At 40.3% G+C, this 144,179-nt stretch overlaps 4 protein-coding genes across 8 annotated transcripts; 3 read left to right on the top strand and 1 right to left on the bottom strand.

Moving 5' to 3' along the window:
- Nucleotides 1–3,732: 3,732 nt before the first annotated feature.
- On the top strand, nucleotides 3,733–21,029 carry LOC134537402 (baculoviral IAP repeat-containing protein 7-B-like). 2 transcript variants are annotated; one of them, XM_063377780.1, is made up of 6 exons: nucleotides 3,733–3,932; nucleotides 11,910–12,532; nucleotides 15,400–15,579; nucleotides 16,120–16,301; nucleotides 16,768–16,859; nucleotides 18,891–21,029. In XM_063377780.1, the coding sequence occupies exons 2-6, from the start codon at nucleotides 11,923–11,925 to the stop codon at nucleotides 19,099–19,101; spliced, it is 1,275 nt and encodes a 424-aa protein (XP_063233850.1). In that variant the 5' UTR covers nucleotides 3,733–3,932; nucleotides 11,910–11,922; the 3' UTR covers nucleotides 19,102–21,029. The 2 variants fall into 2 exon arrangements, with proteins under 2 accessions (XP_063233850.1, XP_063233849.1); XM_063377779.1 differs by lacking the exon at nucleotides 3,733–3,932 and adding an exon at nucleotides 9,881–10,267.
- A 6,435-nt stretch (nucleotides 21,030–27,464) lies between these two features.
- On the top strand, nucleotides 27,465–60,922 carry LOC134537401 (RNA polymerase II-associated protein 1). 4 transcript variants are annotated; one of them, XM_063377775.1, is made up of 25 exons: nucleotides 27,465–27,563; nucleotides 30,143–30,298; nucleotides 31,745–31,846; nucleotides 31,968–32,089; nucleotides 33,351–33,471; nucleotides 34,655–35,086; nucleotides 35,646–35,821; nucleotides 36,568–36,735; nucleotides 37,925–38,109; nucleotides 38,811–38,980; nucleotides 44,036–44,204; nucleotides 45,635–45,736; nucleotides 46,902–47,202; nucleotides 49,079–49,150; nucleotides 51,055–51,164; nucleotides 51,830–52,028; nucleotides 52,750–53,024; nucleotides 54,130–54,225; nucleotides 54,359–54,532; nucleotides 55,180–55,322; nucleotides 56,221–56,347; nucleotides 57,247–57,412; nucleotides 58,239–58,323; nucleotides 59,507–59,640; nucleotides 60,815–60,922. In XM_063377775.1, exons 1-25 carry the CDS (start codon nucleotides 27,518–27,520, stop codon nucleotides 60,872–60,874), a joined length of 3,891 nt encoding a protein of 1,296 aa, XP_063233845.1. In that variant the 5' UTR covers nucleotides 27,465–27,517; the 3' UTR covers nucleotides 60,875–60,922. The 4 variants fall into 4 exon arrangements, with proteins under 4 accessions (XP_063233845.1, XP_063233846.1, XP_063233847.1 ...); XM_063377776.1 differs by lacking the exon at nucleotides 27,465–27,563 and adding an exon at nucleotides 27,739–27,823; XM_063377777.1 differs by lacking the exon at nucleotides 27,465–27,563 and adding an exon at nucleotides 27,835–27,960.
- Nucleotides 60,923–67,906: 6,984 nt separating this feature from the next.
- LOC134537400 (EH domain-containing protein 1) lies at nucleotides 67,907–89,721 on the bottom strand. The gene is made up of 6 exons (XM_063377774.1): nucleotides 88,728–89,721; nucleotides 83,568–83,676; nucleotides 74,805–74,969; nucleotides 72,722–72,875; nucleotides 71,343–71,513; nucleotides 67,907–69,100 (listed from the first exon to the last, which is right to left on the bottom strand). The coding sequence occupies exons 1-6, from the start codon at nucleotides 89,528–89,530 to the stop codon at nucleotides 68,895–68,897; spliced, it is 1,608 nt and encodes a 535-aa protein (XP_063233844.1). The 5' UTR covers nucleotides 89,531–89,721; the 3' UTR covers nucleotides 67,907–68,894.
- A 16,602-nt stretch (nucleotides 89,722–106,323) lies between these two features.
- LOC134537399 (zinc metalloproteinase nas-4-like) lies at nucleotides 106,324–128,828 on the top strand. Its single transcript, XM_063377772.1, has 13 exons — nucleotides 106,324–106,965; nucleotides 109,462–109,633; nucleotides 111,244–111,304; nucleotides 112,775–112,878; nucleotides 113,601–113,676; nucleotides 114,160–114,277; nucleotides 118,255–118,430; nucleotides 119,602–119,670; nucleotides 120,239–120,348; nucleotides 122,435–122,513; nucleotides 125,022–125,132; nucleotides 126,144–126,260; nucleotides 128,240–128,828. The coding sequence occupies exons 2-13, from the start codon at nucleotides 109,487–109,489 to the stop codon at nucleotides 128,359–128,361; spliced, it is 1,290 nt and encodes a 429-aa protein (XP_063233842.1). The 5' UTR covers nucleotides 106,324–106,965; nucleotides 109,462–109,486; the 3' UTR covers nucleotides 128,362–128,828.
- The last annotated feature ends 15,351 nt before the right edge of the window (nucleotides 128,829–144,179 follow it).

Here is a 144,179-nt window from a genome sequence, read left to right as displayed (position 1 = left end):
ATCAGCAGACGAAAATTTTAAACGATATAACGAAACGGCTTCGATAAAAGTGAAAGAGACTTGAAAAAAAAAAACTAATTAAACCTCGGCTTTGGACCTGATTTTCGACAAGAAATTTTATTAAAACACTGCCCATCTTATTAAAATTCATTAAACAGTCAATATTATAACGTTTAAATTCTGGCTTTGTAAATTTGGTTTGCGCCAGCCACCACAGATGGCAGCACAGTGGTTACACACCTCCGTTCCATGCGATTTCCGTCCCATTCACGAAATTATCCCCACCAAATGACGTGTAGAGAGCTAAGATGTTATAATTAAAAAAAAAAACTTCCTTTGGCGAATGTGTGAAAAATGGGTGGAGATAGCGAAATTCTTGTGAGTAGATATTCAGCACGTATCGAAGAGTGGATCTAGAAGATTGTATGACAGTTGACTCGTCCGATACGTCAGTAGAAAATGTACGTTCTGATAGAAGATCAAGCCTTCTGTAAAACGATACGAACATTCTTGTCGAGTCACCCAGAACATGTCTCGGGGCCTGCTGACTTCCGGTGTCGTGTTGGTTCACGCTAAAGCTCGACCGCACCAAGGTCCAACAGGGCTATAGTCAGTCCCACGCAGGCGCCTAACAGAGTAAATGGCGCACACTGTTGCCAGATGGGAAGCCTAAGATGTACATCAAGTTCTATCCCTGCCCGAACACGCCCGAATATTCACCTTCGGCCAACCTCGTGTTTATTTATATATATTTATATTTCTCTGTTTATTTTAATGTAGCTATACTAACCTAACTAACAGTCCATAGTGTTTTAAAGTGTTTTAATGTAGCTAACCTAACCGACCACTTTTAATAATTGAATTCACTTTTCCTTCGCAAAAATAAAACAAATCCCGAAATTGGCCGAAGGTGAATATTCGGGAGTATTCGGGCAGGGACAGAACTTGATGTACATCTTAGGCTTCTCTTGCCAGATTGACACTACCCTTTTGTTTTTGTTTACCTTCTTTTACTCTAAAAAAGTTAAAAAATTTTAAAATTATATTGTTTGTGGAATTTTTAAAAATCATAAATTATTAATAGCACAGATGTAGTCATTCTGACAAAAAAAAATTCAAATTGTTATTTCACAGGAGAAACTATCTGTAACATTCAGCCACTATTAATAACAGGGCATTCCATAAAATTACGCGCAATGCTCAAAATAGCTTAAATAATTAATATAAAATGTTATAAAAATGTTGGCGAATGCATTTAAAACCAAGAAGCGTCTTTCAATTAATAATTCTTAGAAATAAAAAAAAGAGACTATTATCAGATGATGCTCTTGATAAAATACAAAAAAAGAGCATGAAGTTCCAAAATTCTCATTCCAAATTTTACTTTACAAAATAACCTGTTTCAAATTACATTCTAACAAATTGTTATTACATTACAAGTTGTGTCTAAATGTTTTTTTTTTTTTTTTTTTGCTCTTTGGTGTACATCTGGCAACAGAGCACACTGAAACAAGGACAGCGCTAATCACCGGAATCGTGAATCGGAATCTAAGGAAGAGATGCGCTATATACGCGCCCGAGAACTTGTAGCAGTTCATTTGGGATGTGAGTGATTATCCCCTCCTCAGTCCAGATCTGGCATCGAGTGATATCGTCTCTTCAGGCTCTTGAACGGTTACACAGCGCCTTCATTCCCAGGCGGCAGGGTTTTTTAAGAAGGTAGTTCAAAATCTTTTACACATTATCACAAGCTCCTCAATGTTAATGGCAATTATTTAAAAAGTAAAATAGAGTTGTACTTTTATATTGTACATTATAAAATTTCTGTGACTACGAATGTTTGTCAAGGATAATCAAACGGAGTCCCCTTCCCCTTTTCTACACACAAACATTACTCTCGTACATTGTGATCAACAGTCACTGTAAGAATATTTATGATACTGACGATGACTTGATATTTTATTTTTCAAAACGTAATTTTGGTAAAGTAAAAAAAAAAAATAGTACTACCGTATGTCAAAATAACTAATGCGCTGTTATCATGATTTCTTTCGGAAACGCTCCATATCTTTGCTAGCGCTGCGGTTGTAAGTAGTCTGCTTGTAAAATGTCTTGTCAGCTGATAGCTGTCACTCGCACTGTCACACTACACAGCCTGCGCCATAGCGTGCACGAGGTAAAGAGTGTATCCGCGCCAATGGTAGTGTCACGTGTTTTCTTCTTTAAGATGTGAGAATTCCCCCCCCCCCCAACTGAATTCTTAACATATAATTTTTGTCCCTAAGCCCCCTACACACGTTCAGTCAGAACTGTCATTTCGGACTAACAGTTGCAAAGTAATCAGAGTATACAATATTACGGCACACGAGCTAGCAACAACTAAAACTAGCTCTTCAAAAGTATGTTACAACATTAAAAAAAAATTCAATACAAAAATTGTACAAAGTTATGAATTTATGCTAAAGTAAACTTTAAATATTTTTTGAATGTTTTTGTGTTTTGATTTGTCTTTTGTTTGAGAGATGTTAACATGTATTAGTTTAAATTCCAGCTTGTAGGCATAAGTAGCCTCTCTCGTCCCAGCGAACATGCTATATCTCCTTTAGCTTTTATCTTCCGCCCACATTTGTAGATACTAGATACCTATCGAATCTATCTCCAACTCCCACCCCACCCCACACTCTTACCTGGTATCACGACACTTATGTAACCTAGCTTTATCTTGCACGTGGGTTGCCACGAGACAAGTTGTCGTTCAAGTTATTCAAACCTTGCAGTTGGCTCGAACCGAAGGGAAAGAGTTAAGATAATCGTCGATACGAGCCTTGATAACACGCCGTGTTAAACAGTGCCACGAAAAACAATTTGAACGTCTCATTAGGGTTGGTTGGGTAGCTTAATGAAATTTAATGTTGTTTTATTTAATTAAAAATATTCTTGGTTAAATACTTCAGTCCAATAAAAATGGCCTTCATTGGCAACTGATTGTGCGAGTGCATGTGGAGTTAATTCATTCTTAGTTTCAATCGCACCGAGGAAGCAATAAAAAGTTCCATACTAAGACACGGAACAAGGTTGGTAATTTGATTTTAAATAGAATGTCTGCTTATGATAGTCATTGAAAATTTTTTTCCATTGACTCTTTTATCGCACAGAGCTATGTTATAAAAAATAAGCAATAGTAAAACATTAGTTTGTTGAATATGTACTATCAAAGTAATTGTTTACACGTTTTACTACAACAATATTTTTTTGTGAAATTGTATATTTTGTGTTTTGTTTTTGTGAAACTTCATATATATATATTTTTTCCTATATGACCTTGACATGTATCATACCCCAGAAATGGGGTCAAAGGATATGAAATAAATAAATAAATAAAATAAGTGAAATTAACGTTTAAAAATTACTGACTTTTACTGAATATTTTTCAAATTCCATGATTTTGGGAAAACTTTATTATTTACGTAAGCAGAATTTTTTTTTTTTTTTTTTTAACTGGTGGCTTGTAAACTAGGTTTAGCACCAGAGGAGGAAAATAACATGCATTTTAACAGCAACCAGCAGGAAAACCTTCAAAGGCCTTAGCTTCGAGCCAAATAATAAAAAAAAAGGCGTCTGAGTCAGCGAGTGAGGCCGGGCGATAATAGCGGTGGCGACGACGCCGTGACGTAGGCAGGCGCCGCGGCCAATGGCGGGGCGGGCACGCCCCCCCCCCCCCTCCCCCGTGGTGCAAGTCACGTGCCCGCCCCAGCTGCTGGCGGCCCGAGGTCGCAGTGCGAGCCGCTCCGTGGAAAGTTACCCGCCCTTCCCCCGCAGCCCTCCGCCGGGATGTTAGTTTCAGTTGTGAAGTGCCTCTGCTAGTCTCCTCTGCGGGAGAAACGGAACAAACACACCAAGTCTCGCCAGCAGAACTTCCAGAAACAACCGCAGTGAGTAGAGCGCTTACGTGCTTTTTTGAACACCACTGGTCGTACACCCTCAAGACGAATGTATGAATGGTCCGTTGAGAAAATGGACATAGGGGTGGAGTCAGTGGCTGATCCAAGGGGGGGGGGGCACCAGGGGCAAGTGCCCCCCCCCCCCCCGAAAATCCAGTTGTCTGCTACATTTATATTGCCGACAAAAATGATTGTTTCTGAAACCAATAAAATATTTAAATATAATTAATGAATTTCTTGTAGAATCATAAAATCTAGTGGTTGGATGTTATGTGTAGTGCGAGTAGATTTAGTAATTTTAAGACATTTTTTCTCGGGCTATTCCTAAATCCTAGAGTGCCCCCCTCCGAGGTGAACCTCTGGATCCGCCACTGGGTGGAGTGCGCTCAGAAGCTGCGCGCTAACGAATTTCCTCACACGTCATAAATATATCTCGGACATGTAACATTGCAGAAACATTACAACAATGTTCCGGCTATGGTTTTTTGTATGTATCAACTGGTGTATGCTGTATCGGTCCACCCCTAAATTCGAATTGCCAACTGTCATATGTCGTGGGACATGCAACTCGCACGGTTTCGAGGTGCTGATATCACAGCACTTAGGAACCTCCTGTCCGTCACGTGACATGCAGCCTATCAGATGGCCCTAAATATTATTTTGACGGAGGGATGAATGGATGATATCTATGGTTTTGGCTGCAGTAGTAATTTGTTACCAGACGTGCTAAAACCAGAGATTAGAGAAAGTTTCGCTAATCTCTGGCTAAAACACGACACATACAGCAAACAATATCGATATAAATCTTTGAGAGAAAAACATGGATTGTTGGCAGTACTTATTTGAGAAAATATTCTGATGGAATGATGAGTCGTAAATCGCTTGACCAGATGCCTGGCGTTGAAGAATGAAATATTTGTATTCCGTCTGTAGCTCTGTACGCTAAAGTACATTATATTTAATCGTATTAACGAAAGTGCGTAAAGTCAAATCTCAAGGTTAAGTCTCCCACTGTAACGACCTTCAGACATTGGAACAATAAACTATTTTATATCTAAGTATATTTTTATTTAATTTATTGCGTAATAAACTTAAAGAACGATATTAGAAAGCTACAATGTATTTCCTTAAAACAAACAGTTAGTTAGGATTTCTTCGAGTGCCTGCCATTAAAACCAACGTCTGCAGGAAATACCTAAAGCCTCGAGATGTGAAGGAATGCGCTATCGTGATTTTGGATGTTGGTGGAAGCCATTGTAGTTCCGTTAATAAACGTTTTCTAAAAAGTACGATGTCATAAATTTTGGGCTAAAAAAATTGGGTTCTTTTGGTTCTTTTACTCTGAAAAAGTACATGCTAAAAAGACCATGGCAATGTTAATTTTAAATGTGTAGGAAAGTTGTTAAATAATACCTGAAAATGTTAGTTTAAACTTGAATCAACTAACATTTTGCCAGAGTAATTCATTTAATGGGATTGCTAAATTTTACCCATGACGAAAGAATACGAATTGAGCCGAAAGCAGATTTTGAGCTGGCCTTTCAAAACGTATCATCTTTCTTCACACGAATGATTCTTTGTGCGACAGCATACTGGAGGACGCGTTCCAAATGGAAGACTCATTCACACTTGCTCTTGGAAGCGACGTTGAAAGCGTTGGGAGTGGTCACAGAGTGCGCAAGCTTGCAGAAGCGAAACTACGCATGAGGGCGCTCTGCAGACGCGCGGGCCAGCGAGTACAAAGTGGCTGAACTGGCAAGAGAGGAAACATTAACTGTCAACCAAATAATGTAGGCTTTAATCTACTAGTGAAAAACCAGTATGAGCGAGAGGTCCGGAGACAAAAATAATCGTGAAAGTTATATCCGTGGTAACATTGGACTACACTATCACTAATTTAACACTATAAGTGCGAAAACAATGTAACCCCCCCAGTTCCCTTTTCCGATTCGTGACAATAAAATTCAATGTGGTTCATATTATTATCACTGTTCCTCTTTGAAGGATCCATATTACTGGACGATACCAAGTATTAATCGGCAATAACAGAAGCGTATGGAGAATTTCATCAGTGAAAAAAAGGGGAAAGTTAAGAACCATGTTGTCTGCTGTATGCTTTCAAAATCTCTCCTTTTGTTGGTGGGAAACGATATATATTTTTTAAGGTATTTTTTTTTGTGGGTGGGGAGGAGGAGGTTATATCCCTTATCTCCTCTAATTCTTAGGAACAACGACATTTGGACAAACGCTTTAGGACAAACGCCGCACCCCCGTATGTATCCCCCTGGGCGAGAACAGTCATGGCCGTTTAAGAGTTGAAATATGTTTTTTCCTATCCCTTCCTCGTCCTCATGAAGCTAGTGAATGCTTAGATGGCTACGTTCGCAACAGCACGCGCACTGCAGAGACGCACGATAGTGAATGTACACAGATAGCAGTCGCCACACAGGCGCAAAGTCAGTTGTCGAACTTCAAACTTTTCTCTGTGCAGCTGTGCACCGATTGTATTCGTTATTTCTTGACTAACGACACTATTGTTGCTTGGCTCCAACCAAGGAGGTTGTAAAGTTGAAAACAGCAGACCGAACTCTGCTACTAGCTTAGCTTTTTCCTCGTCTTTTCTGTGTTGCCTGCCTGCGAGCAGCCGCGAGAGGTCGCCGGGTGGCCTCGATGCGAGCGGAATTCGCGACGTTGCCGACGCTTGTTTGCGATAGCGCTGTTGCCAGCGCGGTTCGCCCACACCCACACGCCAACATAGCAATCAGCACGGCATCCAGTATTTTTTTTTTGTTAAATAAATCTTATGCAACGGTGATTGAAATTACATATCATTTCAATTAATATGTTTTTAAATATCAAACTTAAATTTAGTACGACCTGCACGCATCTGATGGGCGCCATGTTGGTGTTTGTGTGTTCTACAGCAGTGGAGAGAGCATCTGGATGTTCACATGGAATGAACTTGCTCACTGCCCGTACAAACACATACACAAACAGCGTGACTCGTGTACAATTAATAAACAAGTTATGAGTAATAATTCAGTCATGCCCTGTGCTGTCTGTTTCTGACAAGCAGTCGGTGCGCGTTCTCCCTTAGTAATACTGTGTGTACTCCTGCGAGAATGAAATATTGCTTATGTCCCAGACGTTGTATGATCGATTGAGCGAATCCATGTAGTCTTATATATTTGTATTCAATCAAGTCTTTCTACGTAGTTTCAAATCAGCAGATTTCCAACTGCAAGTTAGTGAGTGACTTCAATACAGAGGTTTAGTTTGATATGCATCCTGACCTTTTTCCACAGTCAGGTGCTCATGTTTTTATCAAAACTTTAGTTTTTGTTAATTATAACCTTATCGGTAATTACATTTGTTTTCTCTAATCAAACTACTTTAAGAAGTTTGAGATAGCCTATCTCCTCCTCCCCCCCTTTTTTTTTCAAAATCATCTTCGATTTCAAGAAACTTATTGTCGGAATTCTAACGCTATAAAAGGGCTTTGTCGAGACAACGAGCGCCGCCTATTTCTGTGAAGTCTAGCCGCTTTTAATCCACAGTTTATGTACTTTATTTATTTGTGCCATGCTCACAAGCTAGGTCAGAAATCCTGCAAAATTTAAGTACAGGTTGGTTCTTTGAGAAGGGGGGAGGGGGGGTGGGAGTGAATACATTTTTCACGAGCTCGTATTTAGAGGTACATCGCTTACGCACGTAAGTTTAAATCCTGTTGCCGCAAGTGTTAAATTCTAACATGGGTTCACATTAAAAAAAATAGTAACATTAGGTCGTGTGTACTGGATTTGACCGCCTAGTTTTCAAACTTGCTGATTTGCCACATCGCATAGGTCGTTTGTGCGCACATGAGGGGAATACGAATATATTTTATTTCTGTTACGGGCGCCATATTTATTCAGTATCACAATGTGGGATACATCACGAAATTTTATTGGAAAATTTAACAGTAAGAGATCAACTGCGAACCGATTTCTCATAGGACGTGTGCATGACATGCTACTTATTATTTTTTCTACATTGTTAACCCATCTTAAGTGGCAGAGTTCAAACGAAGTGATATAGTCCACGTGTCTATTTACGTATATTTATTCGTAGAAGCCGTAACTCACTGGTACTCGAGACTCATACGCTATTCCTAGTAAAAAAAATCAAGTGGTCATCAAATGGGTTTGGCCATAATAAGCAGATAAGGCAGTTGGATAAACTTCCGACCCCTCTTGATCCTCTCCGCTGTACATTTCTTTTCATACGAGATTCTGATGTGTTTGTTGAAGTATACTGTATACTGCAGGTTTGAAAGTTATATTATGATCTTATTTATTTCAGTAGATAGTTTAATGTCCGAGCCTTATGCTGAAGTGAAGAACGTGGCAGAATTCTTGAAATTTATGTCTTAAGACGAAATAACTTCATGAATTAGCTTCAATAAGCAGACGGTGGTATAAGTGGACCTTTCTTGGCGTCAATTGTTTTCTTGGAATGATAATCACTTAGTACATCCCATCTCTCAACTGCGAGGCAGGAATGATCGACTACATTTTATACAGAGCAGTCAGAAAAAGGACTTGCAGGACATACGAATAAGTAGTTGAAAATAGCAGTGGCCTTTTTATTTATTTATTTTGTCCGTGTATTCCACATGGTTTTTTCATGAGGACTAATTTTCAATAATACCGCATCTAAAATCTTAGCATCGAAAGGCACAACTTTTGTATGCAATAAGAGAGTGCCGCTGCCAATTTTTTTTATGAAGGGAAAGGGGTATAATGACAATTTTGTTATAACAGGTTGAGTGACTTAAAAATACACCGATGACATTGAATATAATGCCAATGATAACCAGTCACTGTTGTGTGCGATTAAATCACTGGACTGTCGCTGTTTCTCTCAAAAAACATATTTCTGAAACGTGTTCTGAATCCATGTGCTAAAACAATGTATAAAAAACCACATACATACCAGCAGGCATTTTTTTTGTAATAAAAAATTGGACAACTGTCGCGTATGGAATAAAGGAGTGCGTAATAGTTTGGTCGTGGGTATTATCATATTTTTTCCTCATACTCATAGGCGTAATTTCGGGGTGGCAGTGGCCACCCCAGAATGTCCTACCCAGTATTTAACCACCTCATTTTGAAGTAAAAATATCAATAATTTACAAAGCATTGTTAAATAAAATTTTACAAGCACGGCATTTTCTTGATTCATTATTAAGCAAGCATTATTTAGCGCAGAAAAATAACGTTTATTGGAACTTTTATTGATTAAAGTAATTAACAACCAATTTTGTAGGGTAAATACAGAATGCTAGCAATTATTTTGTGATTTTCTGTGAAAATAGTCTGGAAAAAAAAACATTTTATTGGCAGTTTTTTTCCCCCATTTCCTGTGGAAAGACCCCCGGACCCCCCTTACATATGGTGGCATTCCATACCCCCATACACCCCGGTATGCTTTGCCAACCCAATGAAAAATATGAATTTTCACCTCTGCTCATACTTGAAGAATGATTATAGAATTAAATTTTATTCACGACATTCTTTCAACCTATTTTAATATTTTCTTAAAATTGCGAATTGAAATGCCACAATGAAAGGAAAACTTTCTGTTGCGATATGCTATTACTTTTTTTTTTGTCGAGAAATATAATTTCGGAGCTCACGCAAATCTGGTTATTTGGTTCACTTCTGTGTTAGATACCCAGCTGGGGTCACTTGGTTTGAGTAGTCACATAAAATGCGATCAATATTATGCGAATGTTTTACTCTGGACGCCAATGATGAAGTCTGTCGGCCATTAAATGGGAACTATTTGAAAAGACTTGTGAAACAATTAACTTTAAATTTCGTACCATTGATAAACTTGATGGGTAGTTAATATTAAATGTAACATACTATAAAATAAAGTAATTTCATTTATACATCGTTAGTCCCATCTACGCTTCCATTGCTTACGGTACGCCCTGCGATTGGTTGGGAAAGGTTTTGCGCATGCGCAGAGAACTCAAATGCAGCGGTCGGTTTCTGTCGAGTGCTGGTGTCTAGCGAGAGGTACGGGAAACAGTGAGCAGTAACCTTCGTTATACTATAGATTGTTGGCGTAAAACATTGAAAATATGTTACTGTAGCATTGTTTGTGACAAAAGTGTGTTAGTAACAGCAGCTGTACATAATTTTCTGGTTTGCCACGTAGCCTTTTGTGCTAAATAAAATTTTAGTGGCTTGTCGGTGAGTACGTATCTGCGTCGCGATCGCGTAAGTTAGTCCGAGAAAAGAAACGACCTCTATTTTCCAAGGCATAGTGAAACTTTGGTAAGTTAGCACCAACAGTGAATTTTTTTTTTAAATTGTGCTGCAAAGTTGATCTAAAATACTTAAATGAAGCACTATAGTTTACTATTTGCAGTGGGGCGTGGTCTAAAATAATTGTTTCTTGAACACAATAAAAAGAGTAATGTTTTATATATTAATTTATTTATTTTAGTTACTAAATTACGTGTTCCTTACATTTAAATGAACTATTTGTCTTTTGTTTTTGCCTTTGACGAAGCGTTTGGAACGTTTCTTAACATCGTTGATTGTGAATGGAATATTTCTGCAAAGTAGTAGTGTTTGTACGACAGTTTTTCCGCATCATTCATTGATTCTAATGATTTTAGTTATGTTTGTCCTTTGTTGTCTGCCTCCCAGTGCGCATGACAACAGCTGTAGAGATGCTACGAACCAGTGCTATGTTGCCATATCGAGGTTGGAAAAACCGTTAGCAAATATTTAGCTTATTTATAGGCTTAGAAATACAGTGTCTTGCTTAAATTAAGTAAATTGTGTAGTTGAGTAAGAATGTTTTAATCAGAAACATACGATTGAGATATGAAATTAGAATTAGGTTATGCGTGCCTCATAGATTTGGCAACGTTCGGTTGGCGTTTCGAACTGGGACTGGACTTTCTAGAATCGTAATCATGTTTCTTCCGTAAAGCCAGTTTCACAATGACGCGGAAACGTATAAACAATAAACGTAGGCTGATCACAACCCGTCTGCCTGTTTCACAGGAATGAAACTTTAACAAATGGCAACCAAGGATATTACATTTCACGGTTACGAAGAATTATATTAAAAAAAAATCGAGATACGAGAACACAACGCTATTGGGATTAGGTTCGTTCTGAATTGGACTTCAAAATTCTGTTGCAGGTTCATTACAACAAAATAAGTAGATTACATTATATACAACTTAAGCCGGCTTGCACAGTTGTTACTGGGCAAAGTATTTCTCTATTTGATTAATCTGCAAGGTTTTTACTTAGATTTTATTTACCGGACTGCTTCCAAAGTATGGTATAGTTGGACTGAACAAAATTTTCATTTTATATAACGGAAAAAACTTAAGATGGGTTAATTGTTCCAGATCACTTATCTAAGATTATCCCTTGATCCCAATGGCATGATCCCGTATGATTGATCCTGTGGTACAGATGTTTGCTGTCAAACAATGTTATTTTCAGGTTTTTTTTTATTTGATCTGATAATACAATTTTAAATCATTTTTACATCAAAATTTTTGTTGTATTCAGGATCTTTTGATTTTCTAAGTTAAAACAGCAAGCATCATGTACCACAAGATCAATGTGTTCAGGTCATGCCATTAGGATCAAGAGATAGACTTGGATATGTGATAATTAAACTTATACAGCAAAATTATTCCATTGAAACAATTGGGGCTAGTAACATGCCACAAAAATAGGTGGAAAATAAAGGTGTTACTATGATGGAGTGGAAATATGCGATATTGTATTTTTTAGTATTTATATCATTTATCATAATTGTTTCATAATAATTGTAAATACTTACAGTAATGGATGCTGTTCATTGCTTATCAATGTTTATGGAACCCATTTTGTTTTTATAATTCTGCTGTGCTTTAGTAGATTGATTATTTGGTGCATGTTTCAGAATCGTGAACTCCATGTCCATTCCCATCATGCCCCCTAATGGAAACAGTGGTAACATCCTGGGGAACTCGAACGGCTCGCTGGGCGACGACAGGACTCCCTACAAACCGAACCAGGTCACCAGCTCCCTGCACACGGACAGGGCGAGCAGCGAGAGGCAGGAGGCAGAGAATGCCCCCGTGGTGGTGAACGGCCAGGACGGCAGTCAGCTGCCGTCGGCCCTGCCCAACGGCCACGCGCAGACGTCCGCGAGCAACGGCGGCCCGGCGTACCCCAGGCGGAGCCTCGCCATCATGAAGCGCGAGGAGGAGCGCTTGAAGACGTTCAGGCGCTGGCACGTTCCCTTCATGGACCCCAAGAAGCTGGCGGAGGCGGGGTTCTACTACACGAACAGGGAGGACATGGTGAGGTGCGCGTTCTGCGGGATCGAGCTGGGGTGCTGGGAGGAGGGGGACGACGTGCAGGCGGACCACCAGCGCTGGTCCCCGCTGTGCCCCTTCCTGCGCCAGCTGCCGGTGGGCAACATGCCGCTGGCCGGTCCGCCCCAGGAGGAGGACCCGTCGGGCTACGACACCTGCGGCCTGTACGGCATCCAGGTCCGGCCCTTCTCCGTCCCTGAGCGAGGTATGCCCGCCTGTTTACACCAACACTAACTGATAGTTTTTTTATTCAAGATCTGTTTAAGTACGAGGGTCATTCAATAAGTAACGAGAAAAATCTATGTATGTAGCTCCAAAACGGCTTGTTTAATAAATGTAAAATTTTCGAAAGCAATGACTTTGTAAACATAACATATAAAACGGTCAGTTCAAGATGTCGAGTCTGATCGAGAATTGCACCCCGGAAGAACAACTTGCTGTGATTTTATTATTAGTCACGGAAGGTGTTGAAGGTAGTGATATCCATGCAAGGATGTTAAAAGTGTGTGGGAACGATTGTCTAAACCATTCTGACATTTACAAGTGGGTAGGACAATTTAAAAGTGGCCGCAAAAGTATCTGTAATGAGCAGTGATAAGGCTGACCAGTCGAGGATGCCATTTCCTCCTTTGAATCTCACATTGATGTGATAATCTGAGACAACAGAAGAATCACTGTTGAAATTATAGCTGCAAAAGTGTCTGAACAGTTCATAACATTAAAAATAAACTGCAATACAAGAAAATCTAATCGAGATGGGTACTGGGACAGCCACAAAAACGAGGCTTCAAATCAGTAAACAGTTGAAAGCTTGATGTTCCACTGAGAAAGAAGTTTTTATTTGAAAGGATTGTAACGGGCGATGAGACATGGATTCACTATTACGAGCCTGAGTCAGACAAAGCCTTGAGTGGAAGCACACAAGTTCACCAATGCGGAAAAAAATCAAAGACCTAGTAAAGTGATGCTTGCTTATAACTGGGACTCACGAGGCCCTATTTTATGCGATTCTCTTGAAGATCAAAAAAAAAATCAAGAGTCAATATTATGCTGATATGATGGAAAACAAAGGCCTGAAAATCTCCGTAAACATCAGGAAATTTTGAAAAAAAAATGGTGTGATTTTGCTTCACGACAAAGGCACGGCCGCATACAGCAGAGATAATGCAAGATTTCATTCACAAACTGGGCTGGGAGATTTTTTCACACCCTCCTTACATTCCAGATTTTGCCCCCTCAGACTTTCTTGTGTTTCGTCCCCGTAAGAAAGCTCTATGCGGCCAAAAATTTGGCTCAAAATGGTCTAAGATTCAGGTACAAATGTGGTTTCGAAAGCAGCCAAAAGAATTTTATTCCAGGGGCAAATGCAACTTAGGGGAATGATGGGACAATGGTGTGTTTGGGGGGGGGGGGGGGGAGTTTGTTGAAAAATAGGTAAATTTTTATGGTAAATATTTACTTGGGCGGTATTTCCGAAGAAAAAAAAATGTTAAAAATCCGAAAATACCTTTATTTAATGCTCTTCAACTTCCTCTTTTCATTAAAAGTGGCGGAGATTAGAAATTCCAAATACTTTAGGGAGATATAGAATTTTTAAATTTCTTCATATGTAGTTGAGCGGTATTTGCAAAAAAAAAATGTTAAAAATCCGAAAATTCCTTTATTACATGCTCTTCAACTTCTTTTCATTAAAAGCGGCGGAGATTAGAAATTCTAAATACTTTAGGAGATATCGAATTTTTAAATTTCAGCACAAAACCAGCGCATTCCTGTAGCGTGCGTGCACCATTGTTTCTGGTTTACGTACGAGTATCTATTTTTTTATTGGATAATGATGTCACGTGATTGTTCGTGATAGGCCAGAATTCAAATGAACTAATACGTGATTATTTAGTTCAATTATTGTTTAAAACGGTGTTTAATTACTGCCTCCAACTTGGTGAGTTTTTAACGTTTCTAATTTTAAAGTCTTATTTGTTATTTTGATATTGTTGCGCAAGTAATAAGTAACAAAAAAATTTACGTGAGTTGTTACTGTACATCCTTTGTTACGGGTTTGTTAGGTAAGGTCAGTTACATTATAAATAATTTAAAACTAAAGAATAATTAAAATTAATTCACATTATTTTTAATATCACCTTAGTTTGAAAGTATTAATAATGTAACTGACCTGACCTAATCAACCATTTTATTAATTACGCATTCACAATTCACGTATTCACGAACACACGGCAAAATAACAAAAATGGCGCCGCTCGAATGGTTCCACAGGTCTTGTATTGCAAAATTAAAAAATTCGATATCTCCTAAAGTATTTGGAATTTCTTATCTCCGCCGCTTTTAATGAAAAGAGGAAGTTGAAGAGCATATAATAAAGGTATTTTCGGATTTTTAACATTTTTTTTCGGAAATACCGCCCAAGTAAATATTTACCATTTTTATTTTGATTAAATAAACAGTTTTTGAGCGACATTGATTTTTCTCGTTACTTATTGAACGACTCTCATAATTGAAGTCTTTCACTAATATGTATTTTTTTTATTATACCTAATTGATATCTGCTTTAGTATATTTGAAGTATTTCAATATTTACGACGGTCTCTTATTTTTTTTTTGCAAGTGGGATAGACATTAGTTGAAAGTTTTAATCTTGAATACAGTGTCAGCCGCATGATATCTCTTAGAATTTTAAATTCTCTAAATCTGCAAAAAAACAATAGCTATGGTCAGAAATAAAATAATTTTGATTATGAAAGGAATAGGTGTTAATTATAAAAGAATAAGCACATATTTAAAGAGCTGAAATTTAGTTATGTGTGTTAATTTGGTTGAAATAGCAACTATTTAATTTAAAAATAACAGGAAAATTTTGTATTTTGTAAGGGAAATCTGTGAATGTCTTGGACATTTGCAATGACAGCAGTGTCATCTTTTTCCTTGTCAGTAGTTTCAAATGACGTGGCTGTTGACAAGATATTCAACCCTTTTAGTTATTAAGTTGATTTGGTTATCCCCAGTTCGTATTGTTGGTTTCATCCGGAGGAGTGAATGGCGCGGTGTGGGTTGTTCCAGCGAAAGTGAACAGCATCCTGGCGGAGCTGTCCTTGGAGAAGCTGGGTGTCACCAGGAGCCACGGGCCGGCGTTCCCGAGCTACTGCACGTACGAGGCGCGGCTCGCGTCCTTCGAGAACTGGCCCGTCTCGTTGAAGCAGCGGCCGGACAAGCTCAGCGAAGCCGGCTTCTACTACACAGGTTCGTGCGCTGTGTCCTCGTGTATGTAGGCTATGTTGCCAGTTTTGTCACTTCAGTTTGGTTGAAGAACAGTATTGTAGTATTCAGATGATTGCATTATTAAATTCACAGAAATATGTAATTGTATCCCCACAAAATATTTGTTTCATAGATCTGTAAAATGAGTACTGTATATGAATGAATTATTGATTTAGTTCACTATGTATGTCGTCGGCTTACTTCTAAAACCTCGTAAGTCCAGATTTTCCCAGTTGTATATCCCGGATGTGTTTGGTGTATTTTTTAATTTTTTCATAGTGCATATGCTGATAAAACCTCATAAGTCAAATATACTTAGTCTCTTTTCTATTCACAAATAATAAAACCTCGTATCTTTGTCAGTCGAAACCATGCTCCAAAAGCTCATAAGATCTCCTGTAAAATTGACTGAAATGGAGTTACGAGGTTTTAGAAGCAAGCCGACGATGTGCAACAAAAATGGCAAACAGTGATGCGTGTGCTGGAGGGAGAGTGACGGAAGGCGGGATGTGGGATGTGCAGGCAAGGGGGACCAGACGGTGTGCTTCCACTGCGGCGGCGGCCTCAAGGACTGGGAGGAGAACGACGACCCGTGGCGGGAGCACGCCCTGTGGTTCTCCAAGTGCTACTTCGTGCTGCAGGTGAAGGGGCGGGAGTTTGTGGCCGAGGTGTGCAGCAAGAAGGAGCCCCTTCTCACCACGCAGGTGAGACGCTTCGTCACTGTCGGCAGTTGCGACGGTGCAAACTTTCCTGTGAATTTTTCACTGACCCGTACACTTAAAACAACCGATTTCTTTGAGGCCGTCTGTAACCAAAAATTCCATGTTGGTTAACAGACGGCTGGTGTTAGAGGTGGGTTGTTACAGCAAATTTCGGTATCTGTATCAGGGTTGTTAGACGTACCATTTTCATGGTACTTGTACCATAATTGGACCTAGTGTACCATATACCACAGCAAGATCGTCATGGTACGCAAATGAAAAAAACTGAGATTTTAGAAACGAACTAGCATGATGTAGGCCGAGCACTCACAGAATGAAGCACGAAACAGTGTGACATGTTTGTCAAGTGCAGTAGGACCCCCTTGAACACAAGCAGACCTCTAGATGGAGATGGCGTGTGTGCAGCTGTGTTGACGGCGGGCGTGAAGTGTGGTTGGTTGCGTTGCAGGAGTTCCGGGAGCTGAGGAAGGCACAGACGCAGCAGCAGTCTGCGTCCACGGCGAGCGAGGTCGCCTCCCCCGCCCCCTCGCCCTCCACCAGGTACAGTACGCAGCTGCCGTGTCTTATCAGGGGCGGTTGAATATTTTCCAATCAAATAGTAACATTTTTGAATCAAAAGTGAACATTTCCAAGTCGAATAAATATCATATTTTGCTTTGGTGTATTACCATACATATAAAAGTAGTAAAGAAGTGTTTTAGCGTCCACAGATGAAGTTTCCGGGTAGTAAGGCTAGATTTGTACGTGGTTCAGTTAGCATTTTATCACCTAGTAACGAAGACGTACAAATTTTTGTCACAAAGATGTCATGAAAAATGGAAGACTTTATTTATTTTTGTTCATTTGGTCACCAAATAGGAAAGAAGGAAAAAAATTGTGTGAAAACTGAAAATTAACTTCATTGTAACCTCAAACAGTGGTGACTGATGAAACTCTGTGATTAACTATGAAAGTCAAAAAAATTCAGAAAAGGTAATAATTGAATTAAATGGATTTTATGTGTTAATATTTATTTATTTATGAAACATCTATTGTAATACCATCATTAAACCTAGAGGAGAAACTACCGTAACATCACAAGCTCAGCTCAGTTTTTGAGAAATTGAAACTATTACGTCTGGACTTAGAGGAATTACAGTAGAACCCTGTTATAACGAATCTGAAGGGAGTAGTTTATATGTTCACTATAGAGGGGAAACTTTATATCTGGGAAAACTTTCATATTGGCAATACATACTCAAAAGCAAAATCTTAATTACACATAGGCCTAAGCCAAGAAAAGAACGAATGAAAATACTCAAAGCAACAGTTTTATGAGCAAATGCAGATATTATTTTTAATGAACTACACTTTCTATTACCTAATGGTTCTTGGAAATCGGCGTATTATCCTTTTTTCGGACATTTAATTCTCTGTGACGTTATCGCAGCTTGAGAAAGAAGATTGTTCAGCTTGTTTAATATTGTACTTAATGTGGATGTTGCAATTCCCAGTTCCTTTGCTATTAACACGTGCGGGACAGTGGGGTTGGAGTTTCCCTTTTCAATAATGTCCAGTTTATCTCGCACAGATAATGCCTTACGTTTTTTACCGCGTTTTTCACCTTTTTTTATGTACGTATTTCTTATTGAAGCACATTTGCAGCTTAATAACACGTAATTCTTTTTACCGTCAAAAGTAAATAAACGAAAAATAACGAGTCTGATGCATCAAAGATTACTACGTATCATTTAGTATCGCAGTTGCTAAAGCTGGAACGAAATTTTCTCACTTTCTATGGAAAAATTTTGTCCACAGAGTTCTATCTAGTGGTAGTCTTACGAACCTTACCCGATCAAAATGTCCGAAACGTGAACGATAAAAATGAGACGTAAAAATATTGAATTTGCTGCTATAATGTAAATATGTATTTGTGTGGCGGTAATTTATTTATAATGTTGATAACATAATAAATGTACATGCGTTCGCCCATTCTTTAACTATGCAGGGAAAACTATTTTTTATTTTCACCAAACTGATCACCATTTTTGGCTACACGTAGCCTACCGAGGCCACTCGAATACGGCTTGTTTATAATATGAACAGTGGACAATCGAGTAGCGTATTGCGGAGAAAAATTTTAATGTGATCCAGAATAGACGTTTTGTGAAAAAACTTTTAATTATATGAAAATATTTGAGATAAATGTGCATTATGTCGGCAAAATTTGTTCGTGGTACACGGGAAAACGTATCAACATTGACAAAAGTTGTGCGCTATATCCAATAAATTAATACATAACCTCAAATCATTTTGCCGGGACTGAGACGGAAATTCACAATAAACGGGAATTCATTATAGGCGGGTTCACTATAAACGGGTTCTACTGTAATTCTAAATTTGGCTCGGCTCAAAAATTTGCAGACTTGTCTGTGTGCTTAATGTAGTGTGTAGGTTGGTGTGCCTGTAACGCAAGGCGTGTGATGTCTGCGTCGCTCACCGAGGAGACCTCCGGAGTGTGGTGTGTAGGTTGGTGTGCCTGTAATGTTTGTTGCGTGTTGTCGGTGTCGCTCACGAAGGGGTTGCTTGCAGCGAGGGGACCCCCCAGGAGGCCACGCCCCAGGAGGCCAGGAAAGCGGCGTCGGACGCGCTGCTGTGCAAGATCTGCTTCACGGAGGAGATGGGCGTGGTGTTCCTCCCCTGCGGCCACGTGGTGGCGTGCCTGAAGTGCGCGGCGGCGCTGTCCACCTGCGTGCTGTGCCGCAAGCCCGTCAGCGCCACGGTGCGAGCCTTCCTGTCCTGAGTGTGCGTGCGCCGCGCCCCCCACGGCCCCGAGGCCTCCGGCGACCATGTACGACTGTGAATTACCAGCGCGCTCTCGGCTCGACCGACATGACTTGGTTCAGCCCTCCTTCCCACTCCTGCACTTCTGCCCGATGGCAGATGTGTCTTCAAAATAATCGTCGCCTGAGAATGGGAGTGTTCTATGTCCATTGAAGTCGGAACTGAGATATAAGTATTTGAAAGTTCAAACAACTATGAATATCATGACATAGAACAAAATAATATTGGTCTTAAATTAAGAACAAAAATTTTTATGTGCGTAGACGTGTGTGGATATAGTACAAATGAATACTAATATTAATTTCGTGTCCATAGCATAAAAAACCTAAAAAGTGGACATAGAACACTCCAATACTCAGGCGATGATATATTAAAATTGATCTGAATTATGTTAGTGGTTGGCAGGTTTATGCTGCTCGCCCTGTAAAAGACTTCATCCATTTGATTTCAAAATAGATGGTATTATCTGTTCAGTTTACGACCAAATGTGTTTTATTTACAAAATCTTCGTTTTTGGCTTTGGTGGTTTTGATGATGACAGTTTGTCATCCATCTGGTAATTTCTCGTACATGGTTGTTGAAAGTCTCCACCTGCAAGTGGATTGCAGTGGTTATGAGTATGTTTTTGTCATCTTTTGGTTGGCAGACATACGATCATACAAGATGATGAATTTTTAAAAAGTGAAATTGCCATTTGTTTGGCAGGATGATCAAATGTGATCACACCTTGAATATTCTTCATACATGTATAATTTGCCTAATATGTAATATATATATTTTATGTTTTCACATTAGGCTCAGCAGTTATTTGGTTCTTCATCATATTGTGTAAATTTTTAAAACGAGATGCAAATGTTTCTTTAGTTTTCGAAGTAGGACTAACTTTTTTTAGGGTAGCTAACGGTTGTACATAGCACTAACAACGTGATACCACCGAGGGGCGTGTTTGCCGGCGATGCTTGTTCTGTAGTGACCGTGTTTGTAGGCATAGCTGTCTCATCAGTTCATGTTCGTGTGAATGGTTGGAACATGAAGATTCAAATTGCTGGAAACTCTTTATTTCAACTGATTATTCATGTGTGATACTCACAACAAAACTGGTTTAACCTACTATGTAGATATAGAGTATACTGTGGTCTTTAAATGAAATATTTAAGATTGAGCCTTATTGGTCATTCATGTTTTCTTTTTGTGGTTTTTTTAATTTAATTTCATTCCAGTCCGGCTCTATGTATATTTGTATTTTGTTCTGTGTCAATCTGAAGTTTTTAGATAATCATTTGTTTGGGATGCACACCGTTTCATTTACCATTCACCATTTTGCGAGTTGTTTGATTTGTGAGAGAGTAGATGTTTTTGTCAGTTCTCTAGTCAAATAATATTTTTTTCTAGAGATTAAGTTAAGTTAATGTAACGTGTACCCACATAGATAAAAGGTGTTTTGGTCTTAAAAAAAAAAAGGTTTCCTCAGATGTTCCTTATTTGTGTTTGGTTGAAACATTTGAAATGGTCTGAATGAGTGGTTTTTAAAAAAAATAATCCTTGTTGTTCTGATATGAATCATTAACGCTGACCAGTAACGCACCATTTTATTTGTGAAATCCTGCCCAGTGATCTGGACGTTGTGATCTTGGGCACTGAAGAGTCTTGTGAGTTTAGGAGAGAGCTTGCAGCTGCAAGGAACACACTTGGTCCTGTGCTTTCCACATGTCTGACTGGTGTTTGTGAAGGAAACCAGTGCAAGTGGTTCAGTACGGTCAGCTGCTGTCAGTCATGCAGGTCTTGTGAAATGCCGCGCAGCACGATACTGATGTATAGCACCCAAACATTACGGCTTCCCGAGCATATCTGTGCACGTGTAACTAAATAAATGCATTTATCACAGAAGATATTTGGCATTATTTTGTAGCTTGTACTGTGTTTTATTGAATACACGGGTTACGGTCGTAAGTCCAGTCCGATTTCCTTACAATCAACAAGTTTGTAGTGTACTCATGTTTGTGTAATTAGTTTTAATCATAAATACTCTCACCATAATGCAAATGTGTTATGAACATAGCATATGTGGTAAAATTAATTTTGGTGACAATATCACCTTGATTTTGGTTTGCTGAAATTTTATTATTAAAAAATTCTCTGAATTTATTTTAAAATATTGACATTGAATTGATTATTGGCAATTATCAAAGAGGTGGAAAATCGCCAAATTAATGCTATTGGCAAGTTTATTGGTGATGCAATACTGTATAATATAATCCTGTTATAGTGTTCAGCCTATAAGGTTTTCCCACTTATAACATTGAGTCCTGACATGTTCCCCATTAAAACAATATACATATTTATTTATATCCTATATATAATGTTTCACACTGCATTTCCTGCTTAAAATGTTTGCTTTATAAAATGTAATAAATGCAAACAAAAAATGTTGTTAAAAACCGAACACTTATCCCTTGTGTGAAGTTTAACAAGTTATACTGTTTACTCACACTACTTACGTTTTTGTTTACAATCACTGTTCCATAGAAGTAGATTATTCAGATGTAATTGCATGCGAAAAGAAAATGGAAGTGTGCTAGTACGCTAGCGCTACTTGTTAGCGCTGTCTATTGCTGTGTGTTGATGCATCGAAGGAATGGGTCTGATTGCGGCCTTGTCTTGGAAAAAAAATAAACATCCTACCATTCCTTGCCAATCTAGAGTTTTGAGAGGTATTTACAGTATAACTCGCTTGAGATGTTCTCGCATAACACGTTTTCCCGTTTATATAAAGTTCAAAAAATTATACCCTTGATCACTTCCATATATCCCTATGTTAAATTCTCTTTCATAAAGTTTGTGTTTATATATGCTTCCCGCATATAACTTTCAGCGTTTGTGGGGAAAAAAAATAATGTTTTATCTTTAAGCTTTTGAACAATTTTGAAGGTTAATTTTAAAAATTTACATACTATTTCCAAACGTTTAATACCGTATTGGTCCGAATATGTGGCCACCATTTTTACATAAATGAGAGATGTGAAAATTGGAAGTCACCTTATTTTCCAAGAGGTCAGCACCAGAAACATTAAAGTTGAAAATTAAAATATTTGTTCTTGATTAAAAATGTAAAGGTTGAAGCATCTCAAAATGGCAACCTTTTATTACACAATACATATTTGTACTTTGTGTACAATCGCGTGTTAACATTTACGGGAATTTAATTTCAGATTTTTAACGGAAATATTTGTACTAACATATCACAGCTATTTCAAGATTAATTGTTTACGTTTACAAACTGAAAATGTTAAGAACATTTCGGATGTAATGTTTGGAAATTCACGGCTGCCAAGTTACAACTGTCTTTCCACAATATTTCTTTGTTGTAAAACGAACACGCACGAAGATGCCATATTTATAGGAATTTGGTACGTTGCTTCAAAAGCTATTTTAATATTTTCACAGTAATCCACTATTTATGTAAAAACCTTTCAAACATAATTATCATAGATTATTCTTTAAAATTCATAGGACAGAGACTCTGTCAGAGAGTAATATGGACAAATATTTGCGGTCACGTCACCGAAGTTATTCATGGCCGTATGCTTCACCATGGCAGCTAGCCACTTGTTTTGTTCCGGCAAGCTGCATTCTTTGTTTACTTTGTTACGTTTAACACACTACTTAATAGTGTAGCTTAATACGTAGCTTAAGTGAAACTGAAAGTTAAATACGGTATACATAAATGCAAAAAGGGTTTATGAACACAAAATTATGTCCAATGAATTTTCACTTTAATTTCTACCAAAATTATTTTTACATTTGTTTGGCATCCTGAAACTGCAGGTCGCCTTATATTCGAGCCAATACGGTAGTTAATTTGAACAGAACAAGACTGTCGAAAAAACTGCGCCGCACGCCACACGCTGTTACTTGTGTGTATTTCGACGAATCTCATGCCTGCGTTTGTTTGGAGTGAGGCTGTTCCACCTGCAGACCATTTTCCCCATTCGTGGCTTAACTGACGAATGAGAAACGCCAACAATCTTTGAAACCTGTGCCGCACGACCAATCACCTGCTTGTAAACTCAGGGACTAGAGGCTGTTCCATCAGTACACCAATTTTCCAATTCAAGTCAAGTCGAAAACAAAGTAAACCATATACCGCCAGCTATTACTTTCTTTGAATTATTTGCGTATATTTTGTAAAACAAATGTTAGTTATTGGCTCTTTTTTTTGCTACTGTTTTGATAATACTAATTTTAATGTGCTTATTAAATTAAATACAGTTTTAATAATTCAATTTACTGATAAAAAATATGTAATTAGTTATTCAGTTATTCCAGCATGCCAATGATAGTGTATTTTTGTGTGAATACAGTACATGTAATTTGAGTAAAATCAATTTTTACGTTGGAAATTACTTTGCCCTGTTAAAAGAAGTTTTAAGCATCCAGTCCCTTGAAAAACTTCTTAACAGGGCTTTACTGTATGTAGTTCTACAACATTTTAGTTGGCCAATCCAGTGATGGCACAAAAAATTAAAGTTTGTTTGATTACTAAATGATTTGAATACCAAAAACACATTTTATGTGGTAAAGGAGTTCAGCATCATTAATTCCATTATCACGAATCTCGAGACAATTTTACAAATGTGGGAGAGTGTCCGTTAAGACGAAGTCTGAAGCACAATGCAGTGAAAGTATAAATGTACCCATAAGTGGTTTTAACATTAAATTTGGTTTCATAGCTTCATGAGTCCATTGTTAAAAGGTTCAAACAAATGATTATTCCTTGTGGTTTTTTCCTCTTGTAAAACAAGGTTGTACTGTAATATTAACCAAGAAATGTGTGAAAGTAATTTTTTCACTTTTTTTTTTTAAATTTGAAGTCTATGATTCACACCAGTATACTTTGAAGGTGCCATTTTTTCTTCTTCTTTGTCTTAAATCAAAATGTGAGGGATACATTTTTTTTCCCACTAGTTATAAATGTTCTGTGTGTACCTTGTGTCACACGACACACATCTAATCGATAGTCCAATTCTGCCCATACCCGACCCAGAATATCGGGAGTGATGGTAAGAGCAGCTGCTACGATGCGGTGTCTCAATTCGTCAAGGTTCTGTGGTAGAGGTGGAACATAAACACTATCCTTGATGTATCCCCCACAAGAAAAAATCGCAAGGTGTCAAGTCCGGTGATCGTGGTGGCCACGGGAGTAGCACTTGGTCAGCGGCCACCCCATGGCCCCTCCAGTGATGTGGCAACATCTCATTCAGATAATCTCGTACCACATTGTGGTAATGAGGTGGAACACCATCTTGTTGGAAGATGAAGTCCCTGCTATCAGCTTCAAGTTGTGGCATAAGCCACAATTGCAGCATGTCGAGGTAGGTGATACCAGTGACAGTTCTCTCAGCGAAGAAGAAGGGGCCATAAACTGTCTTGTTTGACATGGCACAGAACACGTTAACTTTTAGCGAATCTCGGACATGTTCGAGAGTTGCATGTGGATTCTGTCCTCCATATGCGTGTGTTGTCGGTTGACTCTTCCTGAGAGATGAAAAGTGGCTTCGTCACTGAAGATTGATTTGCTTGCAAAGTCATCATCTTCAGGACGGTTCTGCATGGCAATGCAGAACTGCAGTCGAAGCAATTTGTCATCGTGGCTGATGGCTTGCACAAGCTGCAATTTGTACGGCTTCACTCTTAATCGCTTACGAAGAATTTTCCACACTGTTGGCTGAGGGATGTTTAATTCTGCACTAGCCCGATAAGTTGACTTCTTGGTACTCCGCACCATCACGTACCGTACACAATCCACTGTCTGTTGTGACACGCCTGGCCGACCCGACCGTTTTGCATCGCAAGAACAGCCGTCTTCCTCGAATTTCTTGTACCACTTCATTATGCTATTGTAAACTGGTGGTGTTTTGTTAAACTTGCCACGGAATGCTCTTTGGACACTCACTACCGATTCGCTACGGGTGTATTCAAGCACAAAAATGAAAATGGTCAAGAATGCAGTCATGTCATGTTATGTTTTACTGTCTGCATTTTGAAGTGCATTTCGTTGATGAAAAGGGAGAAGGAGTGTGCCAGGCTAGTATGCACACTATTCACAATTGCTGCTTGGCATTAGGCTGTCGAATGCTACTAGCCTTGGCGAGGCTTAGTGTGCCTGGGTAACATGGCTCGCATCGACAAATTACAGAACACTTAAGACAAAAAAAAGCACTCTATGTTACATTGTACACCATCATAATCGCTTTCACATCAGGGAAAATTGTTGCTTGGAGGCAGGCAACACCCGACTGTTTCTTAACTCGTGATTCAACCTGGCTTCGCGAGCTGTGAATCTACATTAGTTCAAGTACGCCGGCAGGTGTATGTGCGAATGAGTTACATAAAACATTTTGCTGGAGTCCGCCAGTTCCGTAAGTGAGTTGCGGTTGTATTTTACCACCCGCAACGATTGTTAGATTACCCGACTTTGAGGAATACTCTCCCTGAATATTGTCCAAACTCTAGACATGCCCACTCCCTCATCGACCCAAATGGAAAGAGAAGTAACACGGATTTTTAGGTTATTTAAGATAGTGGGGGCAGCAAGCCAGCCGACTATAAAGAGGCATGGACTGGACAAAGACAAGCAGAGAGAGGGAAATTCTTCAATATCGTCACCCTGGTTTTGCCTTGCCAGCCACTGCTTCGTCAGTCTGCCCGACCAGCCACCGAATTACGAAACAGAATTTGCCTCACAAACTGGTAATGTAGACTAACTATTTCTGACTCAGCACGATCTACGCTGTGGGACTGTTACTGTCGTAGAGGTGACAATTCAGTAAAGAAGTTAGTATACACAGTCAAGGAACTCGTGCAGCGAGTTGGGACTCTCCGAGCAAGTAGTTACTAGAAACTCGCTCTGAAGAATTAGAACCTTTAGTTTGTTGGAAATAAGACCTGAGGTCATAAAGCACTCGTCGACGATAGTCATTATTTTACTTTTCGATCCATCAATTTAATGTAAAATGTACAGGCTAAACATCATTCAGATCTCTTGAATAAAATCTGATGTGCGAACATGCTTTGCTGAGGGCATAAATGTAGCTTCTCTCAAAATAAATAATAAGTTTGACTCAATTTGGAAACTGTCAGTTACTGGTTGCCACTACTTCGTTTATTGTTAAGGGATTCTGTTACATTTAATTCGGCCTGCCCAGGCTACAGTACTAATTATTTAAGGCCTAGGGTAGTAATGAGGTTTAAGGGCGCTCACAACACATGGTAGCCGCACTGGGCTTTTACTCACATCCTACGATAGGCACTTCTTTTATGGGTCTAACTGGACTGAACCTTAATTAACCTTAGTAAACATTCAATTATTAATACCTACGCTCTTTGATCCATACCTAAATGATTAGCACTTTTCATATTTGATTAGTTAGTTGGCAAAGTCACGCTCTTGACTCATGCAGAATGGCCGAGAAGTGCTTTCTGCCAGTGGGAACTGGTACTGGCTAGGTGGTGAGCAGGTTTTTAATACTATAGGAGTCACCCACGTTTTCGTGGCCGAAACCCGTGATGAGCACATCAAGTGACAATACTATCGCCCCGGATTACAGCCTGATTTAGACTGCCAGAGGAATGGCGCCAATGGAGGGGGAAACAGTGCCTCATCGTGCCAAACCCACAAAATAAACTGAATATTTATGTGTTTACCTTACAAACTAAACAAATAGCAATTCTTTTGATTAAATTATTTGACTAAAAAAGAAACAGCGGAAGGGTTAAAAAAAATCTGTAATTTTAATAAATAATTAGTTAAAAAAAATATAAATCAAAATGGAGACTGTCCATTTCTACTCTATTTATTTTTATGGACTAATATGCCATTACGAAACACACTTGGCAATAATATTAATTTTAAATTTGGAAATTGGAGAATGAACGACAAACAACACATGGCACCAATTGTTAATTTTATGTTTGACACTTCTTGTTTTGGAATAATTCTTGTCTATTAGAGGGTGCTCTCCGTCAGTGGAAATAGTATTGGCCGGGTGAGCCCTGGATTCAATGTCACAGGAGGTATTTAATTTCAAAGCAATATATTTTTTATAAATGCAATAATTTGTTTCGATTATGAATACACTGTTTTAATGCAGATGCATGTAGAGTAAATTAATTTCTCTACGGCAACCTTTTTCAAACTACGAGAGCCTATCTGTACTGATTTCGCGCATTATAATAAAAGAATTTGAATTTCGCTGCGGGCTGAGCCAGTATGTACACTGCAGTTGGGTTCTCCAACGTATGGCATGTGAAAAGGCCTCCTGATTCGTATAGTATCCTTCTACAACATTTGGAAAAAAACTCCGTAGCGTAGTCGGATGCACACTGGCTTATGGTGTGAGGGGTTCTGTGTTCGAGTCCCAGGTAAGGCATGGGTGTTAATGTACATACGGCAATTTTATTATTGATATGTTAATAAAAAGCTTCGAACTAAACAGAAAATGACCCTATGGCTGTAGGCCACCAAAATTATTAATAATAAAAAAAATATTTGGTCGATTATACTCACATGAATTGTCTAGCTCATAGAGTAAATAAAGTACTAGGCCGCTGGGTGTAGAACGGTTGTGGGGACGATTTGAATGTTGGAAGACTTCTATTTCATCAAACAGAACTGTGACACTGTAAAGATTAAAAATATATAATTTACTGAAAAGAAAGAGTGTTTATTTATGTTTCATTGTGTTTTATTTTTATTTAACAATTTTAAAGTTCTTTTTAAATAAATTAAAATTAAAGCTGTTGATGCGCTAATTTTAAGGTTATATTTTGTGTTGAAATTTTTAACAATGTTAAAACTTAACTTTCGATTTATTACTGGGTATCTGCCCGGTGGCAAGAAAGTTTCACCTCTTGCAAACTTGTATTAATCTTCTTATAAACTCATTCTCTACGTACGCCCGTAACCACCTTTTATTCTTGTTTCAGGCTACTATTACAGTCAAGATACAATCCTTCCCTCTAGGATATTTTCTAAAAAAAATAGGTCTATTTTGGCCAGAGTAACTGTTCATTAGCACCGAATAAGCTCAATCGTTGGTGTCTTAGATTTTTTTTTTTTTTACCTTTATATGTATGTGCTACTCTGCTTCTGTGGAGGTTTACCTTTCTAACTGCTGAGTTTGGGTAATAATCTGGGGGCGGAGCGTTTTTGAAAAAAAAAATGTAGTAAAAACCTGGACTTTTTTTACTTAACTATTTTCTAATAATTCTGTTAAATGACTGTGATATTTCAAGTAGTTCATTGGATTTATGATTGGTTATATTGTTCGGTTAGGTATGCTAACCTACGTCAGAAACCTTTTGTAACTTTAACTAATGAACTTTTTATATTGACTATGGCATGGAGACCGCTTTAAGCTTTCTCTGTAGGTCCTTCACACTTCTTAACACCTTCTCCTCGAGCCCATTCCACTCCTGCTTCCTGCCGTGTTCTCACCAGGAACAAGCTCCTCTTTCTTTCTGTTCCCCTCTGTTCCCTCTATCCACGCATGGTCTCTCTCTCCTGTACCCTCGTCTGCACAACCTATTTGCCATTTTTTCCCTTCACCCCCCACCTTTGATCACTTCGTGAAACCGTACAAGCCTTTCCACCTTCCTCCTTCGTGACGTGTCCCAGCCCAGTTCCTTGATCACCTCCGACGGCTGTGCATCTCCCCCTCTTGCCCTTTCCTTCTCCTCCACACACCCTTGGCCCATCTCGCTGCACCTCCGTCGCCAGGCATGGGCACATCCCCGCTGCCGCATGCTCCAACATCGGCGTGATTAGTGTGGATTACCTTCCCCTTCCTGTACCCCACATATCCTGTCGAGCAGACTCAGTGGCTTCTTGCTCTTCTCGAACACTTTCTGGAACTGATTCCCCCCATCCCAGGTTCTGTATGATTACTGTAAACAAGTGTTAACCGTTTGTTAGGTTAGGTTAGGTCAAATACAGTAATTATTTATTACATATTTAACATGTTTAATTAATGTAGCTAACATAGAATTAATTTGAATTCACGCCTGGAGCTTTTGGCACAAGATTTAGCAGTAAGCAGCAGTAATGCTCCTCCTGAATTGTACCACATTCCTTAACACATTCTGGTCATCTAATCTATCCATTTCTTTATCATTATTTTATGATCAGCAAGTTGTTCCAACTTTTCCATTCCTCTTCTTTCTCTAAAAGCCTACAAACCTTTTTTATTTGCACTAGGTGATCAGCAAAACCCTTCAGAATCACATATCAATGATATCAATCACCAATATTTCAAAATAAGATAAAAAACTCACAGTGCAACAAGTTATATCTGCTTGCAACATCCACATTTCAAATGGCATGCGAACATCTGGTTCCAAGTGGCATTAAATGACGAAAATCATATCCTTCCATAAACATGCTACAGGAAAGTACTTAATTCTGCCTTAGGTAATGAAATACTACAATATTTACAGAATGATTAGAAAAAATGTCTGGAAGTAAAAGAAATTAAAGTATTTTCAGATTTTTGTTCTCTTTTTTTCGAGTGTGCCCTTGTATAAGATAATTACACAAGTTGGTTGTTTAATTAATTATATAAATAAAAAATAAAATGCTGCAGGTAGACTGATGTATACTCTTCTTTTGCTCCGGGAAGCAGATTTGCACAGGAAAATTATCTCAAAACATATTTTAAAATATTGTATATTTGTTATTTAAATATGTGCTCTAACTTTCACACAAATTGTTTATTGAGTTTAGGACAGATTAAACATTTCGTAAGCTCTTACTGGTTATTATCAATACATTCTGTCCGTCACACCTCAGTTGGTATGAGAGAAACCTGTTTGAGTATCCATATGCCAGCTGATAGTTTGTGTATTCAGTGACTTGATGACTGCTTGCCTATACGATTCTGAACGTGCATTTGCATGCCTGTCGGTGTCTTTGAGTATTTTTGTCCTGATCCTTGTGCTTACAGTCAGTGACAAAATGTTTCAACGTCCGAAACCAGGCGAGGATGAAAATGATATTTTGAAACAGCAGGAAGAATTTTTACAAGCAAAGGGTGTTAATCCGTCGGCTTCCGTCATCAACAAACGGAAATCAGAGCCAGACAAAGCAACAGTTGGTGGAGGTGTGTGTTAGGCGAATAATTATTACTTTATGCTTTGTACAGCTTATGAGATTTTTATTTCAGTGTATACAGAGCTGGGTACTTTAAATGGTTCAAAATTAGTGAGAAGTATTTTAGAATCCCGGTAAAACATATTTTCATGAAGAAAAAAAAAACTTTCGGTATTAATTTTATAACTCTCCTATAGTAAATAATTTATATTTTGAGGAATGGAAATTAAAGTTTGTTTAAAAAAAACGAATGTTCAAATTAGAAGTTAACAAATTCTAAAATTGATGAAAATTAACATCCAAGAAAATATTTGATCAGAGCCTCACAGCAAATTTTTTTTTCACAGTAAAATTCAAAAAGTATTTAAATATTTTATTGTTACATAAAACCGTCCAGTCGGCACCAAGTCTATCGTACTTCTGAATATCATTCCGCAGCTCCGCTCACAGAGTTACACTTTCTTGTGTACACACTCGCTGATTAGCGGTGGTTTTGCACGGCAGATAATTTTTTCTGAGGGTGTGTGTCGTTCTCAGAAAAACAAGCTTACCAAGGTAAGATGTAAAAAAAAAATAAAAAAATTAACAGATTGAATTATAAATAGGGGGCAAGATTATATGGTAAATTGCAATGAAACATACACCATACAACTCCAAAATGCATGTTATATCATGGAATTAAGTAGCATTTAACCAAAACTTAATTCACACCATAAAAAAAGGCATATTTTAATTTTTGAAATTCAAGGAATGTTTTTATTTCCGGACAAAAAAATTATACTAAAGTGCATGGATCAGAAAAATTAATTTAATTTTGTTTTATTGTTTATGGTCTAGTTTTGTTGAAATCAGTCTCATCATTCAGTATCTTTCTTCTTAACTTTATAACACATGAGACATACAAAATTTCATTCTACAGCAGGGTGGGTGACCAACTTGTTTACAATGTATGACATGTTGCTCAAAGAGATTAAACAGCTTAGAACAAAACACGTTACATGTTTTAATGACATGATTTTGTGACTCACTAATAATTTTTAACTTACTCTCATAACTGTTCGATTCCCGGTTTGTTACCTCCTCTTTCCACAGACAATTTACTTTGATTTGAAGTCGTTACAATAGTCGTTTAGGTAGTCCCAAGTGCACGTTTAACTAACGTGATTTTAGTAGCGATACGTTGTATGTGCAGGAATTATGAATTGCCTTTAGTTTCATAACATTTCAGTAATCCAACCATGTTAACAGCAAGCACGTATTGGTATCAGATGAGCCATTATCAAACGCAGTAGGCGGCTTTGCAGCGTATCTTGATACAAGCCTTGGGTGGGCGGGGCAGCACATTGTTTTTATGTTTGTTGAGTTTATTTTCATTTTAAATAATAATAATAATAATTATTATTATTATTACTATTATGTGGGTAGATGTGAGGATAAATGATTTTTAATATCGCAGGAGAAAATGCTGGCCCCAAGCCGTCAAGCAAAAAGCTCAAATCAAAATTTTCTTCCTCGAGGAGTCAGCTGACACCGAACGAGGGTGCCACAAAAGTTCCAGGTAAAGTGACAGCAAGCATATGGTTTTTGAACTCGGTACTCACTGTGTGTGTTTTGTGTGTCGAGTGTTAAAGGCCTTGTCATTGGCAGGTTGTATTTTTTTTCTTCTTTTTCCATTGCAGGAGTAAGTCCAGTCATCCTGGGTGAAATCAAAGAAAGGACTGTATCAGCCAAACAGTTTGTTGCACCTGTGAGCAGACCCGACTGCGATGGCTTCCCGAGGGCTTTTCGAAGAGACAAGATGGTAACATCTGATTGCGCATGTTCTCGCTAGTTCTTAATACGTCTCGTGTGTTGTCAAAGTGTACAAAGGAAACTGTTGATTTGCTGTTGGCGTTATAACGTCTCAAAGCCCAATGCAAAAGTGTTTTTGATAGTTTTTGACTAGTACATGATAGGTTGTGTCTATTACATGCTAGTTTGTGAGCCGTTCCTGAGATTCTGGGGAGTACAAGTGCATGATAATTTGGGACCAGTATATGATAGTTTGGGACTTATATGTCATCACTTAGCTAGCAGTATCACCCAACTAACATTTCAGTAAATGTTAGTTGGGAAGTTTTGTTTGCTAAACGATGATATGCTAGTTTGGAACAAGTACATGATAGTTTTTTTACCAGTAACGATAGCTTGGGACCGGTACATGCTAGCTGTGCAAAGAAGTGTAATTGTGTCTCTTTGTTGTTAATATCTCAATGTGTTCACTTTGCATGATAACTTTTCATGACTTCGCTATCATTATTTTTATTTTATTTTATTTTTTTTTTATTTATTTATAAGCCTCCATTTCTCCAGGCAGCCTGAAGGGGAGTTGTCAATACAAAACACATAGGACACTCACATACAGAACTCAAATTCAGTACAGCGGATATTTTGTCATGGTGCTACCAGCAAATCATATACAGTAGCAATTAATATACATCATCGCTGTACATTACACTTCATTATGTTCTGGGTCAAGCAACAGCTTAAAGTTAATAAAATTCTTTAACCCCTCACGTGAGACAAGGTCACCTAATGAGACGTATTTGCGGAAGTGCTATATTGTGTTGTCATTATTTACATCACATGATTTTGGACATTGCTCTTGTCAGATTATAAGCGATGGTGAATGGGGCAGGAGGGAAAAGGGGGGGGGGGGGGGCAAATGTACCGAAGACAACTTTCAAATGACCTCATCGTAGCCGGTCAGCTAAAACGGTGGCGTGAGTATTGTTATAGAGGTTTTTAGTATCCAGCATGCTTTAGGGCTGATGATCGTACATAAGAAATGGCTTAAGATGAACTTAGGGTAATAACAATTTCATAGTTTGGCATGGCCGACACATTGATACACGTTACCAAGTCCGCCGTGTTATGTTGGTACTTGGCGTGAGGAGCACACTGTAGCAGAACAAGAAACCTTGGAGGTCTTCCAGAAAATGTTACAACTCGCACACCACGTGCGACTGAAGGAGTGACGTGTTGGCTATGGCAGCAGTACCACGTTACGCTTTCTGTTTCAGCTGACAGGCGCAGGTCAAAGTATTTTTGCCCAGCAATTTGCAAAGATGAGGAAGGACAATTTGGATGTCGAGATGGATCAAGAAACTGTTCAAGAGACGGTTCCACACGAGAAAGTTATTGGTAACTAGTTCAGTTATGGGGGAATTGATATCTTGTTTTGAATTTTTTTATGGTTTTAATGTTTAATAATATATTTCAATTTGTATTTGAGAAAGAAAATTCATCCACAAGTTGTCATAATATACATTTTGTCCATAAAAGAATGTTCCAGTTATAAGGTTTAATAGTGTCAACTGTAATCATTGTAAAGTGTTTGTTCAAGGTCACAATTGAAGCATAACTCAAACAGTTTTAGTTAAACGCTTGCGCGAACACTGCTTTGTTGTTTTCTCGCTTACAGCGCCCCCTATGTAAATGGCAACTCCTGAGTGTAATTAGTAGAGAGTGAACCTGTGAACTTTATTTGGCAACAGGATGGAGCCACTCCCCATTTGAATCTCTTTGTACGAGAGTGGTTGAATGTGAAAGTCCTGACCGTTGGATTGGTCTGAATGGTAAAGAGACGACTGAGCTCTTTTTCGCTGGCCTTCACATTCACCTGACATAACGCCATGAGAGTGTTTTCCTTTGGGGCTTTATAAAAGATTGTGTCTACGTTCCGCTGCTACGTAATGATTTGCCAGAGTTGAGACTCAGAATAATATTGATGAATCTATTGCCTCCATTACTCCTGAATTGTTAACCAAAGTGTGGGAAGAATTGGACTTAGGTTGGATGTGTGCAGTATAAATAAAGGTGCACATGTTGGACATTTGTAAGAAAAAAAAAGGTTAGTTTCTTTCAATTTGATGCATGATTTGTTGTAAATAGTCTAAATTAAACTGTTATAACACACCATTTACAGTGGATATACTTTTATAGACATCCGGTACTCTGATTTGTAACAGCAAAGAGAACTAAACTGTGTATATGAATTTGTATAAAAGAGATATTTTAAATGACAGTGCAAGAAGTGTTCTAAGCACTACTTCATGCCTTGTGCTGTGAAATATAGTTTTCAGTCCACATATAAAAGCAGTCCGATGAAGGTTTAAAAGTCACTATTTTTAATTGTGAAAATATTAATGGTTTATTTATCTTTGATCTAGCCAGTAGCTAGAAAAAAAAACTTGTCACGGAGCTTGCAGTGAGTTTCTCATGATTAATGCAAATAATTTTTTTTTTAAACATATTCCAGTAACATCTGTTATTTAACCATTGAGTGATGGTAACTGCTCGAGACAGCTGTGTGGTTGGCCCTCAGCGGATCGCAGCTACATGCTGACGGGCGCGGCGGCCGCCGACATCCACCGAGACAACCTGAGCCGACTGGCCGCCATGAGCGCCGAGGAGATCAGAGAGGAGCAGCAGAGGCTGCTGCGGCAGCTGGACCCCAAGATGGTGGAGTTCGTGAGGTCGAGGCGCGCGGGAGGAAGCGAGAAGCGCGGGAGCCGCGGCGAGGCGGGAGGAACGGGAGACGCGGGCGCGGACGCTGGCAGCGGGCGAGGCGGTCCGGGGGAGGGAGCCACGGAGCGAGGGGCGGGCGCCGTGCTGGGCGAGGCCACCGCGGCGGAGGCAAACAGGTGGCTGCACATGGACGTGGTGGAGGAGGAGAAGCTGCGCTGGATGACCGACCTCCCCCCGGCCCCGCCCGTCCCGCCGGACCAGCCGTACTCTGCACGCTTCGACTTTGAAGGTGAGCTGCCGCGCGCCGGTGTCCCAGTTATTGCTGCTCTTCTTTTATTACCTTGTTGCCTGACTGTTAGCAGCAGGGGTGCAACAACAGGGGGGGAGGGGGGGGAGGGGGGGCAAGGGTACTTTGCCCCTCCTCTGAAACCTTAAAGTCAGGGCAAACGGGGGCAAAGAAAGTGCTGTGTAATCAATTTTTAGATAATAAAACTGCTTGAATAGCACCATTTTCCACCTTGAAATACAAATTTTCCTGGGGGAGGACCCCCGGACCCCCCGTTTCAATAGGGGGAATCGATGATTCTTTATAAAAAAGGTATATTGCCCCCCCCCCCCCCCCCCCCCCTTTTGGAAATTTAGTTGTTGTGCCCCTTGTTAGCAGAATAGTATTTTAATTATTTTGAAATATTTTTGGGAGTGATTGTTAACGCGAGTGTTGACTCTCTTGCCTCCCACGAAGTTGACTCTGAATGCCGTTCCCGAGGGAGTCACAGTTGGACAGTTCGCAAGCGGGGAACGGCAGGCTTCAGTTGTTCCCGAAGCGAGGTGTGCCGGGCGTGTGGCAGGACTGCTGCTGCCGTACGTGGACGAGAGCGTGGGCGTGACCCGGGCCCTGCACCACCACGGGGAGGAGCCGGAGCGGCCCGGCTACACGCTGCAGGAGCTGTGCCAGCTCAGTCGCAGCTCCGTGCTGCAGCAGCGGGTTCTGGCCCTCGGCACCATCGCCAACATCATACACAAGGTTGGTGCGACCACCCGGCGTTCAGGTGGAGCCGAGCGTATCTTGTCGGGGGAAGCTGTCGTGTCGACATTCGAGTTGTGTGGCCATCCTGCAACAGCCGGTCAAAGGTGCACGTCTTATTTGCAAAGGGAAGAAAGTAGCGACAGTTGGACAAAAAAATCTCATTGTGCCATAGTGTCGTACACATCATCAGCAGGTGGCAGCATGAGTAGGTTTACCAGTCATTACAAACCACAGAAAACACAGTATTTAAATTGATTAAATATTCAATTCAATTTTTTTTTTTTTTCAATTCATTTCATTTTTGGACTGAATTAATTGTGGGTGGAGTCAGTACAACCCATTAATTAATTGTTGTTATCTAGCAAAAATATGTTCAATCGGTTTTCATGCTTTATCTTCTATTAGAACACAAGCTGTTGGATCTGTGCCCGATTACAGAATTTTCTGAACCAAGGATTGACTGACTGAATAGCTTTTACTGTACTAATGGCAGACTGACTACTAATAAACACGAATTTATTTACTTTAAATATTATTTGAAACCCCTCTTCCCTCACTTCATCAAAATAAGTTTGCAGTGATGCCCCTGAAGCTAACCGAATGAAACAACCCTCGGAGCCTCGGAAGTTAAGGGTGAGGTGTGTGTCGGCACGTAAGAGGCGGGAGGCTAGCTCTACAGGGGGGTCTCGGTAGCGTCTAGGGCTGTATCCGTGACTGAAGGGTGTCGTCGCGTGGTGTTGCAGACAAAGTGCGGCTACTACGACGAGTGTCTCCAGGACCAGCTGCTGGACCAGCTGCAGGACTCCGACATCTTCCTGCTGCTGCGCTTCTCGCTGGACGACAACACGGAGTCCCAGCTGGCCGCCTCCCTCGCCGCCATCAGGCACCTCCTGGTCAGCGACGCAGACGAGGTGGGCGCGGCCTCTGGCACCGGGGGCCTTTCGCTCCTTCCACTGTCCTTGCTTCCCAAGCATTCTTCCCTCTTCCCTCCTCCCCTCCATCCCTCCTCCCCTCCTCCCATTTCCCCCTCCACCCGTCCTCCCCTCCACCCCTCCTCCCCTCCACCCCTTCTCTCCTCCTCCACTCCTCCCCCTACATTCCCTGTCTCAGAAAAGTGCACAAGTTAAATTAAATCACCGCATAAATTCCATGTTAACATAACCGTTAAACTAAATTAAGTATATTTGTTTTCGAAATACATATTGTACCTTGACATTCCAAACAACTCAACTGTGCTAAGGTTAAAGAAAACATTGTAGTAAAACTTGTTCTCATTAACATGTGACTAGAGGTCGTGTTTATCTGCGACTATTTTTGCTCCGTAGGAGTTTCAAGAGTTGGGCTCAAATTAACATGGGTTCAGAATGTAAGTGAAGAGAATTTTGAATGTTGAATCCTAGGTATTTTAAATATGGTTATGATAGCAAACTTAATACAATGGTTTATTAAAAGGTTTGCAAAATAGTAAGAAGGTTTTAAAAGTGAAATGGTTTAGTAATTTCCTTCGCACGTGGATGCAGCTTACAACACACTCATTCTGCATTAATCCATGCACAAACACTCGGGCAATGTCGCAGGGCAGGTGCAAACAAAAGGTACATAAATAACCATCCCTGCGTGCACAATTAACGGGGAAGACTAGCTTACAGCTCGTGCAATGGCCGAAAATCTGCGCACTCAACATGCAACTCAAAAGGGGGAGACCAAGCTAGAAAATGGTGTGCTGATAAGGCTACCAGAAATGAAGTTACACAAACCATTAACTGAAGTAACGTTTATAAAGGGGGGAGGAGGGGGGGAAAGGGGAGGATGGGATGAGGGGAGGAGCGGTGGAGGGGGAGGGGAGGAGGGGAGAGGGAGTTGCCATAAATGAATCCACTTGTCTTGGACACCCTGCCGACGGGTGGAGGGTCTATGAAACAACCTGCTACACGGTAACACTGAGAGAAGTGGCGCGAACACTCTCCAGTGGCGGGAAGTGAAGCTAGAAGGTTGGGAGGGGCGGGCAAGGGGCAGGAGAAGAGACGGAGAGAGATGCAGAGCACAGGGGAAGCCAGCAGGAGGGAGCCCGGTTGCAGCGCGAGTGACGGCCGGGTGCAGGTGTGTCTGGGCCGGCTGCTGGGAGGCCCGGGAGGACTGCTCCAGCCCTCGCTGGCGGTGAAGCCGGACCCCGCCACGGAGCAGGCCGAGCGGGACGAGGCGGCCGCAGAGCTGATGGACCACCAGATGGTGAAGCTGGACGTCGTCAGAGGAGCGCTGAGGACGGACCTCGTTCTCCGGCTCAGGTCAGTGCCGGCCTCTGCTCAGCATGACGCTGGAAATACTTCTTATTGATCCTTTTTATTCACGTAGTTAGTAAAAGACTTGCCAAAATCAAGATCAAGCTCTTCGTAGATTTTTTTATCCTACTTGCATTCCCAACACTTAAGCAAATGAGGAAGTAAAACCTCCACGTACAGATTTTGTGCTGCGTCATCGGTTCAGGTGCGTGTGAAGTGTTTACTGCACGCTATGCCTCCGACTGTTCTCGACACCAGACTTCTGTCCGCTGCCTGATTCCTGGCTCGGACGTGACGGGACGCTGAAGCGTGGCCTGGTTTCCTGTAGCTGTAGCGCTTTCAGTGCTTTCAGCGCTCCCCCCCACTGAAGCAAGAGAACTTAGAGTCACCACCCCCCACAAGTTGCAGCCTCTGTCCGTTTGTTTTGGGGGACCAAAACAAAAAAAAAATGCATGCAGATGAACAATAGATGCAGAAGATTGTACTACACTTATTTTTTTATAAAATACTAGAATGAAGTAAAAAAAAAATATATTTATAGCTATAGTTATAGGCATGTTTTTTTGTCTGGTTATTTTCATTGATTGCAAATGTTATTCTTCGCTACATAATTATCTGATGACTACTGTATTAGAGTAACTGGCGATCCAGTGCTAATGTTAGCAGTTGGCAGAGTGTATGTTGCTTGTACGAATGCTTGTTTTCAGGTACATACTGGAGGTTTTAAAGCCAGGTCCTAAGGCAGTGATACATGTGTTGGAAATACTGACGCGCATCGTGAGACACTCACACGAGGCAGCTCTGGCAGTGACGTGTTGCCCGCGGCTGATGACACTCATCATGAGCCAGTTTCTTCCTCGGGATTGGGCCAGAATAGGTAAGCAAATTGACGTCGTACGATGATTATAGTGAGCATTGAAACATCTGATTAAGCAGACTTTGTACTTGCTTGGATGTATACAGACTTATGCATTGGTGGTACTTTGTGTAGCATTTACAGAAAATAAGTGTGGTAACTCTGCAGTATTAATTATGACTGTGGGAGTCAGTTATACCAAATAAAAACTATAAACCTACGGCTAATCTATTCACACCTGAGAAATGAGATAGCTATTAAGATTCTTTTAAAATGTGAATGAAATATAAGGTGAACAAACAAGTGAAATTATGCTTTGTTAACTGCCTACATAAAATTTAATAAAAGTCAAAGTAAAAAATTGTAGGATTGTAAAAAAATGATAAAATAAGAAAATATTTTTTTTAAGTTATTTTTTTGGTAGTGTTAAATCTGCATTCTCTAACAATGAACCAGTAATTGAAATCTAGTATATATATTCAATGAAGGGCCAATATTATTGGCCGGGGACCTGCAGAACACGCATGCTCCCACCCCTCCATCGGCAGAGCCGATCATCAGGGCGAGAGCCGGATGACAGACTACAGGTAGTGGCAAACAGGAAGAAGGATTACGTTATACACATCCACTTGGGAGAATGAACGTTAAGGCATCCATGTCATCCCCTCCGGTTAACCGGATGGATGGGTAGGATGCCTTAGCATACATTCTGTTAGCCGGAGGGATGTGGATGTAGAACATCCATTTACGTGTTTCCAACTGACCAGAGCCCAATAGGGGTGGTAACGTAAGCCAGTCGTTACTCTTTTGTTAAGGCAGAGAGTTCCCCGAGAGGCCTATGTTTACTGCCATGTTAGATTATATGATGTTAGTCATTCTGTATCCAGGATAGAAGTCCTTTACATCAGTTTCTGTAATATCTTGGCACTGTGGTAGATTTAGTATTTCTCTTTGGTTTGCCGCATTTGTTTTGGCGAATGCTGGCATGATGAAAGTATAGTCGAAAGCAGTTTGAATTTTTAATCGATACTTGAACTTCATGTTGCCACTTTCACTTGGAATGATGGGCGGACCTATTACAAGCAGAGGACGATTAATAAATTCAACAAGTTCTGTTGGTTCGTAGTAGTTGCTTTGAGTTTCTTTGTATAATTCTGTGTCATGTTTGAGGAAGTTGGTTCCTGTTCTTCCTGGTATTAGATATTTGTGAAGCGTTTCGTCTGTGAAATCTGTTTGGTTGTATCTTCCGAATTTAGGTGTTGGGACAGCGAAGGTGAAGTGTTTCGTATGTCCGATGGCTAGTTCTTCGTATGTTAGTAGATCTTGTTCGTTGTAGTTTGTCATGAAGTCTATTGAAACGTGTCTGTATGGTGGTTTTACATCATCTTTAGTATATGTTTGTTCTGAGTGAAAGCGATCCCCTTTACCTATGACGAGGTTTTGACTTGATTCGAAATCCCATGTTGTAGTGGATGTCTGTCCTTGTGTTAGTAGTCTTTGTCGTAATGTAGCTTGGTTGGTGATTGTCATTCTGAAGTTGTGCATTAGCATCCCGTGAGAATTCTTGGCTTGTATGAGGAATAGTTTTTGATAGTCTGTACAGTTTTTAGAAAGGAATTCTTTAGGACCTGTCCAGAAAGCGAGGTTTCTGTATGGAATGAGTAGTGGGTCTTGTGATGAACTGAAGTCTGCGTCAAACCAGAATGTCATTGGAAATGTTCCGTGAATTACTTGTGTACATTTTGGCCACCAGTTTGAGACGGATGTTTCGGAGATGTTGTAGCCGAAGCCGTCTTGTATTCCTTGGTATGTTTGTCCCATTCCTGATCCTCCTGTGACTCCGTCGACATCATCTGATTTGTGTTTCTTTGCGGGAGTAGAAGGTGGAGTATCTTCTGATGGTCGTGGTCTCGGCATTCTGTAAGCAGTTTAGTCAGAGTCAGTGAATGTCAAGGGATCTCGTAATGCATACATTGTTATTGTGTTAGATATTGTCCGTAGTCTGTCAATGGATTCAGGAGTTGGTAATTTGAATTCCTTGGCGATTACGTTGGAAGCGGTTGTACCTAGGTAATTGTTGGTTTGTTCGAAGTGTAGGCAAATATGATTATAAATGTCTTGTGATGTTAGTATGTTAGGCGGCTGTGGAAGCTGCGTTGAAGTTGCCGAAAGGTTTTGATGCGAGATTTGTTTATTTAGATTGTGAATGAAAATACGCATGAGTAGTGGGGGTTTTTCTACGGCCTCGCACCAGTTCCATAAAGGTGAAGTTGTGGTGAAGAAGCTAGGGAGACGTGCAATTATTTCTTTGTCGGAGTGCTTCATATCGGTTGTTATTTCCGTACCTTCCAAGAGCAATTTCCAAGTTCCTACGTTAGTGTTGTCAATCAAAGGTTCTTCGAATAGTACGGATGTTGCACTGGGAAGTTGGTCAAAATGGAAACCAGTCCTGTCTCGTTCCCGACATAGCAATGTAGGTTCTAGTACGTTAGTCAACAGACGCGTGAGCATGGATTTTCCAGTGTTGGTCTGTCCTTCGATCACGAATCCGTTGACTTTCTTTAACATGCAAGATTGTATTTTAATGAATTCAGAATAAAACCGGGCAGCTTCCAATCCGTTTTGTGTAAAGAACATCTCCAGCCAAGCTAAATTCTCGATATCAACGTGATCGGACCAGTTAGACAGCATCAGATCGTAGTAGTGTTTTGTTTTGAGCATTGTTTTGATCTGTGTATTTCGTAGTTTTATGAGACGCCTTACGTAGCTTTGCATTGATGTGCCTGCTAGTTGAACGAGAGCGGTTGTGTCCGTTAGTGGTACCTGATTAATGAATTGTTCGTAGGACTTAGTATTGTACTTGTCCAAGAGGAGGTTGATGGTCTCGACAATGTTTATTTTTTGTTGTGGTTTGGTCTTTGTTCTGTTGTTCTCCTCTTTTTTCGCTTCTACGTAAGGTTCGCAAATTGTGTTGTCGATTGCATCTACTGTGTCAGATTGTTGTGACTTGGTGTAGAAATCTGTTATTCTGGTAGGCAGAATACCGGACCGAAGGAGAAAGGAGACACCTTTACGTGATAAATAGGCAAGGAATCGTTCGAGGTAGCGGACTGGTTGTAGAGTACAATAGCACTCTGTAGAGCTCGAACGTGAGGGAGTAAGGAATCGAGAGATGCGACTGAGGAGCCGCGAGGAGTTTCCGTAGGTGGTGTGGTAGAGGATGTGGACGTGGTCGCCGTGGAAGGTTGCGAGGAAGGACGGGGTCGTTTTGATTGCATGGAGTCGGGCTCGGAGGTCCTGGAATTCTGCTGTTGTGTATCTGATTGTCAAGGTGAAGTATTGTTTGCCGTTTGGGTTTCCGCTACTCGTTTCTGTGGTGTCGTGTTCGTCTGTGCCGCTGTTGTCTGGTGCGTCGGAGGGTTTAACTGTGGCTGAAGATGTGGAGGGCGTAGGTGTTGCCAAATTGTCGTTACTGGGGTTGTGTCTATGTTGTCCTGCAGTGGTAGTCGGTATTGTTGAGGGATTCGTTCCAGAGGGAGAAGCGAAAAGTCGACGCACTGAGTTATGTTTTGTACCCGCAGACGTAGAGGTATCTTGGATTTGTTGAGCATTTGAATTAGAAGTTCTTGCGGTTGATACGGAACTAGTGCTCGGCTGATCTCTGTTATCAATTGTCTGCGGGTCTCTCGTGCGCTGACGTTTGTTATAACAAGTAGTAGATTGTTTTTTTGTTGCTTTGGGCGAAGAATTTGAATGTGAGATGTTAACTCGTTTAGGGGATCGCTTTCGTTTGAGAGGTGCAGGTCGTTTGCTATTCGGTTTAGGATCATTAAATTGAGCGCTGTCAGTTGATTGGCTTGGTAGGTTATTATGTATCGTCGGGGGAGTGTTTGGAACGTGATCCCCCGACTGTTTGTCCGTTTGGGACATTCCGCTTGCGTGTCCTTCTGCCCTATCCAAGTGAACGGCATAATTAAAGCTTTCGTTAAGCATAGTTTGTTTTGCTAGAGTATTGGGAGGTGTTGCAGGTACCTCTGTTACTTCTACGATATCGTCCCACGTCATTCTGTGTTCCCAGAAGGAGTTACACTCACCTTCGCTGTCGCTGTCACGGGGTGGAGTATATTCGGCGTCCTCAAGATGTTCTGGGCGTTGTGGCTGAGTGTCACAGTTTCCCCAGTCCTCTTCAGGTTGTTCGAAGATACCTGTGCACTGACTTTGCACGTCTGTGCAGGTGGTGCAGGTACAGATTGCAACCTCGTGAATGCAATCGTCGTGGTCTACACAGTGAAGTGCTCGGAGCGGCATCGTAGGCTTGACTGAGGCCATGGTTGCTGTGTGTCAGGCTTTATCTGTTTTATAATGCTGTAAGGTCATGCGGGGTTATCCTTTTGATAGCGCAGAGGTTAGGGGTAAGGTCAGGGTCCAGTAGATAAGCAGCGGCGATTCTTAAGGCATCCGATCCATCCCATCCGGTGTGGTAGTTGTTTAGAGGGGTGTTATGTAATACTGGATGTGGATGACCGGATGGGTTACCATACATTTTTTGAACTGGATGTTTCTTGTTTCTTTCTTCTTCCTGTTTGGTAGTGTCGTGTAGTCTCTCATCCTGTAAAGAATTATATACCACCATCCGGTGTATTACATCCGGGCTATGCCCTCTGGGTACCCGTCCAATAATATTGGACCTTCATTGAAGGTAGGGTACCCATATATATATATATACACACACACATATACATATATATATATATATATATATATATATATATATATATATATATATATATATATATATATATATAAATAAAAAATTTCGTAAATTAATTTATATGGTTTTCCAAAAGAGATGGTATGTTCTAAAACATAAAATTGAGTTTAAATATATTTGGTGAGAATATGTCATATCTAACCAATCTTTAAGGTTAAGCTACTTTTTGTACTATTCAAACTGTTGGCCACGTATGAAGTATTCCAACGCAAGGAAGTCCCAATAAAGACGTGTAGTGGGGAGTTGAATGACCTCCTTGAGACAGTGTTTGTTTGGAGATGGGACGTGTTGTCGTCGTCTCGCAGTTGGCACGGGCAGCGTGGCAGACATGAAGTCTGTGTACGGGGTCCCACTGGTGGAGGCACTGCAACTGGTGCGGGTGATCGCGTGTCAGTCCCGCGCCCTGGCGTCCGACATGGTGCACAAGTACTGCGTCATGGACTCCGTCGTCAGCTACGTCAACATAGACCCCAGGTGTGCAGCGTAGCTTCTCGTCGGTCCACGTTCCACTGCGTGTCGAGTCCGTGGCTCAGCCGTCACTTTATTCACGACCACCTAACTGGTTTCTCGTCTTTAATGATCTCAGTGTCTATGAGGCATTATGTGCATTAATTAATTAATTCATTCATTCATTAATTCCATTCATTAATTCTTATTTCATTCATCATTTCATTATTTTTTTCAGGCTAGTCATTATTTCATTCTTTCATTCATATCATTCATCCTTATTTCATTGATAATTTCAGTCATTATTTCATTAATGCGAGCTGTAAAAGTTCATGCAATAAATCAGAATTATGATCACTTACGTACTTTTTACCGCTATTAGATAGTATTTACTAAATATCTGTTGAGGGAATCTGAGAGGAAACATAAAATGGAAGAGAGCTGTCGTAAAGTCGTAATGAATTTACAGTGGAAACTCTCACATAATGGTAGTAATAAAAATAATTGAATGACAAAACATTTGCATACATCATCATCATCCTCCTCATTTTTTTATACTTGCATTTTATCATTCTTAGTAATCTTAAGATTCATTTTGATACATAGTGGTTTTATTCAAATAAGTAGTTTAACTTGTTTTTTTTTTTCCTGGTTGTAACTTTGTTTGCTAGGTTATTGTCCATGTACATGCATTTTAAATATTGATTTTATGCGGGTATTTTACGTTTGGATTTATTTGAAAACTATGAGTGTGTTGCTGGACCCCGCGTATTGTGTTGGTGAAAGGAGGACGAAAGACAGATGGGCAACTCAGCGAGGCCAAAGTTTAGACTTTCTTTCTTTTGATGTGACATCTAATAAATCGATGAAGGCCGGCTGCACGCATGAAAAAGTGTCCCGTTTCGCTGTGTCCTGTTACGCTCCTTGTACGCTTGCGCCACATCTATCTCTCTTCCACTCGATTGGAACAACCATTGATTTGACTTTTTCGAGGCACATTAAACTTGAAACACTCCCATTCGTTTCCTACTTTTCCTATCATCGTCCTATCCTAAACAGAATAACGCAGATTGGAAGAAGTTAAATAGCAAACATGTATAAAATTTATAGTTAAAATAATCTCTTCGTTAAAGTAATAAACATATGTGATTTAATGAGTGCAAATAAAAGTAAATTTATCAATTAAATTTTAGATTTCATTTCACTCCTTCTTTGTATCCATACAAAATAGTGATAATTCAATTTTTTTCATAAAAGTATGCAATCATTTCATCAATGTTTTGTTATGACGTCACGTTAAACTATCGTCCGTAAACCGACTTTACAGACAACCAATTTTTTTTTTGTGCCGAGACTTGCTGGTGTGTTCTGCGTGATGGGAACATCTGACGGGAGGAGGGGCAAGGTACGGCCGGTCGGAGAAGGCTGTGCGTGGAGACTGGAGGTGTGTTGCGCAGGGAGTGCGGCCTGCCCCACAAGGAGGCGCTGCGACTCAGCCTGGAGAGCCTGTACCTGTGGCAGGCGCTGCTGGCCTACAACCTGGCGGCCCAGCACGTCAGGTACCGAGCGAGCGCCTCGTCGCCTTCAGTCCCGGGCCGCAGGGGTCCGTCGCGCTAGGAACTAGTTGTGACGTGTGGGAAACACTGCAGTCCGTAAATTACTTTAGTATTCTCTGGTTTATTGCAAAGCAATTTTCCATTGGATTAGAATCAATTGTTTTTGAAGATTTTTTTAGGCACGTTATGCAAAAAATTAAAAAGAGTGAATTTTTTCAATGCATGCTTACCGTGCAACAAAATTTTCATAGGATAAAATATAAGGTACATACAAATTAAAATTATTTATGATTTTTTTAAATCTTATACTTTAGTGATCGATATTGATTACTGGTCATTATTATTAAAAAAATTTTCATTTATAATGAATATTAGTAATAGAAATTCTGTTTATAAACTTTTTCAAGTGTATTTATAAAAGTGAGTTAAAGTTCCCATTAGTGTAATTTATTTTCATTATAAATTATTATTAATTTTTACATTATTATTTAATAAACAATTTAAAGTAAATGAATTTGAATAAACATTCAGCAAATTTATTGAATTTCATTATTAAATAATATTTATTGCTATTGTTTTACTTAAATAAATAATTAATTCTATACACGTGTTTATATTATGTGTAATATAATATTGAATACTGAGTAATTATTTAAAATTTATTTATTTAATTTATTTAATTTATAATATCACTCTAGACATTTTATTATTTCATTTCTATTAATTATTTTCATGCAAAATTAAAGTTAGTTTTTTATTACCCCAAGTAAGTATAACTTATATCATACATACATAAGTACACAAACCCATTTTTTTTAAAAATTTATTTTGGGTTTAACTTGGTTTGAACATTTTTTGATGATAATAAAAATGGAAGTTTGCCTTATGCCTTAATTAGAAAATAAATGTATATTAAATTGGTTAGCTTAAGTTTAACTATAACCATAAAATGAATGATGAATGGTAACAATTTTCTTCCTTTGTGTGTGTTTAGATAAAAAAAAGAAGTGTTATTTGTGTCCCAACATCTGTGATACTTGTCGTGTGTTCCCGTGTCTGATGAACTGTCGATGATGCATGATAAACGTAAGACTTTTTAGACATTGTGTTGGTTTGCCTGCGAGTTGCCTCGGCTGCTAGAGGAGGGGGTTGCGCGTGGTTGCCGTAGCGACCTGTTCCTGGTGCTGGCGCGGCTGCTGCAATTCCACCTGTCGGCGACGTCCGTGGGCGACGACGGCGACACGTCGTCGTTCGGGCAGGAGCACGGCGCGGCCGTGCTGTCGCTGCTGGAGGCGGCCGTGGTAGCCGCGCACGCCCAGGAGACGGCGCTCGCAGCGCAGCGGGCCGCAGCGCAGCGGGACAGGTCGCCCCTGGTCCTGGGGCACGAGCACGTGCGCGGCTACCGGCAGCTGCTGGAGCTGTGCGTGCGCAAGTGGCTGTCCCAACTGTCCGCGCGGCCCGCGCTCTCGGTACGTCCTGCGTCTGAGCAGCCCACCCTCTCGGTACGTCCTGTGTCCGCGCAGCCCGCGCTCTCTGTACGTCCTGCGTCCGCGCAGCCCGCGCTCTCTGTACGTCCTGCGTCCGCGCAGCCCGCGCTCTCTGTACGTCCTGCGTCCGCGCAGCCAGGGGCGCAACAACAAGGGGGGGGGGGGAGGGTATTTTTCCCCCGCTGAAACCTTGAAGTGGGGGCAAATGGGGGCAAAAAAAGTGCTGGTTAATCAATTTTCAGATGATAAAACTGCTTAAACAACACCATTTTCCACCTTGAAATACAAATTTTCCCGGGGGAGGACCCCCGGACCCCCCGTTTCAATAGGGGGGATCGATGATTCTTTATAAAACCCCTTTGGAAATTTAGTTGTTGCGCTCCTGCGTGCAGTCATGTGGCAGTCCGTCGCAATCAAGCATCCTTGTCCACAGCATCCAGGTCCTCATTAGTAAATCTTGGAGGCATGTCTATCATGTTCTATCAATGTTTAAACAGGCAATTGAAGATTGTAGAGCTGATAACCTGGTCAGGCAAGTTACTGAATGAAAAAAAAAAAAAACTGGTATATCAGCAGAACTGTAACGAGTCACTGGCTGGGAAGTCAACTGTTCGACGTACACATTTTTGGAGAGATTCTACTGTGTTACAAAAATGCATCAAGAATTCAAAATAATTAATTAAGCTTTTTGTAATTTTTTCATCAATAGTATACGTAGAGATAAAAGTAGCACTTGCAGACATAAAGTAGACTAGTAGCGCTCTTATATAATCCTGCTTTATGTTCTTTGAATTATTCTTGGAACAGGGTAAAATTGATTAAAAAAATTTTTTTTTTCATACCTCATTGCCAGTTTACACGGTATAGCATAGAGAAACCTCAAGAATGGACAAAAAATATAAAAATACAAAGACAGAGAAAACAAGCCAATCAGCCGATGTCAGAAGTAAAATGCGTAGACAGCACGAAGAATGGCATGGAAGGAATTAGTCAGGAAAATATCACAGCACAGTTGCAACGAAAGCAGTTAAGTGGACAAACTACAACTGTGGACGACACAGCTATAAACAGACAAACCCATTGATGTTACATATTATAATCTGAATAACAATACGACAACCCAATGACGTACTGGCGAATCCTGCGATGAAACTAAACAGATAATCTGGAAAACACAAAGACAGCATAGATGAATACAACAGGCACTCATAGTTGCGAAGGTTTGGGGACTGACATCTGCTCCTGTCGTTAGGCACAAATAGACATATTTTTGTCATTATTGTAATTTTTTTCTTTACCTTAAAAAAATGTAAAATAGGAGTTCTACTGTTATTAGTTACAATTATTGTGGTTTATAATCCTATTTTTTAAAATAAGTTTTAATTTGAAAAGAACCTGAATTTACGAATATTGTTATGACACATGCCCTCTAGTGTAGGAGTGTGGTGAGGTTGTCACTATCGATCAGGTTGAAATGCTGTGTTACGAATACTGAGATACAATGTTGTTTATAGCAACACCGAGCAGGAGAAATACAGCAGGAAAACTTTATAAAAGTTTATTGTAATGGTTTGGAGAGTATTTTATTTATATATTTACTTATTTACTTACATTCTTTCTTATTTACCCTTACTTTCTCTTTTACCATCTTACATACTTATTCTTACTTATTATTTTACTTACTTACCCTCTTACTTACATACCTTCTTACTTTCCCTATTACTTACACTCTTTCTGACTTACAATATCACTTTCATTCTTTCTTACTTAACACTCTTTCTTGATACACTCTTACTTACATTTTTACTTATTTATGTATTTATTTTACTCTCATTGTAATTGGTTACTCTTTTTGCAGTTTTCTTCCGGGAAACTCGTAGGCTCAGCTCTGTCGTGTCTGGCCAGCTACATCCGCAAGTTCTCAAACTGGGTGAGCTAGATGTGAATCCTGCAGTGCTTCATGTTGCTGTTTCCTAGAGTGTATTCTTCAGAGCACAGGGGCCCGCCTAGTCAGGGGTGTTCTGTGCTTGTGAGGCGGGATGATAAGTACGACGCTCGCTGGTATTTCTAGCGCTGTGTCTCCTCTGGACTGGCGCGCGGTCTTCTCGTCGTGCACAGGACGACAATGAATTTTGGAGCAGTAACCTTATCATTAGATTGTGGATAAATGAAGATGAAGGTGTAATGCAAGGCCCTTGGGTGCTTTCAAGAATCTTTACCAAGCATTTCATGTCTAAAAACTATTCTGAAAAAAAAAAAAAACACATTTCAGTTTAGCTTTTACACTCTCCTAAAAATACAGTATCTGAGCTTCAAAATTTTTTTTATGAATTTACTCGGTTCTAAAAAAACTTGTAACTTTTTTCAGCTCGTAAAATAGAGTGCATCTTAACAATTGCAGAATCATTTCGATTCTATGACACACCTGTTTATTGGGTTAAAGATTTTTGAAAATGTGTTGTGGTTTACTACACAGACTGCACTTGCAGGCTTGCTCATCGACGTTTGTGCAAGTATGAGCAGAACAGGTTATTAGCAAGATAGTAGTTCAGGACGTGGTGTGTAACTGTCATGTAAAAAGTAAAAATCTCATAATACATAACAATGCACTACTGTGTTGAGTGATGCTCGTATTTATCTCAGAAAGACATTGGGCAATTAACATGTCAAAGACATCTCTTAAGGTCAGCACCAGTTAATAGTGAAAGGTCACCCAGTACAACCGGTGCACAAAACTGCTGGAAAGCACTGTGGAGTTAACAAATCCCTTAGAAGATTAAAAGCACCAGTACTTCTATTTACCTTTTTACAAATAAGTGCGAAACTTAAATTGATGAGCTTCTTGTATTCCTTGGTAAGCTATTTCTTTTTGAGAAACTCAATCAAAAGAAGGATGTGTAATAATCGGCGGTATCTTATACTAGAGTAAATACCGGTATATAGAGTTAACTGCATTTTAGAGATGTTTTGTAACAAAAAAATGTTTGCTGTAAATCATAAGATCCAACTTAAGTTTCTGTTTCAGTTTGAAATACTGAAAGTTTGATCACTCCTAGGATCCATTAGGCCTAAAATATGACTATTTCAAAGAGGTTGGTATATTTTATATGGGTAAGCACAAATTCCCACTTGTCTAATTCAGATAAGAAAAAAAAAAATTAAAAATAATTGTGTATTTTATAGAGTTTTAAAAAATTAGGTAGTTAAATTTGGAACAAAATGCTTATGAATTCATTTCAGGTATTTTTTTTGACGTGACGTCTAATAAATCGATGAACGCCGGCTGCACGCACAAAAAAGGGTCCCGTTACGCAAATTGTCCCGTTGCGCTGTGTCACGTTACGCTCATTGTACGCTTGCGCCGCATATATCTCTCTTCCACTCAGTTGGAAAAACCATCGATTTGACTTTTTCGAGGCACATTAAACTTGAAACACTCCCATTCGTTTCCTACTTTTCCTATCATCGTCCTATCCTTAACAGAATAACACAGATTGGAAGAAGTTAAATAGCAAACATGTATAAAAGTTATAGTTCAAATAATCTGTTCGTTAAAGTAATAAACATATTTGAATTAATGAGTGCCAATAAAAGTAATTTTATCAATTAAATTGTAGATTTCATTTCACTCCTTTGTATCCATACAAAATAATGATAATTCAATAAAAATGATTCAATTTTATTTATAAAAGTATGCAATCATTTCATCAATGTTTTGTTATGATGTCACGTTAAACTATCGTCTGTAAACCGACTTAACAGACAACCAATTTTTCTTTTAGTTTGTAAAGGGTTGAAATTAAAAGATATCCGTGTGCTGAAACTGTTGTGCAGCCAGGCAGCGACGTGGTGTCGCAACTGGAGGACTTGGAGCTTCTCTTCGAGAAGTATCTCTCGCCCTTCGTGCATAGCCCGATCTTCACAGAGCTAATGCGCGGCCTCAGGTAAGTGTCAGCATACTGACGTTCGGCAATACGTAGTTTGATTTTTTGTCCTAAATGGCTATGCACATTTCATGTAGCCCCTCAAGTGGTACAAATAATATATTCTTTTGTAAATAAAAATAAAAAACGACAGTCTGAGACAGTAAAAAAATGAAACATTGAGTCATATATGATATGTAATTTATTTAATATAAATTATAGCTTTTAATGAACCTAGGAATTTTTTATGTTATATGTGGAGATGAGATTTTATGGTTTTATTTTTGGTTCAATTTAGTTATTTTGTTAAATACATATATATTGTTGTACATACTCCACCAAAGGCTTATATACTGCATTTTTTTGTCAGGAACTAATATTCCTTGAATTTCAAACATTTAAAAGATTCTTTTTTTGTGATTAGAATTAAGTTTTGTTTAAATGCTACTTGATTCCCTGATTTTACGTTCATTTTGGTGCTCTATGGTGTATTAACTTGCATTTCGATGTTATGCTTTTTGGTGTTACTGCAGTTTTATCACAACTGGCCATATAATCTTGTCCCTAGTTGTATGTATAGTGCAGTGTGTAATGTTGTTAGAAGCGTGTAAACACTGGCAGCATGTGAATGTGCAGCTAGGCCGCGGTGTGCAGCTCTAGGCTAACTAACGGTCGCCCTGGTGCAGGAGCTGGTCCTGCCTGCTGGGAGAGGGGCAGTGCGGCACGAGGAGGGATCCCGGGGCGCTGCCCTCGCTGGGGGCGCTGTGCTGGGGCGGGCGCCAGGTGCAGCCCGTGGTGGGGTCCTCGTCCCAGCTGGCCCTGGTGCGGGGGCTCGTGAGCCTGCTCTCCGCCGCTCACGCCGTGCACAAGGGCTTGGACAAGCAGGTACTTACACCCAACTTACAACCAGGAGTTATTAACCCGATGCTTTGGTCAGGCGTGTTTGCTAACCCTTATCAATTTTTTTTACATATATGTACTTTCCTTGTAATTTAGTTTTATGCAGGGAATTTTATACATTTAATAATAATTGTTGTTGTGAGACGTTTGAAGTGCTGTCTGTTGGCTTAGCTGTTGTTACACAACGTTTAGACTCGAACATATGACGGGAGACGTTGTGCCCAGCCCATGTCACTGATAGATATAATCTTAAGACAACTACTGGTTGCACCTCATAACTAGGGACTGGAAAAATTCGCGTTTTCGATGGCCTTCAGGATAGACAACACAGTCCTCAGTATGCTCGGGGAAATAACGCCTTTTCATTGGCTGCTGACTTGTGAGTCGTATCAACTGGTTTGCCTGTGATACGATACTTCTTTGGTTGAGAGTTTCCCATCGGCCCAGAGTCGTCCGGATGAACAGTAAACCAATAACAAAAGCAGTTTAAAGGTATATGTATTTGGATTTTAGCGTATCGCTAAATGAATCCGCGAATTTTTCCGATCTCCACTCATAACTATTTAAAAGAAAAAAAAATTGAAACAAGTAACTCACTATTAGCAGCGTGCTAAACAAACACATGCTGTACGTCATAAAGGCATCAGTATTAAAGAAGCTACACGGGCCCCTGGAAGTAATGCCGTGGTGCGGGCGTGTGTCGCAGTGCCTGAGGGGGTTCCTGCGGCACCCGGGCCTGCTGGAGCACCTGGGACACGTGGCCGGCGGGCCGCTGGCCACCCCCTGGGGCTGGTTCGCGCGGCAGGAGGTGGCGCTGCTGTGCCGCGTGGTGCAGCTGGCGGCCGTGTGCCCCGAGGCGTGCGGGCGCAGGGAGTTGTACCACGCCGCAGGGCTGCGCCTGGCGACGCTGGCCCAGCGCCAGGACCGCCCGCTGCTCGCCCGGGTCCTCCGCGGCGTGGTCTTCTCCCCGCTCCTCCTGAGGTGCTGCCCCCATTCCCCCTGCGGTCGCTGCTCCCACCTGGAGTCTGACATATTCACAGTGGAATCTCATTGCAGTGTACCTGAGGAAACCCACTTTATACTGAACTGTTGCTGAATGTAACACATCTTGTTGGAACCTGAAAATAAATACTTTAAAGTGAGAAATACTTTATGGTGAGATACTTCACAATAAGGTTTCACTATATACCTATGATGAAAATAAGTACTTTGAAGTGAGAAATCCTTTATAGTAGGATATTTTGCAATAAGGTTTCACTATATACCTATCCAAAATGTAACATAGTGACTAGCTATAATAGTAATAGGTATTATTTTACTCAAGTTTGTTTCCGAATTAAAATATAAGGGGATAGTTAACATTATATATTTAAATTGGATGTGGTTATTGCGAATATAAAAATAATTTTGATGTAACAGTTCTTATAATATTTCCTGTATATCCTTTTCTAATCCTTAATGGACTAGTATGTAGTGCTGACTGTACCGTTTCAATTGAATTTTTCTGAAGTTAATATTTAAAATCACTTAGGTGTTTTTTAGTCTGCAACCAGTATTTTTTTGTTATTATGCATTAGTTAGTTTGGATATATGCCAATATAATGGAAATTGTTAGAGATATGGAAAATTTAGCAAATTCACAAAATTTTTGTTCATAAATAACTTTGTGACACTTTATTCTATGCATTTTTTTTCTCTTCTATGCAGTTTCCAAGATATAATGTGAATTTGTGACATTTTTGAAAGGTTTGGGTTAACTTGGACTTAATTTTTTTAATCATTATTCTGCTTTTACGAGCGAGTGGTCGTACTTACGACAAAAGCTTCTGCCATCATCAGTTCTCGTAGTTGGATGCTTCCACTATGGACCCTATTGGGGGCTCACTATCATATATTTTATTTTCCTAGAATGTCTTACTTTCGTAATTGATCCTATTAGTTTAGTTGCCTCTTGTGGAAATGAACTGTTATCCATTAAGGAAACAATACATACAAAGTTCACACCAACATGTGGCACGTGAGTGTTAAGTTTGGTGTGTGTTTTTGCCGTAGTTTGTGGTGTGTAATATCTCGTCAACAATTCCAGGGATACGCCAGTCTTAGTCTCGCGCATGGAGTCCTTGAAACTCAGTGATGACAACTCAACGTCCAAGCAGAAATTATTAACGGATGCTTTGACCAGGTATGATTGCTAACCCTTATCAATTTTTGACCTGTGTTTACTTGAATTGCTGTTTTGTTTTAATTTAATTGTATGCAAGGAAATTTATGTGGCTGTAAGGTCTGAAGTGCTGTGCTGTGCTGGATGGGCGCAGCTTGCCGGCCGTGCGCGCGTGCTACGAGGCCGCGCTGGGGCTGGGGGACGCGCGGGAGGCGGGCCCGCTGGCCGTGGCGAGCCTCACTGCCGCTCCGCGCGACCGCGAGCCCGCCCTTCCCGCCGACTGGTTCTACGCGCCGGTCCTCTCGCTCTACAACCAGGAGCGCAGCGGGTGAGTGAGGCGTGACATGCTGCAACATGCTGCCATTCCCCAGTGACACAAAACGAAAGAGAGAGAACCCGCGGGGAAAATGAAACAGAAATAAGAAATACCTTTAATATTCGTGTAGTTATGAGGAGTGTTTGGACTTGTAAATATTGTGTGTAATTTAGTGTATAGTGTTTGGAAACATTTGAATTTTGAACTTCCCGCGCTGCTCGCTAGCAGCGCCAAGTTTTTCAAGTTGGCTGCCTGCCAAGGCGGGTAGCCCTGCAGCTTCCGGCAACGAAGCAACAGTTTTGTTGAACCATCATGGCGGTAAGTTGTGTCATTTTTATCTGGATTTTACAGTCTTGTACGTCTCTAGACAAAACAAGGAGTGTTTCTAGATTCATGAAATTTACTAATAATATAATAAGCATTAATCACATCTCGATAATATCATAATATTTTGATGTTTGAATGATCGGTGCAAGACAGATTTTTAGGACATAGACTGGACTGCGTGTTCTTATTTAAATTAAGGATGTAAATAGTAATTAGTAAATAGTAAATAATGGGACGCTGGTGAGACCCCGACACGACCGGGACGAAGGCAACCTGCCAGGTGGGTCGAGAGTGCAGAGTGCAGCGTGCAGCGTGCAGCGTGCGTGTTGCAGCGAGGCAGCCAGCGACTCTGCCGTGCGGACGGTGTGCAGCTGTCTGCAGTGGGTGTTCCTGGCGGAGTGCGTCTGCCCCCGGGCCGCAGCGGGCGTCTCCCTCACCGCCCGCTTCTGCAGACTCTGCACCGTCTTCCTCGCAGGTGAGGGCTTGTTTTTATTCATGAAGACAGCACAATTGCAGCTGTCATCTTTGATGTTTGACCTCAAAATGCGAACAGTATATTAACTGCTATTCGCAACTATTCGTGTTTAAGAATATTTGTGCACCCCTAGTTGCATCTAATATGTCGTAGATTCCAAGATGCCATCCTTTTTTTGGGCTTAGTTACACTAATATACGTTAAAAAAAAATCTATGATGCTCTTCAACTTAGGTAACAGATTTATTTATAAAACATGAATGTTAATACGTAATGGTGAAATGTTTCTCTCAAGTAAGTGACTGACTCCACAGTGCTGCCAATCAGGTTTTGGTGTCATTTTGTATAACTCAACCTTAAATTTATTTAGTATATTCAATCTTATTCGATAGATAGCCTATGTTAAACATGAGCATTGCTTACACAAGGGTACCTTTGCTATTTATAAGCACTCTATCTAAATATTTCTCGTTTCACAATCTGAAATACCACATCAGAAAATTTGTGTTTTTATTTTTACTTTTCGCATGTTGAGTTTGCCTGAGAGTGTGATACGCCGTTGGTCTGAGCCGAGATGTAACCGGTGCTTCGTCGATTTGCGAGGAGCTCCGCGCTGCCGTGTCAGCACGCCACGTACTGTCTGCTCCAGGAATGGTGGCACTCTTTTCCGCGATGGTGCGGGGCCATGCAGGAGAGAGGGGAAGTGACTCCGCGCGTATGCCTGCTTCTGTAGCCTGCAACCTTCAAACATTGTTCCCTCACAGCTGTCGCCCGTCGCTGCGGGTGGACGTGCCCTCCCATTAGCCCCGAGGACTAGGGAGATCGAGTGCCACCGTTCCTGGCGCGAATAGTAGTCGCGCTGACGTGCTGCAGTGCTCGGTTGTGCTCTTGTCCGCCAGCCAGCGACCTGTTCCTGGACCCCGTGATCCGGGACTACTTGGAGGCGCTGCTGAGGCTGATGCTGGCCAGGAGCTCCGAGCTGGACTTCGCAGAGAAGATCCCGGGCCTCTCGTCCTTCTATGACTTGTGAGTGAGCCGTCGGCGCTTGTGCCTCAGTCCAGGAGGATAATCAGTTGCATGCTGTGTCGGATGAGCTTTGACGACAGAGGACTGACAGGGTGTTAGGTTTCATCACTGTGTAAGCAGTGGCGGATCCAGAGGTTCACCTCGGAGGCGGCACTCTAGGATTTCAGAGAAGCCAGAGAAAAAATGACTTAAAATTACTACATTTGTATTTAATCTACTCACACTACACATAACATCCAACCACCAGACTTTGTGATTCTACAAGAAATTCATTAAATATATTAAAATATTTTATTGGTTTCAGAAACAATCATTTTAGTCTGCAATATTAATGTAGCAGACAACTGGTTTTTCGAGGGGGGGGGGGGGGGGCACTTGCCCCTGGTGCCCCTCCCTTGGATCCGCCACTGTGTGTAAGGTAGTCCCACCTTAATTTTTCTCGTCTAAAAGTACGGCTGATTGGTAAAGGCGTGTTAGAAATACTTTAACCTGTTCAGAGTGAACTTAAATAATAAGTGGCGCAGTCAGGGTGAATAAACCCAAGGCATTACACCACGTAGTGCTGGTGTGTTGGTGGTGCCAGATGCGGAGTCACCTCCACCCAGGGCCGGATTCAGGGGAGGGCAACCGGGGCGATAGCCGCGGGGCCTCCACAAACGGAGGGCCCCCACAATAATTTCATATAATTCTTGTCGCCGATTATATTTATGTATGTTTTTTAAATACTTAGAGAATCTACTTGATTTCACAATAAATTATTTATTGGAAAACTCGACTGAAAAAAATTGTTCATTTTATTTGTAAAATAATTTGGGGCCAGGGGGCCTCCGCTCCTCTGTTGCCCCGAGGCCTCCAGACGTCTAAATCCGGCCCTGGCTCCGCCGGTGTGTGCTGCGCAGGTACACGCAGCTCCTGGACCAGTTCAGGGCGGTCTCGTACGGAGACAAGCTGTTCGGGCAGTTCCTGCTGGTGCCCCTGCAGCAGCGGCACTGCGCCGACTTCCGCAAGCTGGCGTGGAGCGAGTACGTGTCGGAGCTGAGGCTGCTGCCCGCCGGCGCGGACGAGGTACGCACTTGACTGTCGCTCCGCAACGACGACCAAACTGCTACTCTTCATGTGACATGCAAGTCATATTTATATCAAGTTAAAAATATATATTTTTCTTCATTTAGTACACGCATAACACACCTAAAAAATAGAAGATTTTCCAAGAAAACTTGCAGATAATTTTATAGAGCACCAAATGTACTTTTTGGGGGGGAATTGTAATATATGATAATTTAATAGGATGGTTGAACCTGAGACTAAAAAACTATTTTGTACTTGTACTATACTTTTTAAAAGGTTTTATAATCAAGCAAATGTTTAGAAATTACAGACATACATAGACTTGGACATATCATTTTGGAAGAATTTTCAATTCGTAAGCTTTTTTTTTCCCCAACCTACACTGAACCAAACAATGGCATCAGTATTATTTTAGTTGATAATTCACATTGATTCATCAAATTACTGTAAGTTATTTGTATTAACCGTCACTACATGTAATTGTTTATCTGTGGAACAAAGCACTTAGTATTACTTAAAACCATACTTTTGTATTAAACAAATTACTTAGCATTATAACTCCTACGTAATTTGTAGGGACTGTGACACTTTGCATTAATGAGAGTTTTGTATTAATGGGGTTTTTATTAACGAGGTTCTACTGTAGTGAGCATTCTCTTCAGTTCATTCGACCTGGGGGTGGTATTATTCCGGCAGGAAGTACGAGTTTACATTGTAAATACAGATGTGGTTCTTACGTAAGGAGTAGGTGTGGAAGTAGTCAGTGGTGTGAAATAACACGTAACACTACTACTATAATTTTACAACTAATTTTGTGTTCCAGCTATTCTTCCCCTGTGACCTGCTGCTGAGACCCCGCGAAGAAGACCCCTCTCTGCTGGCGTGCTATCTGAACGCCCTGACGTCTGGTACGTACAGGCACAACTTGAAGGAAGTTTAATATCCATCATTATTATATTTTTTTCACTATGCAGTGTAAATAAGGATGTGTACAAAATGATTTATAAAAAAAAAGACATACTTGTACATATGTATGTGCATTAGAAGTTAGGTAATCTTATTTTAATTTAATACACAAAACTATTTTAAATTAACAGTTACATCAATTTTGGAAGGGGAAAAAAATGTTTTACAATACTATTGATAATTTTATTTAACACAGCAAATTTAGGGAAAGGGTTTATTTTTATTTTCAAAATCAGATGCAGATATTAATTTTGCTTTCATTTTAATAGTCAATTGTGCAAAATTTCAACAAAAAGTAGGAAAATTATGATTTAGGGACATGTGATGGAGGAAGGGAGGGAGGTAGGTAGTTTTTTGAAATCAGATGTAAAGAGTAATTTTTCTCTTAATTTGCGAGTATACTAATTTCTGCTTCAAAAGGTGGGAAAGGGCTTAGTGGTGTTTTTTTTAAATCTCGTGTGAACAGGCAGATAGAGGTAGCATTTAAAAAAAAAGGGTAAGACAGTTATGTTTGTATTGAAAGGACAGTTAAGTTGGTGGCTTGAACACATAAAAAAAAGTGCGACTGAAGTGAAACTTCTTATTAGGTATAGATAGAGATGAAGTATTAGTATTTTTTTCATTGTACAAGAGATAATAATTGAGAATAGTAAGGATAAGGGTATGATCTCAAATGAAAAAAAAAATGGTAGCGTCAATTGTTACCAGTTACGAAAACTGAGGAATGGACAAACACAAGCAGCATAACGAGGATTCCGTAGCATCACTGTTGCGTCATTTATATATACCTCTCCCCTTCCGGTCATTACAACTAGTATACAGCATGCTACGCTACGTATATATCCCCCTCTCTCTTGCCATCTTCCCATTCGACCACTGGAGCATGCGTTGGAGTGGCATCACCGCATGATGCACTCTCCTCATCTACCAGTTTCCCCCACCACGTGCCCCGCTATTCCCCTCGTGCTATCATGATTTTCGTAACTCTCGAAAATTGTGGCCCCTCTCAGCAAAGAAGTTTCACCACTTCAGAATTTCCTACTCATCTTGGTGACGAGACTTTGTCCAGTGGTGGGAATGTCGGCGGCGTGGAAGCAGCGCAGTGACGTGTGGCGTGTGGCGCAGGCGTGGTGAGCGAGAGCCAGTCGCCCGTGCTGCGCCGGCTGGCAGCGGAGCACGTCGCCTCCTTCGTGGCGCGCCGCCCCGACACGCCCCTCGCCAGGCAGCTCCGCGCCGGGATCGACGCGATGCGCGATGCGGTACGTCGTCGTCGTCTTGGTGAAGTGCCTGCATGTCGCACTGGTCGGTGAGACAATAACAACTGCATCTGAATCAGGGCCGGCGCGTCCACACAGGCGAACTAGGCAACCACCTAGGGCGCCAAGTAGCTGGGGGCGGCGCAGCACGACACATAACAGCTCATATAATATGTTTAACCATTATTGAAACTAGATGAAAATGGATTTTTGTAACAGTTCGGAATGTTTATATTGATATAAGTAATTATTTCAAGTACACGGCGACCTGTTTATGATTTGTAATAAGTAAAAAAAGTAAAAAAAGAAAACACAAACCTGCTTACATTTGATTGTTGACAAAATCTTAGGCTTACGTGATGTATTTTGAGGCAAGGAAATTTTTTTTGGGGTGTCCCGGCCGGGGTGGGGGGGAGGGGGGTGTAATTATGGTTTTTCGCCTAGGGCGCCAATTTACCTTGCACCGGCCCTGATCTGATTGCACAAGGATGCGTCCATAGCTCACGCATTGCTTCAACTCTCAGCAGATGCAGACACAATGTAGAGGATGCATTTCTAATGATAATCTAATAGAAAATACCCAAATACTTTTATTACTAGCAGCACCTGTTAACAGTTGGTTGTTATAAAAATCACGTAGCCATTTCGAGTCGTGATATCTACGAATATTCAGCCAAATGTAAGTAACAATGACTAATTTAAGAAATTTAATGTAGCGTGACTGTTATAAATATTAGTGATCAAATTAAAATTTTTATCAAACTCAAAATATTAAAAATACTTGTAATGAGAGTTAAATACCCTTGTAAGTTTAAGATTTCTTTTTGGTCATTTTAATTAATGTTTTTTTTCAAATATGCTTATAACGTTATAAACAATCCTTATGGTAAAAATCTTAAGTAATATTATATACAAACAAAATAAAACAATTCCAAAGCTAATGGATGTAGGGATGCATTAGTGGATGCGAGTGTTGCATATGTAGAAACCTCGATTTTAGTGGACACAGGTAGAGACTGATCTGCATCCCTTGTGAGAATTCAAAAGCAACGAAAAAATGGCTACCTCCATTACAATGTACTTATAGTGGGATCCCTTTGCTAAGGGATCCATTAGTTTAGTATTTGTATGCAGCTAATGTTTTGGGAGAGACTAACAAAAATTTTTAATTTTGCAGGAACTTCGAGAACTTCTGTTGGACAAGATAGCCAATGAAGTCAAGTCTTCCTCTTCATGATGTAGTTTTTTTAATAAACAATTAAATTTAATAAACAATTTAAAGTTATTGGAAATATTTTTTTCACCTGATATAGTTTTATTTATTACTGAAATATTATTTTTCCTGACATGTGTGTGGAATAGGTTTGAGCGAATATGTACCAGATTTTTAGTTTGAAACAAATTCCAAATTTATGTATAACCTGTGAACATAAACACACTAGCGAGCAGTAAAGAATGAAAATTAATTATGTTAGAGGTGCACACACACTCTTACACACAGGAATGAAAGCCACAACTGCAACCCGAACAGTTCGAGACAAAGGCAATATCACCACCACTCCAAAATGACGCTCTATCAGTGTTGCGAGAATGTTGAGTGTTTACAATGAATGCAACACATACATCTTTATCATTTGGATGCATTGTTCCACACATGAATGTACATTTTACCATAGATAATTGTTGGTTAGTTAAACATGCCTAAATTTCTAACATTACATGAACGTGCAAAGGAATTTAAAAGTGATGGCTTGGTATTTGCATGTCAACGACCTATGATTTTGTGTTTACCCATGGCGATCGGTTGAACAGCTTAGAAGTTGATGTGCTGCAGTGCCATCTAGCAGCAAGTTACAAAAAAAATGGATAGCATAAAAACTTTTGTCATGAAAAAACACTTTGATGTGCCAAATTTAATGGCGATTGGTCAAACAGTGTCAGAGTTTATCAACGTCATGCATACATACCAACATCCTATTTTACATACGTACATAGATAATTAAATAATGATGTGCAAGTATTGCGAAAGTCGTGTGGAGTGGCTGTACAAAGACACTTGCAAGAAGCATGTTCAGGGAGGGTCTTAGAAATGGAAAAAAAAAAGTGCATTTGAAAAATACTTAAACCCAAAGTAGTTATTTCAAAATATATATACAGCCCAATGTGCGACTCACTGACTAGCTATACAAATATTAAACCACTTCCACACGAGCTAGAAACTTTAAATTTTGACAGTAAGTAGTAGTAGGTAGGTAGATCTTGTTCTGTAACCAATGGGAAAAACAGAAAAGTAAAAATTTTTAATTTTAAACCCCCATGTTTAATAAATAGTATGTAAGAATGAATCCCTCACCCATTTCATTTTCATTCTACCAGGGAGTCAGAAACAAGGAAGAGGTAGCTTGTTAGTTCCACAGGGCTCAACAGATTGCAGCACCTGCTAAAAAAAACAGCAGTTATCCAGCCATTTCATTTTCATTCTACCAGGGAAACATAAACAAGGAAGAGGTAGGTTGTTAGTTCAAAGGAGCTCAACAGATAGCAGCACCTGCCAATAAAACAACAGTTATCCAGCCATTTCATTTTCATTCTACCAGGGAAACATAAACAAGGAAGAGGTAGGTTGTTAGTTCAAAGGAGCTCAATAGATGGCAGCACATGTTAAAAACAGCAGTTATCCAGCCATTTCATTTTCATTCTACCAGGGAAACATAAACAAGGAAGAGGTAGGTTGTTAGTTCAAAGGAGCTCAACAGATAGCAGCACCTGCCAATAAAACAACAGTTATCCAGCCATTTCATTTTCATTCTACCAGGGAAACATAAACAAGGAAGAGGTAGGTTGTTAGTTCGAAGGAGCTCAACAGATGGCAGCACCTGCCAATAAAACAGCAGTTCTCCAGCCATTTCATTTTCATTCTACCAGGGAAACATAAACAAGGAAGAGGTAGGTTGTTAGTTCAAAGGAGCTCAATAGATGGCAGCACATGTTAAAAACAGCAGTTATCCAGCCATTTCATTTTCATTCTACCAGGGAGTCAGAAACAAGGAAGAAGTAGGTTGTTAGTTCAAAGGAGCTCAACAGATGGCAGCACATGTTAAAAACAGCAGTTATCCAGCCATTTCATTTTCATTCTACCAGGGAAACATAAACAAGGAAGAGGTAGGTTGTTAGTTCAAAGGAGCTCAACAGATAGCAGCACCTGCCAATAAAACAACAGTTATCCAGCCATTTCATTTTCATTCTACCAGGGAAACATAAACAAGGAAGAGGTAGGTTGTTAGTTCAAAGGAGCTCAACAGATAGCAGCACCTGCCAATAAAACAACAGTTATCCAGCCATTTCATTTTCATTCTACCAGGGAAACATAAACAAGGAAGAAGTAGGTTGTTAGTTCAAAGGAGCTCAACAGATGGCAGCACCTGCCAATAAAACAGCAGTTATCCAGCCATTTCATTTTCATTCTACCAGGGAAACATAAAAAAGGAAGAGGTAGGTGTTAGTTGGTTCAACAGAACTCAACAGATAGCAGCACCTGCCAAAAACCGCAACTCTGCAGCCATTTCATTTTCATTTTACCAGTGTTTTATAAGCTAAAAATATATGTAACTATAAAATAAAAGACGGTACCTGCCGAACACACGTGGGAATGTCAGCCAATGTTTTTTTTTTTTTTAAATTAGTAACTTGCCTGAATAGGTTATCAGCCCTGCAATATTCAATTGCGTTTTTATAAACATGGATAGAATATGATTGACATGCCTCCTGGATTTAACAATGAGGTCCTGGATGCTGTGGACAAGGATACAGTGATCCCAATGATGGCTCAGGGCGTGACTCATACGTGGAGCGTAGATTCTTACCCAGGAGTCGAGACAGTTCATCTTTGATAATCATTGACGTCCCATATGCGTGTAGCTAACGCTGTTTTTTCCCACATTCTTTTTCGTTTGATGGGAATAATTATTTTAAGAATTTTTTTTTTGAAGGGAGGTTGATGTATCCTTCCTTTTTATTCCTCTGGTTCTGGCCACTATTCGACTGACAGCTTGCACCAACAGCCATACGTTAATTTTTTTTTCTTATTTGAATCTCTTTATCATTTCTTATCAATCTGTATTTAAATTAACACCCATGCCTAGAGACCGGAAAAAATTCGCGGATTCATTCGGCGATAGGCTAAAATTCAAATACATATACCTTGTAGATGATTTTGCTATTGGCTTACTGTTCATCTGGACGAATCTCAACCAATTATGAACCCTCAACCAAAGGAGGATCGAATCACAGTCAAACCAGCTGGGACGACTCACAAGTCGGCAGCCTACGAACTTGCGTTACTTGCCCGAGTGTACAGGGGAATGCGTAGACTATCCTGAAGGCCGTCGAAACCGCGAATTTTTCTGGTCCGGTCCTTACCCAGCACTCGAACCCAAAACACCTCGCACCGTAAGCCGATTTGCATCCGACTTACGCTACGGAGGTCAGTGGGGTCTCTGTCACTGCATGCACTCGCTGCCTCTACCCACAACTTTTGTGCTTGGTGAGTGTTGCCACGAATGGCGGACCATTCTATTGGCCCGGTCTGATAACGTAGGCGCTAATCCCTAGGGACCGGAAAAATTCACGGTTTCGATGGCCTTCAGGATAGTCTACGCATTCCCCTGTACACTCGGGCAAGTAACGCAAGTTTATTGGCTGCCGACTTGTAAGTCATCCCAGCTGGTTTGACTGCGATTTGATCCTTCTTTGGTTGAGGGTTTATAACTGGTTGAGATTCGTCCAGATGAACAGTAAGCCAATAGCAAAATCATCTACAAGGTATATGTATTTGAATTTTAGCGTATCGCCGAATTCATCCGCGGTTTTTTTCCGGTCTCGGTGCAGGTAGTCATGACTCGGTGGGTGAATTATTGGGTAGTGATGGTGAACAGGATACACAATAAGTTAATTATACCCTACATGTTTAATTTGGCCTCCTCAAGAGTTCCAGCCCCTGTGAAGAATTATAAAAGATTAATTTTACATTTTATAACTACAAGAGATTTAATTTCCTGTTCAGAGTAAAAATGTTTTGTTCTTTATACTCTTGAAATTTCAGCAGCAAAAAAATAAATAAAATATTTTCCACAAATCATTGAGGCATCATTTGTTTGTACAGCAGTGGATTTTTCAGTTGGAAACCTATAGTATGAAACAACTTTTACTTTCATCTAATTTCCTGTTTTTCAACTTTAACTATTCTGTGGAGAGTCTTGCCATCTTCAGCGTGGAAAAGACGCCAGGTCCTACACAGACAATTCCTACGGCAGCCAGGAGTCCAGACTACATTTATTTTGAACCCAATACATTCTGCCGACAAGTTTTAGACAGCTAAAAACTATACATTTTTTTTTTTCCTTTCCAAATTACAACTTTTCCTACAGCTTAATCTTATATTTAATATTGATTGTATACATACACCTAGTTTTTGGTGTAAAATTTTATTAAATCTCATCCAGATAAACTGGAAGTACAGATGAGCAAGGCCAGGATTTGGACGAGCACCAATGGTTACCAGAGACGGCACGACTGTCCAACAAGAAAAGAAAACCCTATCGGTATTCTCAGGCGGTAGTGGTAGCAGCAACCAAAATATCCAAGTACGTAGATTGAATTACTATCTTAAATCGCCAAATGCTTCAAGACCAATGGTGGTCAAAATTCAGCCAATAGTATTTGTCCCTCGCACAAACAAAGCGATACTGTGGTCCGGAGGCACATGCACCGGTGTTAGTACGGCAGGCTGTTTAACACTGCACAGCTACATGCAGCATGTGAGGACTGTGCTGAGCAGCACAGCCGTGCAACGGGCGTGCTACTCGCCAAAGGAGCAAGAAAATGCTTGCAGGTTATGAAACATTAACACTTTACCGCAGGGAATCCTCCTTTTCACAGACGAGAGAGCCAAACGCCAGATCGTGCATCTTCAGGTTTTTTTTTGTTCATTGTAAATAAATGTGGCGGTGTTGATAAAAGGATACTAATGGTCAATTAGGTTAGGTTAGCTACATTATAAATACTTTAAAACATTGTGGACGGTTGATTTGGTTATATTAGCTACATAAAAGATACTGAAAAAAAGCATGAACTTCAGCGAACTTCGGGTTTTGGCTCTCTCATCTGTGAAAAGGCTTCCCCTTTACCGCAAGCAGCAGCAAAATGACCTGCGCGAAACCCCCATCACCGCACGGTCACGGGATGAGTTCGTCGGGTGAGAGAACATTGCAGTTGCCTGCCGGCCACAAACATCGGTCATGCACGGTCCACGTCACACAATTTGATTTACAAAATGGTTTCAAAGTTAAAAAATTTGAATTGGGTGTTAAATCATTTACACCACTGCAGGTACAAGCACAATAAGATATATGTAGTTTACAATACTGTGACATTTTAGCGAAATTTTCCAAGTACGATGTCGCTGAAACAACCAGTGCTGCAACAGGTGTTTCTACATGAACAATCAGATTCTTCCGACAGAGGGAATGGTAGAGCAAAACCTTTGATCAACCTCTGGTAAAAAAAACACAACAGTTCATGAAGTAGACATTAAAAAGTCAAAAGTATTATTCTCCAAGAGATTTGTTCCCAATATTAACGAAGTTAAATAATGTTTTAAAAACAAGTCTGCAATTTAAATTGCAGCAGGTAATACATAATAAATTTGTTGTTAGGTTTTCATCGGGGAAAAATGTCAATTTGAAGACAAATATTTTGTTTAAAAAGCCTTGAATAGCTGCTTGGAGAAGGCGCCATCTTGAAAAAATGTTTGAATTTCATACGGCTGTAAAAACACAGTTAATGTTGAAAAAATCATATCACTGCACACTGTAATTTCTAGTGGGCAGTTAAATACTGATATTGGAGTCCTAAAATCTGTTGGGACAGGTACACAATAGTTATTGTACATACATGTAGAGAAAATGCTTTATCCGAATGGTGGCTTGTTTTCAAGGCTCAGTCTCCCATGCCATTTTGAATTTTCCATTTTCTCAACATTTTGTAACTTATATTTCTGGCATTTGGTCTTTTGTGACTAATGTTTTCAACACACATTCTTAAAGTGTAATGTATTGGTTATAAAAAGTCTTAAGGTGATAATGATTACGATCCTTGCATGACTTTTTACACCTTTGTTATTACACTTGGTGAATATCTGTTAAAAATATTAGAGGCCAAACAACTGCAAAGAAGGTATAGAGTTGAATTTTCAGAAATAGCCCTTAAAAATAACAGTAATTATCACAATGATGGCATGCAGGACCAAGCATTTTTTTAAGCAGAAGTCTGAAGACATCAAAATGAATATGAATACTATTTAATGTAAAAAGTAAATTACTGCCAAATTTCCCTGAAAAATATATTAGTAATTGGTTTTCAATTAAATGAAAACTTGCATCATCCCTAAAACAAGGCATTCAAACCATGCTGACCAGCAACAATGATGGAAGAGAACATTTAATTTTCAGTAAATAGTGCAACCACAAAAATATTAAATACAATAGTTTTCATTTTCACTCGGTGATAACAAAATACTCTTTTTTTCAACGTTCCAAAGTGACATGTGTTAATAGACACTAGAGCACTTCGGTAAAATATCAGACCAATTAAAATTTTTTTTTTAGATATACCATAAATTAAGATTAATACCAGTTTCTTTAGCAAAGCTTTTGCAAGAACCTTTGAATTTATGCATATTTGAAATAATTATGCATTATGTATTTGTGGGTTGAACAACGAACTGGAACATATATTTAGAATTTCCAGTCACATGATATACATTAAAAAAAAAAAAAAAAAAAAAAAAATTACACCAAACCACAAGGGACATAGTATTGCTTTGAAAGAAAGCAATTTTAAAAAAAGCTGGCATGTATTTGAGTTACCTACCAAACAAATGAGCAAATGAAATTCACGAGTAATAGCACCTGTGCAAGCAACTGAGTGTGAATAGACTTCACTTCTCCTGGCTCGCCGCGGTAGGGGAAGGCTATGGATGTGCTCAAGGTCTTTTCGCCTCATTATATCAACGTTTATCACATTGTAGAAGGGAAACTGATTCAGCTGTCATGATATTCAAGTTGGAATAAATAAAATACTTAATGTGATAGTTATATTAGTGTTTAAATGCTTACATTAAGCTACAGAAAGAATTTGATAAAACCCTGGCTACCTCGTCTTGAACACAGGATCCGCAGCAAGGTACAATGAATGATTTAAGACACACCAGTCGCATGAATACGGATTTTATGTTTAGTCTCAAGGAAACAAGACAATATATTGGTTATGTTTTGGCATTTGAGGCAATATATGTATAAATTTTACATCAAATGCATGGAAAATAACACTGTTGCACTTATTCAAAAATTTGCAAACATGTTTAGCTTAAAAACTCAATAGGAACCTATAATCTGGTTTCATACACAAATACTCAGCACATTACACACATGCACTTACAGTTCTCAAGTACATAGCATACTCTGATAAATGCTCAACATCTTGCTGAAATAATTTAAATGAATAAGATACTTCCTATATCTTTGGTAAAAGTTGTCAAAATCGTGACACAAATAAGCACACAAGAAAACATAATTTGCTAACAGAACTAATACATATACAACATGGAAAGTTACCAAGTTTGTGCTGTAACAAAAAATTGCACATGCTTGATTTTATTATTTTTTTACTGTTTCAACTATTTTAAAATAATTCCAAAATCTACACAACAGCCAATAAATATCAATTATTGTATTGAAAAAACCACAAGATAAAGTCTGAACACCTTATATATTTCTCTTTACACTTTTAAAAGTAAATTTATTGAATACATTTAACACTTAAAGAGAGAGAATGGCAGTATATAACAAAATTCTTCACAATGCAAAAAATTTTTCTAAAAAAAGCACAAAATATTTTAATACAGATAGTTTGTGTGACCTAAGTCTGTGCACTTACAAAAACTTTTTTTTTTATATGCAAGCATATTTACAAAAAAATATATATTCAAGACACTTTGTGGCACATACACACATGCTAATTTGATAACTTATAAACTATGCAGTCAATTATATATACACATCCTTTTAATACATTTTGGAACATTCAAAATAAAAACATTTGAAATACTATAAAAATCATCTCGAGTCTCGCCCACACACTTCCACACGGCCGGACGCATCCTCGGAACGGCGCGGCGCGGCGCGGCGCGACAGGAACGCTCAGAAGTCGCGCTTGGACGGCGGCACGAGGTGGTCGGGCAGCTCCGACGGCAAGTCGTGGCCGTCGATCTTGATGCTGATGAGGTGCATCGCGAGCGCAAACTCGTCGGCGTCCAGCATGCCGTCCTTGTCCACGTCGGACAGCTTCCAGATCTTGCCCAGCACCGAGTTGGGCAGCTTCGACTTCACCATCTCGCTCTTGGCAGCTGCCGGCAGACAACAGCCCTCGGCAACACCTCACACCAGCCAGCTCTCTTAGCACAGCACGCTCTCGGACCGGTCACTGCCTCTCCTCGCTATTTCCCCTTTCGTCCCTACGTTCCCCTCTACCTCCTCTCCCACATATCTCGGGCAGCCTCCTTTTCACAGGCGAGAGAGCCAAAACCCGAAGTTCCCCGAATCTCGTGCTTTTTTTTCCCCGTATCTTTAATGTAGCTATCCTAACCAAATCAACCGTTCACAATGTTTTAAAGTATTTATAATGTAGCTAACCTAACCTAATTGACCATTAGTATCCTTTTATCAACACCACCATGTTTATTTACAAACAAAAAAAAACCCGAAGATGCACAATCAGGCGTTTGGCTCTCTCGTCTGTGAAAAGAAGGATTCCCACATACCTCCTATCCCTTTATTTGCTTCCCCTACCGCTACTGCCCCTGAGATTCATGTATGCACGTTGGGTGTATAAAAGCATGGGTGTAGGAGCCTCAGCCTACATCTGGTAGTTTTCATCCGAGAGCTCATCACATCGGCAAGTGGTCCATTGAGGTCTTTGCGTGCGTTGTGACAGACGTAACAAAGTGTTCCAGCGTGGTGTGTAGTGGCCACATCCTAAGTTGTTTGTACTTGGTAGTTTTCTTCTAAATTTTTGTTTTGGCCGCCAATATCCAAATTTGTGTTGTGATTTTTTAATGCTTCAACTATTTACTTAATTCCAACTTACGTAATATAACCTAGCTTGCCATGACTCTCCACAAGGTGTCTAGGAGGCATTTGTAAATATTACATTTTTTTAAGGCAAGATATTCTTTTCTTGATCGTGTCCCACCTTAATATACAGCTTTAATCATGGTTGTTGTATGTAAACAACCCCAGTATTCTTTAAAATGGAATTTATGATATTTTAAACGTTAGCAGTTGAGTGTTTAGATGCACTATATAATCTTTTAAGCATATCCTTGCCTACTGTTTGTCTAAATCATAGAAGTTTACGCTTGAGGCAGACTCACATTATTTAACCTTTACTGCTTGCTAGTATTTGAACAAGCTTTCACCTTCCCCGTTCAACGCTAAGCTCACTAGCGAGAACTGAACTACGTTGGGAGCGAGTCTGCACCAATTCACTTCAAAGAGTCAATATTTTATTGAACTTTAAGAGTTTCTATCATAACACCCTACCTTAAGAATGATGTTAGCATGTTAAATGGCAACTGCAACACCAGCCACATTTCCCATTTGCAAATATCCTGGTTCGCACCGCCAGGAATCTAACTGCCCACCCAGGTGCGAGGCGTGTTCTAACCACTCAACCACCACAACTCTCTAAATAAATAAATTTTTACAAAGTTCCATATATTTCCAGTTAACTTAGTTCTGTACATAAAAAAAATGTTCATTGCTTTAAGAATTTATATTTAAATTAATTTTGTCACTTTGGTAAAACGAACTAGTTAGGTACCGTATTGGCCTGTATATTATTAATTTTTTTTTGTCAAGAACTAGCTACCTCCTAATTGCCCATAACTTGGAGTATCTGAAATGTATTTCATTTAACCACATCATTGCCACTAAATTTTACTTTCAATATAATAAAATTGAGAAAAAAAAAAGTCAAAATTTCATACCTATTATGGTTCTGCCCACAATCACTGTGCTTCCCTGCGATGATAAATAATGAAATAATCTTAGATTTCATAGATGCATAGAATTCTTGGAATGATATATTAATTTGCTGAATACTTTGATTTGATGGCAAGCAAGTGCATTATTCACACGGCCAATTGCAAAGATGCGAGAAAAATAAATCCAAGCAAAAAAACTCTCAGGTTAATCAAATGGAGAAATACCTACTTTTCTTTACCTTAAGTCAAGACTGTGAAAGCTGGCCTTAATTATCCAACCTGTAACTGAAAATCTTTTTTGTTTAAAATTAAATCATATATTAAAAGTTTTCGAGTTACGATTTTTTTCTAGATTTGACTCTTCAATATTCAGGCCAATGGGATAGTAACTGGTACATGGCCCACTATATAACCATAAATAACACGACTGCCGCAGATCCAATGCCAATGCCACAGTTTTAATAATAAAGTGAACCGGATCAAGAGCAGATGAGCCACCGGTACGTGCTGGTAATGCCCTGGAAACGGGAGGTCCCGGCCGCTCATGGCCGCAACAGACCACAGTCGTGTGTGCGGGAAACGACGACACGCGGACGGTGCTTACCTGCGCCGGTGACCTTCCCGTCCACGGGCCCCAGCGAGTCGAACAGAGCGTCGTACTTGTATCGCTCCTTGTTGACTATCCACTCGGGCTCCCCCGACCCTGCGTCGATCCCCTCCCCCCGCTTGTAGCCGAAGGGGCTGATGGTGTCAGTCACTCCTTCAAACGCTCCGCCTGGAACAGAACACACGACATTTACACCGGCTTCAACCAGTGCTGCAGGGGGTCTGCTACAACCAGTACATCATTTTTTTTACGAGTAAGTATTCTTTATAATGGAAGTTAATTAATTTTAAACAAAAGAAAATTGTTTGTCACACTAGGAATCTCAGGGAATATTAAACTTTTAGTAGTACAATTTTTACAAATAGAATTTTGAAGTAATGATTTTACTTGAGAATTGAAAAATTAATTTTTATTATTACTTAAATTATTTTAAAACTTTGTTCTTAAGTAAACTGGTTGATTTTGACGAGACAAGTCATACATGCATATATTTTAATGTTCATAAATACATGGAACACAAATGTCAAGTTTGTATGAAAGACACATTTACACGTGCGCAAGCTGACACGAAATACAGACTGAACTTAGAAAAACAATTCCTACCGTTTCTGTGCACGAGGTCTGTAATATGGAGGACATACACTAATGTACAATAATATTTCCAAAAATGATAGCTTTGTAACCTTATGTATCCTAAATTCTGTTATTTTATAAATTATGTTTTTTGCTGTTTTTTTTCTCCTTTTAAATTCCTGAAGGAACAACTAGGTACAAACAAACCCCCCCCCCCCCCCCCCCAATATGGCTTCAGTCCTGCTTGAATGGTATTAGTGCAATACACTTGTGGAATACCCACAGATTAATCATCAGCAGAGACTGGAAAAATTCGCGATTTCAATGACCTCTAGGATAGACTCCAAGATCCTCTATGTACTTAGGACAAATTGCACCTGATCATTGGATAATGACTCGGTGACACGTGTTACCTGGGATGCTTGTAATTCGATACTTCTTTTGTTGAAGGTTTTTCACTGGCTTAGAGAGTCCTTCAGGTAAACGGTGGTCCAATCAACGACTCAGAATGAAGGTGAACGAGTTTGGAGTCCAGCCTACCGCGAAATGAGTCCGCGAATTTTTCCGGTCTCTAACCATCAGTAAGTTCACAGATGGGCGAGAGGTAAAATGTGAATGGTCATCGACTTTGCGGGATAACGTGTTAAGTAGGCTATATGCAAGAAGAGAACTTTGCAATTATGCGAAACACATGCGAATTTAAAAATTAGCCGCCGGCTGAACAGCTAACGGTAGAGCATCAAGACGACACCAACACGGACTGACACGCCAGCATGGAGTCTCGCGGGAGGGGGGGGTCTCACCCTTGATGCGGGGCTCGGTGGTGGCGACGCCCTCGTCGTGGGGGATCATGGCCATGAGGTGGGCGATGTCCTCCGCCAGCATCTTGTCCACCACCTCCAGCAGGCGCGGCTTCAGCGGGTGGAACTTGGTGAAGTCGTGGTGCACCAGCAGCTCCTGCGCAGCACGCACGTCTCACGGCCGGGCCAGTCCTGCCCACTCCCAACCACCACTATACAGGACGTCCCTGAAAGAACACACCGTTTTTTTTTTGGATCAGATAGAGAATAAATTTCTGATGTAGGAAGTCTTTGCCGATTTTTGATCTGACCCATAGGTAATTAGTAATTAATTAAAATAGTTAACCAATGCTCGCTTACTGCTGCTTGCCCCCTTATACTCTTGGCGCGCCATGAGAGACGGTAAGCAGTAGTACCTCGCGCTTCTCTCGGTAAGCACAGTACCCCCCCCGCTCTTCTTCTTTCTCTCAGAGCACGCTCATCACTAGTTAACTTATTTTAATCCATTACTAATTACCTATGGGTCAGATCAAAAATCGGCAAAGACTTCCTGCCTCAGAAATTTATTCTCCTTCTGATCCAAAAAAAAAAAGTGCGGTCTTTCACGGACACCCTACATTAGCTTTGACGATGTGACTCAACTATTGGAAAGTACATTAACATATTTTTTTCACCCCCTTAATGGTGGAACATCACAGATTTTTTACAGCCTGTAAATTAACTCAGTTTATAGGCTACTTTCATCCAAATCAAATTCCTACACAATTGAATCAACAAATTCAAATATACATACTTTGGTCTACTACTTCTCATCACCAAACCTACCTTTTGTTTATTTCTTTCCGCAGTTTACCTTATACTAATTCCAATATTTATTTCCCTTACAATACGTTGTTTATTTATTGTACATTGTTACATGCCAGCTGACTGTGTTAAACCTTGGTGGAGGGCACTGAACAAATACAATCGCAGAAAACTAAAACACTAAATATACTACAACGAAAGATAACATTGAAGTATAAAAATATTTTATGCACTACATTTAAATTGTTAATGACCAAATGTCCACACACTGCACGGCCCCAATCCTGTCCAGCCACTGTCTCAACCAGTCACGGACATGCCATCGCGAGTGTCCACCGCGCCACTGGATGGTTCGTCATTTCAGCTTCAAAGAAAAAAGGTTTGAAGGAACGCCGTGATTGTAGTTGCCATGAGCCCATGGAGTTGTAGCTTCACTACTTTTCTTACATTCAAATAAAAGTACTACTTTAATCATCAGTTTCAGGAAATGTTTTCCCCATTACAATTAACACAGCATCTACCTGCTCGCAACAAACGCTACTTAAACAGCTTGAGATCACAACCCGCCAGCAAGCGAGCTAGACGACTACTTGGTGCCTCCACCGCAAGCTCGGGACGAGCGTGCCAAGTAGCACGGCTTCACCCGTTAACTAACAGAGAGGAGAGTGTTCATGGACTTCTGCCAAGAAGAACAGAAGCATCTTGCTGCAGCCAATCAACATTCAGCGCCGAAGCTTTCCCACTCGTAAAGTACCTCACCTTAAAGTAAATCTCAATTTAAATTACGTAATATTTTCTACAATTTTAAACAGTATTATGATGTTACTTTATTGTAAAGAACTAAAACCTATTTTTATTCAGTATTTTATTTCAGTATTGTGGCATAATAATTCATATTTCTTGACTGTTAGTATTCAACGAATTTTAAAGTTAATTCCCGATATTAAAATTAAAGAATTCAGCGCTTTGTACTCAGAAACACGCGGGAAACAAATGATGCTCACAAACAGAATTCTATTGATCGCCTCATGGAAAAGCAGCTTAAGTCACAACATGAAAACACGAATTTTACAGCGACCACAAGCCGCATGCAACAACATCTTCCGTCTCGAAAACAAGCGGTGAAATCGTACATAGAAAATTTTTTGTTCCACCATCAAGAGAATGGTCTGGTGTGCCTAAGCTTAAATGAAGAGCTATTAGCAATGGCAGCTGGCCCACAAAAGCCACGGACGGGGCAGTCGTTCCCGCCGGAGGTCAGCGAGCGAGACCACGCACTGACCTGCATCTTCTTGATGTCGGGGAAGTCCCCCGGAGAGATCTGGTGCTCGCGCTGGATCTGGTCGTAGATCTGCCCCAGGTTCTTGATGAGCTCCTTCTTCTTGCCGTCCTTGCCGAACACGGTGGGCATGTCCTTGCGCAGCGCGCTGATGATGTAGGCGTGCACCTGCAGTCACCACGTCCGTGGACATCACTACATCATCCTTTAACATTCAGCAATACAACATTTATACTAGTCACTATCATTGCCGATTCATCATATTGCCATCCGGGGCAGTAAGCGTGGGCGAGGCCAGAAACCGAAGTTTCTATAACTCGCCAAGTGCATTGTAATTCAGGTGCACCCCACACTGGTGTAGATAGCGGGGGTGCGTGTTTTGTGGGATAGGTTTGGCACAAGGGTCTGTGTGTACGCTGGTAGGTTGTGTAATGCTATAGAAGTTACGTGTACCTAATTCGGCGGGGGAGAGAAGCTCCCCACCAGTTAGATCGGCTAACTGGCGTGATGCAGTGTCGTGTTGGTGTGCATTAGAGGCTTGTCTGTGTGCTGTAATTTCAAGTGACCTAGTTAAACTCGGGTGTGGCGTGTAGTGTAAAGCTGTGCAAGCCGCTCCTACGAACCCCTGGGAACACAGAACATGCATGGGTAGTTAGCCCATTAGTGCAAGTAACGGGTAGTTTCGGCCGACACTCGCACAGGCATATAATCGTGTGGCCGTGTTGGTGATACGGTAAAAGAAATTACATGGATTAGTAAGTCACTATTATCTAGAATAATGTTAAGCTTTATTTTACAAGGGATACTAACTAACCAGCGACAATATTTTCACGTGAAAAAAAAAATCATTTTTACGGTCCATGTGTATTGTAAACACAACTTTCCTATTTTTCCCCAACAGTCCACATAGTCACTATTATCTAGAATAATTTGAAGCTTTATTTTATAAGGGATACTAATTCACAAGTGAAATATTTTCACGTGAAAAATCATTTTTACGGTCCATGTATATTGTAACCACGACTTTCCTATTTTTCCCCAACAGTCCACATAGTCACTATCATATAGAATAATTTGAAGCTTTATTTTATAAGGGATACTAATTCACAAGTGAAATATTTTCACGTGAAAAATAATTTTTACGGTCCATGTATATTGTAACCACGACTTTCCTATTTTTCCCCAACAGTCCACATAGTCACTATCATATAGAATAATTTGAAGCTTTATTTTATAAGGGATACTAATTCACAAGTGAAATATTTTCACGTGAAAAATCATTTTTACGGTCCATGTATATTGTAACCACGACTTTCCTATTTTTCCCCAACAGTCCACATAGTCACTATCATATAGAATAATTTGAAGCTTTATTTTATAAGGGATACTAATTCACAAGTGAAATATTTTCACGTGAAAAATAATTTTTACGGTCCATGTATATTGTAACCACGACTTTCCTATTTTTCCCCAAAAGTCCACATAGTCACTATCATCTAGAATAATTTTAAACTTTATTTTATAAGGGATACTAATTCACAAGTGAAATATTTTCACGTGAAAAATCATTTTTACGGTCCATGTATATTGTAACCACGACTTTCCTATTTTCCCCCAACAGTCCACACCACAGTAGTGTCCACGTTGACGATACACATGGATGCACATATCGCCTCTCGCAGACAATGAGCAAACTGATCCAGCTATGCCGAACTGAAAAACAAACTGGTTTCTGGACGGAAGGTGATAGTACTTGTTCTCGACTGAACTCTGCCTCGGTGGACCCAGAAGTTACAGTGTGTTCTACACAAGCACCAAGTTAACTTCTGTATCAGAAAAATTTTCAACTTTTAACGCTTTTTAAAAGGTTTTTGAGGTGTGGAGGAAGTCACATTTTCTTAAAAATGAAAAAGGAACAATTTTTTTTTCAAGCAAATTTAAATGTTCTTTTATTTAATCACTCCTATTTTAAATAAATTTAAAAATTCTTTAAATTATGGTAGTTACATGCACCGATTCGTATAAAATTTAAATAGTCACAACTAACCACAAGTAATTTAACAGCAATGGCAGGAGAGGAGATAACATGATGCATTCTCGACTTAAAAATAAAAAATGACAAAAGGATTATCAGTTGATCCTTTCAAAAGGAAAATAAAACAGTTTCCTCAACATCATGTTTGCGATAAAATGGAAAATAAGGACCGAATGTACTTATATATATATATATATAAATTTTTTATCATGACCATTACAATTTGCATTTGATGATTTTGAAGTTTATTTTCACGCTCTCCAATACCCACAAGTTAATTCACTCAAAAAGGATCTCCAACTTAGCAGCCCGCTGTGCTTGATTTAGCATTATGCATGCAGTCTGTTTATTGCTATGTCGTTTTGATACAACCCTTCTTCCCCCATCGCTGGATGTAGTCTTGGAATACTGCTTCGACTCACCCCTGCCCGTGAGAGAACCTGCTACCAGAGATTACCAAAGAATAGGATCAATCTATTTCCATTACTGAAATATAAAATATAAAGTGTAATGTATAGTAAAATAATTTATAATTTAATAATGTATAATATAAAAATATAATTAAAATATAAAAAAAGCAACGTAAAATTTATTTTTCGGTGTAATTTGATGGAATAAATAGCTAACATTTTTACAGAGAAAAGAGCTTACGTGATCTTGATAATGAAGGTAACACGTTGCTAATTCCAACTTCGCTGAACACTTATAAAATAAGAGACTGCCTGAACGCATCAAAGTGGGAATGATTATTTTAAAATATCTGAGAATAACCTAGAGCCTACAGAAGATACCAATTACGCACTACGCACTGTATTGTGATATCAGGTCAGTGCTAAGTTGCACTAAAGACGAACATAACTTTAAATAAATAAATAAATAATAATAATAAGTAATAATCTCAGATCTGTCATATATGGCATCCTGGATAGGCAACTTATCATTTTAAGTTTCCTTCTACTCCAAGTGAAAACAGTGTTAATTTACGTGGTATGTTAATACAACATGCTAATGTAACGGCTTCTAAAGCACACGAAAATGCCCATTTATCTGGCCTGTATACCATGTACAGTATTATTTTTGTAGATTACAACATTACAAGCAATAAACCACAGCAACATCCTAGTCAGCGTGCATGTCGAGAAACAGGATACTCCTAACCCGGTGCAGTAACGACCTGCAATTAGCAAGAAATCATAAGAGTTTCTAATCTACGTGCCTCACTACTGCCAGGATGGTATCACCTTATCAGTGGAGATAAGAGGTAGTGCCGTCATGCTGGGAGCCCCACACAGTTCCTTATTCCAGGTTCACTCGCAGAACAGTTTCAATGCTTGGTTGATTTTACTCGTGCAGTCACGCTAATATTTACTATCATGTAACAAAACTTACGAACATGAAGACCTTGTTAGTACACCTGGTGTGTAAACTATGAGGTATTAAGTCTTTGAAATCTTCAAGTTCAGCCGGACCTGACAGGATACCCAATTTTATTCTTAAAGGTTGCTCTCATTTGTTAGTTCTCTTCTAAAACATATTATATAATGATGTCAGTCTCAAATATCAAGTTGTTTACTTATAAATGGACAATTTACAAAATAATTCCCATTCACAAAAATGGATCTAAATTAATTGTATCCAATTATCGTCCAATGTCATTGCTCAAATGGTTTTTTCAAAATTTTAGAGAAAATTATATTCAAATGTTTAAGTTTCAAACACTGTAATAAATTATATTTTTCTCAACACTGCTTTAGACCTGGTATGTCAACCTCTTCCAATTTTATTACTTTCCTAAACCCTATCTACATAGAAGTTACTAACAAGAGTCAGCCGAATACTTGTAACTTCGACTTAACCAAGGCATTTTATACGGTGAATCATTCCTTATTACTTCAAAATCTATCCAATTTTGGTTTTGAGTGGTAATTACATGAATTGGTTCGCCAGTTATCTAGATAATCAAAAAAAATTTTATATCTATATCTCTAATTCATGCATGCTTTAGTGTTCCACAGGGTGGAACATTGTCACCATTACTTTTCAACAACTTTATCAATGACTTAACTAGTGCCCTCACAACTCTAAGGGCATTGTTTCTGCAGATGATTTGAAAATGCATAGAAAAATTTTCTACAATTAATGACTGTGTATTACTTCTAAACGACATCACTCAAGTTAGTAATTGGCGTTCAAGTAATCTGGTCTCCCTTAATAAAAATTAAACAGTTAATTACATTCAATAGAAAGCTTCACCCAATGAAATATTATTATAATCTAGACAACTCAAAAATCTCTAATACCTCCTATATCAAAGATCTGGGAATTATCTTAGATTCCATATTATTCTTTCATAATCATATAGATTATTTAAGTGCTTTGTCCCATAGAATTCTTCCCCTAATTAAATACATCACCTCTTATTCAAATAATTCTGATTCAATCCTTGCACTTTATTTTGCTTTAATAAGATACAAATTAGATTATTGCTCTGTTACTTGGAATAATATTAATACAACAGATAGTAACAAAATTGAGGATATTCCAAACAAAATTACTAAATTAATAAATGTAAAGAAGCTTCCACAGCCAACCCTGATTTATTTTTCAGATCGCAGAACTCAGCTAGATGCTCTGTTTGTTCAAAAGTGCTATAATTTCACAATTTAATGCAATTATGTCCTTGCTAATTCAGCTCCAAGAGTCCCTCAATTTCAAAGTTGTCTGCAATGCTTCCGATGTAATACCAAAATTCAATAAAATGAATATGTAATTTAGTTAAGTAGCTCATATATCTAGTAGTTTAAAAATTCATGATTTTTTCGTTTATTACATTTAATATATATTACTGTTAATACTTATGTTCCTTTGTTATGCAATATTTTATATTTATTCAAAAATTATATTTTTAGTATTCTTTTCTGAACTTTTTTTTTTGATTCATCCTTTTTACTGTGTATTGTCATTATCATTGTAATGATTTAAATCCTATGTTAAGCTAATTGTGTATGTTGTGTATAATTTTATGTCCTTAATGTTTTTGTATTTGTCCCGTAGTGTCTTGGTCAGTGCCTTGTGTGTGTTGGAGCAGCGGGAACGATGTCACAACATGGCGGGTGAGCGAGTGATGCGAGGCAGTGTGTTCCAGTGGGGGTGGGGGGGAGAGAGAGAGAGAGAGAGAGAGAGAGAATAACCAGTTAACTTATTTGAAAGTGTGATTAATTTGTGGACAGTCATTTAAATTGTTTGTAATTTAACTAATGGAGTACATATTAGCTAATAAATAAAACTTTCCCGAACCTGTACTTCCCACACTTGCAACCTGCATTAATATACCTACATATATACCTACACACATATATATATATATATATATATATATATATATATATATATATATATATATATATATATATATATATATATATATATACCTACACACACACACACACACACACACACACACACACACACACACATATATATATATATATATATATATTATTTAAAAATTCTAGATACAGCAGTTGGTTTCAAATGGATTGGTTTTCAATTGCAGACCTACTGCAATAAATCACCATGTACATCCCACGTGCCTTTATGGGTTTCAACAACCAGTTTTCCCGACAGGCAAGGCCATGTTTGAAGCACCAGATCTATGAATGTAGCGTACAGAATCGGGGAAAAGCCAGAACCGAGATAGGGCACAACTCAGCACTGCGCGCGGGAGGAGAGATTAGGCCCGGCGTGCCCGAGTCACTTTCCAGCAGCGGACTTAACAACGCTGCTGAGAGACTTTCAAAGACCTCAACTGTCTCTTCAACACACAAAATAAAAACTCTTAATTTAGCAACTACGGCATCATGCACTCCCTCTTTACAAATCACTTGTAAACTTTAATCCTACCAAAGAAAATTTCAATTTTTTTTTTTTTTTCATAAAGGGGCATTCATTAGGAAATATAAGTGCCTACTACAGAAAAAAAAAATTATTGAACAAGTTAATATGTATTACTGAACCATTTGACTTTTCCAATTAAAATATGTATATTTGTTTTAACCTTTACTAGGTGTTATAGATATGTGTGGGTTAGGCTTCAGGGAATTCTTTTCATGTATTAGAATAAAATTTCAAATCAAAAATCAAATTACCCATTAGTATCAAATATTTTTTTTATAATAGAATTCAAACAGACAGTAAAACGTATTTTTTCACGCTTCACACAAGTTTATAAATTTTTTTTTGCCAAAGTCGAGGGCTTTTTTTAAACCTCTGATGGGCATTAAAAAAAGTGAAATTAACATAACACAAAAATTTCACTACCAAAAGTTCAGCAGGATCTTACTCTATTTTTCTACATAATCGCCAAAATGATAGAGGCATTTGTCATATCTAGAGACCTGAAAAATTCGCGGGTTCATTTCGTGTTATGCTAAAATTCAAATAATTATACCTTAGTGCTGCTTCTGCCATTGTTTCACTGTTAAACTGGAGGACTGGGGGCCAATTAGAGACCCTCACTCATAGAAGTGTCGAATCACAGGCCACCCAGTCGAGACGACTCACAAGTCAGCAGCCAATGAACAGTTGGCATTTTCTCGTGTGTAGAGGATATTGGAGTCTATCCTGGAGGTCATTGAACCCGCAAATTTTTCCGGTCTCTAGTCATATCGTGACACAAGCTTTTCGATGCCTTCTTGGAAGCAGTTAGCCGCCAGTGAATAGAGACACAGGGCCAGCACCTGTATCTCCCTCTCCCGCGGGTCGACTAACCACGCAGCGTCAAGTCTTACTTCAAGTGATGCGAGAATTGCGGCACAATGTACCTTGTGATTGATCCACCCGCCTCGCAGAGAGAGGTTCAGACGCTGGCCCTGTGTCTCTTCACTGGCGGCTGACTTCTCTCAGAAGCTTGTGTTCAGATACGGCAAAAACCTCAACCGTTTTGGCGATTATTTAGAAAAATAAGCAAGACCCTGCTGAACTTTTGTTGGTAACATTTTTAAGTTAATTTGTATGTTTTTATAGCCCATCGGCGGTTAAAAAAAAGACATATCGTAGAATAAAATGAAAAAGATAGAAATACTGTATATACATAGAACTATAATAGTGGAGTAAAATGCAAGAAAATAAAAAATATAAAACCTGGCAATACATTTTCTTAAACCATTAAAATTTTGAGCTTGAATATTTTTTTGTTGATCCAACTGATTACGTACATAAATTAATTAGTTAAAAAAACTTAAAAAAACAAGCTTTTATAGAAAATCCAACAAAAAAAATAGAAAATAAATTTTAATAAATTTGAATTGAGAATAGTGTAAATAAGAAAAAAAAAGTATTTTATTGTAAAAAAAGCGTAGGGTGCTTTTAAAGATATTATCAAAATGATAATCCTACACATATCTGTCCATAAAATATTTATAACTATTGACACCATGCACCCCACACTTTTTTTTTTACAATAAAACACATATTTTTCTTATTTACACTATTCTTAATTAAAATTTATTCAAATTTATTTTCTATAAAAGCTTGTTTTTTTAGTTTTTTAAACTATTATTTATTTTTCATTTTTTAGTTGGATTTACTATAAAAGCATGTTTTTTTTTTAAGTTTTTTTAAACTATTATTTATTAAAATCAACTTCAATATGTCATAATTAGTGATACAATGCAGGTATTGTAAATCACTTGTGAAAACTGTTTAAATATGGAAACTTGCTGTTCCCGGATTCTAATGATGTGTTAGTCCTTTATCAATGCAGCCTGAACCAAAATATCACTCAGTTTTAGGAAAACAAAAAATCGCTAATCCTGATATAAAATATTGAATTGTCATCGGTCCTTGATTAGTATGCCAAATTTTCAGTTAATCCGATGTTTTGAAGGAGGTCAAAATCATGTTCAAAGTTACTGTTACATACTAACATACATACGTATGAAGCTAATAAAAGCGTGTTAAAATAGTTTTTTTAAAAATAATTTTCACAAATATTTTGTTACACACAAAAAGTATGTGTGCTTATAGTTGCAAAAAAGAAAATCCAATTTTCAGTGCTTTTTTCTTACATCATCTTACAAAATACTTTTTTTTTCATTGAAATTTTTTTCGTAAATGAATCCCACTAATCATAACTAATAATGAACAAAATTATTCAAATTAAGTATTAAATATTATGCACAAATATCAAATCTTTTTTGAATACAGACCCCAACTAGTTCAGATTTTATAACTCCACTTAAGGTAAAACATTTAATTGTATGTTTTATAAGAAATCTGAAAATACATGTCAACACATTAAGTAATCACAATTTTTTTTGACGTGATAACGTCTTATAAATCGATGAACGCCGGCTGCACGCTCGAAAAAAGCATGACTCATTGTCACGTTCCGCCTGAGCCGAGCGTGCAAGAACCGGCCAAACCACCGTGCGAGAAAATCTTCTATAATATCAAACAGGTTAAGGCGGGCTTTTTTTAAACTAATTGTTCGTGATTATATTTAAACAAATTATTTAAATTAAATTTGCAAAAAAATGTAAATAATATTTGAAAATTAAAAATTTTTGCATTTTTTCATCAATGATTTCTTATGACGTTATCACGTAAAATGATCACCCGTAAACCGACTTTACAGACAACCCCACTTTTTTTACAATCAAAGTCATTAGAGACGGTACTGCACTACAGGGGTGCTGGCCACCAGCCACAGGGCAGGGTAAGGGACCTACCTTGGCCAGCCGGGCGCGCTTTATGAGGTCGTTGAGCTTCCGGAGGGCAGCGTTCCTCGGGAGAGACTGCAGGTCCCGGAACAAGTCCTGCTCCTCGTCCTCGAACAACCTGCGCACCAACACCGCGTCACCGACCAATCACATACCTCGTTTAGGGTAAAATTTCAATCCGAATTGAACCTGGAGTGGAGTGAACTCGGAGTGAATGTGTAACGAACATAGACTGACGAAATTCGTTTATGGTAAATATCACAATCCAGATTGAAATGTAAACAAGATCGAAGTTGGAGTCAACATGGGCTGAAAAAAACTTGCCTTCAAACCTTTCCATTTAATTATTATCTGTTCTGTTCTTTTGAAACCCGCACTGTCCATTTCTGCCTTCAACTCAAATATCTCATCTTTCCTATACTTTTTTCCATCCAGCAATCTTAAAATATGTTTTTCAATCATTACGTCCAACAATAACTCTACTTCTATCTCTGTCCACACATTCCTCTGCTTTTCTTTTTTCTTTTTGCCATTTTCACAAATTATGCCTGAAATGCAACGAGACCAATAACAAACAATGCAATATGGCATGTTTTCTTTTCACTCCAGTCCGTGTTTAAAGTAAAATCTCAATCCGGATTCTTCAGTCCAGTCTACCTCCATAAGTGGAGTGGATTATCTCACTTCAGTCCACAACAAAGTGTTTTGAGTAAAATTTCAATCTAGATTCCTCACTCCACTCCAGGTTCAATCCGGATTGAAATTTTACCCTAAACGGGGTAACAGCCTCGCTCGCCGCAGATCAGATTCAGAGTGGAGAAGAATGGAGAGAGGACGGCAAGTATTCCTGAAGAGTATGAGGGAGTGGAACAGGATTGGGGGCAAGATACTGGATGCGAGAAGAGGAAAGGACCTGAGGAAGAGTCGAGCACAACACCGAGCCACAGGCGAAGGTGGCATCCACGACCCTTGCAACTCTCAGTCCTTCCACAGCTGTGGACGATGGTTAAAAACACCATTCGCAAATCATGGCCACACAAAATTGGAACAGTGAAGAGCTAGAGAGAAAAAATATTCTGACACATAAAAATCTACAGAAAAAGATTTTTGAAACAAAATTTTCATTAGCAAACCCCCTTACTCACAACAACTACCAGATCTTCACTACTTACACTCATTCATTATATTTTGAGATTCATCAGAAGAAGCATGAGGCAGTTCAGCACAATGCGTGGTTTTTAACGGATCATGGTCAGCTAACAGTTGGAAGCCTAGGTCTGTAACAGTGTGTTCTCTATAATCATGCGACACGGTCTAACTGTGTCACGGGGGCAGGACGCCCACCGAGACTCGGCCCCAAAGTCACCTGCCGGCAGTCGGCAGGTTGCACAACCGTGGCAGTTGCTGACGCGCGAGTTCCGCCGCGTGGCCAGAGTGTTCATTACGCAACGTCGCTGAATCAGTGGCTGGAACCGAATTGCAGACTGCAGCAATTGCAAATTACCTGCTGGATGCGGTGTTCAAACTTGTGTGCTTAGAAAACTGATTCTCGCTGCCTATTTGTTTGATTTTTTTTACAATGTTGTCATAAAATAGTTGTGTATCATTGGCCCACGACTTGAAGCTAGCTCATTGTCATCGAGAACATTCAGTGATTTGCTCTGAGGAATGATACTCACGCCTACAGCTTGTGTTGGCTCAGAAAAAACAGGCAAATTTACGAACAAACTCACCTTTGGAAGAAACTAATTTTCACTCCCACATTACTATGCGGAATGTGAAAATTTGAAATTTCATAATCTAAAATTTTAAAATGTTTATTAATTACTGCAATGGATAAATTTTGGTGTGCCTACTAAAGCATTTAAAGTCTCGCTGCAGATCAGATTCAGAGAGAGTGGAGAAGATTGGAAAGAGGAACAAAAGTATTCCTGATAACAGGGAGGGAGTGGAATAGCATTGAGGGAACGATACTGCATGTGAGAAGAGGAAAGGACTTGGGAAGAGGCTTCAGAAATTGGCTAGTTAAGGAGTGGGGGGACTCCTTGCCACCGGGCGGAAGTCCAATCGCCAAGTGCAACAAACAGTCAGCTGATGTGTTTCACCGACACTCATAACTGACGAGACATCTTGCTTCATCTAGCCAATTATTTCGGCACAAAAGAAACACAATGGAAAATTAGTTGCACCAATTTATTTTCTATGTAAATGCTTCTCCCACACACTCCCATTCTAATCTACCGTAAAAAATTTCTCAGAGTTGAAAAACAATCACAAATTTTTAAAAAAAATTTTTTAATGCTGTTTGAAAATGTTTTACATCAAAGTAATTATCTTTAAATAATCCTCTTCAACAAACTTTATTAACTGCAGAAATTAAGTGACATTTTCAAACTTTTCATCACGTAATTTCATTTACCACATTCAGCAAGGGCCTAAAGTGGGAGTAAGGACCCCGTACCCACTCAGTTAATCTGAATCCTGATTCTCACGAATAAACTGAACGATTAACTGACTGAACCGAGTTTGTAGCCACATCTCAGTTATTTTTGTACAGTTTCTCCAGTTTTTCCTTCAGTTGCATCAGTACTCCGAGAAAATGAGATGAGGTTATTTTTTTCCTTACAATTCACACGTGGTTCATTGTTCCTAACTTTTATCAGAGCATATCGTATGCGGAAGCATTTTAACTTGTAACACTCTTCTGCAGTTAGTATTCTCCGAATACCACAGCTCTGAAGGGCAATAAATGAAAGGTTATCCCTCTTCCGTGCGACCATCGCGAGATCATGCAAGCCGCTGCACATCACCTGAGCAAACTATTGACAGACTGGAAGGAACTGATGTCTTGCGAGGTTTCGCTGGACAGTACTGGGGGTTTCTCCAGGTAAGCTATCGGACATGACAACATACGTGGAGAACTTGACAGATAAACTGAGCGTGCAAGAGGCCCTGAAAACTTAAAAGTTTTCCGAATGTCAGGTGAGTGATTACATATGTGTAGGTTCTGCCAGCCAATACAAGCTATAGGTGTGAGGACCATTCTTACGAGTGCTGGCTAGAGTCGCAGAATAAACAGATTGTTTACGATGACAAAAAGCTAGCTTAAGAGTTATTTTCAAACAGGCAACGCTAATGTCCAAGAACAACTTTATGTCACAGGCAAGGACACAAATACAACTTATGACAAAATACCTTCAACATCGTAAAAACCAAACTACTTGAGTGCAAGAATCAGCTGTCATTGTTTCGTACCACATATCCAATTTGATCCCTTGATCCTGAATATACAGAAAACTGGGTTACACAATGCTTGCAGTTAAAATTTACAACATCAAACGATTCTACGCTTAAAAACATGAATATCGCAATACAAAAACAAATTGTCACAGGTCTTATAGATTTTTTTTTCTTTCATACACATTTTAGGGTCATAATCTATTGTTGTATCACAGGTTTCTGTTCTGTCCAGGATCTTTCGACGAACTAAATTATAACCTCAAGAATCATGTACCACAGGATCAATGTACCTATACAGAATCATGCCTTCAGAATCAAGAGATAAACTTGGATACATGGTATGGAACTTTAACCGAATTAGTTACCCAAGTAAAAAGGTTTTAACCCTCCATTACGAAGAATGCTTTAGTTATTAAACACATTAACATATATTTATGTTTAAGAATAGTTCAAAAGTTCTCTGCATAACTTGCTTTGTTCTTGAGTCATGTTTTCTAGTTGCCTTTGCTGTTTTAATTTAAAATATAATTAAGTATTAAGGTTATGTAATTTTTAAAATTTTGTAGCATTTTCTTTTCTTTCTTTTCGGTCAAAAACCACTTGTTTTAGTCAGTTTTTTTTTATTGTGTACAACATGTTAGTCTAAGAATGGCAGGCTTATTGAAGAATATGTCATTCTGAACTACAAGCTCCCTGAATATATAAACACACACTGTTCATATCTGCATCTTCTCTATGATCACAAGTTTATAATAAGTAACTGCCTAGTTAACACTATTTATTTTGTGGACTTCACTCATTTCTTTACACAAGCAAAAAATTTTTGTTCAAAGTCTACACCTGTACGTATACGACAATTACACCCAAAACACAATGCTATTGGTATCTTGCCTGCATAAATAATTTAAAAACTGATGTAAACTTCCTAACAACGAATATAGCCCACTTTAGTACTTACAACCATTTTCTGGCTGCAAAATTTTGATAATAAATAATGCAATTATTGCACTTTATTTACTCTCATATACATTGTTAAGATAGTTTTTTTGTTGATATAAATATTTTTTCCTTTGAGTTCATGTTTATTACACCCATATTGTATCTATAGATAAACCTTACAGTAAATCGAGTCATTTTACTAGCAAATTACAAGCTGGAAAACCTTAACAAATGCCAAGTGCGTTATTGCGAGCTCACTAGAAGTAAAACTCATTTATCAGGTAATTGTGCCGAATCACGTATCCACGTTTATCCAGATGTCATAATCGTGTATACATTGACCCTGTGGTAAATTCTGCTTGCAGTTTTAATTTAATGCGCTGAAAGATCCTGGCCTACAAAAACCTCTATAATTGTACCTAATACAAACAATTTATGTAAGGTCTTGTGGAAATTTTTTTTCTTTCGTAATAAACTTACGATACAAGTTTTGTTAATATATCCAGGACGTATTAAATTAAAACTGCAAGCATTGTGTAAAGGATCAATGTATACAGGATCATACAATCATGATCGAGAGATAAAAACTCGGATGTGTGATGCAGAACTTTCACCTAATTGAGTGATTTTTTTTTCTCTCAAATACGACCACTGAAATCAAAAACTGTGATGAGCGAGTACACGTCTCCACAACAGTTCTCACCGAATCGTGACTAATAGACCAGTGGCGGATCCAAGGGGGGGTCACCAGGGGCAAGTGCCCCCGTCCCCCCAACCCGAAAAACCAGTTGTCTGCTACATTAATATTGCTGACAAAAATGATTGTTTCTGAAACCAATAAAATATTTTAATATAATTAATGAAATTTCTTGTAGAATCATAAACTCTGGTGGTTGTATGTTACGTGTAGTGTGAGTAGATTTAGTAATTTTAAGACATTCTGGCTATTCTGAAATCCTAGAGTGCCCCCAGACAGAGCGAGCGGCTCACCGCCTGTTGACGTCGTAGCGGAGCGGCTGGTCCCAGAAGGAGCCGATGTAGACGCGCGCCACCTCCGGGGTCTGCAGCACCTTGCCCAGGGACCACATGAGCGCGCCGTACACCCTCATGAGCTGCTGGTGGTCCACCATGTCCGCCTTGTTCAGCACGATGCGGATCTTGTCGTCGTGGCCTCGTAGCGCCTCGATGGAGCGCCGGAACTCGTCCGAGATGTCCAGCTTGTGCGCGTCGAACAGCAGGATGATGCGGTCCACGCGCTCCGCGAACCACTCCAGCACTCCCGTGAAGTCGTAGCCGCGGTCCACGCGCTGCTTCTCCCCGGACAGTATCCCCGGGGTGTCCACGATGGAGATGCCCTTCAGGACTGGCGTGTTCACCGTGGAGCACTGGAACCTGTTCAGGAAGGCGTTGCCGAACTTGGTCAGCGGCCTGAACTGCCTCTTGGGGTCGACCACGAGCGCGTTGCCCGGGATCACGCCCTCCTTCTCGTCGTACATGACGGCTATGAAGCGGTCCGTGGTGGGCTCGGGCCCGATGCGTATGCCCGGGAAGTCCTGCTCCAGCAGGTACCTGATGAAGGTGGTCTTGCCCGTGGAGTACTGGCCGACCAGCAGGATCAGGGGCTTGGCGTCGAAGTCCGGGTCGTCCAACTGCGGCGAGTGGAAGTCGTGGAATTGGTAGTGCTGCTCCAGGGGCAACAGTTTCGTCCTGTATATCGTCTTCAGTCCCTCCACGACATTCTCGAACAGGTCCGGAGTCTTCTTGCCTTCGTTTTTGTTGATCCAACTGAACATGATGCACTAATTTACTGGCCGAGACAACTACAAGTCAACTGCACTAACCCTACACGACACACTCACGCACACACTTGCCAGATCGCGGACGACTTTCGACTGTCGAAATGGGCGTTCAGTGGAACAACGTGACGTAAGGAACGTCAGAAACGTCATCACGAGACGGTGGCGCTGCCGTGGAACAACGACAAATCTACGTACTTTCTAGGTTTTTTTTTGTTTTTGCTTTTGGAATGTCTGATTTAAAATTTAACTCCTGTGCAAAAACACTTTAGTCATTTTTTTATTTAGTTGTATCCCCCCTTTTTGTAGCAAATATTTTTATTTATAGAACACATTATATAAATTGTGTATCAATAAGTGAATTAGTAAATGTCATTGAAATACTCAGCACTTGTAACGTTTAAACATTATGTTTTACTATTATACTATCAAAATTTTACGTTCAGTTATGAAGTCCTAGTAGCTCAAATGGAAAGAGCGTAGCACGGATTTTATCACGCTGAGGGTCCAGGTTCGAATCCTGGCTAGGACGAATGCAGAAATCTGTTTTTTTTTTAAAACAAATGTTTGTAGCATTTAATGTGATAATGATAATTTATGCATTATAATTTAGAAACCTGGTCTTGAAATTATATTCTGAGCATTTACGTAATCAATTTTTCTGCCTAGGCTGTGATGGACTCACACTGATTCATGAAATGTCCGTGAAATGTTTTTAATATTCTTTTGAACTTATTTCTAATAAATGAAAATATTTTAATAAATATCAGAGCGAAAACAATTGAATCGAATTATCGATATTATGATCGTCAATATTATATATCTATACAAGATAAATTTTCACCAGTATTTAAGATTTTTGGTCTGTGGCAGCATTTATATAACGGACGTGCGGATGATTGTGAATCGCTCGACTTTGTTCCTTTCTTACAATAGTGACGCAATTCATGTTTATTTTTTGTGGCCATTGAGAAGTTTTAATTTCTTAAATAAGTAATAGGTATTTTGAATTCTCATATTTATTTATAAAAATGTTCGTTTTATTTCAGCATTGTATAGTTTTGCACAAATGACCTTGGACCAAAATGAGAGGAAAATCACTGTCTACCTGAGATTTAAAAAAAAATCATCCCCACCCCCTAAATGAAGCGTCTGCATACTGCTAAGCCCGGGTAACACCAAACACTTCAGCTAGTTGTGCAAAAGTATTATTTCTAAACTTATTTTTGAGGAGTCAGTATCACCCTACATTATACTGTAACTCACTTTCTGCAAGGCATCATCTCTGGAAATAAATCGTGTTAGTTTTTCACTCAAAACTATGTTTGTGAATAAAAAAAAAATCAAAGTGCTGAACATTACTTAATGAAATTTGGTGTCTCGTTTCGAAAAATTTTTTAACCTCAGTGTGGCATTTTCATGTAACATTATTTTAGTCATTTATATATATATATATATATATATATATATATATATATATCGTACAAAGCTTTTTTTTTCTTTGACATTATACCGGGACATGCAGCTTAAGTTAATATCTCTTTATTATTATATCGTAAAATAGCCTTGCACGCCATATCAGTGCCTTGCACGTAGAATCGAAGAGGCGTCGAATGGGAAAAGCCCACCGCACACGGTACAATATTTTCTACTAGTTTGCTTACTAGAATGCTTACTGGTTTCTGTACTGTGTAGGCTACAAACTGAAACACTAGGTGCGCTGCAAGTTTCTGCTGCACACGATTCTATCTGCCTTACTAGTTTTGTTAAGAGAATATTCTCATATTATCATCATAATAAAAATTTGTTGTGGAGAATATTCTCTCTTAACAAAACTAGTAAGGCAGCTAGAATCGTGTGCAGCAGAAACTTGTAGCGCACCTAGTGTTTCAGCTTGTAGCCTACATAGTACAGAAACCAGTAAGCATTCTAGTAAGCAAACTAGTATAAAATATTGTACCGTGTGCGGTGGGCTTTAATGTCGCCCTACGAGCTCTTGACCTCAAACAGTCGGACCCGCGAGGTAGGTATTCTGCGCTGTGCCGCGTCATTCGTCGTGTTTACACCACTGTTAACGTGCTGCGCGCTCTAACTGGCGGCCATCTTGCGATCAGACAAGCCGGTCAAGGCCACTTCCGCTCCCCCCCACCCGCCATCTTCTTTTTCCGCCTGACAGTCGACCACAATGCCCCACTTGTCCACTGCTGGCACAAAGTCGTCTGCAGTTCGAGACCAAGCGCCTTAAGACTGCTTGCTTTCGACAAAAAACATTGTCACCCACTTTGCACTAACAAATCATGGACGTACAGTTGACCGAAAATATGGAAATTAGTACAAATATTATACCTTCACATATCACATCTACTCTTAAGATCATACGAGTAGGCAGTCAAACTCCCCTTGACTGTGGACATAAACGCAAAATACGAGGTGTGTAAATTAAGTAACGAGAAACGTTTTTTCCTATTTTTTTAAAATTCGAATAGAGTTATAATTCAATAATGTCTCCCTCAAAATATCTTCCTTGGGAAGCCACGCAGGGCTGGAGACGGTTCTTCCAATCCTCACAGCGGATACTGGAATAGCCTGAAGCTGGTCGGTTACCGACGTTTGATTGTATTCGAGTGTTCTAAAATGGCGACCATTGGGGTGAATTTTCGATCTCGGGAAGAGGAAAAAGTCACAAGGACTCAAAAGTCGAGCGAATAAGGAGGCTGGGGAACTACAGAAATGTTTTTACTGGCCAAAAACTCGTTCACTGAAATTGCTGTGTGACAAGGTGCATTGTTGTGATGGAAAAAAACAACAACCCAGTTCTTGATATTTGGTCTCGCACGCATGACCCTTTTTCGAAGGTTTTCAAGAACCTCTCCGTAAAAGTGTTGAAAGACTGTTTGACTTTAAGGCACAAACTGTTTGTGGAAGATTCCCTGGCTATCGAAATAGCAAATCAGCATGCATTTTGATTTTCGACTTGCTCATTCTTGCTTTTTTTTTTTTTGGACTTGGAGAGGTTTAAGTATACCACTCCATGCTCTGGTATTTGGTTTCCGGGTCGACTCTTCACCTGTGATGACACGTTCCAGAAAATGGGGATGATTTTCAATCGACTTCAAAAAGTCTAAGAACATTTCCCTCCTGATGTCCCTTTTGGTCCTGCAAAAGTTTTTTTTTGAACCATTTATATGCAGATATTTTTCATCGCCAATTAATTAGTCAAAATCTGATGAACAGTGGTGTGTGGCAAATTAAACTCTTCCCTGATCATTCTGACCATCAACCGATGAACTGAACGCACAGGATCCCAGATACTGTCGACGTTTTCATCGGTTCTTGAAGATGAAGGTCTTCCGCTTCTTAAATCGACTATCTTCCCTCTGAAAATGCTTTAAATCAACGAAAAACCTGGTCCCTTGACAAAACACTCTCTGTTGCCATGCTGAAGTTTAGCAAAAGTTTCCGTTATTCTGTGCCCAACCTGATTGCACACCGTTGCTCGAAATTGATGTCACTCATTTTTTGAATGCACTAGAAAGAAACTCACGAAAAAAAAAATCGCTATGACAACAAAATGCCTCGAGCAACTTCAAACTCGTACTGAAAGCGTATCACACGTTCACCTTCCGCCCCTCCAAGTCTCGTGGCCCCAGTGTTGCCAGATCGAGTGCTACGTTGCCAGTCTCATTACTTAATTTACACACCTCTTTTGTTTTATTGCCGTGCAAAAGAACTGAATAAGACAAGTTTTCGTAAGAGTTATCGGAAACAGTAACGCACTGGTATTCGCCCACTTCGTTGACTGTTTTGAATCGTGTGTGAAGAATTTATAACTCATTCTCTCACTTATACTCTCTCTAACTCTCTCTAACTCACTCTCTCTATTTATCTCTAACTCACTCACTCTCTCGCTTTCTCTAACTCGCTCTCACCCTCTCTCACTCTAACTCTCTCCCTAGCTCTCCCTAAGTCTCTCTAACTCACTCACTCTCTAACTCTCCCTAAATCTCTCTCTAAGTCGCCCCCCCTCTTACCCACTGTCTTACCGTCCCTGTCCCAACCCACAGGCAAGCCTGTGACTTCCCTCCGAATTCGGATAACATTGATGGTTACATTCTTTGCTGAGACTAGATGCAATACGTATATTATGTGAAACAAGCTTCTAAGGTACTTGTGTGTTCGGGTAGTTACATTGTTCACAAGATGGAAAAACCTCACACGTAGACAGATTTTAGTCCTTCGAGTGGTTGAGCGTTGTTGTATCTCATACGTCACACATTTAAACCACAATACATATACAACTGAGATTTCCATTGGCGATAGTTATATATACTTACATGTTCCCCCAAATAAAACTCGCAACCTAACTGCAACCTCCCAGCACATGTTTCCCCCCTCATTATCCGCGCGGAAACTGACCGCGTCATGAATGTGTGATCAAGGATGTTCTTCATTCATGTTTGTGTTGAGCTGGCTCCGGGGTCGCCAAGGGAAGACATCTACGGCGCGCCGAAAATGCTTTAGAGATCCGCCTCGACTGAGATGCTTCCCCTCCTTATTTCCTTACCTGCTGTGCAGGTGTGCTCTATATGCTGCAGCATGAGTTATGACCTGTTATCAGAAAATATAAAGCTATTTGCATGGAACCCTCTTTGTTTCCTTACAAGCAACTGTGAACCAGCTTGAGTCCTTTCAGGCTCATTACTATGTGAATCAGGAAGGGCGTTAGACGGTGATTTCGTTCTTGTTTTGGCCTCCCTTCGCCTGGTTCAATGTTATTAGATAAAAGTCTCGTCTGGTCTCCGGCTCACTCGGTGTGCAGTCTGCTGTGGACCAGACAGCCTGGCGCAAGTGAGCCGCGGGAGCTAGCGACAGTCCACGTCGTCTTGGCTAATCACAGCCTCGATCACTAGCGGCCTTCGGCGCGGTTCCAAACCGCTGCGAGTTCCGCTCCAATGAAGTGCGAGCTTTGTCCCGTCCTGCGCCAGAGGAAAGCGGGTGGCCAATCAGGGCCCGTGGAGCTACAGCAACTCTGCCAGTCCCAAAACTTGCCGTACACACGCACGAACAACTCGCAAGTCCGTGCGTATGAACACGAACGTTTCTTTGTTTGTCCCGTACACGTTACAATACAAATTAATCTGATCGCGATGAGATTTTGGTGCGTTTTTTTAAAGAGAAGACGTACTGTTGCCGCGCATTCCAATGATTCCGGTTGACATTCCATTCGAATTCAAACGTTTCGCATTTTCCTGTACGACCATCAACAAAGCACAGGGATAGCTACAAGTGTGTGGACTGAATTCGAGAAAAATATCCATGCTTCCTGCATGGACAGCTGTATGTAGCCTGCTCAAGCGTCGGAAAACCTTGCGATTAATTTATTCGCGAGCTTACCAGACGGAAAAAAAAATAGTGTGTATCCAAAAAGTTATTTCAATAAACATATTTCTTTGAGAGGCACTGAAACTCATGCTGGGTACTCGATAGTTAATTTAAAAAAAAATGTCCAGTACACTTAGTTTCCCAACACAGTGCCTGTGGCCGGTTATCCACTGTAAAGTATTTTATAAAACTTATTTTATAAAACGTCTTTGACCAAGATTCTTTGATAGTGTAATAGGCCATCTTTCGTAAATTATTACATTTATAAAATTTCTTTTATAAAAAGTAATGGGTTGGCATTACATTTTATAAAAGCAGTTATCTAGTTAACTGTTAATATCGTGTCACTGTTGTGAATTCTAAATGACCACACAGCCCACAAATAAGTAGACTTGGAGTGTGGACACAACGACAAAGTTTATTTTAGTGCAAATGTTTCATGAAATGTTACACAATGCAAAGTACGAAGACTACAAAAATAGAAATAAAAAGCAAAATGTTATAAACACAGTTAAACCTGGTTGTGCTATCCCACACGTAAAAAAAATTCAATTAAATGTGTTTAAAAAGTGTAACTGTTTAAGGGGCCCGCCTCGTCAGGGGTGTATGTGTGTTAGTGGGGCGGGATGATAAGCGCGACGCTCGCTGGTATTTCTAGCGCGGTATAGCCTCTAAGCGCAAGGCTCTTGAACTGGCGCGCAGTCTTCTCGTCACAGGACAACTGTGAAATTTGAGCGGTGACCGCAACATTATATGGCCGATAAATGAAGATAAAGGTGTCATGCAAGTCCCTTAAGTGCTTTTAATAATCTGTACTGGTTGTTTTACGCCTAAAAATTAACTGAAAACATGCGTTTTAGCCATTTTAGCTCTTCTAGAAATACAGTTTAAAAACGTGATCCAAAATTAAAAGTACTTTTCGGGCCTCAGCGAACTCTTAAATGCTTTTCGTAAACATACCCCACTCGGATATCTTGAGTAGTTTTGAAATCGCGTTGTTTTTCCTGAAGCTCTGCGCACCGTCTGTGTGACCAGGTACTTACTCTTTACACTACAATGAAATGTGATGAAATTCTGATAAACGGGATACTTCTTTGTCACATATCTTTTACATAGTGTACTTAAGCCTGAAACTTTTATAAAATAATCACTTTTCAATATTTTATTAAAATATGAAAAATATATTTTATAAAATATGTGTTATAAAATATTTTACAGTGGAATACCGGCCTGTGGCTGATGGAGATAGGATACTTTCTATACTTTCCTGGGGGAATAACTTGGGTAATGTTGGTGTAGTGGTAGTACTTGTAAGTGATTGCGAGGACCACGTGCGTCTGGAACGCGCGCTATCTGCAGTCACGTGTGAACTGTTAGTGTTGGAGCCCAGCAGTCATCTGGCCGCCAGCCGCCTGCCCTGGCTCGCTTACACTGGACTAGCTGACTCGCTGCTCTGTTCCCACCGCTACTTACAGCTTTTTCTTTTTTTTTGGACGTATCAACGTTTAATAAAGCGATGAACGCCGGCTGTACGCACGAAAAAGTGTCCCGTTACGCACATAGTTCCGTTACGCTGTGTCCCGTTACGCTCATAGTACGCTTGCGCCGCATCTATCTCTCTTCCACTCGATTGTAACAACCATCGATTTGACTTTTTCGAGGCACTTTAAACTTGAAACACTCCCATTCGTTTCCTACTTTTCCCATCATCGTCCTATCCTTAACAGAATAACACAGATTGGAAGAAGTTAAATACCAAACATGTATAAAAGTTATAGTTAAAATAATCTCTTCGTTAAAGTAATAAACATAATTTGTGGTTTTTTTTTTCGTTCTCTTCTGTTTTGGAAAATTATTATGTTTGTTTCGTCTTTACCTTTTGTCGTGTTTTTGTCTCGTTTCAACTGTTGTGCTGAATTTTTTTGGGTTCAAGATTTTTGTGCTGTCATCATTTGTGGGTTTTTTTTCGTTCTCTTAGTCCATTTTTCTTTTTTTCTTTTTCTTTTTTGTTTGGTGACCATATTCCTGTTATTGAATATTATGTGGTGTTTATGTCCTGTTGACAACAGCAATTTTTTGATTAATTTGTGTTTTTGATTTTTGGGTTTTTTGTAGTTTTCTTTTACAGACACACATGTGCTTAACAATGGCGTATGTCCGAAAGCTTACAAATATTTCCAGAAGAAATATGCACTTCAAAAAACTACCTACGCCTGTTGGATGTTCCAAAAGGTTTTTTTTTCTTCTTTTAAATCCTTGCAGGGAAGGTCGAGACAACCCCCCCCCCCCCCCCCCCCCCCAAAGACCCAGGCGTCGGGACGCCGTTAAATGGGCGCCGACCGACGTCACGGAAAGCTTGGAGATAAACCTACCGAATGATTTCACCTGCTTGTTTTTTTTTTGAAGATTAGGAATTTCGGACAATCGTCGCGCTATCTCCGCGCCGTGATAACACGCCCAGCGCGTTGCGTCGTGTCACGTGGTGTGCATCGCGTGACGCATGGCTCTTCACTCGTCCGGAGGAGCGTCGCTATAGTCATGTGCGCGTCATGCTCGATCAGCAGTTGTATCGGCCACACACACCACTCTGCTGAGTAACACTCTACCTGCAGAAATACGTCAGACCCCGATCAGGCGGACTAGAAGAGTCCGACCGCATTAAGGGGGCGCTAAACAGGCGGAGTAATTTTGACGTGACGTCTAATAAATCGATGAACGCCGGTTGCACGCACGAAAAAGGATGACTCGTTGTCCCGTTACGCACATTGTCCCGTTACGCTCATTGTACGCTTGCGCCGCATCTATCTCTCTTCCACTCGATTGGAACAACCATCGATTTGACTTTTTCGAGGCACATTAAACTTGAAACACTCCCATTCGTTTTCTACTTTTCCTATCATCGTCCTATCCTTAACAGAATAACACAGATTGGAAGAAGTTAAATAGCAAACATGTATAAAAGTTATAGTTAAAATAATCTCTTTGTTAAAGTAATAAACATATTTGAATTAATGAGTGCAAAAAAAGTAAATTTATCAATTAAATTTTAGATTTAATTTCACTCCTTCTCTGTATCCATACAAAATAGTGATAATTCAATAAAAATGATTCAATTTTATTCATAAAAGTATGCAATAATTTCGTCAATTTTTTTGTTATGACGTCACGTTAAACTATCGTCCGTAAACCGACTTTACAGACAACCAATTTTTTTTTACTAAAGATATTCACTTGAATACTGAAGTATAAAGGCACAAAAAAATGTTGGAGGGTAGACGAACTGAATCATTTGTACTGAAAGATACATACACGTATATCGTCAAACATATAAAAAAAATTGTATTTTTAGCATACTACCCAAGAAAAAAAACCATCCAAGTTGAATCAAAAATATTTGGAACTGTGGCATTAATATTGGGTGGCGATATGAGGTGTTGTCAGGAAAGGTTTTGGTTTGGTTGGTTTTGAAAAAAAGAAGAAGAAAAAGAAAAAAGGGGGGGGGGGGGGGGGGAAAGCGTCGAGATGTGTTCTTGCCCCGGGTGGAAACTAGTCTAGTTACGTCCTGTCCTAACGAAACATTAAAAAAAAATTGGTTGTCTGTAAAGTCGGTTTAAAGACGATAGTTTAACGTGACAACGTCATAACAAAACATTGATGAAATGATTGCACACTTTTATGAATAAAATTCAATCATTTTTATTTTAAAATTAAAAGAATAAATACTTGAAATTATACTAGTAATCAGATTTTTAAAATGCAAGAATAATTAACCTTTATTGCCGAAATTGTTGTTGTAATAAGCAATGAAAACCACATTAACTTTTCACTTCACTTTATAAACAGTCGAGTGGAAGAGAGATAGATGCGGCGCAAGCGTACAATGAGCGTAACGGGACACCGCGTAACGGGACAATGTGCGTAACGGGACACAGCGTAACGGAACAATGTGCGTAACGGGACACAGCGTAACGGAACACAATTTCGTGCGTGCAGCCGGCGTTCATCGATTTATTAGACGTTGTCACGTCAAAAAAATCAACCCCCCTCCACCCCCAATGGTCCCGAGACCAGCATGTCGGAAAGTGCACGGCTTCCCTGGTCTCTGGTCTCGGTCCCCAAAAGCACTTGGCGGTCTCCTGGGGGCGGAGCGCCAGGCGAGGAAGTGCCCAATGAGCGAGGATGGGCAGTTTCCCCGGGGCCCCGCCGGTGGGGGGGGGGGGAGGGGGGGTGTATGCCGTCCAAGCGGCCCGACGGAATGGCAATGAGGCGGACCCCCTCCGCTGTCCCACTCTCAAGTATATGCCTCCAGTATATGCGACAATAGAGTTGGAGGGGGTAGCATTGGACAGAAAAAAATGGCTTCCGAATTTCTCTATCAAATATTTTTGAACATATAACATCAAATATTTTTTGTTAATCATGTCACACTATGAAAGCTTTTTTTTTTGTATGAGTTAACTCAAACTTTTCCATCCTTTACCTTTTTTAATCTGATTTTGAAATTAAACAATGAATCACATTTTGAACGTGTTAATGCCGTTTGTGCTTTTAATTTTTTTTATACAGGTATGAATTTAACTTACAATAATATTCATTTACATAATAAAAATAAATGTTCAGTGGTTTTTAAATTATAGAGTGTAAATGTTGCATACGACATCCATATCAATATTTTCTTTTTGAGTTATTTAACTTTTATAACCTATTTAATCACCAGGTGCTCTTAACTTTTTTTAAAGAATCATTGAAATGGAAACGGATGTCATTTCCGTTTTCTAAAGGCACGATTTAAATTGGCCGGATGCATCCAACATCCAACATAATTTAGAACCCGTCTATATGCAAAATACTTTATGGAAACTCAAGTCATCCAACTTGTCAAACAAGCATGGCAGTGCTAGCGACGTTTTCAGGGACGTCAAAAACCCTACAACTTCATTCGACGTAACAAGCTGGAAGGTGTTGGAAGCGAACATCTGACGGTGGGGCAGGGCCTTAAGGGTGACGCCTAGCCCCACTCCAAGGGCCCACTCGCCTCTAAGCACAGCGCGGCGGTGCGTGTTACTACGTGAGCCCATCGTGTGGTATCCTTGGCTGGTGGAACACGGCTACCTCCTGCGATGTACCACATGCTGATCGCGAAGTGCAAAAAAAATAATTTGCAACAGTTTTTGACGTGACAACGTCTAATAAATCGATGAACGCCGGCTGCACGCACGAAAAAGTGTCCCGTCACGCACATTGTTTCGTTACGCTGTGTCCCGTTACTTTCATTGTTCCGTTACGCTGTGACCCGTTACGCTAATTGTTCCGTTACGCTGTGTCCCGTTACGCTCATTGTTCCGTTACGCTGTGTTCCGTTACGCTGTCGGCGAGTGCAGTAATAATAGGTTATGTACAATTGACTAAAAAATTATGATGATTCGTATAATTTATGATATATATTTGATTACAGTTTATTTATATGAAAACTTGTTCATATTTATATTTAAACTTTATAGCTAAACGCCAGTTTTTAAAAATTAATTACAAGTCATCTACACGTGAACTGTTTCGTCGACTGTTTATAAAGTGAAGTTAAAAGTTAATGTGGTTTTCATTACTTATTACAACAACAATTTCGGCAATAAAGGTTAATTATTCTTGCATTTTAAAAATCTGATTACTAGTATAATTTCAAGTATTTATTCTTTTATTATTAAAATAAAATTGATTCAATTTTATTCATAAAAGTATGCAATCATTTCATCAATGTTTTGTTATGACGTTGTCACGTTAAACTATCGTCCGTAAACCGACTTTACAGACAACCAATTTTTCATCCGGCACAGCTGATGAAAAGAAAATAAACTGGAGGAACTGAACGAAAAAACTGATCTGTGGCTAAAAAACGCCCGGTTCAGTTAATCGTTCAGTTTGTTCTTCCGATCAGGATTCGGGTGATCTGAGCGTGTGTGAGACCGATGACTTTAGATTATTCTCTGTCAAGGCAAAAAGCATGGAGGCCCGAGCCATAGTCAGATTATTCGGACCTTACGGCCGTCATTCTTACATTCCCCTCCCACATATGCGCCCTAATAGGGTAGGGTGGGAGTAACTTTCCAGTTCGTTTTATATACATTCCAGAGCTTATTTAAAAACAGAACTGCTAGGGATCGCTCCCTGTTGTTTGATCGGGAGGGTACCAGCGGCTGGGGCCACCAACCCAGCATAGTCACCGCCTCAGCCCTGTAACCTCCACTCAGCTGACCAGACAGTTGGCTGTGTCCTGAGCCCTGAGACTCCATCAGCACTGCTGGCGCCTTCCCCGATCTCCCACATCACGCTGGGACCCGGTGAACCCGTGGTCCGGTGGAGGCCTATCCAACCTCGGGAAGCCCAAGATGTACATCAAGCTCTGTCCCTGCCCGAACACGCCGCGAATATTCACCTTCGGCCAACCTCGGGTTCATTTATATATATATATTTATATTTCTCTGTTTATTTTAATGTGGCTATACTGACCTAACTAACCGTCCATAGTGTTTTAAAGTGTTTCAATGTAGCTAACCTAACCGTACCACTTTTAATATTTGAATTCATTTTTTCCTGCGCAAAAAATAAAACAAATCCCGAGGTTGGCCTATGGTGAAATATCCGGGCGTGTTCGGGTCAGGGACAGAGCTTGATGTACCATCTTGGGCTTCTCATCCAAGCCTGTGCCAGCTGTCCTGGCTAGTGCGAGCCACACAGTCGGCGCACGGCGCATAGGGCGGCTAGTGACATTGAGGACTCCCGGGCAATCACGCCGCGGAAACAGTTCCGCCCGGCGCTGCTGCACAGGGGCATTGTGGGAGGGGTGACGTCAGCCGACACCGCCCGCGCTCTGACTGGCCAACACGAGCCGTCACCTGCGGCTGTCCACGGGGCCTCCTGGGAACAAGGACAGCTCTGAGACTCGAACCCCGCGTCCCCTCGAAATGCGAACCCACGTGATCTTCACGGAACCAACAGTACAATCCCCCCCCCCCTCCACCGGTAACGATAAATGTAAAACCATACGTTCCTTATTATTCATTCCACTTAAATGTCTTGGAGTAATCAAGTTTTTTTAATTAAAATTTATTTATTAATTTTTAATTTTTTTTCCCGATTTTCTAAGTTAATATTTGAGGATTTTCAAGAGGGTGGATGTGACGTCATAATTCGGTGGAATGTTCTAGAAAACAAAATGGCGGATTTTTTTTTAGAAAAGAAAATATCTGAATTCAAGATGACCGCCGGAACTGACGTAATCCAATATGGCCGCCGAAAGTGACGTAAACCAAGATGGCCGCCTGAAGTGTCGTAATCCAAGATATGCCGCCTGAAGTGACGTAATCCAAGATTGCCGCTGGAAGTGACGTAATCCAAGATGGCCGCCTGAAGTGACGTAATCCAAGATTGCCGCCTGAAGTGACGTAATCCAAGATAGCTGCCTGAAGTGACGTAATCCAAGATGGCCGCCGGAAGTGACGTAATCCAAGATTGCCGCCTGAAGTGACGTAATCCAAGATGGCCGCCTGAAGTGACGTAATCCAAGATATGCCGCCTGAAGTGACGTAATCCAAGATGGCCGCCTGAAGTGACGTAATCCAAGATATGCCGCCTGAAGTGAAGTAATCCAAGATGGCCGCCGGAAGTGACGTAATCCAAGATAGCCGCCTGAAGTGACGTAATCCAAGATGGCCGCCGGAAGAGATGTAATCCAAGATGGCCGCCGGAAGTGACGTAATCCAAGATGGCCGCATGAAGTTACGTAATCCAGATATGCCGCCGGAAGTGATGTAATCCAAGATAGCCGCCTGAAGTGACGTAATCCAAGATGGCCGCCTGAAGTGACGTAATCCAAGATAGCCGCCTGAAGTGACGTAATCCAAGATGGCCGCCGGAAGTGACGTAATCCCAGATGGCCGCCGGAAGTGGCGTAATCCAAGATGGCCGCCTGAAGTGGCATAATCCAAGATGGCCGCCTGAAGTGACGTAATCCAAGATGGCCGCCTGAAGTAACGTAATCCCAGATGGCCGCCTGAAGTTACGTAATCCAAGATTGCCACCTGAAGTGACGTAATCCAAGATTGCCGCCGGAAGTGACGTAATCCAAGATGGCCGCCTGAAGTGACGTATTCCAAGATTGCCACCTGAAGTGACGTAATCCAAGATTGCCACCTGAAGTGACGTAATCCAAGATTGCCGCCGGAAGTGACGTAATCCAAGATGGCCGCCTGAAGTGACGTAATCCAAGATGGCCGCCTGAAGTGACGTAATCCAAGATTGCCACCTGAAGTGACGTAATCCAAGATTGCCACCTGAAGTGACGTAATCCAAGATTGCCGCCGGAAGTGACGTAATCCAAGATGGCCGCCTGAAGTGACGTAATCCAAGATGGCCGCCTGAAGTTACGTAATCCAAGATTGCCACCTGAAGTGACGTAATCCAAGATTGCCGCCGGAAGTGACGTAATCCATATGGCCGCCTGAAGTGACGTAATCCAAGATTGCCGCCACGAATCCCTGAATCCCGACTCCTGACCCCCTGTGCCAGAACGAACTATAATTACATTACTGTTCTCATGTTACAATCCACTTAAAATACGAAACTCGGACGATAAATTTAACGTAGAATTCTTTCAAATAATGAATGCCCAGCATGATAAATATACACAAATTGTGTTTTAAAATAAATTTCTTGATGCGAATCTCACTTAGTTTCCACACCCGCCGCTAGAAGAGAAGCTACGTCGACTATCGAATCATTCGATTTGCAGGCAGACATTTTAAACTTTATATAATAAAAAGGCATCAATAAAAGCGAAAAAAATACTTGGAAAAATACTAAACACAGGCTATGAACATGACATTTGACAATGCATTTATTAAAATACTGCCAATATTTTTAAAATTAATTAAACAGTCATTACTATAACGTTTTCCTTTGGCTTTGTGAACTTTAGTTCGCACCATCCACCACAAATGACAGCACCGGGGTTACTCATTTCCGTTTCTTGACTTCCGTCGCTTTCACGAAATCACTCCTACCAAATGCCATGCCTATACAGAGGTCTAAGATGTTACACATAAAATTTTTTTTTTAAACATGCCTTGTAATATATCCAAATCGCTTTATATTCATTCAGATTTGTGGTCAAGTTTTTGTAATTATTTAAGTTTTTTCAAAGATATGCTACAAAAACAAACATAATAAAATTGTTACTTCGACAGCTAATTTGACAAAACTACGCAACTTGAGAGAAAATTGGAGAAAATCGTTAATTACATCAAATGACTAAAATGACCTGGATTTCACATAGGCAATGCCTTTAGTAGAGCACGGAACATTAAAGACAGCCTGCACCGAGGCAGCAGTAACAAACTCTGACCGTCTGTCGCACCTCTGGTGGTCTGCCCATGTTTCCAAAACACGGCTCTCTCGAGCTGACGAGGCCTTCTAATTGGTCCAATGGCCAAACTGGAGCAAGGCTGCGTCACGGATGGCTTCACGTAAATATATAAAGTTGGGTTCACAAATAAAAAAAAAAGCGCAGGCGAGTGCATAAAATGCGCGTCGGTCCACGGCTGAAATTCTTATTCAAATTCAGTCAAATTTCGCAATGTACCGTTAAACGTTTACCTGGATTCAGCATATAAGTGTGTAAAAGAGTTCAAGGTAGAAGGTGCTGACTGGCAGCGGAGTGAGTGGCCAGTGTCGCCACTCACCACCAGGGGCGCTTGCGTCCCTGGTCACTCAATCCAGTCCTGGACAAAAAGCAAAGCGGACCACGAGTCCAAGTGCCCAACCCCCCTCTTGGTAGACTCTTTGCTACTCTGTCCAACACTTCATCCAGACCAACCTCTGTCTCCTGTATTCTCCTACACTTGATGCGTGCAAATTTGCATCCCGCATGACAGTGCCCAGGGTTTTCCCTGTGTCTATGCAGGTTTTACCTGGGCCCAACCTATCTCTAGTTATAGTCTAGATTTATGAGTGAGGGGAGTTAATCATGGCATCAATTGCTGCCATGGCTGGCCAATCCCCATCCTAGCACATGATGCATGCTACCTCTCCTGCATGGCTTAAACCCTGCATGATTAGAGCGTATAGGCTTTTGCCTGAGACTCACTTAGAGTCTTTCCCTAACCCGGACCCCTCCCAAATACAATTAGTTTTAGTTAGGTTGAGAAAAAAAAATTTTTAAAAAAATTCAAGGTAGAAAATGTCCTAAGTGATCCAGTTGGTTTTACAACACTATTGTCTAATAACTACTAGCAGTGTAGTAGAACTAGCAGTGGCGGATCCAAAGGTTCACCTCGGAGTGGGCACTCTAGGATTTCAGAATAGCCAGAGAAAAAATGTCTTCAAATTACTACATTTGTATTTAATCTTCTCACACTACACGTAACATCCAACCACCAGATTTTATGATTCTACAAGAAATTCATTAATTATATTAAAATATTTTATTGGTTTCAGAAACAATCATTTTTGTCGGCAAAATTAATGTAGCAGACAACTGGTTTTTCGGGGGGAGGGGGGGGGGGGCACTTGCCCCTGGTGCCCACCCTTGGATCCGCCACTGAGAACTCCAATAGTTAATTTTACCGTCAGAATCACTAGCAGTTAGAAGGCACAGCAAACACTCTGCATTGTAGGACCGCACTCTAACGCTTTCAGTGAAAGCCGGCGCCAATGGTTTGTTTTTGCTTTAATTTAGTCGTTATCGGCAGCACCTCTGGTGGGGAAAAAAAAAGTTGCAACTTGTCTACAACAAAGCCTTCTCGTAGCTTCACTGAACACTCGACAGGTGGCGAGGTTTGAGTTCCTGTCTCCAGCAGTGGCGTAGCCAGGATTTGTGTATAGGGGGGGGGGGGGGTGTTAAGAAGCCTGGTCCCCCCCCCCCTATTAAGGCGGGTGGTCCGGGGGTCCCCGGAAAAATTTGTATTTTAAGGTGTAAAATAGTGCTATTTGAGCATTTTTCGGTACTTAACTTTAAATATTGTAATGGTAAAAATATTATTATTTTTTTAATCAAAAAATGGTTTGAGTGATGAAGTAAGAAATTAATTAAAGATATTTTAATCAATCCAAGTGCCTTGTCCACGTCCACTCAAAATCATAAATCATGCTCGAAGCTCGACAATACAAAAAAAAAAAAGGAATAAAAATGGTTGGTTTTTCGGCAGAACTGGCCTATTCCTGGAAACAATAAGCTTTAGCTTGAAGAGTTACCCAGTCACCACCTGCTGATAATTACCGCGCTGGTTAGATACAGTAGGTGGAAGATATTTGAAAGCTTGGGGCCCGTCACGGCGTCACAACCTTATAGCTTCTCCTCTAGACAGGGGCAGGGGAAGGGAAGGAGAATCGGTAGGGCTCGCTTACTCTTCCCCTGCAGTGCAGTGGCCGGTGATAGCAGTAAGACACCCAGGCTTTTAGCTAACCTGCTTTCAGTTAAGAAAAAAAATAGTGACTAAAAGGGGGGAGGGGGGGTTAGAACCCCTAACCTCCCCCCCCCCCCCTGGCTAAGCCCCTGGCTCTCCAGTCGCCGGGCGCAGCGGCAGATGTTGGTCGGGTTACGCGATATGATACGTGCCCAAGAACAGGTTGCCCGGGGGGGTGTTAAGGTCAAAGCCAGGATTGGATGGAGATCAATCACCCGCCAGCATACGCCCCCATGGAGACATGTCACACGCGCAACTGAACAACACGACACCTGCAGACAGACAGTCAGTCGTATATTTCCGAGTTATCAACCCGGCGGCGGTCGGGTGGAATCGCGGAATGCAAGTTCAATGCTAGAACGAGACACGGACCGGTGTGTTGTTCACTGCTCGGGCGAAAACCGGCACAACTCGCGCAAGCGGACCACCACCTGTCGGGTGGTATATATGTGGCGCGGGGCTGCTGTCTCCCTCGTTGCTGCGAATACACGGAGGAACCGGGACCATCTTCCAGTGCGCCTGTCAGCGGCTAGTAGCTGCTTCCTGGAACCTGCACTTGTACTTCCAGGAGCCGGCAGCTCTCAACCATATTGTGTAAGTACTTACGTATCAACTTCCATGTTGTTTCGTTCTTTAAATGATTCATAACAATGGGGAATTTTTGATGTACTACTTCATTTTTTTTTACATACGCCATTGCAGTTTTGCACTGTTTGTCATGGAACAATTCCGAAAAAAAAAAAAAAAATTGGTTGTCTGTAAAGTCGGTTTACAGACGATAGTTTAACGTGGCAACGTCATAACAGAACATTGATGAAATGATTGCATACTTTTATGAATTAAATTGAATCATTTTTATTGAATTATCACTATTTTGTATGGATACAAAGAAGGAGTGAAATGAAATCTACAATTTGATTGATAAATTTACTTTTATTTGCACTCATTAATTCAAATATGTTTATTACTTTAACGCTGGGATTATTTTAACTATAACTTTTATACATGTTTGCTATTTAACTTCTTCCAATCTGTGTTATTCTGTTAAGGATAGGACGATGATAGGAAAAGTAGGAAACGAAAGGGAGTGTTTCAAGATCAATGTGCCTCGAAAAAGTCAAATCGATGGTTGTTCCAATCGAGTGGAATCGATTTATTAGACGTTGGCACGTCAAAACATAATTAAAATATGAAGATAAAACAATCTTGTGCTGTATGATATTTATATGATGAACATTTTTTTGTCAGTGCTGTCGTCCTTGTGTTGTCCATAGTACTTGTTTAGTTTCATCGTTGGTTTCGTTTTTCCGACGTCAGATGATTCAGTCTTTTTTTCTGTGAATTTTTAGATTCATATTATTGTTTTCGGAATTTTTCCATGACAAAACAGTGCAAAACTGCAATGGCGTAAGTCCAAAAAAATGCATTAAATCTAAATTCAATGTTGTTTGTTTACTAATTCATTACATCATTAATTCGGGCTTCGCACATCGTCGACCACGAGGCCATTTTCAAAGGACACGCACGACGAGCGAACAAGCGCTGCTCCAGAAGGGGGGCGGTGGGGGAGATAGCCCCTCCCGAGACCAATTTTGATTAGTGTATATTTATGTTTACTTAAATATTTAATTTCATATATTAAACTTTTATCTCCTTCAAAGATGCATGGAGCTACTAAGGTTCTGTATTTGAAACCTGTAATTTGTAAATAATATTCCAAGGCCAATATCTGACCACTTTCATTTTTTTGCAACTACGACCTTTCTTTGTGTGATATCCCCTCCCGAAAAGTCATCCTGATGCCGCCATTGCGAGCGAAACGCATTTCCTTTTTTCCCCTTTAGTGATTTCCGGAAACCAGTACCGGGTTCCGAATCGGGTACTCTCGAAAGTTAGTCCTGTTCTCGCCGCTGTGTTTATCTACTTCTGTCTCACTGTTTTTCACGAACGATTGCTGCGAAGTTATTGTTGTTTTCGAAGCCAAATCCGCGAAAATGGGTTCTTGTCCTTCGTGTAATTGGTTGAATCAATGAATAAATTTGTCAAATTCCTAGGTGCTATTGAGGTTTTAAACCACCCCACAGGGTGGGCCTCAACTGAAATATTGGGTGTAGACCAGCTGTAATCTCACAAAAAATCGACCAAATAAACGCGCTGTCTACACCCACGTAAACAAGCAGAGTGAAACAAACATTAGCGGAGAATATTATGGGAATAATTCGCGCAGCGTTAGGCCCTACAGAGTGTACAAACAACTTACAATGACTTGTTCTTGGATTCCGACTGCGATACATTTATTTTCAAGCAAAAAGCTTGACTTCATAAAAAGCAGCGGTTTTACACGCCTGGTCTTACACGTCTGAATACAAACAAAAAATATATTACAATACGTTCAAAAATAGAGTCCAAGTCCGTGGGTTGCACTCGTACCAAGATTTTTTATGGACATGCAAAGTCTGAACTGTTGTTATCTTTCTACTGTGGCTTCAGCCTAGCCGTCAGCAGGCTGAGGCCCGTCTCTGCAATCGCAATGTCCCAGATATTGTCCGACGGACAGTGTTTTCTGATTGGTCCACGTGTTCCTCTGACGTCATGCGTGGTGCGGGCGATGGCCCGTAGATCTAGGGGAACCTGCAGTGATGTGTGGTCAGCTGGGGCAGGTGGGGAAGCCTTTTTTTTCACAAACGAGAGAGCCAAAACCCGAAGTTCATGCTCGCTTTTTTCCCCCGTTCTATCTCATTGTATAAAGTGGTGTGGCATTAAATTTTGCGGTCGATTAGGATAGGTTAGCTACATTATAAATACTTTAAAACATTGTGGATGGTTGGTTATATTAGGTAAGTATAGGTACATTAAAAATACAGTAAAATCATTTTATGGTTGCCGTCCATTCTTAGGTTGCGGTGATGGCGGTTGAGTGGTCAGATCATTCAAATGTCACTAAGGCTACATTGGTTCAGTTTCACGGCACAGGGGAGTGGGGAACATAGCAGACGTGGGGTTTCCTCCGGGTTCTCCCGTTGCAATGACATCGCCCCGCCATGACGGTGAGCTGGAGGCAGATGCCTGGGTTGTCTCCCGGCTGTGCAGGGACCGGCAGTCGTCAGAGACCAGGATGTCGCCGGTGGGCTCCGCCCTGGTGCCGGCGCTGCTGGGCCTCGTCGTGGCCTGGGTGCCCGACGACCCCTACCTTCTGCAGCTGCCGCCGCCCGCCGTCAGCGAGGCGCTTCTGGGGGACATCCCGCTGGGGGTCCCCGACGAGGCGAGTGCGCGCCAGTTGTACGACACACTCCCTCTCCCTTGCGCGCCAGTTGTCCGACAAACTCCCTCTCCCTTCGGCTACCATATAATTTGTAAGGGGGCGCAAGCACGGCTCCAGAAGGGGGGCGGTGGGGGCGATAGCCCCTCCCGAGACCAATTTCATTGATTATTGTATATTTATGTTTACTTAAATAGTATTTAATTTCGTATGTTAAACTTTTATCTCATCAAAAGTTGCATGGAGCTACTAAGGTTCTGTATTTGAAACCTGTAATTTGTAAATAATATTCCAAGGCCAATATCTGACCACTTTCATTTTTTTTGCAACTACGACCTTTCTTTGTGCGATAGCCCCTCCCGAAAAGTCATCCTGATGCCGCCATTGAGGGGGAGGGGCAGACTTAGGTGTATAAAGTATTTTTAATATTTTGGAAGACTAACTGCAGCTTGTTACTAGCCATAAAATAGTTCCAGTTCTGCCCCTGTTAAAAATTTTTTGTCCTGTTACTAAAATACTAGACCACAGTTCTCATTCGCCATAAAAAAAACTTTATTGGCTACTTTATTAATTAAATATTAACTATTTTATTGAAACAAGTGAATTTTTAGCAACAAAAATGCAGGAATACAGTCCTTATACTTTTGCATCGTCTCTGGTACACGAATATCAAGAATTACCCTCTCCCTTTCATCCTGAGACTGCGCGCGGCGTGGTTACAACAATGCCTTCGCTGCGGGCAAAGTTTCCTGTGAACCTGTGTACTGTGAAGGCCCAGCATTAGCTTACTGGCATGCATGTTGTTACGAGAGCAAGCACTTTTTTTTTGACGTGATAACATCTTATAAATCGATGAACGCCGGCTGCACGCACGAAAAAAGTGTCAGGTTCCACCTGAGCCGAGCGTGCAAGAACCGGCCAAACCACCGTGCGAGAAAATCTTCAATATTATCAAACAGGTTAAGGCGGGCTTTTTTTTTAACTAATTGTTCGTGATTGTAAGTAAACAAATTATTAAAATTAAATTTGCAAAAACTGTAAATAATATTTGAAAATTAAAAAGTATGCAATTTTTCATCCATGTTTTCTTATGACGTTATCACGTAAAATTATCGTCCGTAAACCAACTTTACAGACAACCCCCCTTTTTTTTACTTATTCTGTATGTAAACTAGCGACTCTAAAATCGCTTTCAATTGTCAATGTCCAGAAATCTAAAAAAAAAAAAAAAAAACCTAAAAATCTTATTCTGTATTAATTTGTATTGAAAATATGACATAAAATTTCAAAAAAAAAAAAAAATCTGTTGACCCGATTGCTACCAACTTCACATGATCACCCGCTGGGCTGATCTGAAGATTGCCTGAAAAAATCATCAGAAATCGGTCCAGCCGTTTTAGTGTCCATAGGGAACATACATATACACAGATCGATTTTTATATTTTATAAATTATTCCCTCATGTTAATATCACCAAATTAAAAGCAAGAACATCACTATTTCTGTATTTAAAAAAATTTGTGAAATTAAAAAAAAATTGATGTGTACATATTAGTTTTGAACCTGAAACGACTCATTTTCGTAGTTGAGAAGTGATATCGCCGTTGTTTCTAGGAAAAGGATGTCCCTGGAGAACCTCTCACGCCAGAAGACTTCCAGAATGCTGAGAACCTAGGTGAGTGAACACCTGCCTGCTGTTGCTCAGGGGAAGACTTATTTTCACAGACGAGAGAGCCAAACTCCCGATCGTGCATCTTCGATTTTTTTTGGTTCAATGTAAATAAATATGGTGGTGTTGATAAAAGGATACTAATGGTCATTTAGGTTAGGTTAGCTACATTATAAATACTTTAAAATATTGTGGACGGTTGATTTGGTTAGTATGGCTACATTAAAGATACAAAAAAAAAAAAAAAAAAGCATGAACTTCGGGGAACTTCGGGTTTCGGGCTCTCTCGTCTGTGAAAAAAAAGGCTTCCCGTTGCTCAGCAGTCACAAGTTAATTGGTAACTGCCAATGATCAAATATTGCAGAAAACAGACTTTTGTCAATTCATTACATGACCTCTTGTAATTCTACAAAATATATATATTTTTTTTTTAAAGAACAGCACGTGCATTAATAATAACTGTAATATTGTTAACTAAATGCAGTAAACAGCAGTTATCATTAATTCACTAACCATTTTTGGGAATTCCTCACACCCAGAGGGTTATATATTTGCATTAACATTCCAGAGAGGTTTTGGTTACCTTTCCCACAAAAAAAGTAAATTTATACCACTGTATCAATATTTTTTTATATATTTACATAATATTATCTAATTAAAATTATTTGAATTTTTTAAGGTTATTATGAAAATTTAAAAAAAAAACTAAAAGTTTTTCATGGCGTACCTATCATGTACACAATGAATCAATTGCAGGAAAAACAAATTAAAGCTTGAAACTCAACTTGTTACATGACTTTTCACCTAATCAGTCTAGTGGTTTGGACATTTGGCTAGTGCACCAGTGGTCTGGACACCTGGCTGGTGCACCAGAGGTGTGGACACCTGGCTGGTGCACCAGTGGTCTGGACACCTGGCTGGTGCACCAGTGGTCTGGACACTTGGCTGGTGCACCAGAGGTGTGGACACCTGGCTGGTGCACCAGTGGTCTGGACACCTGGCTGGTGCACCAGTGGTCTGGACACCTGGCTGGTGCACCAGAGGTGTGGACACCTGGCTGGTGCACCAGTGGTCTGGACACCTGGCTGGTGCACCAGAGGTCTGGACACCTGGCTGGTGCACCAGAGGTCTGGACACCTGGCTGGTGCACCAGAGGTCTGGACACCTGGCTGGTGCACCAGAGGTCTGGACACCTGGCTGGTGCACCAGAGGTCTGGACACCTGGCTGGTGCACCAGAGGTCTTGACACCTGGCTGGTGCACCAGAGGTCTGGACACCTGGCTGGTGCACCAGAGGTCTTGACACCTGGCTGGTGCACCAGAGGTCTGGACACCTGGCTGGTGCACCAGAGGTCCTTTCCGGGTTCTGGACCGAGTGTTGTCTCGTCCATGATGCACGTGCAGTAGAAGGCAGTGGCACGCCGCCCCGGAACGATGCTGCCATGTGAGTGTGCGTCACACGTGACTGTTGTCGCAGAGCTGCTGGTGCCGCCCCAGGAGGAAGGCTCTGTGGACCCTCTGGAGGTGGCGGGGCTCTTCGAGGGAGACATCGCCGGCGTCAACGTGTCGGAGCTGATACTGGTGGGTGGCCTGTCGCAGCCGTGGAGGTGACGAGGGTCACACGCATGACCCAGTCACTCAGGAATCACACTCGGCTAACTTGGTCTGGGATCAGTGCATGTATCAGGCAGAGACCTAGCTCTCAAGTAACTGTTTACTCTACTTCCAGAAACTTTAGTTTCATAATGATTGTATGCAGTAATATTTGTAAAATACTTATTATTAAAAAAAAAAACCTTATCTAGGTTTCAATAGTGAATTAATGACGTATGCAAAATCTTTCTTTATTTTTTGCCTAGGCTTTCCGCTTCGGAAATTTCATTATGAGAAAAATTCCATCTGTGCTACGATGCTTTCCGGCATTGCTCTTAGGTCTTTTCGAACAAGAGGAACACTAAACATAGAAGGAACAGACAGAGGAGCAGTCAGTGGAGTAAGATGTTGTCAGAACTCTACAAATTTAGTTACTATGTGTACTTAAGTGTTACATCAGTATTTCATTGTCTACAATGATGAAACTTCCTGAATAGGTACACACTATATCCTTACACTATCAGCTCATTCAATAGTATTCATATAAATTAGTTTTCTTTATGTAATAGTGATCACCAAAATTTGATATTGAACATCTATAAGTTTTCTGTTTAGACCTGTGTAAATACTTTACTGATGCATTGCTACTGTTTGCATGTACGATGGTAATTTAAAATGGAAAAAAAAATTAATTGAGACTTCCCTTTCAGGAAAAGAATGCAGCGAGGAATCCTCGCAAGCGGTGGTCGTACGGTCTCGTCCCTTACGTCATATCGGCCTCATTCAGTAAGTTAACAGACCCATACCATAAGGAAAATATCTTGGCTTCCATGTGTTTACTGGAGGAATGCAATTATTCTGTGACAGTCCTCATTATCGGAGGATAAGTACCATGCACAGTTTGTTACAATAATGTTTGTGAATAGATTTAATAAGTGAAAAAAAAACATGATGTGTGTGATAAATTATGTCTGCATGTTTGAAAGATATTGTAATGTAATCTCTTCACACACATACAAGGCGGCAATGCGAGACCAAATGCAAAGGTTGAAAGTCGACTGATGCTTACATTGCATTATAGCATCTTACATAATTTATCAAGTGGAATTCGAAAACTTTAATTAACTTTTTGCAGCTCACATTTGTTGCACAGTTTATAACCTCAGCCTTAAACTAAAAGCAGCGAGTACCGTAGGTGAAGCAGCGTGAATTCAGCTGCAGACGCAACCACACATATGTTCAGCGCCATGACAGTGTGTGTTGTTGCAGACAGTTACGAGAGGAGCGTGATAGCAGCGGCCTTCTTGGACTACCACCGGCACACCTGCGTCAAGTTCGTTCCCAGGAGCACCCAGCGGGACCACATCCACCTGATGAAGGGTGCCGGGTACGCAGACAACTGTTGCAACCTCTCGGACCCAGCTGCCACGACGGCATACAATGTCGCCTCACCGCTGTGTGTTCCCCAGCACACACTCAAGACACGCTGCTCCTGGGACGCTGGGACCAAGGTTCCTGCAGGAAAACTTAGGGAAGTTGTCAACATCTAAGTACAGATAATATTCAGAAAATTTCCATGCTACTCAATATCTTTATGTCTTAAAACTGAATGTATTTTAACCTTAAATTCATTTTCTGTTATTTATCCATTTTCGATTTTCACCAGCATTAATTGTTAGGGATACAGATAACTGTGTATTAATTTGAAGCAGACCTAGTCTTTATTTTAATCCTGGATGACAATGCATCAGACTTAGGGCCGTATTCCAAGACACAAAAATAAGGGTTTAGGTGTTGAATATGCGATACCTGTACCGTAACCATATTCCAAGTGCACGATAGGACACGGCCAGTACCTTATTTTTAGGGCACTGATTTTTGGTGTCCTATCTGTTGCCGTTTCGTTGCCAAAATCACGCGCATGCGCAGAGCTCACTTTTTAGTTGATTTCTCCCAGATGACTGAATCGCATCTGGCGCCATTAACTCATATATAGTCATTTTAATTATAATCGGGGGATGAATAATGTGTTTTAGTGTGTCAAATAAAACTTTATAATAGCAAAAACTATTCTGAAATATATTTGATTACTTTAATGGTCATAAAAACAAATAATCAACAACTTTAAAATTACCTAGTGTGTCAAATAAAACTTTATAATAGCAAAAACTATTCTGAAATATATTTGAATAGTTTAATGGTCATAAAAACAAATAATCAACAACTTTAAAATTACCTGAGAAAATTAAAATTACGCCAATTAAACCGCACGATAGTGCTGCTATCTGTAGGATATTGGCGTAGCAAATCCATCGATGGTTGCCAAACATCCGCTAGAATGCATTGAAATCAGTTTCTAGCCTCGTACAGGGCACAGTTTATTAAAACAGTTACTTTTTCGTTTCCTAACAGGAATTGGATTGGGACGCGTTCTGGAATACAGTCTGCGAGATAGGTTACAGTTGTATCCCAACAAGGTAGTGCTTATTCGCTACCTTACCTGAATGTTTTGGAATACCGCCCTTAGTGTACTGGGGTGGACTCGCTCCCAGTTCCCTTCAACTGCCCAGTCAAGTAAAGCACTGAATATGGCAAACCATAAATAATTGGTTCCGATTCCACTAATGGAAAGCAAAGATTTGAAATTGTTGCAGTGACCTTTTGCAAGTTGAGAAACCAATGTAAACTCAGAGTCTAGTGACTAAACATTATCTTTTCAAAAATTATGCATGGTTACTGGGGTGAGTCGGCTACAGAGATAGAATGCTAAAATAAAAACTTATGCGCTTAATATGTTGACAACAACATATTAACATGAGAGATTAAGTAACAGTACTTACTATGTACATGCTGAAATATACATGAGCACAAGAAAATCGCCATTGTTACTTGTCCTCGCACATTCAAGGCACAAGACTGCACATAACAGTGACACAAGCAAAAACAGCTTGTGAGCAAGGGATCACACAAATGGAATGAATTTACAGTAAAAAAAAACTACGTAATTAGAATGCAAGGAATGCCAGTATTACGTTTTTGGTAATCACGCCCTAGCTGCTTTTTGGTGGGCTGTTCCCTTCCCAGGGGCGTAGGAACCGGGGGGACAGGGGGGACGTGTCCCCCTGAACTTTTTGGGTGGAGGGGACTGTCCCCCCCAACTTTCTAGACCGATATATTTTTATTTTATAATATTATTCTGCCCAACTTTATTTGTAATTTCTTCACTCTCAAATTTAACTTAAGGAAACAATAATAACTTTAACATCGATGTATACAATGGTTAGATACAAAAACTGCTTAAAAAGTGCTATTTTGCACTTTTAAAATCAAAATTTTCCTGTGGAGGAACCCCGGACCCTCCGTCTTAGTAGGAGGGGAATGGGTTTACATGACATCAAAATCATTATTTGTCCCCCCCAACTTTATGAACACAGCTACGCCAATGTCCCTTCCGTACTTACAACTAATCTGAAAAAATCTAGTTCGGTCATTCCCAGATGGCATTTTTCGCAGTTGCAGGTAAGTCCGGGCCTGGTAAGGTGTTCCAGGACAAAGGCTAGATGATGTGCGAGCTCCTCCCACATCTGAGACCATATTATTATGTCGTCCAAATATGCAGCTGCAAATATACCAGAGTATGAATCTATAACTCGCGTTATCATGCTTTGGAACGTCGCGGGGGGCGTCCTGGAGACCAAAAGGCATCGCGCGAAACTGGAACATATGCCCATCTGGAGTAGGAAATGTGGTCTTCTGATGATCTGTTGATATTATGAGTACTTGCCAATAACTAGACTTTAGATCTAGGGATGAGAATAGTTTATCATTGTCCAATTCTGTAAATGTGTCGGCTAAGTTCAGCATGGGATGGGTCGGGATGTCATGTTCAGCTATGGTGTTAGTACACTTTAACAGGTCCACAGCCACGAACACATGACACTGTTGCTCTAGGACATGCTGAGTGGTGGCATGGAATACGGTAGAAACTCCATGTTGGAACTCGTCAAGACTGACCTTGGTTTTAGTTGGAGGCATTGGCTGTCCTAGCCTGTAGATGGTTCGGTGGCTCTGGATTCCAGCGTGCATGCACCAGCCCTTACCTCTACAGCAGCAACCTGCTAAAAGAGCCATGGCAGCCCCAGGATGACATTATTTTGCAGGTTTTCCCCCCCAAGGCAGTTGTGGTCGATCGCTGATCCTGCACATACACGTCCAGCATCGCGACGCCTTGCGTGTGGTAGGTGTCTCCTGTGGTGGCTAGCTGGAGTTGTCCCAGCCGGGGTTATAATCGTGTTGGGTCTAAAACCGTGCCGCCACACAGTTGTAGCTGACGGCGGTGTCGACGACGGTGGTGTTGCCTGTTGAACACTACCAGAATTCTGGCGTCCTGGCATTGCCCCAGAGAGTGTTTCCTACATGGTCTGACCAATCACTTTCCGGCACTCTGTAGCGACTCAGCCGCTCCCAACATGTTTTTAAAAAGTTACGTGGGTCGTCGCTGGTTCTTCCAGCGAACTCCGGTAGTTCTACAAGGCCAATGGAGTATAGCTGGTGCGTGGTTGGTCGGCTGTGTATTGAGCTTGACTACAGATTTCACGTGCCCCTCGTCTCGCATCATGGCACCACCAGCAGGTGTACCAACCATCTCTGAAAGCTGTGATATCTTCCTTTACTCGAAACACATCACATGTTTGAACGCACAATTTCGGCAGCCGCCTTCACGCATTTTCCCGTCGCATCACGCCCTCGTGCATTTCACGGGCTCCGATCCGATAGTCTCGAACCTGACAGCGCCACCGTGGCCATGTGGTTCCCTGTACTGTCCTACACATACGCACATGTCTGCCCACGAGTATTCGGCTGTCCCGTCGTCCTGGTGGGGGGCGGGGGTCTCACATCACTCAATACATAGTGTTCAATTTGAACAAGGCTCCATCCTTAAACACACTTGAATTGATGTTCAGTCAGTCGCTGTCTGGCATGGCTAGGTTCGGTGTCAAGGCTGATGGGTTGCCTGTATATACTGCCCCGCGCGATACCACAAGCAGTCCGTCACACAAACTGCCCTGCGCAAAGCTATCCAAAGCGCCTGGAATGTGTATCACTTGATCGCTTGTGGCATTCGAAACAAACATCATCCAGTGTAAAGAATTGTCTTTGAATAAATCATTGGTCAAGTCAAAACTAAACTTATCTTTAATATTTTTTTTCAAGGCATTGTATTTTATTTTTCCAGGCATCAGTTTCTTCTGTGCATGCATCACCAAACGTTTGACTAGAAACAATGTTGTTGTATTTTGGCCATAGTAACACGAGCTGCAGTGGTGCTGGAGGAGTGTCCCACGAGGCAGAGTGTGACCACAGGTGCAGCAGTCACGTGGGGCGCAGCCAGGGGGGCCAGCAGGTGTCTCTGGGCCCGGGCTGCCTCTACAAGGGCGTCGTGGTGCACGAGCTGATGCATGCGGTCGGCTTCTGGCACGAGCAGAGTCGCACGGACCGCGACGAGCACGTGTCCGTGCTGTGGGACAACATACAGCCGGGTGCGCAGGAGAGCTTGGTCCTTGGTTGCATGGTGACGCTGTTACGAACAGGGCCCGCCCTTGCTGCCACAGGAGTAGGGAGGAGCTGGAATACCTCCAGGTGGAGGTGGCGTGGAAAACTTTGAAGACAATGGTTTCAGAAATAGAGTTTTAGGTATATTTTGACTTTCATGTCATGGTTATCAGTAATCTTAACACACTACTTCTGTAAAAAAAACTCATGTTACTAGTTTGAAAATTCAACAAACTTGCATTTGCTATGTGCATAAATATTTGTTAATGATACACTATTAATAAAAATATAATCTTGAAGGCATTTTAAATCCTTTTTTTTTTATTTTTTTTTTTTAGGTTATGTATGGAATTTTAAATTAAATTACCATTATTTTTCTACCTATTTATTTTTAGTTATGAATGAATTATAACAATACCAAATACTTTTGAATTATGTTGCATCTTCTGGGTCCATGTGATCTTAGAATAACACCCTCCCCCTCTGACAAGGCATGCTGGTCTTGGTTTTCAAAAATACTTCAGCATGTGAGGCGACCTCCGTGGCGTAATGGGATGCACACCGGCTTACGGTGCGAGGGGCTCTCGGTTCGAGTCCCGGGTAAGGCATAGGTGTTAATCTACATACGGATATTTGATTGAGGAAATGACAATAAAAGGCTTCGACTTAGAAAAGGCATTTAGTGCTGGTTGTGGGCGGAAGCATACAACCATTTAACCAATTAAGAAAAAATTCAGTAGTTGAACAGCCTGACAACAATTGATGTCACATACTCTATCTATATATATATATAAATCTATGTGTGTATGTTCCCCATGCATGGACTTTTAAACGGCTGGACCGATTTTGATTTTAAGGCAATCTCCAGATTAGCCCAGCTGACCGTGTGATGTTGGGTGGCAATCGAATCAACATTTTTTTTTGGTGGAAATTTTGTGTCATATTCAATACAAATTAATACAAAATTAGATTTTAATTCTATTTTTGAACATTTATTATAATTATAAGTGGTATTAGGGTTGCTAGTTACACATAGTACTGTGGCATATTCACCACATGTAACTGAACATGCAGAGCTGTGTAGCCTCTGATCCATAAGACGTGTGTGTGTGGAGTGCGTTAGGGGCAAAGCAAACTGACGGATGTTTTCCTCGGCAGGAATGGAGTTTAACTTCCACAAGTTCAGCTGGAAGGTGATGCAGGACCTGGGAGTTCCTTACGACACAGGTGGGTGTCTCCTGCGACTGCCCGAAACATCTGAACATCGCAGTTGTCCAGGAACAAGCGTGCAGTACATCGAGACAAACAGGATACGTGTATCAGTTATCCTGTACATTTCACTTACAGTAGCTTTATTGGGACTTTTACCTTTGGAATAACTGGTCTTATTTATCACCTGCTTTCTCACAAGGCTTAAACAGTTTTTCATTCGTCAACGCCCCCCACCATGTCCCTCGCTGTACCTATTGCTCCATGCACCAATGCTTCAAAGCCTTACATCCCTGCCATCGTTACCACACAACTTGCAGAGCAAATGATACCAGTGACTAACTTCACGCATTATATTCATACACTTTGAACAAAGTACCTACGTAAAACTCTACACAAACGTTTTTTGAAAATAGCAAAGGCGATCTGGCTTACCTGTTGGTCATTGATCTACACTGGAAGTTTTATAAAAGTTAGAACGTATGTGCTACTTCTCAGTTCTCGCAGATGGTGCTGGAGTATGCTTCCAACAGACACGCCAAGCTCTACAAGACCAGTGATGATTGGTGACAAATGTTTGGTTCAGTTTCAGTGATGCACTACGGGATGTTTGCCTTCTCCAAAGACCGACGGTCGCCCACCATCCTACCGAAGAGACCCAACACGCCCCTGGGCCAGCGGAGAGGATTCAGCGAGGTGACTGGTGTCGTCTCTGTAAACTGTTGAACCGCTCTCCAGTAGGTCCGCAGCGGCTGGAGCGATGTAAAGTCAGTCGCCTGCAAGGCCCGTCGAGACAGGGGGGGCAGGAACACCCGGAGAGGGGAAGGAACCAGAAGCACCCCAAGAAAACCCTCGGACTTAAGGCTCGGTGCGTGTGGCATTCAAGGGATATTTCTGTCGATTTACCACTTCAGTCAAACCTCGATAATTCAAACCTGAAGGAGCCATGATTTTGTCACTTTGCAATAATGAGGTTTGAATTGACCAAACTATTACAAAATTTAATCACAATTTGTAGATATTTTTAAATAAAAATAAGTTTCAAAAAATTTCTTATATACATACCTGCTACATGCATAACATACCTCAAAATTAATATGTGCCCAAGGAATCTTGCACACAATTTTATACAGATAAAGCAAGGGTTTAGAAACTAACTACAAAAAGACATACTGGCCACAATTTTTAAACAATATAAAATTTTTAAGCATTTTACCCCAATCTACACTGGAACAAAGCAATGCATCATATAATTTTAGTTCAAACTTCACATTCTTTGTTACATTACCTTGGGATATTTGTTTTAACCAATCTTTACGAGATGTAATTGTTTACATTTGGAACGAAAACAACTTTGTATTACATAATTACCATACACTTCTATTAAACAAATTACTTAGCACTATTACTTGAGTGTAATTTGTATAGACTGTGAAGAGAATTTGTATTAACATGGTTGTTATTAATGAAGTTTTAATGTAGATCTCTTTTGCATTTGCTTTTGGTCTCAAAGTTTGTCGCTGGATATTTACGAATCATTGGCGTAGGATGAAAACCTTGTGTGTATATGTTTGTGTCTGTCTATATATGTATATGTATTGCATTATTAGGTAGAACACCTGGTATCTCAAAATATTTGCCAGAAAAGGACAATGATGATGTATGCGCTTTGCTCTGGCGAAGAAAAAAGAAACCACGTATGTTGCTAAGCAACATGTATGTTGGGTGAGATAACTAAGCATGAGCTGTGAATTATGTGATTTTTGAGATACACAAGGTTTTCAATCTTAAGCCGATACAATGTCGTATGCAGGCTGCAAAATTCCATGCAAGTGTTCACAAGTGTGAAAAGTTGTAGAACTTTTTACAGCTATTAGATAAGAATCAGTAAATATCTGGAAACAAAATTTGCAATTAAACATACAATGAAAGAGTGTTAACTTAATAAGTTTAAAGGAAAAGCTTATAAATAGAATAGATGACATGAAATTCAATAACCAAAATGTTGTTTGGGACAGAGGTATAAGGAAACATGGCACATTTTCAACCAGTCCAGATCAGCACGGTCTAGCCTCGACGCGAGACCGTGGTCGTTGACTCTGAGTCCTTCGGCACGGCTTTAGGGACACCAGCAGGTTCACGAAGCTTTGTCCGGTCGGTGTAACCGATACCTCACCCCATCGTCCTGTGGCAGACACGGTCTTCCTCGCTCCACAGGTGCAACTATTGTCACGGGCGCAACAACTAAATTTCCAAAGGGAGGGCAATATACCTTTTCATAAAGAATCATCTATCCCCCCTATTGAAGCGGGGGGTCCGGGGGTCCTCCCCCGGGAAAATTTATATTGCAAGGTGGAAAATGCTGCTATTTAAGCAGTTTTATTATCGAAAAATTGATTACACAGCACTTTCTTTGCCCCCGTTTGCCCTCACTTCAAGGTTTCAGGGGGGGGGGGGGGGGGAATTACCCTTGCCCCCCCCCCCCTCCCCCCTGTTGTTGCGCCCCTGACTGTTGTCACAGCGAACGAAGCAAGGTTAGCACTTTAGTTTGAGGCCGTGATCGCCATGAGACAGGGTAGTGGGTTCAAATCCAGCGCAGCATGAGCACCAGAACCCTCTCTGTCGTAGAGACCCTACCGACCTACCGTGTCACCGCACTGTTACGTGCCTGAGTCACAAAGTAACCCAAACAATTTAAATGCTTTGCAAGCTAAAAATAAAATGGAAGGAAAATTGTATTTTAGCAAGTATAAAGTTTTTAAGATGTTTTTTTTTTTTTCAGGCGGACATTGTGAAAGTGAACCGCCTGTACGAGTGTCGGGAAGTTGTGACCGAGAGACCGCCCACGGTCACCAAACCAGGTGAAAATGTGAACCACTTCAACTGAGAAGTTGTTCTATACATATCAGTACCTCGGAGGCATAACACACAATGTCCACTTTCAGGTATAATGCTCTTTTAACCATTAACTTGACATCGTTTTACGTTCTTTCTAGTGGCATACAAGTATAACACCAGGATCTACGATCGATATGTCAAAAATGCACATATTCTGGGTATAAAATAGTTGAGCTGATAAGTCATGCACTATTTAAAATTCTTTAAACTGCTCTCATGAAAAATATGGTTGATGTGACATAGTGTCTTATTTTTTTGAGAGGTACAGATGTATTTTAATTTTTTTAATATGAATTCATACATTTTGGCCACAACCTACATTAAGTTAAGCCTAGAGAGATTAAAAATGACACAGCTGGTCTCATTTCTTAAGTGATTTGAAGAAGTGGCTTACTGCAGACTGTATCAAGCTCCACATAATGTTTTTTTTTTATATATATAAAAAGATATTTCGTTATTTCATTTAACATCTGCCTTGCCATGTTGTAGACAGTCTCTTTAGACTGGTGGAAGAAAAATAATATTTCTAATTGAAGTGTTAAACTGTGATTCAGTTTGATTCAAATGCCTCCAAGTTTATCCGAAGTGAAAGATCACAGGGCCACCTAGAGCAAAATTTCAATTGAACAGTCTCACCTGCACGCACATTACTACTGACAGATGGACAAATGGCTGTGAATGGACCAATATGACTTCAGCTTTACGCTTATCTCGTTCTGTTCGACCTTCCGCGCCTCGCCTGGTCCAGCAACGTCGTGACAGGTCAGCATCCAGAGTTGAGGTTATAGTGCCCTTGTTGCTGTTCGTCACAAAACATGTGAAAGTAACTATTAATGTTGCAACTTTCTGTCTCGTAATGGGAATTTTATGCACAAGCCTTACATTATAATTATTTAAACAATTATTATTTCATTTTATTAGCAGACAGATGACCAATCCTGAAGTTTATAATGTTTGTGCCTGAAATATTATTATGTCACCACATTCATTATATATGTTTATGCCTTGTTGAATAGATGATGGAAAAAAATTTCATCGTGATTGATGTAAATGAGATTAAATATTAATTATACTTTAGTAATTTTATGCAGGGATGGATCTAGGCTTTCCTTCGCCTGGGGCAAAAATTGTGATTAGCACCCTTCTCTTTCTTTCTCTGTCTATGTCTCTCTTCTTCTCTTTCGGTCTTTCACTGTCTTTTTCTCTCTCTCTCTCTCTCCCCCCCCCCCCCCCCCGCCCCTATCTTTCCCAATCCAATAAAGTAAGTATAATTTGAGTAATAAAGATCTCCATTGTAAAAATGGTTATTTTTAATAGGGAAAATAATATACAATAGATATTGTATAATTATCTTTTATATTCACTTTTAAATTTATACTTTTTGTATTCTACAAAAATACCTGGGGCAGACTTCTCCCCCCCCCCCCCCCCCTCTCCCCCAATAACCTTTCTAGATTTTACGATAGGGCAAGTTGAATATTTTATTATTTGTTTATGAAAAGTCATTTATATGTATACTGTACATTAGTGTTATTAAATACTTGAAACACACATGTCAAGTTCGTATGAAACACATGCTTACAGTAACACGCGTGAAGACCGACATTAAACACGGACGACTTGGATGGACGATTCCTGCCGCTCCTGTGTACAGGGTGTGTCGGGCTGTGACGGGAAGGAAATGCGTTGTTGCAGTCCACTGAGGATTACAAAAATTCTTCCAAAATAGTGTGTCTGGACCCCTGATGTAGCTGAGTTACTGTAGTTTTCTAAACCTGTCTTTGATATATTTTTTTTGATCCCGGACGGGAGGGGTCCGGACCCACGGTCCCCCTGTAAGCCTTCCCGCCAGGCTCACATCGGAGCGGATGGTAACGCGCAACACATGCGGCAGATGTTCAGTGCTTTGCTCTCGAGTGCAGGGCCGTATTTACGCGCAGGCTATTAGGCTGTAGCCTACGGGCCCGCACCACAAATTGGGGCCCGCACCACACGACACGAAAAAAAAAAATTACACTGCGATGTGGATCTTCTTATATTCTTAAAATACGCGTCGACACAGTGACCAAGTTGTTTTGTGTGGATTAACTGTGCCGAACTAAAACTCTTCCGTGGAAAGCTGATAATACATGAGTCGTGTCGGCATTTAGAAATTTTCTGATTATTTCCGTTGGTTTCGGCGTCACTTAATTCCTTGACCTCTAAGTACTGTTCGGTTAAATTGTCTTGTTTGATAATGAACTAATTTTTTTCAAAATAGAAAATTGATCAAAACTATGAGTGCTGTAGGTCAGTTAAAATAAGGTGCCCGCCCAGACCGGAGCAAGAGGCACCCACTGTTTCACTGGAAGGGGATACTCCATATACCCCCCTGTCCCTTGGAGAGGGCCCGCACCACAGACTCAGCCTAGGGGCCCACGGGCAGTGAATCCGGCCCTGCTCGAGTGCATGTGCGTGTTCCGTGCACACAGGAGAGTGCGCGGACAACCACGGGCTGTGCCAGCGCTGGGCCAGGAGGGGGGAGTGCGGCAGGAACCCCGCCTGGATGCTGGTCAACTGCGCCCGGGCCTGCGAGCAGTGCGGTGAGTCGCCAGTCGCCCCCGGGGCACTGCCCCCCCCCCCCCTTCCCCCCCCCGACCCGGCCGGGCCAGCCACGGGGTCCACAGGCCGGACCGTCACGGGGAGAGCTCAGCCGGGAGTACGCCACTCGGGCTAAACATCAACTTTCCGGAGTATTGAATGTGCACCGGAAGAGACTGACACGAGTCTCTGGGGCTGAACATATGCAAGTAGCAAGGGCGTCGCCAGGGGGGGGGGCTTAGGGGGGTGGCGGTTGCCCCCCCCCCCCTAGAGCCCTAGAGATTCAAAAAGATGTAGCCAAATGCAAAAAAAAAATACATACTTTTCCCACAACTTGCCGCCCCCCCTAGGCCATCGGCTGGTGACGCTCTTGGCAAGTAGTCTCTCAAGTGTCCATGCTGGTGGGAGCTGAACAGGGCCTTCCAGATTTTGAGAAATTGAGGCAGGGAGGGGAGCAGTTGAGTTTTGATTTTTTGATTTTTTGAATGTGTTGGGTCCACCCTGATAGATTGGACAAAAATCACAAGTCTATTGCTGATCGAAATAATAGGAAAACCTTACATTCTTTTCAATATGCCCAGGTCACATTTAATGCTTACGTGACAGTCTTAAGATTTATTTTTTTTAATCTGTGGTGTTTGAAAATTTGTACATCAGATAATGGTGAGGGGGCCCGAGACAGAATTATTTCCCCCGTGTCTTTTTTTTCTCTCGGCGGCCCTGGAGCTGAATGCTTGCTAATGAAGGCTCAACATGTTCATTGTCTGACGAACGAGTATGCCTAAATATGTTGACATTCAGCTAAGATAAGATGCCTTATTAAAAGAGTACCTGAGTTGTTTGTCCCTGAAATAGGTTTGATCATATTTTATGTCAATGGCATGGCATAATGGGCATTTAACTGGATCAAGGTAAGGCTAGAGGTTGTCTAGTCTATAGCAGGGATCTTGAAAACAAAATTTGTTTTTGAAGGTGTCGATCGTGCTGACGGGGGACTGTGTGTTTGCTCGAAGGCGGGAAGTGCAGCGACCACAACAGGTTCTGCGGGAAGTGGGCTCTCGCGGGCGAGTGCCGGCGGAACCCCGACTACATGAACGTCTACTGCGCCCGCGCGTGCGTCTCCTGCCCAGGTGCGCGGACGGCTGTGACGCCGTGTTGCGACGCTGGTTTAGAACGCTCCTTCAATGGTTCTTGCAATGCGGTGGACACATTCAAATCATAATTTGGACGGACGCCATTGCTAGTTGGCACTGCTTGTCATGGAGAAAACCCGAAGAACAGACAAAGAAGGATAACGACATAAAATAAGATAAAACGACACAATTAATGATGATGCACTCGCGAACATCTCGATTGGCAGCAAGCATGCACGATAGCACAACTTACCGCCATGATGGTTCAACAAAAACTGTTGCTTCGTTGCCGGAAGCTGCAGGGCTACTCACCTCGGCAGGCAGCCAACTTATTAAAAAACTTGGCGCTGCTAGCAAGCAGCGCGGGAAGTTCAAAATTCAAATGTTTCAAACACTATACACTAAATTACACACAATATTTACAAGTCCAAACAGGATGAATGCACAAACACACAGAGCACAAGCGAAAATTCAATCCGATGTCAAATGTTAAACGTAAAGACAGCACAGAGAACTGCGTGGAAGGAATTAGCCTGAACAGTATCACAGCACAGACAAACTCAGTGTGCTGACGACAATGAGACAGTTTTGCAAATTAACAACTAGCAATGGTTTTTGTCCGAAATAATGATTTAAATAAAACTAGTTTAGAAACTTTTAAATGCTTATACATTTAGTTTGCCTGTAGCAGTACAGTGGGAGATTGTTATTGAGTCTCATGCTGAAGTATGATAAGCTAATCCCTACAACATATTTCACTTTTATGAACAGATCTGTGTTGTGTTCTTTAATTACTAAGTATCAAAGGTGCGGTTTTTTGGTACGTTGTAATGAGCTTTCTCTTTATTCAAGAAAACTATTGTCGACTTGTCAGAAGGACATTGTGTCCTCATTGTATCATTTAAAGCACTTTCTTTCGAACACACTAGCAGCTGAAACATGTATGATGTTTCGCTACTCAAGGGGTATGACACATATTTTTTTTGTTTATTTAATCATCAAATAATAATAATTAATAATGCTACCACACTAGTTTAGTGCCACAAATATAAATATAAGGGTTTGATGTTCTTGCCAGAACCATACAGACCAATTCCTTTATTTCTATGCCTGAAAGTCCTAGAATATGTTGATTTAGGATCTCGCACTCATTTTTGACGTAAATTAGCATTTCCACTGTAAATTTTTAGATTGTTCAGTAATTCAGAGCTTTTCACGATGAAAATGAACCATAGTAATGTCTTAGAATATGTTTTAAAGCATTTTACCCTCTTTATACCTTCCCCAAACAAAAAACATTTCAGTAACACAATCTGGTCTTGATAAATTCAGAAGTAACCTGAGCATTCTTAAAAAGAAACCATAAATTTTTCCTTGAAAAATAAAGTTAAGAATGACCCCCAGAATACATTTTATTATCCACATAGCAGACTGTTCTGTTCGTTCATATAGATTCTCACTTGTGTCTTGGCCCCGTGGCAAAGCCGCAGCAGATATGCAGCCAGTTACGTGAAGACCGTGCTCCTGCACACTCATCCACCTGTGGAAATACTCAGGGCCGCAACTATGGGGGGGGGGGGGGGGATGGCAAGCGGGGCATACGCCCCGGGCGCAAAGCTGTGGGGGCACCGAAATCGCTTGCATTGTAATGCCTACTACAACTGGTAACCGGTAAAAAGTTTTTTAACTTTCATGCAAGGAATGTCTGATCTGATTTACAATATAACGTCTCAACATATTTAATGAACAAGTCTAGTGATTATACGGACTACTTTATGGACATAGTGGGTTCATGCGTGGAAGTTACAGTAGCACAGAAACTGTTACAAGTAGATATGGAGAATGCTTAAATAGCACCATTTTTCCGTGGTGTGGTATGTGCAAAAAAAAGAGGGGGGGGGGGGGGCTCATGAATCCATTAATGCCCCGGGTGCCAGAGACTCTAGTTGCGGCCCTGGCAACACTGGTTGTTGCAGAGCCGGGGGACAGCTGCACGGACGACAACGAACACTGCGCGGCGTGGGCGGAGACGGACCAGTGCCAGCTGAACCCTGAGTACATGCTGCGCAAGTGCAGGAAGTCGTGTCGGCGCTGCTAGCGACAAACGCCGCGCCGCGTCGCTCGTCACCGGAGGCCTGTGTTCTCTGCCGTGAATGAGACACCCGGTGAAACCGTCAATCGAGAACTACCCAGAGGACGTCAACTTGTGCGGAGTACTTTACCAAGATGTGAAGCCACTTTTACGTGTTTGCTGCCAACTTAGAGACATGCAAATATCTGGCCACGGTTCTAGAAGTGTTTGGATCATGGGAACGCACTCTCCCACAGAGCTATCTATCTAGCAGTGAACTTCCTGTCGTGGTTTGAAACCCTTGCTGCCGAGCCCTGGACTGTGTGTTTGCTGCCTCATCGAGATCCCCAGAAGGAACTCAGCAGACACCACGACTCCACACCGCCGGGAGCTTCCGCACTGTTGCCTGTCATTAGCCCAGTTACACTGTCAGCAGCTAGATTCTGCAAACTGTTGTTCCATGTCTTTAAATAATAAACAATCTGCAGATATTATTTGCTACTTCTGTACTTTACAAACCTTCACTAGTACTTGATCAGCCCCTTTTATGGGAAGCTTTATCCAGATCAAATTATCAGCAACGAATCATCTCTTGATAATGCCGTCAACATAGCTAGAGCAAGCCGCTAACCCCTACCATCTGACGACTTGCTTCGATCCCGGTGCCTGGAGATGCATTTTAAATAACTCCTGTGCATTTGCCATTTCGTGAGTGGGAAATATATTACCAAAATGTAATAGGATTAAGAACCAAAGCCATTGAATTATCCTAAAATTGATCATGATATCATCAACTCTCATTTTAATGATAATTATTATATATTTAAAACAGATAGAGACCCCTTACAAACCTTTATGGAAGAGAATGCGGCATTTAGATAGCAGTTTAAAAACATTAATTAAAAAATGTAATAGCAGATCGTGAATTTGATCAGCCTGGAATAGAAACTGTCTGGCTAAAATTAAAAACATATCAAAACAAAACTTTGATCCTTGGTAACATTTATATTTCTAATGTATTTTTTAGAGGTAAGATTACTCCTTCCTATGACTTTGAGTTTACAATATGTATTTGAAGATAGTTTGCTTCTATAAATGTTCATTTGGCACACCAATGCGATTGTCCTGTGGGCCTCATTGTGGTATTCTCAAAAACTAACTACAAGCCCGGGCGGGAGTTCAACCATAGCTGATCGCTCACAACAACATATCGTTAAATCTCTAAGCTCCTTTGCGAGTCTACAGTCACTGACCAAATGAAACCATCCGCGGGCACTATCCTCGCATCTATGGAGCTTGTAAAATGACACTGGCTGTATAGAACGCCTGTGACTTGTGGTCAGTATTAGAGAATACCACGACACGCCCCGCAGGCAGGAAACCTGACAACACTCACGCCTACCGCCTACTCGCAGTGTGCAGAATCAAGCCCCTGGAAATGCAGGAAAAACCGTTAATCTTCTTTAATCTGACTTGCTCCATACTTCTCTCAATTATCTCGGGTTAGAAATGAACATACAATCTGCTGGCCGATGCTAGTTTCCAGTTTACCACATATTTGCTTACTCGAAAGTAACTTGTAGAGTAAACTAGTCATCAGTTCATTTCCTGCCTAAATAACGTGACAATACATTCTGCTGGCAGCGACAGAAAATAATATATACCATTTCCTAAACAAAGTGCTAACTAGTGAAATGTCCAAATCTCAAGCTGAAGCCTGTACGAAAACATTTAAAAAGCTGTAATTGATCAATGTTTCTGAATATCTTAAGTCATCACATTCGAATACAAAGAGGATGGAATGTAACATACATGAATCACACTTGTCTTTACTCTGGCATTCAATATTTGAACTCTGATGATGATTAGATACTTAAATTAAGTCATAATAGCCATTTTTGGTGTAAATGTTTTACATAAAGAATTATTGTAGGGGTATTGTATCCAATTGTTATAACATTGAACAATGCTATGTGTCAGCGCTTAACCTAAGTAGTTACAAATATTGTCACATTATGACAGAGGTATTTCTTTCTTTCGTTCTTTCTGTCATAATAAGAAGGATTGTATTACTACGTATACCGATTTACGATCCATGTACTAGCAGAATAAATGCATCACAATTTTTCAGAGATTTCTTGTAGTTTAAAGCAGATATTTTCTGTAAGTATAAAAGTGTAATGTTACAAAAATTTCATTACTGTGTAATGACGTAATGAATGTGCATTCAATGTAATGACTAATGTATAACTTTATTGTATAATGGGAAAAAGGCAAAAATATGTAAGAACCAACTTTGAAATATCTGCAAAATACTAATTATTCATACTTTTGTATGTAAGGGGGGCACAATTGTTTTCCCCACACCTACAATAATGGCATAATGAAAAAATATTTGGTAGACTGTGGTGTTTATTGTGGTACATAGAAAGATAATTATGGCTCGTTAAAGTGTATACGATAATAGAATAATTGTGGTATGCCATATAGCTTCCTCCACCGCTAACCTTTGTGAATGGGTGTCGATAACAAGCATTTTCCCCCCACCAGACCCTCTCACTGTTCACTTAAAAACATTTCAGGTTTCATATAATTTGGTAGGCCGTGTTGTATGACATCTGCCGTCAGAAACCAGTTTGATCGTGGATCGACCACATTTTCTGTTGTCTTGCTGTGTTTTGAAAGCTGAATGAAGATCATTGGGAACTTGCGATATGCACCGACATTCTGTGCTGTTCACGGACAGTGATCTCTGATCGACACTGCGTAAGCAAACTTGTCCGGAATTTTTACAGACTTTCTACAGGTCGATTTAATCAGTTGCAAATATTAAGGCTTTTTTTTCCTCTCGTTTTTTTAATACAAAATTTTAGATCATTCATAAGACAGGTATCAAAACAACTACTTATTCTAATGTTAAAAACAACTTCTCACTTGAAATACCCTATTTTGAGGTTTTAAATGCTTACTATTTTTTTTAATGCTTTATAAAGGCTTTTCATTTCATCATAATTACACTCTATTTTAAATAGAGGCTTTTTTTAGTCAACAAGTAATAACATTTTATACTGCCTTGATTTATATGAACTTTTACATGAGAATATGTGTTTTCAGTCGTTATCAAAATTGAATCAGCGGCCGCGTGTGCTGCTATCTTGTCTGAACAGCATTAATCATTGGCTAGCCATGCCACAATGGATTGCAAAGACTCGTGTAGTTCCAGTCCGCAAATGGAAATGCACCTAACATTTCTTCGACAGTGCTATGCGAGAGACGATAGTTATAGTGTCGGTACGTGTTTGCGCAACATTTAGCGGAATGACCCAAAGATCAATTTTTTTGGGTTAAGATCATTGGATCGCCGATTGAAGAGCAGAATGGTGCAACTGGCCACAAGTAGAGACCGGAAAAAATTCGCTGATTCATTTCGCGATAAGCTAATATTCAAATACATATACCTTTAAGCTGCTTTTGTTATTGGTTCACTGTTCATCTGGACGACTCTGGGCCAATGGGAAACACTCGACCAAAGTAGTATCGTATCACAGGCAAACCAGTTGAGACGACTCACAGGTCAGTAGCCAATGAACAGGCTTTATTTTTCGAGTATACTGAGGACTGTGTAGTCTATCCTGAAGGTCATCGAAAACGGGAATTTTTCCAGTCCCTAGCCATAAGGGAGTGATGTGGCGAAAGGCTTAGGCTATGTGATGTAACAGCGTGAAACTGACACCAATGCACAAGTCTCAGTTTTGACCGCCGGGAATGTCCGAGTAGTAATTCTGAGGAAGGACTGCAGGTGGAGCCACCGACACAACGGACGAGACATGGAAATGCGAGCACGGATCCCGTCACCGTTCCAGCGCCTTACGACACAGGACGGCCTGGTATTCGATAATATGCAGAGGTTGGCAGTGAATTTAAAGGAAAGACTTATTTTGGCAGTTTGGTGTTACTGCTAGCAATTTCCAGAAAATATCAAACCACCGAAACAAGACCAAGACTGTAGACATTCATAAAACTTAAGCATGATGTTTCTATCCTATTGTACATATTCCACAATTATATTTAATATTTATATCTGCATGTTTCCCGTATACGTAATGTAAGTTGTATAGACATTCACACCGCAATACACCCGTAATAATATGATGAAATTATTATTTACATGACAGAGTAGGTTATAATTATTAAATATGATCTAATAGGACAAATAATGCTTTGAAAAACTGTGAATATGATGGCATTATTTAACTATCTTGTGAAATATGTTCCGTGTTTTTATTATTTCGTTTTCAGTGGTCAATTTTTACATGTGACCGTATGATTAAATTTAAAAAAGCCACATCCATTTCCACTTGACATGAAACATTATTAGACTAATTGCTTGAATCATAATTGGTTAATTTTCTTTACCAGCTGAAATTAGCTTGCCGATATGAAATAACAGAAACAAACAATCAAATATGTCTTGCGTCCCATAATAATTGTTTTAAAATAGTGCTCTCTCATTAAATCATTTATTGTTTGGACTTGTTTATAACATTTTTTTAGTCAACTGCAACTTTTCTAAACAATTTTTTGCACCCCAGCATATATGTCGGGTGAATATGCTGATCTCGTTTATTTATCATCTTGCAAGCTTAAAACAGTAAAATACACAGTCAAGTGTTGTTAAATAAACTCCTGAAATTAATTTCAGGAAACCATGGTAGACATTATATTACTATATTTTAAAACAACCAGGAGCATTAGAGGAACTCAAAATACCTTTTTTTCTGAATTTTGTTACTCTTCACAGAAGTCGCTACTCTCCAAAGCTATAATTTTAATATCAAAAATTAACACGCAAACTCTTTAACACCACCTGAACACTCTTCTTAAATTTTGTATCAGTTTAGCATACTTCTAAGTATTTTAAGGAAGCCTCTGTGGATAGAATATTGTGGCGATGCATAACAGTATTAGCATATGAGGGTGGGGACATAGAGTAAATAAAGTAGGCCTACCCTAAAAGTGTGAATAATCTAGGTACTAGTAGGAAATATTTTCTGTTTAAAACATGAGGAAAACATTGTGTGAAATAAGCGAGTAATGGCTGAGACATTCATACTCTATAATTTTTAAGATAGGTTATGTATTACATTGCCACGTGTTGCCTAGAGCTGTCCAGTAGAAGTGCCGTGGGGTTAAATTGGGTGCACAGTAACAATAGGTCGTCCGCACAAGATCTGACCGTCATGTTTTTGAACCTACTGATTCACAATAGCGCATAGAAGGGAAATTACTATATTTTATCTCTGTTGGACGCACGGCGCAACAGTCAATGAGAGCAGAGTAGGAAGCCATTTAGGCGGGAATAGAGAACTGAGGCAAGAAATCGTCGGAATATTACAATACCCAGGTGTAATTCCTGCCTTAAAAAATTAATTAATGCTTTTATTTGTAAGTCAGCAAAAATTAAAAATAATGGTTAGAAAGGTTAATTAATTTTTTTAATAACCCTTAATTATTTATATGTTACAAAAACTGCGCCCACAAATTGTCATGGTATAATCATTTGGTTCCTAGTTAATGTAGTTACTAACACTACCAATAGATGTCGGATACATCGAGAAATTTCATGGGTGCCTTCTTTTCACAGACGAGAGAGCCAAAACCCGAAGTTCTCGGTTTTTTATTTTTATTTATTTCAAAGATGCCGAAGACTTTATAAAAATTAAAAATAATAGCAAAGATTTTATACGGTAATTTCAATCCCACTTGTAATTTATGTTATTAGGCCTACTATCTTTATTGCATACAAATTATGTGTTATATGTTCTGTTTCACTTTTAATTATACTTTCAGTAGTTTCATATGCTGAAATTAATAACTTATAAGTACAATGTAATTGTATATTTTGTGTTTTTTTTTTTGTGAAATTGTATATTTTGTTTTTTGTGAAACTTTATATGTATATATATATTTTTTCCTATATGTACTTGACATGTATCATACCCCAGAAATGGGGTCAAAGGATATGAAAATAAATAAATGAAAAAAAAAAAACCAAAAATGCACGATCGGAGGTTTGGTTCTCTCGTCTGTGAAAAGAAGGCTTCCCAAATTTCATCGGCTGAAGTCAACAGTGAGCAGTCGTGCGCATGGCCTGCTGTGCACTCGCTCATGTTTAATTGTATTTATTTTTGATCGTGCACCCATCCCAATACCCAGCTCTTGCAGCAGCGGTCTCCCAGCTGCCAGGAGTCATCCCCCCCTACCCGTGGTGCCGTGCTTCACTCACCGGCGCAGCTTCCAATCAGGCGGTGACTCACGCCGCCCGGGACATGTGGCGGGTCCCGGGCAAACAAACTGGCTCGGCCAACCAGCAGGTGCTGCGTCCTCCGGCATCTGCTCCTGCTCTCCCCCTGCCAACCCCCCTCCTTCATCCCCGCTGCCTCGTCCGGGGGCGCGGAAGACTACCATAATGCGAGTATTCCGCCTGGCCTCTTCGAAAAAAGGCGGAAAAGTACCATAACGGAAATGGTGTGTCAAAAACGATATTCCTGATTGAAAACTATGTGGTATTTTTAGGAATAAAATTCATGTGCCTATAATTATTTTTTCGTAAAGAACTTCTAAAATACTACATAAAAAAAGTTTCTGAATAAAATTTAACCGTCAAAAATATATACCGATAAATGGTTGAACACACAACATCGGTATACAACCACTCACTGACTGATACACACTTAATAAATTATTTTATGTACAAAAGCAAAAAAAAATTAATGTTTTAAATGTTTGTTTATCTTTATTTATAACATAATGGAATGATAATGCTACAGTTAATTAAAACGCTATAAAACTACAAAAAATATTTTTGCAAAACTCCGTTCCCCCGGAGAAACCCCCGGAATGGCCACCGCATGGGGAGCCCAAGAAAAGAAACGGGCTCCCCATTTGGAAGCCACCTGGAAGGTTTTTTTCTGTTCCACCCACCGTTTCTTTGGTAGCCTGACTTGTTGCAAGGGATTGTGTTCATACCAGAGAAAATGCCACCATTTCGTCTGGGCAATCCGCCTTGGAGGAGCCGGGGCGCGAACCCGGGTCCTACAAGTCACAAGGCAGGCGCTCTACCCCAGAACCAGAGCGGTAGAGCGACAACATGCAGTCTTGTTAACACTGACATCATGTCATTCGCTCGCCTTCACTGCAGTTTGGTTTTGCATTTGTTTACAAACGTGAAGTACTAATACCTATATATATAAAATTTTCTGATGTAACACAATACGGCAAAATATTTTTTCTCAAACAAATACGAGTTTACTGTAGTTTCGTGTGTCATTAACACGTGCAGTAACATCTAACCTCGGTATGTTGTTCGTTCAGCATGAATTATGTAATTTCATAACAGTGAAATATAATTTGTATAAGTAGTCAGGCAATTTTTTAGTTGATTTTCTGCAAACAATCATACAGTCCCGCTGTACAATAATTATATAGAACTATAGACTAGTAACAAAAATATGTAAAGAGCTTGCACTGTCGATGGTAAAGTTATTTTGAAATAAAATAAAAGAGTGTGTTCAGTTAAATATGTGTGTGCTTACAAGCATGAAGTTATTGTATAACATTTTATTTATTTGATTTTAAAGCCACAGAAAAGTTGGCCTTGTTATATCACTTTTGGCTTTTTTTTTTTTTTTTACCGTGCTTAATATGCACAGCTATTCAAGTACTATTATTAAGTACTAAATCAATGATAGTGTTGGAGATGTCAAATTAAAATGTGCAATTCATACTGACATCGCCGGAATTTTAGGTAATGGTAGTACTGACCTTAAATCGATCAGTTTCTGAAGACTAAGAATTTAGATGACACTATTTTTGTGAGACTGGCTTACTTATTTAGAAATATTCACATTATTTGAATACAACTATATTTTATTGGAACTTGCAGTACTCCTAATTCTTGGTAATAACTTTACTAACTTATTATAGTATTTACTTTGAGAAATTGTAACGAACAATTTTTGTTACCAAGTGAGACAAAGAAACACACATAGTTTAAGATAATAGTATACCCCATAATAAACTTAAATATAAAGTGAAGGAAAACCATCTCGCATTTTCATTTAGGAGTGGCGTGGTGTGGCGTTTCTGTGAAGTGTTAGCTTATTCATTAATAATTTATAGATATTCATTGCCTAATAAAATCAGGTATTTAAATTATAGCAATTCTTTTTTGTTTAAATTCCTTGAGAACATAGAATTCAATTTTATTTTAAGTAAAAATAAAAGACATGGGCTTACCTAGTAGGAAATAAACCGATGGACTGAGTTATGTAGTTAATTATTTAATAGCAATTAGAAGTCAAATAAAATGGTTTAATAAATATTATCCTAGAGCGCGAATTGTGATCCATAATCTGTTTTTATAAGTATAATGCTTTTTCCTGTCACAGTGTACTCCGTCAGTAATTACCCAAAGTCATTTACCCATGTGGATCATTAAAAATATTAAAACCCCCGCCTACCCGGGCACACACACTGTGTGCAGCACTACAGGAAAAACAACGCGATTTCAAAACTACTCGAGATATCCGAGTGGGGGGTCTGCTTACGCGAAAAGCATCTAAGAGTTCGCTGAGGGCCGAAAAGTACTTTAGAACTCGGATTAAGTTTATAAACTATTTTTAGAAGAGTTAAAATGACTACAACGCGTGTTTTCAGAGTAATTTTTAGGCAGAAAAACAACCGGTACAGATTCTTGAAAAGCACTCAAGGGACTTGCATTACACCTTTATCTTCATTTCTCGGCCATGTAATGTTACGGTCACCGGTGCTGTGCACTGGGAGAAGACTGCGCGCCAGTCCAGAGGAGACACCGCGCTAGAAGCACCAGCGAGCGTCCGCCTCGTCAGGGGTGTATGAGTGTTAGTGGGGCGGGATGATTAGCGCGATGCTCGCTGGTATTTCTAGCGCGGTGTCGCCTCTAAGCGCAAGGCTCTTGAACTGGCGCGCAGTCTTCTCGTCACAGGACAACTGTGAAATTTGAGCGGTGACCGTAACGTTATATGGCGGAGAAATGAAGATAAAGGTGTAATGCAAGTCCCTTAAGTGCTTTCAATGATCTGTACTGGTTATTTTTACGCCAAAAAATTACTCTGAAAAAAATGCATATTAGCCATTTTAACTCTTCTAACAATACGGTTAAAAAACTTAATCCGAAATCAAAAGTACTTTTCGGCCCTCAGCGAACTCTTAAATGCTTTTCGTAAGCAGACCCCCACTCGGATATCTCGAGTATTTTTGAAATCGCGTTGTTTTTCCTGAAGCTCTGCGCACCGTGTGTGTGCCCGGGTAGGCGGGGGCCTTAAGGGGCCCGCCTACCTGGGCACACACACGGTGCGCAGAGCTTCAGGAAAAACAACGCGATTTCAAAACTACTCAAGATATCCAAGTAGGGACTATTTACGAATAGCATTTAAGAGTTCGCTGAGGACCGAAAAGTACTTTTAATTTCGGATTGAGTTTTTAAACTGTATTTTTAGAAGCGTTAAAATGCCTAAAACGCGTGTTTTCAGAGTAATTTTTAGGTATAAAACAATCCGTACAGATTCTTGAAAGCACTTAAGGGGCTTGCATAACACCTTTATCTTCATTTCTCCGCCATATAATGTTATGGTCACCGCTCAAATTTCACAGTTATCCTGTGACGACGAGACGAATGCGCGCCAGTTCAGAGACTTGCGCTTAGAGGCTATACCGCGCTAGAAGCACCAGCGAGCGTCGTGCTTATCATCCCGCCTCACTAACACACGCACACCCCTGACGAGGCGGGCACCTTAACTGAGAACTGGAGATTAGTCTAGTTACCTCTCTGCCGTCGGCTCGGACACCGTGGCGGCGACGCAGCAATGAAACTGCGTGCCGATGTCACGTGACGAGAAGAAGAGGAAGCGATGTCGGAAGCGAGCCAGCGCGACCTTGAGGCGCTGCGCAGACAGTTGAAGTGAGATCAACAACTGGCGGCCTTCTCTTGAAGGCGAGTTCGCCCGCGGGTCAAAGCCACGATTGGTCCACATACACAACTATCTTGAGCACATAGGCTATAACTTATCAGAAATGGCCTTGTCGACATCAGGACAGCTGTCTTAACAGTCCTATTGAAATTAATTATATTTTGTAGATATATATTTTTTTGACGTGACAACGTCTAATCGATGAACGCCTGCTGCACGCACGAAAAAAAGTGTCCCGTTACGCACATTGTACCGTTACGCTAATAAATTGACTAAAAAATTATGATGATTCATATAATTGATGATAGATATTTGATTACAGTTTATTTATATTAAAACGTGTTCATAATTATATTTAAACTTCATAGCTAAACGCCAGTTTTTAAAATTAATTACAAGTCATCTACACGTGAAGTGTTTCGTCGGCTGTTTATAAAGTGAAGTGAAAAGTTAATGTGGTTTTCATTATTTATTACAACAATTTCGGCAATAAAGATTAATTATTCTTGCATTCTAAAAATCTGATTACTAGTATAATTTCAAGTATTTATTATTTTATTATTAAAATAACAATGATTCAATTTTATTCATAAAAGTATGCAATCATTTCATAAATGTTTTGTTATGACGTTGTCACGTTAAACTATCGTCCGAAGACCGACTTTACAGACAACCAATTTTTTTTTTTTTAGGTTACGTTTGTAACCTTGGCAGCAGATATCAATTATTCATATTTTTACCAACACATACAAAGTGATTCTAAACGTATGAATCCACGCTTGCTAAATAGCGAACCACTGTTCGGTTAATCCGAACATGATAATACATAGTTCTGGGCCACGTAGCTGATACAGTTTTGTAAGCTCTGCTAAGTGTTTTCTTTTTCTCGTTTTCAGTATTTCCGTCAAATTACCTGATTTTATTTTGTTACATATTCTGGTGAAAACTAATTATAACTTTAAAAAAAATCACAATCTAACAAATCATTACTTAATTTTAACCATCGAATCAATTTATTAGAACTTATAATTTAAATGATTTAAGAAATCAGAAATCTATAATAAAAATGCACGACTTATAAATCGTGTAAAACTTGGAATGCCATAACTCAGCAATCTCTCTGAACAACTACACGTGACTGGAAACAATCTCACGTTAGAAACAAAACTTAGAAAGACTGCATTACTTATATAATTTTCAATAACTTAGAAAGTAGTGTATCTAATTTACTCATCAAATTTTTAGATTTTTAACTACAGTCTGTGAAAATTATGTTGCATTGTGCGCGCAGCGTAAAAATTCATTCTCTGCATTTTTGTCCCATATAACTATATAGTTGTTATTTATTGGTCTTCCTAGCAACATTAATATATTTCAGTTTATTATAAGACTTGAGATTATACCATTTATAATGTACCCATTTTTTTTTCTTCTCGCTTTCTTACTATTGAAATGTAAAAGTACTCTGTAATATTTAGTTTTTGTGGTTGTACAGTATGTTTGTATATATGTATATATTTGTATTAATTGACTTGTTCTATATCCCGGAGTCCTTACCTCCATATGGGATCTACAGATCAAAAAATGAATAAATAAATAAATAAAATGACCACAGAGTACTAATGGCTAGACACAACACGCCACAGAACAAGAGACACGCCGAGAGAGAGTGAAGGTGCACTCCGGCGCGCTAGAGCGGACAGCAGCGCCGCGCCGCGGTGGAGACGTGAGTCACGACGCGGCGGCCTCGTTCCCGCACCGGTGAGTCACGTGTTCGCTCACCCCCCACTCCCTGCTCTCCTAGCCGCGACCCGCGACCTCAGGGAAGGCTGTTCCTGCTCCGTGCTTCTCTGCTTCCGCCTGCCGCCACAGCTGCCCTTCTGCGGCGGGAAGCCTACAACTCACGTAGTTTCGGTTCCCTACCACGTTCGTGCAACTTCGGATTTCTCTCAAAAATTTAAATTAAAAAAATCGAAGGGTTAGGTTAGGTTAGGTCAGTCACAACATGCTTGTTTTCATTGGAAACTTCTGATTTAGCGGCTGAAGTAACGTTAATACCAAAACGCAAAACTTCGGAAATCTTCGGAAATTCTTGCAGGGAACCGAAACTACGTGAGTTGTAGGGTTCCCTTCCGCGGCACTCGGGTTATTGTTGGACGGGAAGCCTTCATTTCACAGACGAGACAGCCACACCCGAAGTTCCCCGAAGTTCATGCTCGCTTTTTCCTTTTTCCGTTCTATCTCATTGTATAAACCGGTGCGGCATACAATTTTGTGGTCGATTAGGATAGGTTAGCAATATTATAAATACTTAAAAACATTATGGATGTTTGGTTATATTATGTAAGTATAGCTACATTAAAAATACTGCAAAATCGTTTTATGGTTGCTTATCAAATATTTTTTTAATATGTAGCTATCCAGGGCTAGGAAACCGTTTACATGATTTCAGAGTATCTTTAATGTAGCTATCCTAACCAAATCAACCGTCCACAATGTTTTAAAGTATGTATAATGTAGCTAACCTAACCTTTTACAATGAACCAAAAAAAAAAAAAAAAAAAAACGAAGATGCACGATCGGGCGTTTGGCTCTCTCGTCTGTGGAATGGAGGCTTCCCGTGTATCTGTGTTGGTGAGGCGGGACTGGCTGGTGCTTCTAGCGCGGTGTCTCCTCTGGACTGGCGCGCAGTCTTCTCGTCGTCACAGGATAACTGTGTGGTAAGGTGCTAACCAAAACATTTTATGGCCTCCCATGGGCGTATATACAGGGATAGGTGCCCTTCCCCCTCTTTTTTTTTTTTTTTTCAAGAAATAAGGAACTCTTATGCTTGCAGGCAAAATCATAACTGTGAAATGGGGTTGTATAAACGTAAACGTCAAAACTGTGTTAGTGGAAAACTTCCTGTATATTTCAATAAATATTTCTGGTTATTGCATGCACGCAGGCCAAAATATGGGCAGCGTACAACATACGAGCACGTTATCTAGAGATGACGCGCGTCGTTTAAAATATACGCCCAACCTCCCCCCCCCCCCTTCCAAACCCTACGTACACTATTTTGTAGTATTTACAAATATCTGTAATTTTACACGAATATTTCTGTTTCATTTATAACACATATTCAGATCGAAAAGTTTGAGACACCTCAGTATAAAAAATAAAATGTTGATAGTGTGACATGTTTCGAAACATATTTGGGTTCGGTCCCAGTGGCGGATCCTAGGGGGGGTACCAGGGGCAAGTGCCCCCCCCCCTCCCCCCCGAAAAACAAGTTGTCTGCTACATTAATATTGCCGACAAAAATGATTGTTTCTGAAACCAATAAAATATTTTAAAATAATAAATGAATTTCTTGTGGAATCATAAAATCTGGTGGTTGGATGTTATGTGTAGTGTGAGAAGATTAAATACAAATGTAGTAATTTTAAGACATTTTTTCTCTGGCTATTCTGAAATCCTAGAGGTGAACCTCTGGATCCGCCACTGTTCTGTCCCAACTTATAATTTAGTGGAAGCCATTTTTTGTTGCAATATTTCCACTCCAGCTATTTGGCCAAGTACAGCTGGAGACGACAACCTGACAGTGTGAGCAGTGCTTGTGGTGTCTGACTGTTGGCAGGCTTGCAGCGAGCGCTAGCGTTGCGCAGACAGCTGAAGGCGGCCAGATAACGAGGCAGAACAGGGCATGAGTCACTCCCGTGGCCTCTCGTATGTGAATTATGATAACAGCTGCGTCCCCCCTCCCCCCCAACCAACACTCCTGGAAGTATAGGGGGTCGTAGCAACTCGATAAGGCCGTCAGCCATCGACACGATCCGCTTTGTGACGTCAGAGAGCGTTGCTAGTTTCCCGCGCAGTGCTGCATTCTGCTGCGCTCCCGTGACACAAGCAGCTTCGAGACGTGATAGTTTCGTCCGGGACTAGTTTTTTTTGACGTGACAGCGTCTAATTAATCGATTAACGCCGGCTGCAAGCACGAAAATGTGTCCCGTTACGCACATTGTCCCGTTACGCTCATTGTACGCTTGTGCCGCATCTATCTCTCTTCCACTCGATTGGAGCAACCATCGATTTTACTTTTTCGAGGCACATTAAACTTGAAACACTCCCAATCGTTTCCTACTTTTCCTATCATCGTCCTGTCCTTGACAGAATAACACAGATTGGAAGAAGTTAAATAGCAAACATGTATAAACGTTATAGTTAAAATAATCTCTTCGTTAAAGTAATAAGCATATTTGAATTAATGAGTGCAAATAAAAGTAAATGTATCAATTAAATTGTAGATTTCATTTCACTCCTTCTTTGTATCCATACAAAATAGTGATAATTCAATAAAAATGATTCAATTTTAATCATAAAAGTATTCATAAAAGAAGACTTCCCGTTTGTGTTGCCGTGAGGGTGCGGACGGACAGTCCAGACGGCTCGGCGCAGGCGCGGGTGACGTCACGCCCGCACGAGGCCACGCCCCCAGCGGTCACGTGGGGGAAGCCATCTTTTCACAGACGAGAGAGCCAAAACCCGAAGTTCCCCGAAGTTCATGCTTTTTTTCCCGTATCTTTAATGTAGCTATCAGGGGCGCAATAACTAAATTTCCAAAAGGGGGGGGGGGGGGCAATATACCTTTTTATAAAGAATCATCGATCCCCCCCCCCTATTGAAGCGGGGGGTCCGGGGGTCCTACCCCAGGAAAATTTGTATTTCAAGGTGGAAAATGGTGCTATTTAAGCAGTTCTATTATCTAAAAATTGATTACACAGCACTTTCTTTGCCCCCGTTTTCCCCCACTTCAAGGTTTCAGAGGGGGGGCAAAATACCCTTGCCCCCCCTTGTTGTTGCGCCCTTGGTAGCTATCCTAGCCAAATCACACGTCCACAATGTTTTAAAGTATTTATGATGTAGCCAACCTAACCTAATTGACCATTAGTATTCTTTTATCAACACCGCCATATTTATTTACAATGAACAAAAAAAAACCGAAGATGCACGATCGGGCGTTTGTCTCTCTCGTCTGTGAAAAGAAGGCTTCCCGTGGGTTGACGAGGGGTGCGGGGCGGGTTTTCCCGGAATGCCACGATGAAGGACGGGATCAAATCTCCAACCAACCAACCACAGAGAGCAAGGAGGTTAAAGATTCGCAACTCAATGCTATTAACTAACGCCCTTATTTTCTTTAGGAATCAGCGAACTGTTCGGTATTTATCGGAAACCGAAAACTCGTTAAAGTTTCGAAAGTAAAATGTTGGCTACTTGATTTTTTTTTCGTGTCATACGTTGCTGGAAATATTCCCCATAAATGTTTTAGGTTATCTATTTTCCAATACGGAACAACCAAAACACCTCCCAAAAATACGCACCTAGTTTTAGTTACGTTAGAAAAAAAAATTGGGCCGGGTGTGTCTCCGGCTGTCTCGTAACTAATAATCTCTCTTATTTTATTCCTAATTATTGTTTTGACGTGACAACGTCTAATAAATCGATGAACGCCGGCTGCACGCATGAAAAAGTGTCCCGTAACGCACGTTGTTCCACTACGGATGTCCCACTACGGATGTGTCCTGTTTGCTCATTGTACGCATGCGTGGCATCACTCTTCATGCTCATTGTACGCATGCATGGCATCTCTCTTCCACTCGATTAGAACAACCATCGATTTGACTTTTCAATCATATTTTAGTCGTTTGAATTATTATTATTATGTAATTTAACGATCGTCCACCGATTTTCAGCACAATCGGTACGGTTATTTAAAAGTAACGTTGAATATTCAAATACGTTTTGAACCAACAATGGTGTTTTACAGTTACACATAATAATTCAAATTACACC

The sequence above is a fragment of the Bacillus rossius genome, chromosome 12 (assembly GCF_032445375.1).
Source record: "Bacillus rossius redtenbacheri isolate Brsri chromosome 12, Brsri_v3, whole genome shotgun sequence".
NCBI lineage: Eukaryota > Metazoa > Arthropoda > Insecta > Phasmatodea > Bacillidae > Bacillus > Bacillus rossius.
Note: the sequence above shows the minus strand (reverse complement) of the source record. Positions and strands in the feature narration are given on the sequence as shown.

Bases quoted from the DNA above. Each gene is read 5' to 3' on its own strand.
- LOC134537400 (XM_063377774.1), bottom strand. From the start codon at position 89,530: ATGTTCAGTTGGATCAACAAAAACGAAGGCAAGAAGACTCCGGACCTG. The intron at 83,677-88,727 runs GTGAGCCGCTCG...GTTGGTGCGCAG, and splicing joins CGCTACGACGTCAACAGGCG to GTTGTTCGAGGACGAGGAGC. The intron at 71,514-72,721 runs GTGAGACCCCCC...GTTCTGTTCCAG, and splicing joins CACCGAGCCCCGCATCAAGG to GCGGAGCGTTTGAAGGAGTG.
- LOC134537401 (XM_063377775.1), top strand. From the start codon at position 27,518: ATGCACACTGGCTTATGGTGTGAGGGGTTCTGTGTTCGAGTCCCAG. The intron at 35,822-36,567 runs GTTGGTGCGACC...GTGGTGTTGCAG, and splicing joins TCGCCAACATCATACACAAG to ACAAAGTGCGGCTACTACGA. The intron at 58,324-59,506 runs GTACGTACAGGC...CGTGTGGCGCAG, and splicing joins TCTGAACGCCCTGACGTCTG to GCGTGGTGAGCGAGAGCCAG.
- LOC134537399 (XM_063377772.1), top strand. From the start codon at position 109,487: ATGTCGCCGGTGGGCTCCGCCCTGGTGCCGGCGCTGCTGGGCCTCGTC. The intron at 112,879-113,600 runs GTGGGTGGCCTG...CTTCCCTTTCAG, and splicing joins ACGTGTCGGAGCTGATACTG to GAAAAGAATGCAGCGAGGAA. The intron at 113,677-114,159 runs GTAAGTTAACAG...GTGTTGTTGCAG, and splicing joins CGTCATATCGGCCTCATTCA to ACAGTTACGAGAGGAGCGTG.
- LOC134537402 (XM_063377780.1), top strand. From the start codon at position 11,923: ATGTCCATTCCCATCATGCCCCCTAATGGAAACAGTGGTAACATCCTG. The intron at 16,302-16,767 runs GTGAGACGCTTC...GTTGCGTTGCAG, and splicing joins AGCCCCTTCTCACCACGCAG to GAGTTCCGGGAGCTGAGGAA. The intron at 16,860-18,890 runs GTACAGTACGCA...GGTTGCTTGCAG, and splicing joins GCCCCCTCGCCCTCCACCAG to CGAGGGGACCCCCCAGGAGG.